Consider the following 121,896-nt stretch of genomic DNA (forward strand, 5'->3'; position numbering starts at 1 on the left):
TAGCACGTACACAGGACAACTTCAGACAAACGCCAGAAGCACACACACAATGCACGCTGAACTCCAAAGGTAGGACTGCGTACAGAACTCATGTGCAGATGTAACATATCCCTACTCTAACGGGACAACCACCACGTGAAAACCTGCCTGCAAGCAGGGCGATCATCCTGATAAGGACGATCCTGCGCTGGAACCTAAGGATATACCTACCCCTGTATGGCAAACAATCCACAGCAGGACAGGACACAGCTCACACCAACTCACAGAACAGGACTGTTCACACCTGGTGTTGGTGATTACACCAACACCCCAGGGACTTGCACACAAGATAGAACAAGACTGTTCATACACCTTGACTGGCACCGCCACAGACCCAATAAACACAACACTGTTCACACACGTCCAGCCATCTGCACAGACATGCACCACATATCATGCATAAATGCAAAACCCTAGGGCGACAGAGAAACCCAACATAGAACCCCCACTCAGAGCTCTCATGGATACAGATAAAACACTGCTAGCACAAGTATCCTCACACCAAGGGGAAAGAGTCAGACACTGTACTGACATACAGGGAACAGTGTCAAGCATCACCCATCTGACAAACACATAAAACATCAGACGTCTGGAGGGCACACCTGTAAAAGGGAAGGGAAGAGGGGGTCTGCATATGATGCAGGCAGGGACTACAGGTATCCAGACCATCTTCAAGGAAAGTGAGAAAGACACTACAGACCAGACATGCACAACATAGCTCAGAGGGGGATTAACACAAAATGCATAAGCAAGATAAAGTGACCAGCATTCTCTGGCAAGCAGACCAGGGGGATTGGCTGGCTGGTGAATACCACACCCAGCCAGCTCAATTAACCCCCACCTGTAAAGGTGTGCTCATGGAAGCCTGTAGAACCACAGGTCCTAGCCGCACAACGTAACATGGACTTCACCTACAGCAGTCACCTTTCACAGATTCTAATGATGTCTTTCAGTACTCAGATACCCCCATACTTACATTAGGGTCAAATTATGTCACAACTGGACAGTCAAATGAGCAATAATATGAAACATGATTTCTGGTAGGTAGCAAAAGTGCCAGAATTGTGACTCGCCAATAGATAACAGGAACAGAATGGTAATGGTAATCTCATGAAGATGAAGGCATTGGATAATGGAGCAGATGGGTGAAAGAGTAGTTACAAGGTACTAGAGGTAAGCAAGAAATACTTCACAAAAATGCACATAGCTTATACTAGCTTACACTTAACCAGCAACATACTGCAGAAGCAAACAACATTTAAAAATAGACTAGCCAATCAGGAACTGCTCTCCAAATGAGCCTCTGCTGCAGCAGTGTGGTCAGCTCACCCACTCGAATCGATGAGTTGTGAGACAGTTACATAGCAGCTGCCCACATAACAAACTAGAAGAAAAGAGATAACAATACAGCAGAAGTCTCTATTGCTAATAACAGCTGTCAGCAGATAGGCAATTTATTTGCAGTGCAGAGCTGCACACAGACACTAAGAGCAAAGCTGGTACTGCAGAGGCACAGGGCTCATGGCTCAATTCCCAACTGTGTATTTCTGTTGTGTGTTACAGTGCAATGTGGTACTTCCAGTTGTAGTGCTCCCAGTTGTCATCTTGTGTGTGATGCACTCTGATAAAAGTATAAGAGATAAGAGAGCAGATCCAACTTAAGTTTATTTGTACAGCTCTTGTTACCTTCTTATCATGTAACCCAGACAACACACTTCAACAGTTACGTCCAGGTGGTTGCTGTGGCATTAAATCTCTCTTTCCTTTTAGTTTTAACAGATTTTACTAGGATATTTTCAAATGTGGTACAGGTGCAAAACAGTCTTACGTCCCTACACAGGGGGCTAATTATTGCTATCCTCAAGTATACTAAAGTATACTAGTTTTTTTTCATAAAGCAACATACTCCTAGTATGGAGTACTGGGAGGGTGTAACAGAGAGTATAAAACAGAGGGTCGTCAAGGATCCACATCAAGCATTGTGGATAACTGGTGCTGGTTTCTGGTGGAGAAATTTCAATAGTTGAGATAAAGTGATGTAGTCCTGGGACTTCAAGGTAGTCAATCCAGGGTTGCCATGTACCTAGAAAAATTCATTTAAGTGTCCGTCCTAATTGCGTGGATCCTTTCATATAGCATAATTGTGGATATTCTATTGATCACCTCAGGCAAAGAGAGATCGGTGAATTTCCATCTAGAGGTGATGTGGATCTTTGTGGTCATACAAATAAACTGTAGGAGCTTAGGGGCTTTGAATCTAAACCTAGGAGAGCGATCCCCCAGGAAGAAGATTGTGGGTGATTTAGGTATTGGACCCACAAACAGCAGGTTTAGCAAGTTATTAACTTGTGTTCAGTTTCTCCAGCTCCGGCCATGTGTGAAACATATTCCCCAGAACCTGGCAGCCTCGGAAACACAGTGGAGAGTAGTTTGAGCAGAGGTGGTGCGCTCTCTGTGGCACTTAATATGTTCTGTGTAGGATTTTTACATGGGTTTCCATGAGGGAAACCTAGTGGCTGCCCTTAGTGATTGTGGTGCAACAGTGCTGCCATCTTTCTATGGTCATCTCCTCCCCCAAGGTCCTCTTCCCATCTCCTCATGAACAGTAGTTTTTTTCAGTTTCAGGTTTATTTAACATATAGATAATATGAGAGGGTCCCTCTCTGGGAGGGGTCATTTAAACAGAGGTTCTCGGATCGGGTGGGTAGCAGAGGTAAGGTAAGGAGTGAACTAAGTGAAATACCTGGTTGATCTGAAGATATTCCTGTGTAGGTGGCTTGCATGTGGCTATAAATTGCTGTATAGTAAAGAGCTTTGACTTGTTGTAAAAGTGGCGAAGTGTGGTTATACGATTGCTTCTCCACCATGCAAAAAAGGATGAATTCAGACTTGGAGGGAACTGCAAGTTAGGAAATAATGATAGCATTGGGGAGATTTTAGATGACAGGTTGTACTTAAATCGGGTGCTTCTCCACAATAGAAGGGAAAGGAGGCTAATTTGTAGCAGTCCTGGGGGAAGTAGGTCTGTGGTCCAGGTTAAGAATGATAAACAGTGTGGGTTTATGCATCTCTTCTCCATGTCCACCCATAGCGGGCCATTTGCGTACCCAGACAAACTCCCCATTGAACTTATCATGCTGATTTGTAGTATTTAACTAGATTGGACACTGAAAGACCTTCCAGTCATTGGTGATACTGCATTACAGTGTGCTTAATTCTGGATCATTTGTTGGCCCAGACAAATTAAAATATGGCGTGTTGGAACTCTCTATTTCCTTTTATTCAGAATAGCAAGCCTTCCTAGTGGTCACTGCTTCTTCTCCTACAGCACTTCACTTAGGCTGTTTTCTCATTTTCGTCTATCTTACAGTATCAAACAGTCAGTTTGAACAGTCCTACTGTTGATGGCATACAACGAGCCTTCCTGCTCCAATTCTCACCTTTTCTGCCAAACAAGTGGTGGTAGATCTACGCTCAAGCTGATTTATGGGAGGATTAAAGACTCAGCCATGTCAGATGGTACCGCAGGCCTATGCAACCCCCAAGTATGGTGGTGCACATCTTACTACTTCCACGTTATCACTGCTGTAAACCTCAAATGCTAAGGACCTAGCTATATAACTTCTACTCCTCCCCCTGCTTTGCATAAATTAGGTAAATTTCCCTAAACTTATTTACCAGCTTGCGATAGAGCCACCATCATGTGTATTATAAACAGAAATATGAATTAGCAAAAAAAGATGGCATATGCCATTTCTTACAAGCTGACGTTACACCCTAGTTGTTTCTATCTAAGCTGCTGCCCACATGGGACAATATCTATTCTGTGAATTGCACGCTTGGCCTTGTTTGGAAAAACAGCCGTACTGATCCATGTTCAGGGTTTGCCCACTCTTTGTAGGCCAACTCCTGCTTAGCTCAACACATCACCATCTCCCAAACTCTGGTCACCACCTTCTCCAGAAGCCTCCAGTCTTTCCCACCTCTTCTGCAGAAGAACAAGCCCACTTTCTGGGATGAGCAGGTCCCTTCCTAACACTGCACAAACCCTCAGCATACCAGTGTGGTACCCCACGCAGAATATCTCACACTATTAGACTAGCAGCATACCTTCCCCATACATGGGCATTTAAGGCCGTCCTCTGACAGCTTGGGGGTGCAACATATCAGTGTCACCATCCTCTGTCCTCTGTTAGTCCCAGGCTCTTCTTGGGTTTAGCCAATCCATCATATCTCACCGATGGCTCTCATTGCGTTCTACAGTCACAGTATCACACTCACACAACAATACTGCTGAGAACCGCGTCTTGTCATCCAACCCATCTGTAAAACAGAAGCACATATAGACAGTGCAACACAATACATATACGTAGATGTATGTGGTCCAAATAATTAAACACCTGAGCAATGTGTCAGCGACAGATATAGTCCATTTAATAAAACAGGCAACTGAAAGGGATACAAGAGCACACTATTACGGTATTTGAAAATAAGGACACACTGTTCACTCCTCCTAAAGATAATCATTAAATATTACAGTAAAATGTCTTCTATATAGAATCCATTACTTTAATGTAAAGGCAATAATCAATACACACTTAGCTGCACAATCTGAAATAGTCATGATTTTATGGTTATTACAGGAAGATCTTTATCCAGGTTAAGTAAATACAACAGGCACTGAGTTGCCGTCTCTAAGGCTTCCTTCACTAACTTTTATATAGCATTTTTTGGGGGTCTGGTAAAAAAAATGACATGAATTTCAGTTTTTCTTACAAAGAAAGAAGAAAACTAGTCAGAGTGTGGACAGAGGGGACTCACGTGATTTACTGCTGAGTGATGGGTGAGAGTCCCCTGTGTCTACACTCTGGCTAGTTTTTCCATGTGATTTTTGTTTTTTGTGCTTTTGTCTTATACCCCTACTGGGGAAATAAATTATCTGTATTGGCAAGAAGTTGATAGCGCAGAGGTTTTTACTGCTTAGGCAGTTTTTTTCTTTCTTTGGGACCATTACCCCTCTATTTATCAGTGTTGGGGCCCCCATCGCTGCCACCTGAATCCTTGGAGTACCTCAGAACCAGGACTGACTTCCACTGTCCCACAAGTGCACCAGGACTACAGGTGCTGAGCGGGTAAATCCTTATCCATAGGGGTCTCCACATTTTTGGATGGCATTTTTTTTCAGATGTTTTTTTCAGGCAATTTTCTTTCCTATTTAGAAGCCTGTGAGAGACGACAACTATAAAAAATGCCAAGAACCCAAAAGATGCACCAAAAGTAGAGAAACTCAGCACAAAAAATGCCCACAATTTGCACGTTTAATTGTTTGGTTTTAAGATAGCATCTGGTCACGGCATTTTTGGGGGAAAAAAATTGTGAAAAAATGTGGTGTTTTTCCTAAAAGCACTATGTGTGAATCTATCATTAGGGTGGTTTTACTCATGTTAATAATCCGTATGATTCAGCGATTTGACTGGTTGCCTAACTATAGTTCCTGACTACATAGAGTGGTGACTACATGGTAAAGTGGTGCGGAGCAAAGTCAGGATGGGGACTAAACATTTTTCTAAGGCAACACTAATTTTAAATTGCAGCACTGACTGCATTTATATTGAAGTGAATCTCCAGGCCTTGAGAAACAAAGATGGCCGCACTGCGTCTTTGACTACCTGATGCACACTGTACATTAGTATACATCATTAGTCTAAGACACTACACCTGCTTTAATTGACCAGTGCTACCCACATGAGCAGCATTAACCAGTTACACCAGCATGCAGTGTCTTAGGGTATGTTCACATAGCGGATTCTGCCTCAGCAGAAATTTGCATCTATTCCACTGTGGTTTTTGCCTCAAACCCACACGTTGATTTAGCCCTATCAATGTTTAAAGTCTGTTTGCAGAATTACTGACGCACTTATGCACAGATCTGCATCACAAACTGACATTTCCTCACATAGATCAGCACGGTAACACATTGACAATCCTGTATGCAGATTTGCCATTAACAGGGCAAAAACCACAGCAGAATAACTGTGAATTTCTGCAGTGGTTTTACAGGCAGATTCCGCATTAGGTAATTCCACAGAACATGTATGGTGGTGTGTGTAATGACACAGGCTGAACATAAGGGCTCTTTCACATGAGCGTATATCGGCTGCCGATATACGCTAAGTGTGAGGTGTAAAAACACGTGACTGGGCGCACAAACCTCAGATGGCCTGAGCCCCGGCACATATATACGCCAAGGTTGCCATGCTGTCGCCCCTTTCCCTTCTCTCCTCCTCACCGGCTCACCTCCTCTCTCCTCCCCTCCGGTTGATTGCAATGGGAAAAGGTGGGACAGGGGTAGAGCTGCCCTGTCCCGCCTTCTCCCATTGCTGGCTGCGGACATGGGGCGGGGCGGGGGCAGGAGCTTAGCCCCCATCCTGCCCCTTCCCATTGCAACTACGCTGGAGAGCAGGAGAGAAGAGGAAGGGAAATTAGCAGTCATGCTGCTATACTCCCTCCCACCTTCCTTCTCCAGATGCTGTTATTGGCTCCCATTGGAGCCCATGCAGCGGCCGACGTATTCCGGCTCAAAAGATAGTTCCAGGACTATCTTTTGGGCCCAACGTAAAAACGCCCGGCGCTATATTGGCCGTCCGGGCGCTTTTACATCACGGGAGTACAACCATGTGATCTGATGCATTGGAATCCAATGCATCAAATCACAATGTATATCGGCCAACAGTAAAAACAGCAGGCTGATATATGCTCATGTGAAATAGCCCAAAGACAGCAAAACTGGACTCCAAGCAATAGCAATCTCCTTTTGTGGGTACTAATGGTGCCCATTTATAGTATGTGCACGGGTGTGGTTGAGGAGCTTTTAGACCCCTTAGTGTTAAAGGGGTTGTCCCGCGCGGAAACGTTTTTTTTTTTTTTCAATAGGCCCCCCGTTCGGCGCGAGACAAACCCAATGCATGTATTAAAAAAAAAAAACGGATAGTACTTACCGAATCCCCGCGCTCCGGTGACTTCCTACTTACCTTTCTAAGATGGCCGCCGGGATCTTCACCCACGGTGGACCGCAGGTCTTCTCCCATGGTGCACCGTGGGCTCTGTGCGTTCCATTGCCGATTCCAGCCTCCTGATTGGCTGGAATCGGCACACGTGACGGGGCGGAGCTACGAGGTGCAGCTCTCCGGCACGAGCAGACCCATTCAGAAGGGAGAAGACCGGACTGCGCAAGCGCGTCTAATCGGGCGATTAGACACTGAAATTAGACGGCACCATGGAGACGAGGACGCTAGCAACGGAACAGGTAAGTGAATAACTTCTGTATGGCTCATAATTAATGCACAATGTACATTACAAAGTGCATTAATATGGCCATACAGAAGTGTATACCCCCACTTGCTTTCGCGGGACAACCCCTTTAAGGTGCACCATTTATAGCAGTGCTACAGGATACATGAATAACCGTTTAAGCATAAAATATCCATAAAGTTGTTACTTTTTAGTGCTCTTAATACAGCTATTTTACATAATATTTCATAGGTAGATGAAGGATCCATATGACTTCATGAAAGTCAATCTCAGTATTCAGTGACAACCGGTCTGCACCTCATCATCCAATATGTTTGATTCACCTACTGCTTTCTCAGCTGCTAATCAATTGAAATTATTAGTTAAAACCATTTCCCTGGGGGCTTTATGTTAAGCAGCCTCTTGATGAGTTTAATTATGCTGGTGCCAACAGTCTGTTTAGCAATCAAGAAACCACTTGTGTTGAATATATTTAGACTGTTATTTTTTTATCATTGTTCCAAAAAGAATACATTTATCTCATTAAAGGGTTTTGTCTACGTGACACACTTTAGGTTTTTCCTAATCGAATATCAAATCTCAGTCTAATGAGCCTAATTCTTATTGTATGCTATGCATGGCCATGGAGTAATATATCCTTGATAAAGGAGAAGTCAATCCAAATCTTACAGAATGTATTCAGTGCCAAAACATGCAGATAGAAAACTCATGCATATTTATGAAATTTTGATAAATGAAGTAGAAATATCCACAATGGTCCTAGAATAAAGGCCTATTTAGACACAACGATTATCGCTATAAAATCATTCAAAAACCATTATTTGAGCGATAATCGTTGCGTGTAAATGTGCGTCCATCATGCACTTTTCGTGCACTATTCGTTCATCACTGACTTTAAAGTCAGTGATGAGCCTTATCAGCATGCTGAGTTCTCAGTGGGATACTGCTGATAGTATTCTTTCAGCTGGTATCCCGCTTGGAGTTCTCAGCTTGGATACCGCTGACAGCTCTGAGAGCAAAGCAGCTGTTTGCAGATAACAGCACACCTGTTGTCATCTGGATACAGCAGGAGCCTTCACTTACATGCTAATAAACTCTTAAGTAGCTAATTAGCTACTTAAGAGTTTATGCAAAGTGATCACTCAGAACTGTCACTCAAACTGCTGTTTGAGCGAATTTTGAGCGATCATCTTTCAGCATAAATGGGCCTTAAGTGTTTACCTTTTTCATGAGCATATTATATGTGTACTGGGATTTACTGGGTTACATATAATATAGTTCTCATTATTTAATTAAGTGAATCCCAAATTCATGGGGTGTAGAGACCACAAAGAAATAATACATAATGTACAATAGCTTTGGCCAATAACTGTACTATAGTATATACAAGGGTAACTCAAAAAGCATCCGCTCTCCAGTTATATTAAAACTTTTGTTGGCCGCACTCTCTTATCAATGCAGTTATCCATTCTTTAAGCCTGAGAGTAAATGGCAGAGTATGGAATGGAAACATCCTTAAAGGGGTTGTCCCGCGGCAGCAAGTGGGTCTATACACTTCTGTATGGCCATATTAATGCACTTTGTAATGTACATTGTGCATTAATTATGAGCCATACAGAAGTTATAAAAAGTTTTTTACTTACCTGCTCCGTTGCTAGCGTCCTCGTTCCCATGGTGCCGACTAATTTTCGCCCTCCGATGGCCAAATTAGCCGCGCTTGCGCAGTCCGGGTCTTCTGCAGTCTTCTATGGGGCCGCTCGTGTAGAATGCCGGCTCCGTGTAGCTCCGCCCCATCACGTGCCGATTCCAGCCAATCAGGAGGCTGGAATCGGCAATGGACCGCACAGAAGCCCTGCGGTCCACGGAGACAGAGGATCCCGGCGGCCATCTTCAGCAGGTAAGTATGAAGACGCCGGACCGCCGGGATTCAGGTAAGCGCTGTGCGGGTTGTTTTTTTAACCCCTGCATCGGGGTTGTCTCGCGCCAAACGGGGGGGGGGGTTAAAAAAAAAAAAACCCGTTTCGGCGCGGGACAACCCCTTTAATCGCCTACCAAGAAAAAGTTCAAAAGTCAACCATAAGCTGGAAAATTGATGCTTACAGGATTCTCAAGGCCCAGTACTGGAACATTATCAAGAAAAAGGTTCAACAATCACCAGTGCTTGTTACAGTGAGATGCTCTGAAGAGCTGGAATTCAGAGGACTGCTATCTAAGTGACAACCTAGGTAAAAATCTAAGGGTGTTGTGTTGTTGCATGATAATGCACATCCACACACCGCTGTCCATACTGTCACCACTCTCCAAAAACTTTGTTTGGAGGTGTTAAAGCATCTTGCCCATTGGACTGCTACCTGTTTGGTCCCCTGAAAGAAGCCCTAAGAGGATGAAGATTCACGTCTGATAAAGAGGTGAAGACAGCGGTGCATTTGTGGCTCGCAGCTCAGACTAAAAGAATTTTTAATTAGGGAATATGAAAGCTTGTTGACAGATGGACAAAGTATATTGAAAAGCAGGAAGATTATGTTGAAAAATAATGTATTTGTCTTTTCTGAAAGTTGATTAAAATAAATTCTACAGCCAGAGTGCGAATAATTTTTGACTCGCCCTCGTACATAGGAAACAGTACTACTGTAGTTGCACTGATTTATGTACTGTAATTATTGCTGTTCATGAAAGACATTCTACATATTTGCTATAGATGTTTGTGAAGTTGCATTAACATTTCAGCTACCTACATTCCTGCAATCTAACAGAACAGAAGCACACAAAATAGACTAGACATGACTAGAAAAAAATCACGAGTCAACTACATATGTAGAGAATGGGGGAATCTAGAGCATGATCCAACTAGTCACTCCATGATCCCCTCCAGAGTGCACAGGATTGGTCTGCTCCCTTCAACGACCTGCCCACGATGCTTAATCGCTGATGGGACTACTATGCATATGTTCTGTGAATGTGGTGTCCTGCGGGACTATTGGAGGGATGTCCTCATATTTATGCAGTCTTACTTGGAGGCACCGAGGATCATGCACCCTGGGGTGTGCCTCTTTGGGTTTGCTGGAGTCCTACCAGTCGCTGCTGGGGTGACTGGGTGAACTGTCCTGTTATGAGGGTTAAAATTCTAAGTGCAACACCAATCTGGCCCACCCCACTTGCCCCGTTGCCGGCCGTAAGAAGAGACACCACACACAGGAGTCTGGTCTAGCTCCTCACACGGGAGAAAAAACTGCGCACTTTATTACAGATTACATGAGATCTTATACCCTCTGCCCTCTCACCACTAGGGGGTGATGGGCTCATAACCATATATGGGCAGTCCGGATTTGCGGACTGAGACAGTGAAAATCATATAACAGTCATGTACATTTGAACATCTTGATATCTTGCTCCAGCGCTTCTGGGAAATCGGCCAAGTACATGCGGCCTTGTGTCTGGTTCTTCTTCTCTGAATTTAAGATACATCTCTTGCAAAACCTTGGGATATCTGATGTAAGGCAACATTTAAGTTTTTTTCATTTGGAATTGAATAAAACTTGCATATAGGTATAAAAGCATAAAAAACACATATGGCAATATATATATATACCCTCACAAACCCCCCTAAAAAACTTAATATGGAGATCAAGCATCAGACCTTGCACTCTTCCTCGGTCGTCTCTCCCTTGCGTCAGGGTTTCTCCACTGCCCGTAAGTCCCTACTCCTAAAAGGGAGGGATCCCTACCTCACCTCAGAAGGAGGCCATGGATTCCCTGGGCTTATTTCCGGGCCTCCATACCCTCTATCTGTACAAGTTAACACCCCACAGGGTGTGCCCTCGCCGGAACCTAAGGTCTTGTGCACTTTCCCTAGGCAAATGAGAATTCCACTGACAGTCCATCTTATGAGACTGAGGCAGACACAGTACTAGTCCATCTCTCCATTCTTCTGGTAACATACGTGGTTGCCATTATCGGAACTGGCTCTTCATCTTTTTCAAACAAGTGAAACGGTGTCACATTATGCAGTCCCTTACTCATACTCTTTTTGATCAAAGGGATAATACACATACAGGAAATGACATACCCCACCTCTTTCTGCTAAAACCATATCCAGGGCCACTCTATTTTGGAACGCCATGGATGCAGTGGGCCCTAACTGGTCAGCTAACCCTTGTAAAGCATCCCTGGTGTAGTTTACAAACCTCTGCTGATTGTAATAGATATAATTCATCCAATCTACATTATTATTAACAGTGACAAAAGCAAATAAGGACTCAAAACCTGCTTTAACCTGATCTCTAGAATTAAATTAATCTCGCACCCCCCTTGGCACTCCTATTACATCTATGTATACATGTGGATCAAAGTTACCACCTGGAGCGTCAATGTCTCTCTTAGCACGATGCGGTGTTGGATTCTTACCCTCAGTGTAGGCTTATTGCACATTTCATTATATTAATTTGTTCTGAAACAGGGGGCTAGTGTACAGTAGTCAAAGGTGTGTGTTAGAGGAATTGTACCACATTATAGCATGTAAAGGATATACAGGATCGTTAGTTTTTTCAGTGCGAAGTGTGGATCCAAGTGGGTTTTCCTTCGAGCTTGACTGCAGTTGGGGTGGTGAACAACATCTGGTAAAGGACCTTCAAACAGGGTTTCTCTCAAACTTTTTCACATAGACCCTGTCACCTGGTTTTAGATTGTGACACTCATCTGTAGGACCTGGGATAAAAGCAGAGACTACAGAATACATTATTGACAATTCCTTGGAGAGACCTATGACAAAATTAACAAGAAAATCATTCCCCAAACTCAGCTACTGTGGCATGTATCCTCCTAAGGAAAAGAAGAAAAACTAATGGAAGACACTCAATTCAAAATTTTACCATTTCCTCCATTGTCTTTTGTATCTACTTTCCCCTACTCCGCGGATGGTAGGGTGTGTGAAAAGCCTGGAATATACCCAAAACAGACATGATGTGTTGCATTATTTCACCTGTGAAGTGTGTACCTTTGTTTGACTCAATCACTTCCGGTACCCCATATCTGCGGATTACCTCATTCATGAGCTTCTGTGCGATTACCTGCTTATTTACTTTGGTAACAGGGTAGGTCTCCAACCTGAAAAGACATCAACAACAACAAGCACATATTCATGCTTCCCAACAAGTGGGAGCTGAGTGTAGCCAATTTGCAATCCCTGAAATGGGTAGAGTGGTCTAGGCAAGTGTGATGTGGCAAATTTACTTCTGCCCTGTTGCTTATGGCAAAGATCATGCAAAACTGGACAAATGATGCAGCAGCTACAGAAAACCAAGGAGCCACCCGTCCTTGTTCAAGCATCGACATCATTACTGCTTTGAGAGGTGCGTCTTTTCGTGCGTCAGCTGGGCCATCATGGGGCACAGGGACTATGGTAAGCAAGTTCTGTTGACTGTTCACCATACGCCGTCCCTTTTTAGTCCATTTGTAGTTTTAGTCAAAGTTCAAAGTTATAATCAAAGTCCAAGATTTTTTATCAAAGTCCAAGATTTTTATCAAAGTCCAAGTTTAGTCAAATTCTTCTTTTCTTCTGTCTTCCACGGCTTGAGGGCCGCTGCTTTTGCTGTGTGGTCTGTGATGGCGTTGCCTTTCGCTTCTCCGGTGTAGGAATTGGTGTGAGCTTTCTACTTTGTCAGGTAGAAGTAGGGTCTCCATGAGACTGCACTGCTGCAACTTTTTTAATTGGCTGTCCTGCTGTGGTAAAAAACTGTCTGGCCTTCCATGTTGGGCCGTAATCATGAGCTATGCCAAATGCATACCGGGAGTCAGTGTAAATGTTTGCTGTCTTACCTTCCTCCACTCTACACGCCTCCGTGAGTGCTTTTAATTCCGCTTCTTGTACTGCGACATGCGGAGACATTCTGCTTTTTAGGACATCTTGTTGTGTAACCACCGTATATCCAGTGTGGAGTCGTCAATCACCCTGGGTACCATCTATAAAAAACAACTCAAAATATGCATTATTAACAAGGGCTTTCAGTAACTTTTTAAAACTTAAATTTTCTTGTTGCATCACTGCTAGACAATCAGGCTGATATTCTATTTCAAAAAGATTAGAACCTTGTTGCAAAAAATTTTAAAATGTAAAAATGACTTGCAAAAAATTTAAAAATGGCTGATTTGCAATACCTAAAATGGCTGATTTGCAATACCTAGATCACCTATGCCTTCTCCTCCCCCCCTTTAAACCAGGGTACGCAATTGGAAGAATAGTAGCCGGGTTTAAGTTATTATAACATTGTAAAAAGATTTGATGGATGCAGATAAGGCCTGTAAAATGTTAGCACCTATAGCAGAAACATGAGTTACATCGGGGAAGAATAACCTACAAAACATCTACTAATATTTGAAATGTGATATCCCTTTAAGTGAATTCATTATTAGTCTGATCCTGCCTGCAATTTCTTATCAAATCTCAGACAGGAGAAAAAAAAACAAAACAGGAAAAAAAACTAGCTGCTCAAAATTCTCCCCCCTCCCTTGTACAAGAGGAGGGATGAAACATTACGTACTATTACATCATCTAGCTCCACCCCCTCGATATTGGCACATTGCGTCTGTCTTCTCAACTCCATTTCAGCTTAACCGTCTACACGTCCACATCTCAACCAAGCAAAGTCCCATGCATGGGGTAGGACTTTTACCCCCAGTCAATTTCCACATCACACATTCCACCACAGCTTGAACACGGGTCACTAACTCTCATCCATCCATTCTCTCAAGTCTGCTCCGTCACCCCCCATTGAGGTGTACCAGTCCATGCAGATGCACGGACAAAAAAAGTTTGACAAACATACATACATCAGCTGAAAAAACACCGAGGTGAGTGCTATTATTTTTATAAAGTACATAATTCTATTGAGATGAGATTGTGAATGAACGCTATCTTTGACAAATTATGTGAAAAAGTTTGCTGAGTGACTGAAATATTCTATATTTCTTATCTACTGAAGCTATTATATGCTGTATTAAACGCTGAAGTATTTAGTTTCTGTGACCCTGACTTTGGAGTGAATTCTGAAAGCCCCCACCCTTTTTTAAAACAAACCGTTATCTCTCCGCGACTATGAAACACATACTGAAATAAGTTTTAGAACGTATTGAAAAAACATTTGAACTCATAATTAACACATATCCTGGGACCTTGCAACATTCATTTTCAACCCCTGTATAAGTAAGAATATACATTAGAAATTACTATATTTCCCTGCCTACTAAGACAGTATAACTAATTAAATTCATTTCAATTCATTGCAAGCAAGCCAAGATATTAACCAAGGATGTTATTACATTTTCTCTCTCGCTGTTATCTTCCTGACCTTGGAGACTGAACACAAGCTCACAGCTATATGTCAACAGACTCTTCTCCCCTTCAGCTAACTATTTGCACTTACAGTATATATATACACATATATATCCACCTAGTATGGATTATACATTATCTATTATCTATCTTGTATTATACACATTTTCATCTCTCTTTGCCAACCAATCACATGCATTGTACTTCTCTCCCCTACCTAACTGCCAATATAACCTTCAATAGACACTCTCCTGACGCCCTCTTGATCACTTACTGTACTTTTCAACATTTCACTTACGGATACTTTCTTAAACAAATAATGTGTACATACAACTTACTCTGACTGTCTCTCTCTCTGCTCCTAGCAAACCTTGGTCTTCCAAGGCACCTCTGGGTCCTAAAGACCTCCTCCCAGACACCATTTTGTAATCTGCCATGCGGTCGGTGTCACACATTTTCATTAGAGTTTTCTTACATTTTACAGATTCATCCACACGGCGGCAGCCCTTGAGGGGCTCTATCTTCTTTAATAAGATCTTACGCATATTAGAACATCAACAATAATAAAAATAATAACACGCTCCATAGAGTGAATCCTTCTGACCCGAATTGTCAGCCCCTTATATATGGCAATACAACCGAAGGCATCTTCTTCTTATGGAACCAGTCCCAAAGAGTACATCCCTCTCCTCAGCTAAACCATTAACTACTAAACTACACTAAAACGGAGGGTTCCTTCGTCAATGGGACCTGTCTTACAGAGTGCTTCCCTCTCCTCTAAACCATTAACGACAAAATAAACTCAAACGGAGGGTTCCTTCGTCTGTGAGACAAAATGAAAAGTAAGAGGAGAAAAAAAAATTCTGCAGATACAACAAACAATCTCCACTATCGCTAAAACGCTACGGACTTCAACAACAAATAAACTACAGACTAGTTTCTGGGTGAGCCATTGGTGCGCATATCACGGTCAGTGGTCCATGACGGCAAACCCGGAGCCCACACGAGTTACCGTGTAGAACTCTTAACCCAACCCATCCGGTCACAAACCACAGATAGTCCATCCCGCTGCAAGACTCGCAGTGTAAAACACAACATAAATATATGTTTGTCTTACCTGGAGTTTTGTGAGTTGATCAGGCTCGGTTTGCAGTAGGACGGTTTCTCAGTAGCGTGGATCCGGGTGAATTGCGCTGTAAGCTCCGATTTTACCGCCCCAGTTGGTTGCGCCATTTATGAGGGTTAAAATTCTAAGTGCAACACCAATCTGGCCCACCCCACTTGCCCCGTTGCCGGCCGTAAGAAGAGACACCACACACAGGAGTCTGGTCTAGCTCCTCACACGGGAGAAAAAACTGCGCACTTTATTACAGATTACATGAGATCTTATACCCTCTGCCCTCTCACCACTAGGGGGTGATGGGCTCATAACCATATATGGGCAGTCCGGATTTGCGGACTGAGACAGTGAAAATCATATAACAGTCATGTACATTTGAACATCTTGATATCTTGCTCCAGCGCTTCTGGGAAATCGGCCAAGTACATGCGGCCTTGTGTCTGGTTCTTCTTCTCTGAATTTAAGATACATCTCTTGCAAAACCTTGGGATATCTGATGTAAGGCAACATTTAAGTTTTTTTCATTTGGAATTGAATAAAACTTGCATATAGGTATAAAAGCATAAAAAACACATATGGCAATATATATATATACCCTCACACTGTGACAGTGACGGAGATGCCTGTATAGGTAGTTGGGGGAGTATGTTGAGGAATGTATGATTGAAGTGTAAAGGCAGCATTGTTTCCTTCTCTTCACAGATAAGAAAACTTTAATTGCATTTGTTAAAGGGGTTGTCCAGTTGTAAACTATTGTTGGCCTGTCTTCAGGATTAGTCATGAATAGTAGATCAGTGTGGATCTGTTGCTAGGAACCCCCTCCAACCATCTTTTTGTTAGGTCGGTGCACTAAGCTGATTTCTGCAGGAAGCAGACTGCTCCATTCCCACTGCAGTGGCCTAGCTTAGTATTGCAGGCTAAGGTCCCATTTTTTGCAGAAATCAGCTCAGTGCACCAGAGCATCAGCCCAGAAAACAGCTGGGGTCCCAGATGAAAGACGATCTAGTCTTGATGACCTATCCGTAAGATAGGCCAGCAATAGTTTACAACTGGACAGCCTCTTTAATATTGGGGGAATTGGGACGTTGACCTGCCTATTCATGTCACAGAAGTGAGGCTACTTGTCACACTGTGACTTGTGTGTCATGGTGATAGAAAGGGAATGAAGCAAGTAGGAACGTTCAGGTCAAGAGGGAATTGATAGATCAGGTCCCATGACTCCCATAAAGTGGTGTTGCACAGCATCTGCCTTCCAACATTACGTGTAAATTGACTGCTTTCTTGCATTCCTTGTATACTTTGTTGAGCTGATGACATATATGGCCTTGCTTTTTGGTAAACAAGATGTATTTATACAAAATGTTTCCCAGTAACTTTGATCAGAGATGTCTAATCACTTGCATACTAAACAGGCAATTACTTATGCCATAGACCAAATAATTATTCTTCACCTTCCATTTATTAGCAGAAAGGTACCATATAAAATTGCTAATGAGCATAATAATCATAAATATGACAGAGTTTAGGCCTTTGTTCATTGCTTGTCACTTTGAAGCAGTCCTCTACCTCTAATTGCACAGCAAGCTTCCCACCAAATAGCTTGCTGAGATCAATCTCCGTGAGTGGCAGATTCCAGCATATATTGGATTTTCGTCCTTCAATCAATATTATCCCCAGCATATACAGTAGCTGTGTGTCAGGCAATGGGTGTGGACGCACCATGCCGCTGACTGATTTGGCTTTAGTATGCTCCCAAAAAACAGAACCTAGAAGATTCCTAGTTTTCACCATTTAACTCCTCCAATTGCGATGTGGTCGTAGTTGCAGGGGCCTCCCAGCCATGACCCAAAAGTAGTATTGGTTTAATGGCAGCTGAAACAGACAAGTCGGAAGCACCGTAGCATGGTATTGGAGGAGCAAGTAGAGACATAGTCAATATGCAAAATCAAAGTCAACATAGGAAGAGTTCTTGCATGATGGTGAAATAAGCGGATGGTCTGGCCAGGCAGCAAACAGACATTTTTTAGAGAACAAGGTCAGGACAGGAGAAGACGGAAAAACTGAATGAATTAGGCACAAGTCAATTGAGAAGTCAGTCAGAATAGAATTGCATCTTTGGAGAACCACATGGAACCTGTCAGGCAGATGGATATGGATCCACCTTGCCACACACTGGTTTGTTTTGGGCAATCAGAGGTGACAGCACCTGTGGAACCCTGGTTTTCACTCTTGACCCTTTCAAATGGGATACCAACTTTGCTGTGGGGTCTTCAATCCATTACACACACAGATAGTTCTGGCAATAGGATTGCTGACACTGCACTTGACTGAGGAGCGATATCTGAAAATCTAGACAGGAGTCTTGCAGGAATGCAGGTTGTGCTCAGGGCTGTGGACAGGAGGATGCCTAATATAATAGATGATGGCTGGTGTTTGGCAGTGGATGGGATTAGGAAGCAATTGTTGGCCCTTTAAGAAGGCAACATGCACATGCCCTAAGGGCAGAGGCCTGTGAACAAGCAGAAGCAGAGGTATTGTGTGCAGCACGTCGAATTTGGGGTTGTGCAAATGCAAAAAAAAAGGGAGCTGTCCGGATTGGTTGGGTGTAGGAAAGCTGGGATGTGCTTGCTGGCCTTTTAAGAGGTTGGTCGGGTGTGCACATGCCGCCTACAGGTGGCAGTGATATGTCTCCTAACAGAGCAGGTCATCTGGAGTGATGAGTTCTGTTTCCTGCTGAACCATACGGATGGCCAGGTCGGCATCTGAAGTAAACACTAAGAAGCCGTATCCCATGGGTGCTGATGTTATTTGGAGCAATTTTCTGGCATGGCATAGGATCATTGGTCATCCTACCACAATCTTTGAATAGTGAATGCTACAGAGACCTGTTAGCTGACCATCTAAGCCCATATCTTCAGGAAGTGCCATCTTTCAATTGGACAACATTTCATGTCATGGAGCTCAGGTCTATGGAGGACCCCGACAATGAATTCTGCACATTGACTTGGCCTCCAAACTCACCGGCCTGTAACCCCACTGAACATGTTTGGGATATGCTGGACAGGGCTGTGAGATTTGCTTTCACTTATCTGTAAAATGTGCACCAACTGATGGAGCTGCAGGCATAGGTGGAGTATGGAGGATGTTCGCCACCTTGTGGAATTTGATCCCCGACGTCTGAAAGCTGGGGTTACCCAAAAAGGTGGATCAACCTGTTATTGAATAGGTGTTCCTAGTGATGGTTCAGTATTAGAGATGAGCGAACGCGTTTGTCCGAGCTTGATATTCGTGCGAATATTAGGGTGTTCGGGATGTTCGTTATTCGTAACGAACACCATGCGGTGTTCTGGTTACTTTCACTTACTTCCCTGAGACGTTTGCGCGCTTTTCTGGCCAATTGAAAGACAGGGAAGGCATTACAACTTCCCCCTGTGACGTTCAAGCCCTATACCACCCCCCTGCTGTGAGTGGCTGGGAAGATCAGGTGTCACCCGAACATAAAAGTCGGCCCCTCCCGCGGCTCGCCTCAGATGCCTGGTGAGTTAGATGAGGGACAGTGCTGTTTGTACCGGAGCTGCTGTAGGGAAAGAATTGGTAGTTAGTGTAGGCTTCAAGACCCCCCAAAGGTCCTTATTAGGGCCACTGATAGCTGTGTGTTGGCTGCTGTTAGCAGTGGCAAATTTTTTTTTTCTCAAAATCGGCAGTGCAGAGCATTGCACCCGGCATTAGGGACAGAAGTGCTGCATAGGCAGGGAGAGTGTTAGGAGTGAGTGTAGCCTTCAAGAACCTCAACGGTCCTTTCTAGGGCCATATTTAACCGTGTGCAGTACTGTCCAGGCTGCTGTTAGCTGTGCTGCATTTTTTTTTGCTTCTCAAAATCGCCTCTGCAGACCATTGCACCCTCCATTGATACTGCAGGGAAAGAATTGTATAGGCAGGGCGACAACACAGTTGTTATTCATTGAATATACGCAGTGCTGCCTTTTGGTGCCAAAAAACGGAAAATAATTAAATTTGTCCTGCCTCTGTCCGGCCTAACGCCGGTGGACACGTGTGAGCTGCGTCTGCAACCTGTAAAAATCAGACGCACCCAGCTACGCTTTACTGCTGGCTTCGCCATTTGCTTTCCTTAATTGGGAAAAAAATACCTGCTCTGCCAGAGTTATAATAACTCTGCTACCCTCACGTTCTGTGACACATAAGCAGGGACACAGCACAGTTATTAAACTTCTCATGTTCATTGAATATACGCAGTGCTGCCTTTTGGTGGAAAAAAACTGAAAACAAATCTATTTGTCCAGCCTCTGTCCGTCCTAAGGGCTGTGGACACGTGTGAGCTGCGTGAACAACATTGCTAAATCAGACACACCCAGCTACGCTTTACTGCTGGCTTCGCCATTTGCTTTCCTTAATTGGGAAAAAAATACCTGCTCTGCCAGAGTTATAATAACTCTGCTACCCTCACGTTCTGTGACACATAAGCAGGGACACAGCACAGTTATTAAACTTCTCAAGTTCATTGAATATACGCAGTGCTGCCTTTTGGTGGAAAAAAACTGAAAACAAATCTATTTGTCCAGCCTCTGTCCGTCCTAAGGGCTGTGGACACGTGTGAGCTGCGTGAACAACATTGCTAAATCAGACGCACCCAGCTACGCTTTACTGCTGGCTTCGCCATTTGCTTTCCTTAATTGGGAAAAAAATACCTGCTCTGCCAGAGTTATAATAACTCTGCTACCCTCACGTTCTGTGACACATAAGCAGGGACACAGCACAGTTATTAAACTTCTCATGTTCATTGAATATACGCAGTGCTGCCTTTTGGTGGAAAAAAACTGAAAACAAATCTATTTGTCCAGCCTCTGTCCGTCCTAAGGGCTGTGGACACGTGTGAGCTGCGTGAACAACATTGCTAAATCAGACGCACCCAGCTACGCTTTACTGCTGGCTTCGCCATTTGCTTTCCTTAATTGGGAAAAAAATACCTGCTCTGCCAGAGTTATAATAACTCTGCTACCCTCACGTTCTGTGACACATTAGCAGGGACACAGCACAGTTATTAAACTTAGATAATTCATTCACTAGAGGCAGTGGGGCCTTTCGTTTTCCAAAAAGGGCAAAAATTATATTTGGCCTGCAGTCTTGCGCCAATTTATTTCCTGCCTGTGAAATCAAATCACTGGTAATACAGCATGCTGAGGGGTAGGGGTAGGCCTAGAGGACGTGGACGCGGCCGAGGACGCGGAGGGCCAAGTCAGGGTGTGGGCACAGCCCGAGCTCCTGATCCCGGTGTGTCGCAGCTGACTGCTGCGCGATTAGGAGAGAGGCACGTTTCTGGCGTCCACACATTCATCGCCCAATTAATGGGTCCACGCGGGAGACGGTTATTAGAAAATGAGCAGTGTGAGCAGGTCCTGTCCTGGATGGCAGAAAGTGCTTCGAGCAACCTATCGTCTACCCGCAGTTCTGCGCCGTCCACTGCTGCCAATCCGAATCCTCTGTCTGCTGCTCCTCCTTCCTCCCAGCCTCCTCACTCCACTACAATAACACCTGCTCAGGAGCGGGAACACTCCCAGGAACTGTTCTCGGGCCCCTGCTTAGATTGGGCAGCAGCGGTTCCTCTCCCACCAGAGGAGTTTATCGTCACTGATGCCCAACCATTCGAAAGTTCCCGGGGTCCGGGGGAAGAGGCTGGGGACTTCCGCCAACTGTCTCAACAACTTTCTGTGGGTGAGGAGGACGATGACGATCAGACACAGTTGTCTTGCAGTGAGGTAGTAGTAAGGGCAGTAAGTCCGAGGGAGCAGCGCACAGAGGATTCGGAGGAAGAGCAGCAGGACGATGAGGTGACTGACCCCACCTGGTGTGCAACGCTTACTCAGGAGGACAGGTCTTCAGAGGGGGAGTCAAGGGCATCAGCAGGGCAGGTTGCAAGAGGCAGTGCGGTGGCCAGGGGTAGAGGCAGGGCCAGACCGAATAATCCACCAAGTGTTTCCCAAAGCGCCCCCTCGCGCCATGCCACCCTGCAGAGGCCGAGGTGCTCTAAGGTCTGGCAGTTTTTCACAGAGACGCCTGACGACCGACGAACAGTGGTGTGCAACCTTTGTCGCGCAAAGCTCAGCCGGGGAGCCAACACCAACAGCCTCACCACCACCACCATGCGCAGACATATGATGGCCAAGCACCCCGCAAGGTGGGACGAAGGCCGTTCAGCGCCTCCGGTTTGCACCCCTGCCTCTCCCCCTGTGCCCCAACCTGCCACTGAGATGCAACCCCCCTCTCAGGACACAGGCACTACCGTCTCCTGGCCTGCACCCACACCCTCACCTCTGCTGTCCTCGGCCCCATCCAGCAGTGTAGTTCAGCGCACCGTCCAGCCGTCGCTTGCGCAACTGTTGGAGCGCAAGCGCAAGTACGCCGCCACGCACCCGCACGCTCAAACGTTAACCGTCCGCATAGCAAAATTCATCAGCCTTGAGATGCTGCCGTATAGGGTTGTGGAAACGGAGTCCTTCAAAAGTATCATGGAGGCGGCGGCCCCGCGCTACTCAGTTCCCAGTCGCCACTACTTTTCCCGATGTGCCGTCCCAGCCCTGCACGACCACGTCTCCCGCAACATTGTACGCGCCCTCACCAACGCGGTTACTGCCACGGTCCACTTAACTACGGACACGTGGACAAGCACAGGCGGGCAGGGCCACTACATCTCCCTGACGGCACATTGGGTGAATTTAGTGGAGGCTGGGACAGAGTCAGAGCCTGGGACCGCTCACGTCCTACCCACCCCCAGAATTGCGGGCCCCAGCTCGGTGGTGGTATCTGCGGAGGTGTATGCTTCCTCCACTAAAGCACCCTCCTCCTCCTCCTCCTCTGTCTCGCAATCAAGATGTGATAGCAGCAGCATGTCGCCAGCAGTCGGTGTCGCGCGGTGTGGCAGCACAGCGGTGGGCAAGCGTCAGCAGGCCGTGCTGAAACTACTCAGCTTAGGCGATAAGAGGCACACGGCCCACGAACTGCTGCAGGGTCTGACACAGCAGACCGACCGCTGGCTTGCGCCGCTGAGCCTCCAACCGGGCATGGTCGTGTGTGACAACGGCCGTAACCTGGTGGCGGCTCTGCAGCTCAGCAGCCTCACGCACGTGCCATGCCTGGCCCACGTCTTTAATTTGGTGGTTCAGCGGTTTCTGAAAAGCTACCCACGCTTGTCAGACCTGCTCGTAAAGGCGCGCCGGCTCTGCGCACATTTCCGCAAGTCCCACACGGACGCTGCCACCCTGCGCACCCTGCAACATCACTTTAAGCTGCCAGTGCACCGACTGCTGTGCGACGTGCCCACACGGTGGAACTCTACGCTCCACATGTTGGCCAGGCTCTATGAACAACGTAGAGCTATAGTCGAATACCAACTCCAACATGGGCGGCGCAGTGGGAGTCAGCCTCCTCAATTCCTTTCAGAAGAGTGGGCCTGGCTGGCAGACATCTGCCATGTCCTTGGTAATTTTGAGGAGTCTACCCAGGTGGTGAGCGGCGATGCTACAATCATTAGCGTCACCATTCCTCTGCTATGCATCTTGAGAAATTCCCTGCAAACCATAAAGGCAGCTGCTTTGCGCTCGGAAACGGGGGCGGGGGAAGACAGTATGCCGCTGGATAGTCAGGGCACCCTCCTGTCTATTTCTCAGCGCGTACAGGAGGAGGAGGAGGAGCATGAGGAGGATGAGGAGGAGGGGGAAGAGACAGCTTGGCCCGCTGCTGACGGTACACCGGCTGATTGCCTGTCATCCTTTCAGCGTGTATGGCCTGAGGAGGAGGAGGAGGAGGAGGAGGATCCTGAAAGTGATCTTCCTAGTGAAGACAGCCATGTGTTGCGTACAGGTACCCTGGCACACATGGCTGACTTCATGTTAGGATGCCTTTCTCGTGACCCTCGCGTTGCACGCATTCTGGCCACGACGGATTACTGGGTGTACACACTGCTCGATCCACGGTATAAGGAGAACCTGCCCACTCTGATTCCCGAAGAGGAAAGGGGTTCGAGAGTGTTGCTATACTACAGGACCCTTGCGGACAAGCTGATGGTAAAATTCCCAGCCGACAGCGCTAGTGGCAGAAGGCGCAGTACCGAGGGCAAGGTAGCAGGGGATGTGCGTAGATCGAGCAGCATGTACATCCCAGGCAGTGCAACAGTCTTTAAGGGCCTGGCCAGCTTTATGGCTCCCCACCAAGACTGTGTCACCGCTCCCCAGTCACGGCTGAGTCGGCGGGAGCACTGTAAAAGGATGGTGAGGGAGTACGTAGCGGATCGCACGACCATCCTTGGTGACGCCTCTGCCCCCTACAACTACTGGGTGTCGAAGCTGGACACGTGGCCTGAACTCGCGCTGTATGCCCTGGAGGTGCTTGCTTGTCCTGCGGCTAGCGTCTTGTCGGAGAGGGTGTTTAGTGCGGCTGGGGGAATCATCACAGATAAGCGTAGCCGCTTGTCAACCGACAGTGCCGACAGGCTAACACTCATCAAGATGAACAAAGGCTGGATTTCCCCAGACTTCTGTTCTCCACCAGCGGACAGCAGCGATACGTAAGCAATACGTAGGCTGCACCCGCGGATGGAAGCTACGTTCTCTCTCACCATCCAAAACGGGGACATTTCTGCTTCATCAATCTGTGTCTAATATTCCTCCTCCTCCTCCTCCTGAAACCTCACGTAATCACGCTGAACGGGCAATTTTTCTTAGGGCCACAAGGCTCACTCAAATAATTTTTCAGAACAATTTTTATAAGTTTCAATGCGCTTAAAAGCGTTGGAACTTTAACTTGAACCAATTTTTCGTTACACTGGGCTGCCTCCAGGCCTAGTTACCACTTAAGCCACATTAACCAAAGCGATTAATGGGTTTCACCTGCCCTCTTGGCTGGCCATGGCCAATTTTTGGGATGTACATTAGTACTGTTGATACAGCAATTTTTGTGGGCCCTCGCCTACAGTGTAATCAAATTAATTTTTAGCCCACCTGCATTACAGCTGACGTTACCTCAGCTGTGTTGGGCAATGCAATGGGATATTTTTATGTACCGCCGGTGGGTTCCAGGGAGCCACCCATGCTGTAGGTGCACACGGAGTTTTTAATACATCTGTACACTTCTAAAGAACCCCAGTCTGACTGGGGCATGCAGTGTGGGCCGAAGCCCACCTGTATTACGCACGACATTACTACCTCAGCTGTGTTGGGCAATGCAATGGGATATTTCTATGTACCGCCGGTGGCTTCCTGGCACCCACCCAGGCAGTGGGTCCACAGGGAGTTTAACCTACATGTGTCCACTTGTAAAGAACCCCAGTCTGACTGGGTCATGCAGTGTGGGCCGAAGCCCACCTGCATTAAGCACGACATTACTACCTCAGCTGTGTTGGGCATGGCAATGGGATATTTTTATGTACCGCCGGTGGGTTCCAGGGAGCCACCCATGCTGTAGGTGCACACGGAGTTTTTAATACATCTGTACACTTCTAAAGAACCCCAGTCTGACTGGGGCATGCAGTGTGGGCCGAAGCCCACCTGTATTACGCACGACATAACTACCTCAGCTGTGTTGGGCAATGCAATGGGATATTTCTATGTACCGCCGGTGGCTTCCTGGCACCCACCCATGCTGTGGGTCCACAGGGAGTTATAAATGCATCTGTTTCCACTTATAAAGAAACCCAGTCTGACTGGGGCATGCAGTGTGGGCCGAAACACACCTGCATTAACCCTTTCCAGTCCACTGTGTGACCTGTGAAGACATTAGGGTTTAAGGCTGTACAGCTCCGTTGTTGGTAGACGTCCGTCGGGGTTCTCTTACTGTATATTGCCAGCCTCTCTGCTGTCGGAGCCTATCCTACGTGTCAGCTCATGCAGTACTGGCTTTAGCCAGCATATAGCGCCGTTGTATAACGGCAGAAAAAGAGTAAGCCCCCTAGGAAAACCATATACAAATTGGATTGGAAAGGGTTAAGCACAACATTACTACCTCAGCTGTGTTGGGCAATGCAATGGGATATTTCTATGTACCGCCGGTGGCTTCCTGGCACCCACCCATGCTGTAGGTGCACACGGAGTTTTTACTACATCTGTACACTTATAAAGAACCCCAGTCAGACTGGGGCATGCAGTGTGGGCCGAAGCCCACCTGCATTAAGCACGACATTACTACCTCAGCTGTGTTGGGCAATGCAATGGGATATTTCTGTGTACCGCCGGTGGGTTCCAGGGAGCCACCCATGCTGTGGGTCGACAGGGACTTCACAATAGGGAGTTGTACCTGCCTGTGTCTATGAATTAAAAAGCCCGGTCTGACTGGGGCATGCAGACACCTTGACAGAATGAATAGTGTGTGGCACATAGGTTCCCCATTGCTATGCCCACGTGTGCAGCTCCTGATGGCGGTGGCACAGGATTCTATTTCTCATTGCTTCTGTACAGCATTGTGGGCTATCGCTCCGCCACTTTTAAAGAGGGTCGCTGCCTAGCCGTGTCAACCTCTGCAGTGTGTGCCTGCGGTCCCTCGTCATGGCAGACGCAATTCTAAATAGACATGAGCGTGGTGTGGCATGAGGGCAGCTGAAGGCTGCCCAGGGACACTTTGGTGTGCGCTGTGGGGGGGGAGGGGGGGGCGGTTGGGCAGCATGTAACCCAGGAGAAGTGTCAGTGGAGTGTCATGCAGGCAGTGATTGTGCTTTGTTGGAGGTAGTGTGGTGCTTAGCAAAGGTATGCCATGCTAATGAGGGCTTTTCAGAAGTAAAAGTTGTTGGGAGGGGGGGGGGGCCACTCTTGCCGGTATTGTGGCTTAATAGTGGGACCTGTGAACTTGAGATGCAGCCCAACATGTAGCCCCTCGCCTGCCCTATCCGTTTCTGTGTCGTTCCCATCACTTTGTTGAATTGCCCAGATTTTCACACATGAAAACCTTAGCGAGCATCGGCGAAATACAAAAATGTTCTGGTCGCCCATTGACTTCAATGGGGTTTGTTGTTCGAAACGAACCCTCGAGCATCGCGGGAAGTTCGTTCCGAATAACGAGCACCCGAACATTTTGGTGTTCGCTCATCTCTATTCAGTATACATCAGTATTTATGTTTGGGTGGAAATAAATTAATTTCAGTTCCATTTGTATGACGTTTTGAAAATCTTCTCTCCAAATGTTTTATGGGTTTCCTCCTGTTAATTCATTTCCTTGCAGATTCTGCTCAAGGGGACAACTGGATCTCATTGAAGAGACTCAGCGGGTGTATGGAGACAAAGGCTGTATTCACACGAGCATATGCATATTTGCGTGTGCAACTGCGTTTTTTACTGTACTTTTTGCATATCAAATTGTGCGCATTTGCATGCACAAAAAACCCGTAGCCACGGTCTAGTACATCGCAATGGATAATTAGCGTTATTAGTTTCATATGCTCTATTTTCCTGCGCAAATGCTATGTATTTTTTATGTGACAGAATTACGCACTCAAAAAAGCGCTTTTGAATGAACCTATTGGAATAAACGGGTTCTATTCACAGCGTATTGCACATGCAAATTTGATGTGGGCAAATATGGTCGTGTGAATCTGGCCTAGGGTTTTTTTACACTGAGTAATTGGGGTCAGTTAGGATGGTTTGGAAGATGTGGCCTAATTTGCATAGTTTTAGATTTCAAATTACACTGGCAACATAGTAATTCCTACTGCTCTCAGCGTATAAGCAGGGAACATTTCCTTATGTATATGCCAATAGATATTAATGTGCAAATGCATTCCAATGCATTCTGTTTTTTCAATGGCAAATGTTTGAAACTCTATAGGCGCAGAATTGCATATATTTTTTTTTTAAACTTTGTCTTTATTGAACAAGTCATGACAAACACTTGGCATTACAGTAAATTTGTTGGATATCTTCTTTTTGCATGGATGTGCTGTCATAGCCTGCCTTTTTTATATTATTTATATTAAACATAACAAACAAAACATTAAAACAAATATTTTACATACATTAATTCAAACTTTTGACCCATTATGACTACAGATGTTTTTTTTTTGGTCTACTGACCTGTACCTTGAAGATCTTCAAAATCGTGGAGTCCCCACATGGCTACGGCACGACCTGGATGTATCACCCTAGATGGGTATGTCCCCTGTTATCATTTGTTCCTGGAACCAGCAAGTGTAATAAAAGCAGTCTCTTAGTTTGTCTTTTACCCTTTGTGGTAGTAATTGAATAAAACTCCCCCAGGTTTCAAAAAAGGCTTGTGCCATCTTTTCCTTGAAAAGTGATGTCTCCGCCCAGTCCATCTGGAACAGGAACGCTAGTTTGTCCAGGAACAGCCTGAACGGGGGCGCTGTTGGTTGGATCCATGTTTGTAAGATGGCTTTTAGACCTGCCGCTGCTATGAAATGTAGTAGTTTCCTAACGCCTCTTGAGCACCGATATGTTTCAGGGTCTAGGTACCCAAATATTGCCCATGTTGGCTCTTGTGGGCAGAAGTTCGTCAGGTGTGCCCTTGTATATTCGCTTATTCGTGTCCAGAAAGCCTGTATTACGGGGCATGTCCACAAGCTGTGATATAGGTTTGCATGAGGTGCCTGACATTTGAAGCATTTTGAAGTGGCATAAATTCCCATATGGAATCCTCTACTTGGGGTAATGTATGACCTGTGGGCAATCTGTAGCCTCATCTCCAGAAACCTTGCCGATGGTAGGTATCTGTGTACTGAGGTCAGTGATTGCATTATCAGTGTTGGGGTGAAGTCTGGGTTATCCAGGGCCCATTTTCCAATCCCCAAGTCTATGTCATCTTGCTCTCTCATGTTTCTTATCGCCCTATACAGCTTGGAGATCATGCCCCGTGGCCCTGTTTTTTTAGTTATCCATGTGTGTCCTGTCTGTGTCCAGTCAAATTCTTGGAGTTTTGGTATAAGTTCCGTGATATAATGCCTGACTTGTAGGTATGAGAACAGCGGAATTTGGAGTTCAGGGTATTTTTGTTTCATTTCATCGTATGTCATTATACGTCGTTCCCTTATGTGTAGTAGTTTTTCTATTGAATCTATTCCCTGAGCCTCCCATTCGACGAAGATGTTGTGAGGGTTACCGTTCTGAAAGTTGGGGTTATTTATTAGTGAGAGGTGTAATGATACTTGTGGTGAGGCTTGACTGTCTTTACGTAGCTTGTTCCATGACTTCCAGGTCGTTAACAGCAGGGGGTTCTTTTTGATTTTTCCTGAGAGTTCTGTATATGGGCTATGGAGTATATTCTGGAGTCTTATTGGGCCGGCCATTTCCTGCTCAAGAGATTTGTTTGTGAAATATGACTTGGAGTGAATCCAGTCATGTATGATTCGCGCCTGTGCTGCTAAGTTATAGTCTCGAATATTGGGTAGGTTGATTCCTCCATTTTCTCTGTGTTTGTTCAATGTTTTGAATGCAATACGCGGTCTTTTTCCTCCCCAAATGAATTTTCTATATAGATAGTTTATTTTCTTTACGTCTTTTAACTTTAGCAGTATGGGTAGTGAGTGTAATATATATAATAGACGTGGGAATTCTATCATTTTTATGAGGCTCGCCCTCCCCAGAAAAGAGATCGTGAAGTTTTTCCACGTGTTCAGGGTTGTCTCTAGCTTTTTAATGTGGGGCTCTATGTTCGTGTTATATAGTTTGGAGGGGTTTCTTGTGATTTGTATTCCCAGATATTTTATGGCGTGTTTTTCCCATTTAAATGGATATTTCGTCGCCCATGGGGGTTTGGCCGGTCCTCTGAGGAGTAGGGCTTCTGTTTTGTCTAAGTTTATAGTGTATCCCGAGAGTTTGCCAATTCTCTCGATATTTTGTATTAAAGGTGTTAGTGTTTCCCTGGGGTTGTTTACCACCAAGAGCAGATCGTCTGCGAATGCTTCTGTCTTTATTTTTATGTTTCGAATTGCATATATTTGCCTAAGCCCTTGGTTATTTACTGTAACTTTAACTGACTTACTGGCCATATACTTTAGCTGACTGTAAACTGAATGTTCCCTTGGCCAACACTCATTTCTCCCATGACCCCTGTATATTCTGTGTAGGTAGAGGGCAATAGGTTGCTGCCTGACACCTCTGGGGCGGCTTATCTTCAGTGGGAACAAAGAGATTGGCTATGTTGAAATACAGCATTAGTGTTGATTGAGCTGAGCAAGTAGAACCCTGTTTCTGGTCAAATCTTACTAAAAATGCAGTTCGTCCAGAACCAAAATCTCAAGCAGTTTGTTTCAAACAAACCGGAAGTTCATAAAAACCACCAAAACTGCTATGAAACACTGTCTAAGAGCCCTGAAGCTACAGTGATGGTGGTGACAGTGGTGGTTTTTCAATAAATGTGGCTCAGTGGTTAGCTCGATTGCCTTGCAGTGTTGGAGTCTAAGGCTCATATTTAATAGGACAACATCTACATGGACAATTTAAAACTCCATCCAACTGTTACTCTTGTTCTGATTTGAACTTAGGACTCCAGTACTGCAAGGCAACAGTACTAACCACTCCGCCACCACACTTCTTTTGCCTTCTTTGGAGGAGCAGAAGAAGGAGAAAAACAAAAAGAAAAAACCCAAAGATAATATAAAAAATCCATGCAGATGTTGTTCTTGGTCAGATTTGAATTTAGGATTCCAGCACTGCTGAGCCACATCCATTGAAGAACCAACACCATATCCACTGCAGCTGAAGTTTTTGCCAAAATTCGGCAAACCAGCCAAACCGAACTTTTGAAAAGTTCACTCAATTCTATTCAACATGCCCAACCTCTTTTCCCTGACAATCTGCCATCGGGGAATTGTTTAGATACTCCCTAAACATGGTTGGCTGGTTCCGTAGAAATCAGCTGGTTTGGCTGTTTTTTATCGAAAAGTGAAATTCTGCCTGATTGCACTTTGCAGAATGCACAGTCTTTTTTATCTATATCACAATGAGAATAAATAAAGATTCAGGATTCCTTACTGCATACAGCTCATTTGAAATAGAAGATGTATGCAAGCAACCTGTACATTGTCATCTGAAGATCGGGTTCTAGAATGATTGATTTTTTGAGATGTTTGTGTCAGGAGCACTTTAAAATGAGCGGTTGAAAGATTGATTTATATAACTAAGGACTGCTTTGTAAGATAATTATAGAAACAGCAGCCCTGGGAGAGGATCTCGCTCTGCCTGATTGCCATTGTCTGATACTGTTAAAACATCCATGAATCAGCCAGTGTACAGCGAAGGGTCACAGCTGACTGCTGAAAATGGAACTACGTCTGCTCTTCATGTCACTGTCACGCTTGGGAAGTGGATGGTGAATCACATCCATTAATGACGTTTGAGGCAGCAGAACATCATGCGCACATAATTCAGCTTAACGCTTCCCATTTACTCCCACCAAATAAAGACTTTTTTTCTACTTGAGGATTTTAGATTATAAGCAGTAGTTATTTCTGGAACAGATAGCAATGTACGCATCAGCTCTACAGATTGCTATAAATACAGAACATATACAGCTCTACTTTTATCTGATAAATGACTACACCTTCAAATACACTCATGGCGGGCCTCAGCTATGTGCGACCTGTGGTGTTGCATACGATGCTAGACACCCGCTGCTGTTGGGGGGGGGGGGGCGAGGGGGAAGGGACCAGGAAGATGTAGACTGGGGATGACCTCCTGAGGTCCACCCAGCCAGATGATCTTCTTCCTACGTGTGGCAACGTCTATTAAACTTCCATGAATCATCTTGCTTCTGGCTCTGTCTCCTCTCTCTGATGTTCTGGGGTGCTGCTGTCATCCCATAAGCACCCCATGACACAATTGTTTTGTTCTACTACTGTATTTATGTTATGAGATTGGTTCTGGTATTGTATCTATTTACTGAGATTGGTTTGTGCTGTTTTAATGTTAAGAGTTTGCTTCGGGTGCTGAATTTATGTTATAAGCATGGTTCTGGTGCTGTATTTATGTACTGTGTTTGGTTCTGGCGCTGTGTTTATGTTATAAGCTTGGTTCAGTGCAATATATATATATATTTCTGTCTTAAAACGGAGGTGCCAGAAAGAGTACCGCACAGGGTGCCATCTAATCTAAGGTCTAGATCTAGAATGTAGTGTGCCAAGTTTATTAAGAGATGCACATCCCTTAATAAAGCTGGCACACGTCTGGAAAGTCCATGTGCCAGACTGAAATCTACAACACCTATGAACTGATATAGATATCAGCTATGATTTATGCCAGTTTCTGGAGTAAATTATAATAAATGTCAATGGCCTATATGGCCGCGCTCCCTTTTATTTAGCCCCGACCACTTTTATTAATGTGGGGGAAAAAGGTACAAAACTCCCAAACGTTTGCAGAAGTAGCACTTTTAGAGTCAAAAAACTGCCATAAAAGGGTTTGTGAATTCCTCCCTATGAGTAAGACATTTGACAAGTGATGTTTGAACATTTTCTTGCCATTACAGTATACTTTCTTGTGAAAGGTTCTTGTTTAGCAATAACAAAATCACTTTTAATTAGAGTTTCATTGTTTAGTTACACCACCTGTACCGGAACAAATCAGCGCATAAAAAACTAGTTATAACTATTTATTGTCATGAACATTTTTGGAAAAACACAGCATAATGCTCTGTATTTGCAAGCTGGGCTTTCCCCTCACTTTTCCCTTCATTGTTCATCTGCTTATCATTGATCCAGTTTTTCCTTTACCACATTGTTTGCTTCCTGGCTTCCCTCCCAAGCACTTCTGACTGTGCTCCTCAGTCTTGGCTTTGGATATGTGGCATTTTCCTTTGGATATTTTATGTTTCTGAAAGAGCTTTGAGTAAACTCAATCATCCTCCCAAACTCACAGGCACTATACACTTTATTACACCTTGTCAAGATTTCTGTAACCTATAAGTGTATATTATATATTGTGTATATTAATATATTATATATATAAATCAAAAAGATATTTAGCCAAAGTATACAACCACAAATTTGCATGTTGATACGTGTAGATGTGTAAGGTGATCCCCAAAGGCTGGGTCCCACTGGGCGTAATTGCCACGGAATTTCTGTACAGACTTTCTGCACGGATATTCCGCCCGCGGCTTTTTATCACGGGATAAAGCAGCAAAGTGGATGGGATTTGCTAAAATCTCATCCACATGCTGCAGCCTATCCGTTGCGGGCAAGCCGCGCTGAAATTGACATGCCGCGTGGAATTCAAAGGCGCAGCATGTCAATTGTTTCCCATTTCTGCGGCGGCCACTCTCCTCTCTATGGGGTGAGATGGCCGTAGAAAAAAGCAGGCAGCAAAAGGCCACGGGTTTTGAAGCTACATTTCTCCTGCAGAAATCTCGCGATATTTTCGTGAGGTCATTCCAAGAGATTTGCACGGCATTTCAGTCCCGTGTCACCCCAGTCTAAGGGTTAAAATGTTACTATAAGAACTAACTGAAAATTGGGCCAAAAATATGGCATACGCCACAATTTACGCCAAATGCTATAGAACTGAGCATGCCCAGTGCATGCTGGATGATAGGCAGAAACTCCTAAATAAAAGAGGTAACTGCTTGTTGCACCATAGGAGAGCACAGGGACTTAGAATATGTAAGAGGAGCTGCTGCCTGTGAATTGCAGAGAGATAGTAGCGCACCCCAGGGAGAGCAAAGAGTGGCATCAAGAGAGGGGAGAAGCAGCAAGTAAATGCCTGGAGAGAACAGTGAAGCTATATGTTGAACTTGTTCATTATAGTTCATAAAGGAGTGTATTTGCGTACCTCCGAAACACTTTGCATTATATACACGCATGTACTGCCACTATATTATGTTTGTCCAGATTGTTTGTCTATATGTTTCTGTCTTCTTTGAATTAAGATAAAATTGTAGTTCCATAACAGTCCCTTAGATCATTAAGGACCTACTTGGATTTTTGGATTTAGAGGAGTCCCATCCAGGAACGGAATACTCTACATATATATATATATATATATATATATATATATATGTATATATATATATATATATATATATATATATATATATATATATATATATATATACATATATACACATAATTTTTCATACTGTTAACATCCACCCACCAGGGATTTTATTATTGTTTTTCTTATGCGGCCGAGGTAATTTTTCATCACCTCCTTCTCACTCTCCCTGTGTTTTTTGAAGATGCCTCCAGGAATTAGTATATTGGATATAAAACAGGGACTTCTTAGACTGGCGGTGTGGATGCCTGTCATCTGACGGGCGTTCCACACCAGGTGAGTCCCTTTCCATTTGTCAATTTGTTAAAATATCCAAAATCCGCTTTCCATAAACGTATTTTAATTCCTTTGCAACGTAACTGTAAGTGATACCGGCCTCATTATTAGGTACTAAGTGTGCACACCAGGCAACATGCTTGCCTGAAACATGTAAGATGGCACATGCTCTCTATTACTTCATGTCTGTCTGGATTGTTCATAAGAATTGGAAAATGGAATGCCAGTCAGGTGTGGAAACAAATGGTGTCCGAGAGATTCCATTGAACGTAATTGAGTCCATTAGGCTTCCTTCGTGCCCAGTGGCATTTTCATAGACAAAATAGCTCTGAACAAAGCCTCTGATGGAGATATGAACTGTGCCTTAAATTATAAGATATAAGATGGTCACCTTGACTAACTCCGGGACTGTTTTGTTATAGCAACCATCAGAATTGCAAATTGCAGCCATGGATTATAAGGTATTATTCATACCTAGTTCTTTGTTTATCTTTAGTATATATATATATATATATATGCAGGGAAAAACTGCTAATGTATAAGTTAGGGCTCTTACCCACTTGCGTTTTTTTAGAGCTGCGATATCGCTGCGTTTTTTTAACCCGATTGTCAATGGGATTTTCTAATGTTAAAAACACATTGCAAGTTGGTGCTTTGCAATTTTTGTGCGATACGTTTTTAACATTAGAAAGTCCCATTGACAATCTCGTGAAAAAAACACGCAAGAAAAATGCAAGTGTGCAGGAGCCCTTAAACAGAGACTGTGACAGAGGCCTACCAGTGGCATCCACTTAAGGCCAGCTTCACACTGGCGAGGGTGATATTGGGCCGTGAATCATGGCCCAATAACGCCCTCGCAATCCTTCTGAAAATCCCTGGATGTGAAATGTTTTCACATGGAAACAGCCTCACATCCCTGTGGGGCTGAAGGAATCTCTCGGCGTGGGTATCACAGCCACGGCAGGAGATCGCTATACTCTCCCATTGTTTTCAATGGGGCCGGCACTGCTGCTCCTCACAAATGAGAATGAAACCATTGAAAATCATTGGTTTGATAATCATGCGTTTTCACTTACTCTCACATTTTATCACCAGTGTGAAGCTGGCTTAATGGATACCCCACCAGAGGTGTTGAGCAGTGGCTTAAGGTCCCTATTTGCACTATATAGTTGTCCAAATTGGCCGATAATGGCGGGACCGGACAACCCTCTAATGTGTATAGTGCAGCTCTGCTTACCCCAAAAAGATGATGTTGGGAAAAAGGAGGAATGGGGATTTTAAATTTCAATACCTGATCCTTTTGTTCCCCGTGAGATAATCTGCCAGAGATGTCTAGCCATGGCTTAACTCCCTAAAAACATGAATGGTCCACAAAGTTGACAATTCGTGTGTATGGGAGAGCTGGTGAAAACAGATGTTGCTGAATGTGTATGGGCCCTCCATCCATTTAAAACTCATGAACGCTGGGCCAAACAAAGCATTAATGTGTATGGAATTTAGTAGAAATATCTGACGGCCAAACAAGCTTGACAACTGTTAAATGTGTGTGCATGTTTAGTCAGTCATTAGTTGACTAAAATTGTAATCATTTATTAAATTTCACCAGATAAGCGATCATTTTCGTTAAAATTGTCCATTTTGACCAACCTTAGACTAATAGGAATGGCCACTGTAAGTTTTTCTTTCAACATCCTCCCGCTCAAGACCGTAACCACTAGAGTAGCAAGTATAGGGGGATAGTTAGTGTTGTGGAAGATAGAAGGAAAGTAGAATTGAAGGTGAACATGCAGTGCATACACCTAAAGCCACAAGAGTCATAACTTTTCTATCCCCTAAAATGACTTGCTGCTGATGGTGGTCATGACATAGTGGGACCCAATTCAAGGTTTTGCAATGGAACCGTATTGTTGACCATGCTCCCAGTAAGTTCGGTGCAAGCTATTGTGGTAGAAGACCTTTATCCAACTCCAAAACTAAAGATCATGAATGTACTGAAACAATGCCTTCTATAAGACTGATGGAGAATGAGGAGAACATAAAGTAAAGGCCCATTTACACGTAACGATTATTGCTCTAAATTCGTTCAAACGAACAAATGTGAGCGATAATTGTTCAGTGTGAATGAGAAAAAAAATGTCGTTCGCGGTAGTTTAAGCTGCCTTTTCAATCAGCTTAAAAAACCCTGTTGTCTCGCTGGCTTCTCCCTCCATGTAAATGCTCCCCACTCAGTGCTTCACATAGAAGTTGAATCGCTGAGCGAGAAGCGGACAAGAAGCCTGTGAGCCAGTGGCAAGTCTTTCAGTTTGACAGCTCTGCATGAGCGGTGATGTCAGCACTCGGGCAGTCGTTTAAAAGACTGAGGGCCCGTGTAAAAGGGCCTTAAGATGACTTGTCACAATATCTGCTGTTCTTGAAAGATAATTCGCTTTCTTATTAAAAGAAATTATCTTTTTTTCTCATTTTAGAGCTGTTCATAGTAGCAGCATTGGAAAAACAAGCCTTTTCTCATTATCTTTCAGGACAATGACAGCATACCTATCTGCTACATGATTCGTGTCTGAACTCATATGATCGCATTCAATTCACAATGGGGATATAACATCAGCTGGATAAATAAGTGTTTTGACTGTTTGATGACTGTGATTATTGTCTTTAATATGTGTTGAGAACAGAACATTCCATTTGTGGAAAATCATGGCCTGTAATGTAGGATTGACTGTGCTCCAAGAGCTATTGCATTTCCCTTCCATTCTCTTCTATTACTCTTTGAAACATTACCTAGAACGTACGGAACATAACGCATCACTTCACTGTAATAAAGACTAATGTTGTGAGCTTTGGTGCTATGGTATGTTTTCGAGCCTTTACTGATATCCAAGTACTGTTAATCTGAGCATATATTGTGTATGTCAGAGCTTTCTCAGGTTAATGGTAAGAAAACTACATTTAAGATGAGAAAAATAGACTAAATAGGTTCCCCAAAACTCATTTTGGTCACTGGCAAACCTACCTTTGAAGCTGACCACACCGATGTATAGAGCCTGTATAGGGTTGCCACTTGGCTGGTAACTCACTGACCAAGCTGGTAATTAATGCTAAAGGCTGTTGCCAGTATTTCTTTTTTTCACTTGACATATTAATAACTGATAAAAATTAATTGTCAGCTGTAAGAGCTTCTGGCAAGGCAGCCACCCCACAGAATCAAGTATTTCACTCACTCCGTAGCTCCAGTTCAGCCACCACTGGTGTAATCAGATACTCTGACCCCTGGCCTCCCTCCCCCATGTCTGCGTTCCTGCACATCCTGTACACTGCACGACACAGCATAGTAATGGGGGAGAAGGTACTTTTACTACTAGGGCTACTAAGTGGGCCACTATCAATACTGAGACCTCTAAGTGGGTCACTAATTATTGGAGTTATAAAGTGGGATACGTTTACTACTTTGGCCACTACTGGGAGGACTATTACTATTGGGGCAACTAAGGGGGATACTATTACCACTGGGGACACTATTGAGGGCCATATTACTGGTGGAGCCACCAAAGGCACATTATTACTGTGGGTGCCACAAAGGAGGATGCTATTACTATTGGTGTCACTAATACTACTGCTTCACTACTGGAGGCACTATTTCTATTGGGATCACTATTGCTACTGGGGACACTACTAGGGGGCACTATTTCTATTGGGGTCACTGAGGGGCATAATCACTAGTTGAGGCCACTAGAATAATGAATGCAAAAACATATGTTGTAATAAGCCATGCCCCTATCCACACCCCCAAATCACACCCCCTTTTGCTTTGGCCATGATTTTTAGGGACAAAGGTTGCAACTCTAGTCCCGTGGTGATAGGGATCCAGCACTGAACTCTTCCTTCTTGTCAGTCATTGTATTGTTTTGCAGAAACTGCTAGGGAAGCTGATTGCAAATAGATTTTTATAGTTTCTACTGAAATCAATGGTGGTTGTATAAAATCATATGAGTACAGAGTTCCCCCTAGCAGTGATTCGCAGGCTGGCATGTACTGGTATTTAGCGCTGAATTAAAGGGGTTGTCCCGCGGCAGCAAGTGGGTCTATACACTTCTGTATGGCCATATTAATGCACTTTGTAATGTACATTGTGCATTAATTATGAGCCATACAGAAGTTATCAAAAGTTTTTCACTTACCTGCTCCGTTGCTGGCGTCCTCGTCTCCATGGTTGCCGTCTAATTTTCGCCGTCTAATGGCCAAATTAGACGCGCTTGCGCAGTCCGGGTCTTCTTCCTTTCTCAATGGGGCTCCGTGTAGCTCCGTGTAGCTCCGCCCCGTCACGTGCTGATTCCAGCCAATCAGGAGGCTGGAATCAGCAATGGACCGCACAGAAGCCCTGCGGTCGACCGAGGGAGAAGATGCCGGCGGCCATCTTCAGCAGGTAAGTAAGAAGTCACCGGAGCGCGGGGATTCAGGTAAGCGCTGTCCGGTGTTCTTTTGTAACCCCTGCATCGGGGTTGTCTCGCGCCGAACGGGGGGGGGGGGGGGGTTGAAAAAAAAAAAAACGTTTCGGCGCGGGACAACCCCTTTAAGTAAATTTATAAATTTATTTTTGCATAAATACAGGGTTATAATAAAAGAAATAGACACTTTCAAAGTTTTGTATTGATATAGCCAAAATATTTACATGTATTTACGTTTTGAAGGACTAAGTTATAAATGTTTATGTGTGAGCCTTTTCACAAACACAATCCACTTGCTCCTCTGTTAAGGCCCATTTAGACCCAATGATTCTCGCTCAAAAATCGCTCAAAGCCGTCTTTTGAGTGAGAATCGTTGGGTCTAACTGCACGTACATTGTGCAGTTTTCGTTAACTAGTTGTTCATTGTTGTCTTTCAGCTAGCTTTCGTTATAAAGAAAAAAATAAGTTATGTAAAACATAGATAAAAGCAGCAAAGGTAAAAACAGGCGTATAGCCAAGGAAAGTTACACTAAACCTAAACTGTTCTTCAATTATACAAATAGTAAAAAAATTAATACCGAAAATGTTGGCCATTTAATAATGTAGGAAAAATTGTAGAGTGTGATGATGAGAAAGCAAATCTATTATCAATTGTATTTACAGAGGAAAATGAAAGATGCAGAGTGATAAAGTACACTCTCACTAAATATTTGAAGTGTTTCTAAGATATGCTATCCTGGAGTACCTCAAGGAAATAGCTGTATAACTCCATATTAGCATTGGTTTATGATGATCTGCTCCTGTTAAGCCAACCTGATCAGCTTCTACGAGGATGTCAGTTATAGACGTGACCTGAAAGAGTCATTGGATCTTCTGTATCTGGACTTTTCCAAAGTGTTTGATACTGTGCCGCATAAAAGGTTGGTATATAAATTGTGAATGCTTGGTCTGGGTGAGAATGTGCTAAACTGCTTATATGCCACAATTATCACTGATCGTGGCATGTAAGGCATTATCAGTGGGCATTGGAGTTCTCTACAATCCCTGCAACTGCAGTGGGACCCAAGCTGTCAGTTTTAGCAAGCTCCAACTACAGATGTCTCATATATAATATGTACATTAATACCTTCAAGCCTTATTAAGAGTATAAATGCCAATGAAATATTGAGAGAGGGTTCCTGTATCAGCCCCTCATTCTCATTGGACTGTGTCTGTACAGTTGGAAGAATCCAGCATGTGAGCCATTTAATGCATTGGATATCCCTGGATGGCTCTGGCTCCTTACCCCCTTAGTGACAGAGATCTTTTGCTTTTTTCCATTTTTGTTTTCTCCTCCTCCCCTTTAAAAAAAAATCGTAGCTCCTTTATTTATCCATCGACGTCGCTGTATGAGGACTTGTTTTTTGTAGGACTAGTTGTATTTTTCAATGCTACTATTCATTATACTATATAATGTACTGAAAAACTTTAAAAAAATACTAAGTGGAGAGAAATGGAAAAAAAAGACATTCTACCATCTTTCAGTGCGTCCTGTTTCTACGGCGCACAAACTGCAACAAAAATGACCCAATAACTTTATTCTATGGGTCAGTACAATTACTATGATACCAAACTTATATAGTTTGTTTTTTTTTGCTGTACTACTTGTATTTTTTTAAAGATATAAATTTTTTAAAATTATTTTCTGTGTCCATTTTCTGCACACAATAACTTTTATATTTTTCAGTCGACATAGTTGAGTGAGGGCTCATTTTGTGCGGTACGTCCTGTCGTTTCCGTTGGTACCATTTTTGCTACAATTGACTTTTTTATCGCGTTTTATTTCATTTTTGCTCGGAGGTAGGGTAACTAAAAAAGTGCATTTCTGGCGTTCTGTATTTTTTCTTTCGGAACACGTTCAATGTGAGGGGTAAATAATGCATTACTTTGATAGATCGTACTTTTACGAATGCAGCGATACCAAACACATATTTTTGGTTTATTATCTTGATTTTTTTTATTGCAAATATGGCAAAAGGTTTTTTTTTTTAACTTTAATTACTTTTTTTTTTTTTAATAATACTGCTTTTTGACAGGCAGTCTATCAAGCCACCCCATGGGGATGGCTTGATAGGCAGTCTGCTAAGGCAGCCCTGGGGCCTTTCAGAAGGTCCCCAGCTGCCATGACACCTGCACGGCTCCCCCGAGCATATTAACATTTTCTGCAACACTTCTGCCCTGACAACCAATCAGGTTGAATCAGCTAACCAAGACAACCAATCAGGTTGAATCAGCCAACCAATCAGGTTGAATCAGCCAACCCAAAAAACCAATCAGGTTGCTGGAATTGTGAATCAGAACTAATCTGGTTACTGGAATTGCTGAATAGGGCAGAGGTGTTTCAGAAATTGTTAATATGCCTCCACCCCCCCCCTTCCCCATCTCACCACAGGGGAGTGGGGGTGGGGGGTGGCGTATGGGACCCCCGAACATCGTTCAGGGGATTTAAATGCCGCTGTCAGAATTGACAGCAGCATTTAAAGGGTTAATAGCTGTGATCGGCCACACGGCCAATTGCGGCTATTGCCCGCGGGTGTCAGCTGTAATAAACAGCTGGCGCCCATGCTGTATGGTGGGAGATAGCAGCGCTATCTCCCTCCATACACTTCCTGCAACAGCAGGATGTAAAAACACTATGGGGCCGTCAGTAAGGGGTTAATTTCGTTAAAATTATTAGCTCGTGGCTCTTTGATAGGGTCCTTGTATCTGTGATATCTGCTGTGGTGGGTCCTTCTGTGTATCACCCAGATAAAGGACTTAAGTATTTTAGTTCACAATAAACTTAAAGTGACTCTCCGATCCTGGACAATCAAAAATGGCTGAACAGCTTCTCTGACTACCTGATGCACACTCTGTACCAATACACATTGGTAGTCTAAGACATTACATGCTGCTCTGACCGGCCAGCACCGCTCATGTGGACAGCACTGGTTAACCAAAGCAGGTGTAGTGTCTTAGACTAATGATGTATACTAATACACAGTGTGCATCAGCCAGTTAGAGAAGTTGGTTTGGCCAACTTTGTTTCTCCAGGCCTGGAGGGTCGCTTTACAGTATACCTGCACTTTGAGATGACCTTTAAGCTGCCATGTATGTACATGAGGAATAAGACTATTTCTGGGCATTATATGATGTGTAGTCCACACTTATTTAAAAATAACAGAAGCCAGCCATGCTTACTGAAGTGCTGATACAGAAATACAAGGACAGGTAATTACGGCTTCCTAGCAGCATGAAGAATCAGCATAATGCTCTATGGAGGAATTTGCACAGGTATGAAATACTGATGAGCAACCATTCATACGCCTACCACATATTAGAGGGGTAGCTGCTAAATATTATATTTGCCCATAGTAAAGGCATATATAGAGTGCGCTGCACCACATTATTACACCCTTGGCTCCCATCGCATTTTAAAGCCAGACTGTTACCTGCAAAAGTAATGTTAAATGCAAAGTATTGGTTAATATTTTGGCCAAAATAGGCAAGCTCACAAACTGCATCAAGTGTCCTCAATGTCTTGTGAGTCCCTACACTAACCTTACAAACAAATCACAGAAAATGTGTTCCTCTTCTTATCTCTGCTATTAGACAGACTATAAATGAAAATAGGCAGTGGACAGCAAATTAGAAGGAAGGGAGCCCCCTAGTGGTCAGCACTTCAGAGTAATTTTTCATAACAAAAATGTCATTTTAGTTAAATAAAGTGATTTCACTTTTGCTAGATATCAACTTGGCTATCATATTAACACAAGTTGTCTCAAAGCTCAGTTACCATTTATCTGTAGCATCTAGTGTCAAACAGCTTCTGCCAAAATAAATAAGGTCATGAGGTGCATTGAAAGGAGTACAGACACACATGGTAAAAATCTAGGTTGACTGCTTTACAAACCACTAGTCAGACAGAATATAGAATATTTGGGGGTGATTTACTAAGCAAAATGCACGTTAGTCTATTTTATTCATGTTCTGTGATGTAACACATATATATCAGTATTATAAACTGGAGAAGAGTATCTACATTGTTCAGAGCTATTAAAAAATAGCTGCCTTCAATCTTGGGAGTAGCATATTATAAAGTGCATGAGCCGTTTGGGCCCTCTGTTATATATTTTGCATCCAGGTCCAGAAAGGATAGGTTATCCTTAACCTCAGGCTACGTTCATTAATAGCAGATCAGTGGAGGTTCGACACCCAGCACTCCCTCCCATCAACTGATGTGAAGGAGCTGTAGCCGGCTGGAAGACTCAAAACACCATCCATTATGCAGTTGCGTGGTATGATATGGCAGCTCTCTGCCATTGCTGACTTCATACACTCTACAGAGGAGAGATCTGGCTTCCTTCTTTCTCCCTATTACACTCTTAGAAGCAACAGCAGCATGAAAGATATTATGGAGCAGGACTAAGAAGTGCAAAAGTGATTCCGGTAGCTGTGAGAAAATGAAACACTTAGGGCTCATGCCCACGGATTTACACTGCGGGAGTACCGCGATTAAAAACAAAACACTGCTGGCTAATGATCGCAGAATTCTGCAGTCTCCATTAATGTTATATTAATGGAGACCTCCCGCAACGTAAATCCGCGGTAAATAGAACATGCCGCGCTCCTTTCCCCCTGCCAATTCTCCCGCGGTAGAATCCCGCATGGGAGCATTGGCAGGCAGAAAGCTATTAGGTTCAATAGAGCATATGGCTGTGGAATTCACATGTGGATTTGCGGGAAATGTGGTACAAATCTGTCTGTGGGCATTAACTTTTCGGGTGCCTTCACACTGGCCATGTGCCAGTGCTGCGAGAAATCTTAAAATGATGAAGCCAATGGCTTCAACGGCTCACTTCCTATTTGCGATGTTTTCACACTTACGATGCAGAATGAAAACAAAATCGCATGTCCTATCTTTTTGCGATCTCGCGCATTGTTTCCAATGGGGCCGGTGGCAGCAGGGGATTCCTTCACCCTCTCGGGGACTCCCCTCATCACTGAACACTGTGACAGCAGTGGGGGTTAAGGAATCCCCTCCTGCAGCTGTCACAGCAGCGGCAGGAGATCTCCCTATGTTTTCAATGGGGCCGGCGCTGCTGCTGCCAGCCTCATTGAGAACAAGTTTAAACCCCTGGGTGTGACAGCATCTAGGGGTTTCACATCCAAAGAATTCCCAGCTGAAGCTGTCACATCTGCAGCAGTGGATCACTATCTTCTCCCATTGCTTTCAATAGGGCCTGTGCTGCCCAATATCACTCTCACCAGTATGCAGGAGTCCTTAGGCTAGTTTCACACAGGCGATTTTGCAGTGAGAAAATAGCGGCAAAATCGAATATTTGTTTACTGCGACTTTTGAGCGTCAGTGAAACTTTTTTAGAAAATAATCTCGCATGCATAGCTGCCCACCCACGATAAAATCACGCAATTTTTATCACAACAGTCAATGGGACTTTCTAATGTTAAAACTGCATTGCAACGTATGTTTGTCGCCTTGCAATGCAATAAAATGCAGGCTCCATAGGGAAACATGGGAGATAAAAGATCGCACATCGCGAAGAGATAGGACATGCTGTGATTTTTTTTTTATCTCTCAACATCACATTAGTGAAAACATCGCAGATGGGAAGGAAACCATTGTAAATCATTGGTTTCCTAAACTGCTTTTTTACTAACGCATCAGGTTAAAATCGTGCAATTTTCTCGCCCGTGTGAAACCACACTTAGGGTGGACACCCACTTGCGTTTTTCTTGCGCGTTTTTTCCACACAATATCGCAGCGTTTTTTTTATGCGTTTGTCAATGGAACTTTATAATGTTAAAAACGCATCGCACAAAAATTGCAAAGCACAAACTTGCAATGCGTTTTTAACATTAGAAAGTCCCATTGACAATCGCAGTGAAAAAAAGCTGCGATATCGCATTAAAAAACGCTCAAGAAAAACGCAAGTGGGTGTCCACCCTCAATAGAAGCTGCAGCAGCATTTTTGTGTATTTCTCTGCCTCTTTCTTCCTCCGACATTCAGAGTAAGTAATCAGTGCAGATGGTTGTGTAAGAGAGGAGAAATAGGCGATAAGCCGAGAAAGAAGCATTTTATTACTACATTTTTTATTTTACTTGTACTATTGCGTTATAAAAAAAGATTAAAAGTTTAGTTACTCTTTAACATATAAAGGGGTTGTCTCGCGGCAAACCTCAAAATTTTACCTTACCCCATTCCCCCTGTCACCCCCCCCCTGGCATAAAATAGCAAATTAAAGCGGTTTTTAAGCCGCTTGCTACTCACCGATCCGACGAAATAAGGACTTAAGAAGAAATAAAATCTTCTCCCTAAGATGGCCGCCGGTCCTTTCCCAGGGATGCACTGCGGTTTTCTCCCATGGTGCACCGCGGGTCTTCTCCCATGGTGCACCATGGGCTCTGTGCGTTCCATTGCCGATTCCAGCCTCCTGATTGGCTGGAATCGGCACACGTGACGGGGCGGAGCTACGATGACGATGCGGTGACCAGCTCTCCGGCACGAGCGGCCCCATTCACCAGGCAGAAGACCGCACAGCGCAAGCGTGTCTAAAAAAGCAAGAAGCCAGCGAAATTAGACGGCGCCAGCAACGGAGCAGGTAAGTGAATAACGTCTGTATGGTTCATATTTAATGCACGATGTACATTACAAAGTGCATTAATATGGCCATACAGAAGTGTATAACCCCACTTGCTGCCGCGAGACAGCCCCTTTAATTGATAAACATTCAACTCAATACAGTTACTACTGTGTTTTTCCAAAAATAAGCCCTACCCGGATTTTTTAAAATTTTGCAGAGGCTTGAAATATAAGCACTACCCTGAAAATAAGTTTTAGCTAGATTACATTTAACAAAAAAGCAATACATTACCTAGCAGGCTCGGTTCAGGTCCTCCCGCTGCTCTCCGGAGCTCCAACATGCTTGCTGACTTCCTCGGCTGCCGACAGAAGTTTGCTTTCTGGTTACGGGATTCATAAATCCCACCTTCAGCGAGTGATGCCTCTGACTGGTTCCTGTGCGCTGCTTAGCCAATCAATGCAGCACTCGATGAACCAATGGGATGGCTGTGATTGGTTCAGTGATTGGCTGAGCAGCACTTGAGAACAAATTACAGCCACAGCGCTGTGGAGGCGGGATTTATGAATTGACCTATCAATGCTGCGGAATTGAGGCGGGATTTATGAATTGGCCAGTCAATCCTGCCTCCACAATGTGATGGTTATGATTGGTTCATCGAGTGCTGCATTGATTGGCTGAGCAGCGACCGCAGGAACGAAAACAGCTATCGCGTTGTGGAGGTGGGATTTATGAATTGGCTGTGCCACAGCATTGAAGGGTTAATTCATAAATCCCACTTCCACAAAGCGATGGCTGTGATTGGTTCTTGAGTGCTGCTCATCCAATCAATGCAGCGCTTGATGAACCAATCACAGCCATTGCATTGGTTCATCGAGCGCTGCATTGATTGGCTGCCTGCTAGGTGAGTATAATAAGACATTCCCAAAAATAAAACCTAGTGCCTCTTTTGGGGCTAATATTAAGACAGGGTCTTATTTTGGGGGAAACACAGTATGTGTTTGTAAGGTGCAAGTAGACGGCTGGGGGTGTAGTTTATTTATATTTTTCAGAAAAAATGGTGGCAGACAACTTCAAATTTAGGCAATTGCACCATTTCTGAATATATCAGATGTCCTTTTCTGTTCTTATCTGTTTTGGGGATGTGACTTACCTGCTATTTGCCTTGCTGCTTTTCTTCTTGCGACCCGTGGCTCCGGTATATTTCTCTGTCTGCTGCAGTGAGCATGCTCTCCTCTCACCTGTGCACTGCTACAAAAAAGAGAAAATTCAAACATAATCGGTATTGCTGTGTCTATAATGACCCATGCTATGAAATGATCATTACTTACGTAATTCATGTTGTGAACTAGAATTGCTGTTTTTAGCCACTCTGCCTTCAGAAAATGGAACAAAAATTAATCAAAAAGCAATATGTAACCTGAAATTGTGTCCTGTAAAAAGCAACATCCGGCACAGCTATATTCATGGGGAAAAAAAAGTTATGGCCCTCAGAATATTGTGAAACAACATAAGAAAAATATTAGAGCTGTTATTGTGCAAAAAATAGTAAAGCATAGAAAAACTATATGAACTGGGTGCTGCTGTAATTGTAGCGACTTGCAGTATAAAAGTAATGTGTTAGGGTAGTTTCACGCGACCGATCGCGATATCGCCATAAGAAAATCGTGGAGAAATTGCTTCTTTCTTTGAGCACCAGCTGCTTTTTCTCTCAAAAACATCGCTGCCGCTTGCAAAAGTCAATGGGACATTCTAATGTTAAAAATGCATCGCACAAAAATCACAAGTTCGTGCATTGCAATGTGATAAATAGGAGGCTCCATAGGGAAACATGGGCGGGGGAAAAAAATCGCAAAACACAGACAGGATATGCTGCAATTTATTTTTTTAACTGCAACCTGAAAATGTGAAGGAAACCTTTGAAAATCATTGGTTTCCTAATTCTGCGAGTTTACTGCCTCTCGTATCGCGTGAAAATCATGCAATTTTATTGCCCATGTGAAACCACCTTAATTCATGCTGCACGGCAAACATCACAAAATTTAAAATGTAAAAAGGAATGGGGGAATTCAGTTTTTATTTCCCCCGGAAGGATTAATAGAAGTAAATCGATAAGTTGTAATTTTCAATGCCACCATTTTAGAGTACATACAACTCATCCTGCAAAAACCAGGCCCTTGTCAGTAGAATAAAAAAAAAGTTTTGGCTTCTGAAACGCAACAATGACAACTGAAAAAAATTCAGCAGTATCTGAACTCACCCTGAGCTCTCGTTCACACGAGCGTGGTTTTAGTGCAGTATAAGTGCATGAAGAATTGCGCCTACACTGCGCTAAAAATTGCGTGAATGGGCAGCTGCTCCAGGAGGAGAGAAAGAAGAAGCCCTTCAGGGCTTCAGAATTTCCTCACAGCAGGGAGAGAGAGAGCGAGTCTATGGGGGATTATCCCTCATAGCTCTGCTCTCTCACATTGCTTTGGGGGATTAAACCATAGCCCACTCTCTCCCTGCTATGGGTTAATTCCCCATAGCCCCACTCTCTTTCCCTGCTATGGGGGATTAGCCCATAGCTCCACTCTGTCTCTCCCTGCTATGGGAATTAACTTGTAGCCCAATTCTGTCTCTCCCTGCTATGGGTTAATCCCCCATAGCCCCGCTCTCTCTCCCTGCTCTAAGGATCCCCAAGGGATATCCCCATAGTGCAGAAAGAGACGGTGGGGGTACTGGTGTATTATGTCTCCACCAGATGTATGAGTGGAAACATGGATTGGCTGGGTTAAGTGACAGCTCTCGCTCCCCCTAGATGATTGGATTGGCTGCACACCTATCACCGGCCATTCCCCTGACAAGCTGACATATCTGCCGTCGGGATTGGCATGTCCCATGGCGTAGCCCCAATGAGCGTAGGCTGCTGTGAGTCTGCAGCCTGTGCTCCACTGCCGTGCAACGCTGTCACTGTCGGGTCCACCCCCCTTATCACCCGGCCCGCTGTAATTCCGCTCATTGCCCTCCACCATCACTGTCGCCTCGACACCCTCCTCCCCCATCAGCCAGCACTGCTCTTTCACTGTGCTCCGCAGCAAGCTAACAATGTCACTCTCTGCTCTCGTCCCCCCGATCAGCTGTGCCCGATGTGCATATATCCTTGCTGTGCTCTGCTGCCGTCCAAGTCCCGGTCCCAGATGTCCCTGTTACGGCTGCCGTTCCCCTCCGCAGACAGCATCTCAGGACCCAGCTGTCCTTACCCATCGCGATCACAGGAGCTGGCAGTGGGACACTTACAGGATGCAGGATTCAGAGGAGCCGGCAGTGGGACACTTACTTGAGGGTAACCCATAACCCCAATCCCAACCCTAACCCGCTTTGCCATGCGTTCCCCTCCTGAAGCCGATTCCCCCTCAGGCGCGGTGATAATTTCTTCTTCTGTCACAGTGTTCGCGTTCCAGCCAATCCACATGTAGAGGTCTGAGCAGGGCTTTCCCTCTTACTGATGCTTGTCTCCACCCATCCCTTCCAGTGGAGACAAGATACACGAGTATAGGTGGTGGGGCTATAGTGCTTCTCACGGGGATTCCATACAGTGGGGATCCTATGCTCTCAGAGAAGCCCTGTAGGGAAAATCTCTTGGGAAGAGAGGTGGAGGAAGAGTCCTACTGCCCCCCATCCTGCTGCTGGGGTCTGGGGAATTGCCCAGCAGCAGGGCTAGAGGAATTCCCTGCTGCTTTCAGCATCACATTTAAAATGTGCTGCCCAGAAGCACATTTTAAATGTCCCACTGTAAACTCCTGTTAGTCCCTACGGGGATTAAGGGAACCTCGTGGCTTCCCCTCATCTCCACGGGGACTAACAGGAGTTTATGTGCTTCTGGGCAGCAAGTTTTAAATGTCCCACTGTAAGTAGCAGGGAATTCCTTCCGTTTACAGATATCCTCCTAATGAGATTTGTAATCTTATTTTCCTGCGCAGGAGTTTCCTTAGACTCCTGCTCCCATAGGAGTCTATGGGAACTCCTACGCAGCTCTCACCAAAGATAGGTCAGGTCCTGTCCTTTCACGCACCACGGACCTTAGATGCCAGCTTTGCAGTCGCATATCCTATCTTTGATTGTTGCGAGTATTTAGCGCATCCAAAATTCTATGTGAACGCCTCTATAGGAAACCATTGGTTCTTATAGAAGAGCTCTTTTCACGCAATGCGCAAAAACAGCGCTCATGTTAACGAGGCCTTAAGGCTTCCTCAATAAGTAGCTCACCTGAAAAGTTATTAGCACAATTACAATTTATTAATTCGATTAAACCAAGAGCGCTATTACACAAGCACTAGCGGCTGCTGCTAAAGCTCACATTTTCCTGACAATTGTCAGGCTGAACTTAAAGGGGTTGTCCCGAGGCAGCAAGTGGGTCTGTACACTTCTGCATGGCCATAATAATGCACTTTGTAATGTACATTGTGCATTAATTATGAGCCATGCAGAAGTTATAAAAAGTTTTATACTTACCTGTTCCGTTGCTGGCGTCCTCGTCTCCATGGTGCCGACTAATTTTCGCCCTCCGATGGCCAAATTAGCCGCGCTTGCGCAGTCCGGGTCTTCTGCAGTCTTCTATGGGGCTCCGTGTAGCTCCGTGTAGCTCCGCCCCGTCACGTGCCGATTCCAGCCAATCAGGAGGCTGGAATCGGCAGTGGACCGCACAGAAGAGCTGCGGTCCACGGAGGAAGAGGCCATCTTCAGCGGTGAGTAGAGAAGTCACCGGAGCGCGGGGATTCAGGTAAGCGCTCCGGTGAGCTTTCTTTACCTCCCTGCATCGGGGTTGTCTCGCGCCGAACGGGGGGGGGGTTGAAAAAAAAAAAAACCCGTTTCGGCGCGGGACAACCCCTTTAAGGCCCATTAACACTAGCAGATGATCGCTCAAAGATCGCTCAAATGACAGTTTAAGTGACAGCTTTGATCGATCATTTTGCATAAAGTATTAAGTAGCTACTCAGCTACTTAATAGCAATTAAGTGTGCAAATGAAGCCTTCGCTCTTATCTGTGCTCAGATCCTTAGTTCTCCAACGGGAAACAATGCTATCAACACTCTCCCGTGGAGAACTGATGATAAGAGTGAAGGACAATTTTTAGGTTGGACTGAATTTAACAATCAGCTAGCAGTGCCTGAAAAGCGCACAAGGGGTGCACATTTACACGCACCGATTATCGCTAAGACGATCGCCGATTAGCGATTTTTTTTGAGCGATCATCTGCTGGTGTAAATGGGCCTTTAGAAGCGCAGATGCAGCCCAGCAATTAGTGCTATTACACTTGTATGAATATGAAGAACACACACAGTGTGTGTATATATATATATATATTTTTATTTGCTGCACACGTAGAGGTGCACTTTAGCAGTGGTCATTAGTTCTCTACAACTGATGGAATACTTTAAATAGATGTTACTGTATAGAGTCTATATTTACTATTATAATGAACTGTTTCTGTATAGTGCGATAGCTAGTGTGATCCCATTACTGTGCAGTTAGCACCAACACCTTGTCTTAAAGGGGTTGTTCGAAACTATATGTGAGCTGCAAGAAATTCAAAATGTAAGCCCCTACTAATATACCTGTAGTACATGTGCACAATATCATCCCATTACATTTAAAAAAACAAAACACTGACATGCTTCTAGTAAATTGGTCCCTAGCCAACAGAGTCTCTTGTTTCATCTAGCAAGTAAAATGTAGCTAGCAAGTGTGTATAACACTGGCAGATAGCTGACACTAGAGGGAGTTGTAGTCCAACTTTTTTTTTCCCTAGGAGTCTGTGTTTTGCATGTATTTAAGAAGCCCTGCAGCCAAATATCTAGTCTATTGTAATTGCTGTGTAACCTCTTAGTATATAATAAAGAGACCCAGTAAACATTTGTTGCATTCATTTTCTATTTGACAGTAAGATGGAAATTTAAATTCTGAATACTAATTTCCTTTTGTATTCTCTGTGTTTTGTTAGGGTGGAAGTTCCTCTACAAGTTCCTTGGCTCGCATTTGGATATTGTTAGGTAAGTTCATTTCAGGTTATGTTGTGGCCGGCACTTGTAGCTGCAGGCTGGGCTCCCCTTGATTTTAATGAGCGCTATAATTGCGATCGCTGGCCACTACACAGGGGTCAGAGCAGCCTGTGCAGATTTTTATTCTACCGGCCCTTTTTGACCCACTGAGCGTGCTCCGGCTGACAAACACAGGGGGTGCCTCGGCGATGTGTCTCCCATTGGCTGAATGTTATGTGATCCTCTATTGGCTGCCACACACTGATTCTCCTATTGGTCTTTGCACTAGTGTCTGTGCATTACATCCAGAGCCACTATTGGTTGATCCCTCTGTCTCGCACACAGCTGATTGGTCATGGGGATGATACTGATCCCGCCTCTTACTGATATATACAGCCAGGCGCTGCGTCTTTAGCTCCATGTACCCCTGAAGATGCCAGTTGTCTGGTGAAACATGTCTAGTGCTATGCTATAGCTGTAGGCATTTATCTCCTTACTACTGATTGTGGTGCTTTCAGTATATCAGTACCATTGATACCAGTCAGTGACTAGTGTTATATGTTTACCAGTTCACCTGGCCATATTGGTTTCTATGACTCAGTGTGCAGAAGCCATTGTGCTGGATGGGTGGAGTGAGGGTTAGCCCCACCGTTCCTAATAAGGTATACATACACCTAATGTATATAGTGAGGCAGGTAGTCTATATGTTTAGTATCTTTGAGTCCGTATCATTTTATTCTGCCACAACATATCTGTTCTTTTCATATCTTTTTGAGGTGAAATTTTATGTGATTAATAAAAGTTTACTTTAAGGGGATCCACTCAGGATTGTTGCTTTTGGCAAATATATTGGTTTTGGTATTGATTACAGTGGAGCCCTGCTGGACCCTGAGGCTTTCCTTTTTGTTTTTCTTTAATATTATGTTATCAAAACAACGCTGCCCTCATCTGTATGCATTATGTAACTGCACTCACTCATCATCACCATAGCATCTACAGAGTGGGCCACGGATAAGTAGCCTGGCAGCACACTCTTATTAAAGCTGTCTAAAAGAAAATCTGTCTGCAACTTTCATTCCTCGTACTGCTGAGGTAGAATTAAAGCTGCGCTGTGATTGGTTGCTATGGGCCACAAAGATAGAAAGATTTCATAATAGTGTGATGCTGGGCTAATTTTCCGTGGCACATTCTGTTTAATAAACTTCATTGGAATATTGTTTATCAGGAAATATTTTAATTAGATGCGCTAGTGTCTACAAAAGTAGGACAGTGGGACAACACATAGAGGGACCGGTTTCCCTGAAACATGTTGTGTATTTAAAATAGCCGACCCCTTCCCATTATAACTATTATGCCTAATTCCTGGGATGGACTTTCTACTATTGTAATAAGAGGGAAGCATACTAATTTGGTCATCACTGTTAGACGGGCTTCACACGGACGTCAGCGCAATTGTGCATGCCTCAGTGCAACAAACGAGGCTTTTTTGCGCGCATATCAGCGTATTTTACTGTACTTTTTCTTCCCGCAGAGCATGTTCATTTGCGTGCGGCAAACAAATTCACTGATTGAAATGGCTAATTAGTTCCAGATGTGTTCTTTTTCCAGCATAATTCTACAGTGTTTCACGCATCTCCGTGCACATTGTGAGTGCATTTTCGCATCCCCATTGACTTCTATGGGGACCTTTGATGCACTAAAAGCAGTAAAATTGAGCTTGTACTGTCTTTTACGCGCATGTGAATGGCTTATATTTACTATATTTTGCACGCGCAAATACATCCGTTGGGAAGCCGGACCAATCAAGAGTGCTACAGATTTTCTCGCGGCTATATCGCATCGCCTGTGTGAAAGAGGCCTTAAAAAGTGCTGGATTTTGTCACCGAGGACAGAAGTGTCTGGTGCCTGTTTTCCTCTTCAATCCCTTTCCACGACCATTAAGACATTCCACAACCCCATTGCCTTTGAGCAGTTCAGTTCCTCTGCAGAGGGGAGTCCTGAACTGGTTCCAGCCATCCAATAGAAAAGGTGGTGGGACCAAACATTATGCCCCCCCCCCCCTCCATGGGCCCCATAGCAGCCTCATGGTATGTATGCCCTTGTGTATGAAGAAAGTAGTCATTTTCAGACTACTTTAAGGTACCTTTACACAGGATAACTGTCGGGCACACCTGACAGCCGTCCCAACAACTATTGCTCCTCTGCTTTCACTGCAAACAGGCAGTTATTTAACCCTTTCCAATCCAATTTGTATTCTGGTTTTCCTAGGGGGCTTATTCTTTTTCTGCTGTTATACAACGGCGCTATATGTTGGCTAATGCTAGTACTGCATGAGGTGATATGTTGGATATGCTCCAACAGCAGAGAGGCTGGCAATATACAGTAAGAGAACCCCGACGGATGTCTTCCAACATCAGAGCTGTAAAATATAATGTCTTCAGAGGTCAGATAGTGGATTGGAAAGGGTTAAAGATTGAAGGATGTTAGGTCTGCACACCCCCAGAGCACCAAGCCTCAGCACAGACGCAGGGCAGCATTCACACAAACGCCAGATGCACACACACAATGCACACTGAAAACCAGAGGTAGGACTGCGTACAGAAATCACGGGCAGACATAAGATATCCCAACTCTAACGGAACAACCACCATGTGAAACTTGCCTGCAAGCAGGGTGATCATCCCAATAAGGATGGCCCTGCGCTGGAACCCAGGGACTTGCATGCAACACAGAACAGGACTGTTCATACACCTTGTCTGGCACCTGCACAGACCCAATGAACACAACACTGTTTACATACATGTCTGGCCACCTGTACAGACATGCACCACACATCATGCATAAAAGCAAAACCCTAGGGTGACAGAGAAACCCAACACAGAAACCGCACTCTGAGTTCACATGCATACAGATAACCCATAGCTAGCGCAAGTGTCCTCACACCAAGGGAAAAGAGTCAGACATTGTACTGACCTACAGGGAACAGTGTCAGGCATCACCCATCTGACACACACATAAGACATCTGGAGGTCGCACCTGTAGAAGGTAAGGGGAGAGGGCATCTGTATATAATACAGACAGGGACTACAGGTGTCCAGACCGTCCTCAGGGAAGGTGAGAGACACTACAGACTAGACATGCATAACATAGCTCAGAGAGGGATTAACAAAAAATGCATAAACAGAATAAAATGACCAGCATTCTCTGGCAAGAGACGCTGGTATTTATGTGCAGCAGTCGAGCAAAAACACACTGGCCCTGTAGACTAAAGCCCCGGGATCAGTGCGAGTAACTGCTACCGAGTCTTGGCAACCAGAGGTCATGGGAGCCGGATTGGATCCGTGAGGGGAGATCAAATTACTTACCTAATGCCGCCGGCGATGTACCCTGACAGGATCTTTATTCACAGACCTTTCCCCGACTTCTGTGCACATGTCCTTGTCAGCAAAATGGCGGACAAAAGCGCAGAAGCTGGGGAGGGCCGAGGAAATTAAACATCTCCTTGCTTCTGGCTACTAAAGGTAGCCAAGAAGCTGGAGCAGTGACTGAGGGCCACGGTCACATGATCGCCATTATCCAATTGATAAGTAAAAAAAAAGATATAAAGTTTCATCTCCCCTCACCAATGCGATCGGTCAGGGAAGATGAAACTTCTTACAAGAGGCCTCCGCATTTGAACCTGAACACGATTATCCTCCATGGACCCTCATGGCTTCGACGCATTCGCCTACAGGCAACATGGTAGATGCTTGTGCAGAAGCTGTGAAAGGTCACAGGATATTTAAAATCTCCTTGCTTCTGGCTACCAAAGGTAGTCAAGAGCCTGCAGCAGTGACTAGAGGCCTCGTGGAGTGGTCCCCAGTCACGTGATCGCCATTATCCAATGGTATAAAAAGGTAGCCATCTCACACGACTGGATAGAAATTGCTGATTCCGCATGCGTTTGATCTGCGGTAAGCCGCGGATCAATCAAATGCACTGGATCACACAATTCTGCTCTAATTAGCAGGTCAGAATTACGTAATCCACTCAAAGAAAATAAAACGCAGCATGTTCTATTTTACCGCAGATATACCCACAGACCATAGGCAATTACATTGTGTACAGGCTGCGGGTACCCTTGTCATTACTAAGTGACGATGTGGAAAATAAACAAACAAAAATGTGTAGTGTGCATGACCGCTTGTGTGAGTACGCAGTTATATACAGTACATTACGCGGCCGTACGTAGGGCCACAGCCAGGGTCACAGCTGGGATCCTCTATGGACCTCTGCAAGCGGATTCCACATTCGGCCATGTGAGCCCGTCATTATTCAGACTGCTACCTGTAATGCGTAATTTACAAGAAGCCCCGGGAACGCTCGCCTTCCTGCTGTTCCAGTAGCAGCTTGTTGAGCGCCTTCTGTGTAAGACCGCCGCACTGCAGCAAGCTTACAAAGCCTCACAGAGCTCCACTTTTTACACTCCATCTCTGCTGCTGAAGTCAAGAAATACCCCCCAAAAAGTGTTGGGTTTGCAGCAAGCATGGGAGGAGGAATACTCAGTTTTATTGCCCCATCTGTCCATCCCAACCAGGCCTCTGTAATTACCTGTCTTCAGACATCCCACACAGTTTACATTATTACCTTTATCTAAGATTTAGGGAACACCAAAAAAGAAGTGGGGGGGGGGGGGGGTTCTTTTTAGGGAATCAACTTTTTTCTGCGCAAGTGAGCAATGGGGCCTGGAATTTATTCAATTGTGCCCTGCAATCCAACGGGTGTTCCCTCCATTATAGGCCTTGCCATAGGTCCTGTAAGTAGATTAGGGCCACAATGGGTATGTTTCTGAACACAGGACAAACAGGGGTATCTATTTTGGATGGCAAGTCTTCATTCGTATGTGTGCTATACAAAAAAAATGTTTTTAAAATGACACAATTACAAAAAAAATGAAAATCGCACTTTTTTCCTTCTGCTTTGATTAGATTCATTCAAAAACTGTGGGGTCAAAATATGCAGTACAACTAGATGAACTCATTTAGGGGTCTAGTTTTCCAAATGGCGTCCTTCTATTGGCTCCGTATCGAAACGCTGCCCCAATGCAGGCATTGCAAGAGGGCAGCATTTTGAAATTGAAAAAACAAAACACGACGCATGTCCATGATGTTAGATTCCCAGATATGTGCAGTGCATACTCAACCCATACGCATTCTCTGCTGGCAGAGCGAAAGGGAGACCCACGCCGTTTTATGTATTTGCCTGTGCACATAAGCCCTAACGCAGGATACTCTTGAGAACTTGCAGTACTGTGAAAAAGTTTTAGGCAGGTGTGGAAAAAATGCTACAAACTAAGTGCTTTAAAAAAATAGAAGTGTTAATAGTTTATTTTGGAGAACTATCAAAATGTAAAGTGAATGAACAAAAGAGAAATGTAAATCAAATCAATGTTTGCTGTAACTGCCTTTATTCTTCTAGATACATTTGCACACAGTTTTTGAAGGATCTTCTGTGGATGTAGGCTTGCTTGAATCCTTCTATCTTCTCATGTAATCCCAGATAGACTGGATACTGCTGAGATCAGGCTCTGTGCAGCCATATCATCACTTCCAGGACTCCCTGTTCTTCCAGTACTCCTGAAGATGGTTCTTAATGACATTGCCTGGATGTTTGGGGTCGTTGTCCGACTGCAGAAGATTTTTGAAAAACATATTTACTCTGCAGTATTTTGTGCCTAAAACTTTTATACAGTACTGTAGATCTTCCTCCAGAAGATTGTGATAGAAGTGAATTCTGTTGTATTTGTATTTCGTGGCTTTCGTCATAAGTTGAAGTCAATGATAATTGTTTAGCTACTGTATTTTTGTTATAGGCCACTCATCACAATGAGCACCAAATATATATATTAGAGATGAGCGAGCGTACTCGGAAAAGCACTACTCGCTCGAGTAATTTGCTTTATCCGAGTATCGCTGTGCTCGGGTCTAAAGATTTGGGTGCCGCTGCGGCTGACAGGTGAGTCGCAGCGGGGAGCAGGGGAGAGCGGGCGGGAGAGAGGGAGAGAAAGATCTTACCTCCGTTCCTCCCCGCTCTCCCCTGCAGCTCCCCGCTCCGTGCCGGCACCCAAATCTTCAGGGACGAGCACAGCGATACTCGGATAAAGCAAATTACTCGAGCGAGTAGTGCTTTTCCGAGTACGCTCGCTCATCTCTAATATATATACATCAGAGTAATAGCAATCTGGCCTTATGTGGAAATCCTTAGTTTACCCGGTATAGTCATGTTACCGCTATATGTTTTACCATATATTCATTCATTGTAATGTCAAAAATACACACTAAGAGGACTGCTTCCACAATGTATTATGCTTATCAGACAAAATAAAGTATAACATCACATCACATATCTTTGTACTATTGTTGGAACATGCATTCTCAAAAGCTTTATTTAATGAGATGTAAATTTAGATGGAAAATTAGTTTTTATTGACATATAATACATATTAAATTAGAAAATCGAAGGTAAAATCAATTTACAGTAGATTAGATTGAAAAAAAAACAAGTCTAATTATTGTAAACAGTGGCAGACCCTCTAAAATGTGCCCCATTACACATAGTTGGCGGAGACATATTACCGATTCCTGACAATGAAGACTAGTACGATAATGAATTTGTAGAGTGACATTTGCTCTAAATGATAAAAATGCAAAGAGGAAATTGGGCCTGTTGGCTAAAGTTGGCACGAGCGTATGTGCATTTGGGCGCGCATGCTTCATTTTTTTTTTTTTCCCACAACTGAAACATGCAGGTAAAAATCCCACATCTGACCAAACCCAGTGAAATGAATATGTTCTATTCACTTCGTATTGCGCATGCAAATTTTGCACACACATACGCCCGGTTGAATCTAGCCTTTGAAGAAACAATAGTGGATTATTTATTAATACTGGTGTATAATGTTTGCGGTTCACCATTCCCGAGTGCAGATAATAAATAATTCTGGATTATTTGGTTCACTGTGATTAGATGGGAGTGGAAAAACTAAACACTAGTATTAATATGGATGTACTATAGATTAGTACATACAATATCCAGGTGGTTGCATTCATTTGCTTTTTTTTGTTATTACTTTTAAACCACAAGCACAAACAATATCCGCAGTCCATTTATGAACCCCTAATCATACTGTGTACTTGCATTGCATATATTTTCTCTTGTCACTATATAACTGCTGAACAGATCTTTGGAGAGAAATTGAAATCTACATCTTGATTAGTATGATGACTAATGATTACAAGTAGTTAAAGGGGTTTCCCAGGACTCAAAAGTTTTTTTTTATTGACATGAAATGTAAAATTAAGGAAAAAGAGATACTCACCTCCTTGAGTGTTTCACTGTCAGTGCCGGAGCCCCAGTGCTGAACCACTTTAAACCCAGAAGAAGTCAGCTGTAGTCAAGTGCCATTCAGTGTGTGTGTAACTGCTCAGCCAATCACAGGTTTCAATGGCCATGGCAGAATCACTTTTGAAACCTGTGATTGGCTAAGTGGTCAAGTGTAAACTGAACAGCACGTGACTTCCAGCCATTCTATTCTAGGTTCGAAGTGGATGGGGAGCAGGACTCCAGTGCTGGATGGGGAACTACTGGAGGGGGTATACCTTTTTTCTTTTACATTTCACAGCCATAAAAAATTTTTTAACCAAATTCAAGTTTGTCAAAAGAAAGAAAGTTACACTAATCTTGAAGAGCATTTTTGCAAACTGTGTTAGCGTCCATGCGTAGCATAGCACAGCACAGCAAAGCCATGTTCATGGTCCTTGTACAGCAGCATATGTAGTCCCAAAAGGTCAGCGTCATGAATCCATAGACATTCCATGTGCCTCTATTTGGTGCCTACAACTGGTCCATATTCTACCCTAGAAGCAATACATGTAATGAATTATGCCACATTGGTTTTACTCACAGATTTCATATGAATACATGTACAGTAGCAGTCAAAAGCTGGGACACACCTTAATTCCATGGTTTTTTTCTTTCTACATTGTATATTGATATTGGAGATAGGAAATCTATGGGGTGTAACCATGTAAAGCCTTTCTGGAATTTTCACCATAAATAGAATTTTTATTTAAAAAATACCTTTTCATTATGAGGTATTCAAATGATGCTGTGAATAATGTTAATAAATACGGGTATATTGATAAAATAAATAAATGTATTCATTATTTTACATATTATATTGTGAAGAATATTACACATTTCAGGAACTTTTCCTCTCCTGGAATAGCTAGATATGCCGAGCTCCATGGAGAGTAGTACAGAAGCTGCGGTTCTATATTCGTGTACTTATTACAGTGTATACCTTATCATTTTATTGAATGGGCCTGAGGAAGATGGTAAGTCATGTTCATGTGGCCCTGTCACTTCTGCATGACATTCCTATTGTTTTAGGTCTACTGCAGCATGACATTATTGCAACTACTCAAAGCCTAAATCCGTGAAGTCGCCAATATAGTCCGGACTAGGTTCCTATTTTATAGAGGTTCTCTGAGCTCTACAAACATGTCTGTTGAAGTAAATACTTACACTCCCCAAAAGTAACAATCCTGCAGAGTCTTCCCCTAGATTTTTAGCTTGTGCTAGTCCTCAGTTATTCCTACTGGGAAAATATGAATAAATGGACAGCAGGGTATTGCCATTTGCCTTGTTAATGGGTCATGTCCCTACACACTATGACACTAATTAGTGTTGACTGTATAGTCACATGCCCTGTTGACAAGGGGAATGGCAACACCCAGTTGTCAGTTTATTCATAACTTGCCAAGAGGAATAACAGAGGGATAGAAAAATTTAGAGCTATAAGAAAAAATGTTTCTATATCGCTTAAGGTCATTTTATACTAGCGTTTTTGCTTTTCGTCTAGCTGTTCCGTTGTGGGAGGAGGGAAATGGAAAGAAAACATTTCAGTTTTCCTGCCCATAGAAATGCATTGAAGATGAAGGCCTTCAGTTTCAATCGGTTTCTGAATTTCCTGTCTCCGTTCCCTTTTTACACAGACTGCTGCACTTATGTTTCTCGTTCAAAAAAGGGGACAAAAATGGATGTTTTGTTTTTTTTACATTAAAGTCAAGGGCAGACTGAAAAAAAAAGGAAAGCAATCGATTTTCATTCGCTTTTCCTTTTCTGTTTTTGTAGGAGGTTTTATTTCAGAGCAAGTGTAGAGGGGAGAAGACAAAATAATGGGAAGGAGGGAGGAGGAGAAGATAAACAAGCCAAGCCGTACAAAAAAACATCCGTTTAAAATTCTGAAAAATGAAAGTGAAACAGGAATGACCAGAAAGCACACTTCACTTTTGTTTGGAAGGCTCCGCCATTTAGCAGAAAGAATGCTTTCTGTTCATTTCTGTTCCACTTCATTTTTGTACACTTCCATTTTTTTGTAAAACAGGATCCCGTGAAAAAACACATGTATGAAATCAGTCAGCATCCTGATTGTAGTAAATTGTAATGTGTTTAGATGTAATAAATGTAAAAGATAAAAAATTAAAATCGAAATTAATTTCTCACGAGATTAAGGCCGGCTGCACACGGCAGGGACGAATTCCGCATGCGGAATCTTGCAGCAGAATCCGGCCCTGGAAACAGCGGCATCCGCGCGTACCTGCTGGCTTTTGTTTTCATCTATGCTGCGTCCACATCGCAAGCCATTGGACATGCGCAGTACAGATTTTTTTTTTTCAATCTCCTGCTTTTCCCGTGGAACCCGCGACCTTTTTGCAATTACATTACGGAAGGGCCACAGATAAGACGCCTTCCATTGACTTCAATGGAAGCCCTCCACATGGAATCTGCATAAAGATGGAGTATGCTGCGATTTTTCCTTGCTTGCGGAAACCACAAGTGGTGAACGAATCAATTTGCCATGGCATGCTATGGGCACGATTTGCTGCGGATTCCGCAGCAAATATCCGTTCATCAGCAAGAGCCCTTACTTGTATATAGGCTATAGATTAGATTAGGTCTGTCTGCAATAGATTTGTTATCCCATAAATCCACAGCTTGAAGGTTCAGATTTCGTTTCTATATTAGCTACGGAATAAAGGAAAATGATTACTGTGAATAAATTGTCTTCCACAAAAAAAGATACAAATGATAATGTATACAATGAGCGGCGGAGGAGTTTTGTCATTCTCTATATGAAGCTTTTACACTGTCCTTCCTGAAATACATACAGTATATTTACAGTGTTAATTTTTTGGCAATTTCATGGAAATTTAGTATTGTAAAGATCAAAATATAATGAGTGGTGGCATGATTCCAACATTAAAAAGCATAAGAAAATCTACAACTTCTTTTCTACAATATTCAGAAGAGCTTGTAATAGAAGATCATCTCTATGCTTGTAGGCCTTGTTTTTATAGAACCGATCGATATAGTCATTGTATAATGTGTTCTCTCTGTCATTTACATCTGACTGTTTGCTTATTTTATCCAGAGCATAGTAATAATGATATTTAGGAATTTCAGTCTGTTCCTTTTCATGTGAAGCTGCTTCTTTGTCGAAGGCGTTCTTCAGAAGACGTAGCACAGCTTCTGATTTCGCTGCTTCTGCTACTTCCTCGCTCCCTGCGGAAGCTGTTGGTTCTGCTGTCGTTAGTTTTTCTATACCGGAGTCCTGAAATGAAATGGTTGGTTAATTTGTGGTGGTTAATGGTACATCAGTGTATTGGTATTTTATAGATATGGCTTATCATTTATTTCTTACACTGCCTCTTAGCTATAGCATATTAGTATAGGGCTACTTCCAGGTTCCTATAATAGCCAATCAAAAGGGGTGGTCTGAGATATTGAAAAAACCTTCTCAGGGAAGGAAATGTGTTAACATAACAAACGATGCTATACTTATAAACTGCGAACTACCATTACATAACGATATTTACTAGAGATGAGCGAACATACTCGTTTAGGACATTTACTCGATCGAGCATCGCTTTTTTCGAGTAACTGCCTACTTGGGTGAAAAGATTCGGGGGGCGCCGGGGGGTAGCAGGGGGAAAGAGGTGGGAGCTCTCTCTCTCTCTCTCCCCCTCCTCCACTCCCCACCCACACCCCCCGCTCATCCCCGGCGCCCCCCGAATCTTTTCGCCCAAATAGGCAGTTACTCGAAAAAAGCGATGCTCAATCAAGTAATTGCTCTAAACGAGCACGTTCGCTCATCTCTAATATTTACATTTCTGAGATTATGCCTTTACATGTGTTGTATACTGCATTGCCTTGAAGGTGATGTCCTAAGTGTAGTACAGTAGAGAGAGGGATAGAACAGCCCAGTGACTCAGCTTCTCGCAGCTACAACCAATCAGCACTAAGCAGTGGGAAGAGCAACATTTTCTTTAAAAGTTCTTTTAACCTTCTAGAAAGTTCACAGAATAGTGTAGTGCAAACTAGTAAGCTGGTTTAACCCCTTTGTGACCAGGCTATTTGGTGTCTTTAGGACCAAGCACTTTTCATTGTTGCATTGCAAGAGCGATAACTCGTTGACACAGCCGTATGAGGGCTTATTAATGGGGGATGAGTTGTATATTGTAATAACATCACTCTCGGGTAAATATTGTGTGTTGTAGAACTTTTATTTATTTTTTGCGAGAAGATGGAAACAATATCGCCCATTGTTTTCAATGGGGCCTGTGGAAGCAGCGCCGACCCCATTGCAAACAATGGCAGAACTCAGCGATCCTCTGCTGTGACTGTAACAGCTGTGGCGGGGATGAATGGAATCCCTGCAGTGATGCGAGGCTGTTTTCAGATGAAAACACCTCACATCCACAGGTTTCACATGGATGGCGAGGACAATATCAGGCCATGAATCATGGACTGATATTGCCCTCGCCAGTGTGAAGGAGCCCTTAGGGAGATTCAAGCATTGGGGAGACAGAGATGGAGAGATGGAGATGGGTGGGGTGAGGGGAAGAGGGGGAGAGAGGGAGATGGATACACACCTGCACACTTTCATACACACTTCCATACACATACGCATGCACATATGTGCACAAATACTCATGCCCGCACACACCTGCTCACATGCACACACATACACACTTGCATACACACAAACACACACATACATTCAAACATACACATGCAAACGCGCATAGACATGCACACTTGCATAAACACACATGCATGCACACAAACACAGTCATGCACACACATATACGAGGGGGTGCTGATAAGTCTTTGGCTTTGTGTTCTTTTTTTGTTTCTATGGTAACAAATGTTACATCACATGAAAGCCTTAGGTGTTTAATATATGTTTTCAAAATTTTGTGTTTGTAGTTTATGACAACAGTGATCTCGGCACGCGGGAAAACAAAATGGCGGAGTGTAAGGTGATATTCACAGCAAATGAGAGCAGAAGAGTGATACAATTCTTGTTTCTGCAAGGAAAGTCCGCGAAGGATATTCATGGTGATATGTCGCAGACATTGGGGGATCAATGCCCTTCATATTCTACAGTTAAGAACTGGGTTGCCAAATTTAAAACGGGCCACTTCAGCACCAATGATGAGGAACGTCCTGGATGACCGAGAGAGGTTGTTGTTCTGGAGATCGTCGATGCTGTGCACAACCTAATACTGGAGAATCAGCCAATTTCAGCTAAAGGAATAGCAAACATCATGGGGATTTCTCGTGAACATGTTTGTGTCATTATCCATGAGCATTTGAACATGAAGAAGCTATCTGCAAAGTGGGTCCCCAAATGTCTGACAACAGATCAGAAAAGCATGCGAGTAAAAACTTCCCGGTCCATTGGTCAGCGTTTCTGGACTGATAAAAACTTCCTGAATCGACTGGCCACTATGGATGAGACCTGGATTTATTTGTATGACCCTGAAACCAAGGAGCAGTCAGAAGAGTGGAGGCACAGTGGTTCTCCTCGCCCAAAGACGTTCAGGGTGCAAAAATCAGCCACTGAGGTGATGGCGTCTGTGTTCTGGGATAAGGAGGGCGTGCTGCTAGTGGACTACCTTCAAAATGGTTCCACCATCAATGCAAGGTATTACATTGAACTTTTGGACGAATTGAAGGCAGCTCTGAAGGCCAAAAAGTGCAGCAAGCTGTCCAAAGGAATCTTGTTCCTGCAAGACAACGCTTCCGCTCACACTGCACAAGCAACCATGGCAAAACTGGTGGAGCTAGGCTTCCAACTGGTTGACCACCCACCTTATTCACCAGATCTAGCTCCCTCTAACTATCATCTATTTCCAAACCTGAAGAAACACCTCAAGGGTACCAAATTTTACACCATTTCTGATGCCATGGCTGCTACGGATGACTGGTTTGAGGCACAACCGAAATCCTTTTTTTTGCAAGGCTTACAGAACTTGGAATACCGATGTAAGAAGTGTGTTGACATCAGTGGAGAGTATGTGGAATAAATGTACAGTTTCATCTTCCTATCTCGTTTCTTTCTGGGTAAAGCCAAAGATTTATCAGCACTCCCTCGTATATTAAAATAATCAGTTCTTAAAACATTTTCAACCATTTTTCCAAACATCGGGTCAATCTAGTTATAAAAGGTAAAACAATGGGTGAACATTTACTGCATGTAACAGTCCTTCTATAAGTGTAGCTTACACATCACAAAGTGATTACGTACCTCTAGAAGTTTTAACACTTGTTCCGCACCTCTTCGATCATTCTGGACAATATTGTAGGACGTATACACTCTGGGATGAGTCATGTGATCTGGACGGGTTGATGTTCCATGCATAATCAACTTCCAACTAACAATTCTTCCTTCGTTTTGCTTTCTTCCAGACTATATAGTGTAGAAAATATAAAAGTATATTTATATTTTGGCTGACAAACAGGATTATTACAATTTCCAACAGAAGATTGAAGCACAACACCGCATCGTGAGAACTAGAGATGAGCGAGCATACTCGCTAAGGCAAACTACTCAAGTGAGTAGTGCCTTATTTGAATACCTGCCCGCTCGTCTCTAAAGATTCGGCTGCCGGCGCGGGTGACAGGTGAGTTGCAGCAGTGAGCGGACAGGTACTCGAATAAAGCACTACTCGCTTGAGTAGTTTGCCTTAGAGAGTATGCTCGCTCATCTCTAGTGAGAACGTCTCACGTACTGCAGTCAATGGAACAATTCTTTCTAATTTTACTACATCTTTGTACTTCGTACCTCATCAGTAATCTTCACAGTCCATGTTCCTGCTGGGTCTTCCCCCCAGGTGTGGACAGACATAAAAGCCCAATTTTTAAAACCATTAGTAGACAGATCTCTCTCTCGTTCAGTCAAAAGAACAGTTTTGGTTCCTGCATGAAAAAAGATTGATTAGAGTAATATGCAGGAATATAATAATGTTTATTCATTGAGGTAACATTCACTTCTTCATCTCCATGGATTGAATTAGAAATAGATTCATTTTGCCTGTTATATGAATTTACTTTATAGATATAATAAATCCTATTACCTGGCGATAGAGGTGCAACTTAACTCTCCTGGGTTGAAAAATGTGTAGCAAGCCCCCCCCTATTGTGTATTATTTATGAAACTAATGGCTCCTTATGTGGTAGATGGGCCGTAAGCTACCAGAGGCACCACGATCCAAGAGTAACTGTTACCTGTGCACCTCTATAGCTACACCCTGGTAAGAGAACATCTGTATCTTCCTGGGTTTATCATTTGTGACACATGGCCAACTTCTGTTGTTTAATGAGTGGTGTAATAACAGAAATGTTCAGTTTTGAAAAGCACTAATGGCAGGTCAAATTAGACGGGATGTGCTCATCAAGCCTTTCATACCAGCCCTATTCTGCTACATGGTTGGTTTGTGACTAGAGATGAGCGAGTATACTTGCTAAAGGCAATTGCTTGAGCAAGCATTGTCTTTAGCGAGTACCTGCCCGCTCGAGACAGAAGGTTCGGGTGCCGGCACGGGGGAGCGGTGAGTAGCGACAGTCAGCAGGAGGGAGCAGGGGGAGAGAGAGATCTCCCCTCCGTTCCTCCCCGTTCTCCCCCGCAGCTCCCTGCCCGCCGCCGGCACCCAAACCTTCAGTCTCGAGCGGGCAGGTACTCCCTAAAGGCAATGCTCGCTCGAGTATACTCGCTCATCTCTAATTGTGACACCCATAGATTTGTTTTGTGAGTTACCTGATGGTGACGTTAGTGTGATATGAAGATCTCCCCGGCGGGAATATTCAATGGTAACCTCAAACTGCATGTGCTCTAGAGACATGATGAAGTTGTCTTGCCCTTCACAAGCTCTTGTAGGAATTTCAATAGTAATTTCATCTTCTGATTTTAAAATTCTGTAAAATAAGATTTTATTGTGAATTATATTTCTTATATTTGAATAATTATGTAATAAACCACAAATATAACACATTTGAAAGAAGATTAAAAATGATTTTGCACATTGACTAAGTAGTAATACAACCCATAATTCTTATTGATGTATCTGTTCTAAAATATGTACTGTAGCTGGTTTTCAGTTGCATGTCCAAAGTTAGTCAGCAATTCTGTTACTTAGATGCTTTGCATGCAAACGTCTTCCTGTATAGAGATAAATGAAGTGATGGCATCCATACATTGCCACCACTCCATCCATTCGCTGATACTCAGGGGCACCATTCTTGGGATTCAAGCCTATCAGATTCCACCAAACAATGATCTACTATTATGTGGATAGGGAATAAGATATAATTTTGCTACAGTCTCTTTAAATCACACATTTGACGATGTAGTCATCTATGAGTCGTGTGTGTCACTAAGGAAATGTATATTGTACTATGGTAAAACATATATGACTGTTTCTAAAGAGGATTTCCAGGAAAAACGGTTTCTAAACTTTAATCTGAACTTGAAACTAACTGATTTAACCCTTATCCATAAATATCTCATTTTGTCTACAGCAATAAGACTTTATTACAATGATAAGCAGCATATAACTATTGGGGGTTGCATACAGACCATGGAGCCTGAGGCTACTTAAGAGATCCCTCTGCCCCATATGAAAAAACTAGTAATTATCAGGAAATTATAGCACCAGTGTTTCTGGTGGCGCAATGCACCACACAGCTCTGCTACATGCATGTCACACACACAGTTCTGCTACATGTACATCACATACAGCTCTGCTGCATATATTTTTCATCCCATCCAACAGGGATCACAACCAGCACAGCAGAGTCCTGCGCACACTGATCATCCCCCTGGTCATGTGACCCAGACTCCTCCCACACAGGTAACTGATCACATGGTGGTATCATCAGAGGTCCTGTAAGCACACGGCTGCTGTCCGGCTCTACAGCTTTTTAATAAAGTTCAGAACCCTGGTGACTGATTCCATGATGGTGGCTTCTTTACATGTAACTGACACAGTCATTCACCTACAGATAGGTGGTCGTTATTCTGAAGCAACTGAGGCCACAGGGGAAAAAATGAATAGGGGCTCACCTCACCAGCAGTGCCTCCAGTACAGGGGAAAAAACAATATCTGTTTCCCAGCGGGAGCTCCGTCCTCAGATGGCCGTTGGCAACCAGCTATACTTCATGAGAGAAACTGTAGATATGGAGGAGGGCTTCAACCATTAAAAACAACATCTTTATTAATTAAAACGCATACATCTTACAGGTAAACGCTGAACGCGTTTCGGCCAGACAGTGGCCTTTGTCAACAGATGGATGCGTTTTAATCAATAAAGTTTTTGTTTTTAATGGTTGAAGTCCTTCTCCATATCTACAGTTTCTCTCATGAGGCCACAGGGGGTTTGTAGGGAATGTAGTCTGCCCGTAATCTGCACCGAGATCGATTTCTATCACCTATCCACAGAATGTTATAAAAGTCCGAGTGTCGGGGATCTCATCTCTTCTACGAATCCCAAGAATGGTGGTATTGTGTACACCTCTCCTCCTCACTGTGGGTTCACTGCACCCCCTGCAGTGAGGAGAAGTTTAAATAAAGTGTCTGTCGAGTATGTGCGGTGCGACTCCATTCATCTTCAGTGGGGATTTCTGAGCACATGTTCTCGGCTATTTCTGTCAGCCCCTCTGAAATAAGTGGAACGGCAGCCGCCAATCCTCAGCCATCACCCCATTTTGTCTGTATGTCACTGCAGGGGGTACAGCAAACATGCAGTGAAGAGGAGAGGGGGACACAAGACCCCAGTCTTGGAACAATGGGGGTCTCAGAAGTGGGACCTCCCCAGATTAGACTTTTATCACCGATCCACAGAATAGTTGATAAAAGTCGATTTTGGGATAACACTTTTAAGGATTTTATGCTAAGTCCAGAAGCTTCAAGTTACCCCTCTGGCAATGGGCAGGTATTTCACTTGGCTCTAGACTAGGCTTACATGACATGACCTGTGGATTATGGTGGTTGTCACTAATTTAAACCACAAGAGATCCACTAGCAAGTATGTTGACTGCAGGGGATCTAAATCTCACAAGAGGCAATTCTTTATTGTATATGTCAGTTGGCCCAAAAAATATATATACACTTCAAAAGGGGTTATCTATGCCCTTTTTTTAAAATCCAAATTGAACTATAGTGACAATATGTAGTATTATCTTGTCTCTAAGGGTGTCAGAAGTCGCACTATTGCTAAAGCCATTATGTGGCTGTCAGGAGACTCAAAGAAAATGGCAGAGATACGCTTGATTATCCCTGTAGATACTATAACCAATGTTGTTCGTTGAGCGATGAGCGATCACCTTGCGCTCCGAGTGGGGTATACAGAAGACAAGCAGGGCCGCTTGTCTTCTGCATCCAGCTGTTCTCTGCTTGGAGCGCACCAGCTGTACAGCCGAGCGCTCCAAGTTAGGGATGCAGAAGACAAGCGCCGCTTGTCTTCTGCATCCAGCTGTTCTCTGTTTGGGGCCCAGCCGAGCGCTCCAAGCGGTGTATGAAGAACGTAGCTGTACAGCTGTGTTCTTCATACCCAGCCTGTCATCAGGGAGCTGGATACAGCTGACACAATAGTATCAGCTGTATCCTGCTGTGAATTCCTGATAAGGCTGATTGTTGTCTTTTAGCATGCTAAAAGACAACGATGAGCGACGGCTTAACGAAAACTGCACGATGTCCGTGCAGTTACACACAACGATTATCGCTCAAAAGATGGCTTTTGAGCGAATTATGAGCGATAATCGTTGTGTCTAAATGGGCCTTAAATCAATTTATAATCTCCAGTAAAGTCAATTGCACATGACAAGACTCTCTTCAAATGCTGATAGTTGTGAAATGTTCTACAGTATGTGCACACATATTATTTTATTATACAATATGTCACTTCAGAGCTTCATAAGAGTTTAATATTTGTGGTCAAGTTAAATTTCTAGATGTGATATAGCATCCTTCCAATTCCGTGTTACATAGTACATAAACTATGACAGCGATGCATTTGCCATGACAAGGCACAAAATGATTATTATAAAAGATTATTAAGCAATTGTATGAATATTATAAATCATGTCAAATGTTATAAAGGACCTAGAATACTTATGGGAAGATGTCCTGTGCTAAGTAGTTAATTAACTGTTTTACTATAATATCATTATTACGAAAGCGATATTGCGGCTCCATTGATTATAGTTTCTCAGTGTCAGCTCTTTATTTTAAGCCTCGTAGACTAATGATATGTTACAAACTTCCACGACATTAATTTACCCCATGTAAGCACAAAGATAATTTAGTCAATTATATTTGATTTGTACAGTTATTTCTAGCTTGTGAATATACAATGACAGACTTGTAAATAAAGCTAAACAAATAATGCCACAGATAATTCTGCCAAATATGGTGTTTAATCTTATTTTGGTGCATATACTATGTTCACGGAGATATGAATATTTACACCCATTTTATATTCTAAGTGTATATCCTATATATAGTGTGGGAAACCTTTTTGAGGGAGTATGCAAAAAAAAACTTTTTCAGTGCTAAGGTACTAATGACAGTGACAGCTGCAGAACATGTATTAACAGTGATAGGACTGGCAGTAGCAGCCACAGGACCCTCCAATAACAGTGATAGCCAGAAAAATACATATAAACAAGATTTAGTACCATTATAGAAAATGTCAGCTAGGAAGAGAAGCAAATAAAAATGCTTATAGGCCATTATATAAAGAAATGTAAAGCATTAGTGGTCATTGGTAAGTTCTGCTTAAAGGAGTTGTACCAAGATCACAAGTTATTTGCTACCTGCAAATAGGTAACTTGCAGATAGCTGAGCAGCAAGCGCTTGGGTATTTCCGTCAGCCTCAGTGAAATGAATGGAGTGCTGACCATGCATGCACAGCTAGCACTTCATTCATTTTGACATCACTGTTGGAGGGAGAACAACCCCCACAGTGACTGCCAGAGGGGTACATGGGACCCCCGTTCTCGAGATAGATGGAGCTCTCAGCAGTGAGAACTCCACCGATCAGCAAGTTATCCACTATCCAGTTAATTACTGTAACCTGCTGCTGATCAGTCTTCTCCCCCCTAAACTCTCCCCTGTCTAATCTATCCTGAATGCAGAAACCAGGCTTATCTTTTTGTCCAGCTGCTACACTGATGCCTTCACCCTGTGCCAATCACTACACTTGTTGCCCATTGCTTTAGAATAGGGAATAACTTTTGATCTTGGTATAACTTCTTTAACAAGAGGTATAATGTTGCAATTTCCTCCCACACTGGTTGCCATCCACTTAAGAATACAATTTAAATCTGTCGTCCATAAAGCTCTCCACAGTGCTGCACCACAGTATATCTTCTCCCTCATCCTGTATACTGCCCTAACTGTACTCTCCTCTCCGCTAATGGCCTTAGCCTGAATTCCTCTTTAATCTGAACTCCCACTCCAATCTCCAAAATTTTTCCTGAGCTGCACCACTTCTCTGGAATGCACTAGTATTTTGTTTAAAAGATGGCTGGACCATTGTGACACCCATATATCCTTATAGATTGTAAGCTTTTGTGAGCCGGGCCCTCACCTCTAGTTTTCAAATTGTCTATCAGTTTATTACTGTATGTAATATCTTATTTTGTCTATGTTCCCTCTGATTTGTAAAGTTCTGTAGAATATGTTGTCACTATATAACTAAAGAATGGAGAACATATACAGTAAATACCGATATTTAACAAACTTTAAATTATTTAGCAAATGTCCAATACAAGAAAGCAGCATCAGAGGTGTAGAAGTAATTCCAAGTCACGGCTTTTGCTCTCAGTGCATCTCTTTTATTTCATATGCTTGGTCATAATAACAGCAGCGACGGCTGTTTTGACCCGTCTCATGGGTCTTTTTTAATTATTTAGCAACAATTTATACAACCATATCACACTGAAGACGTCATTTTATATATATACTATATTAGACTGCAAAACCGTGCATGCATTTACTGTGAAAATTGGGGCAATGGAGTCCAAGTCAATTTTGGGAAGATTCTAACTCCAGTTTCAAAGTAAAAATATTATTTTTTATATATTAATATCAAATATATTAAGCCTAATTAAGCCATTTTATTACAGTATGTTGTATTTATTGCTACAAATTATTATACATGAGCCATTTGTAAAATCTGGTATTCCAACACCAAAGGCTTTATTAAAAAGAAATACAGCAAGAACCTTAAAAAAAATTTGTCCTTTTTTGGGATTTACAATGTAATTGACGTTACTGCACAGAGCTCTATTACAGAGCTTTGGTGCAACTGTTCTCTCTCTTCTCACAATCCACATAAAAAGTGTGACTTAATTTTGCTCACGTCTAGTGCTCTGCTTTTGTACTGGTTATGTGCATTGCAGATCCAAGCATGACTTGTGTTGGCCTGCCTTCTGGGCACATGAAGGACATACATAGGGGGGCATTGAGACAATAATCCCTCCCCTTAATACCTTCTTACTTTAAAAAAAAATCTTACCTTGGTGCAAAGTCACTGTCTTTAACAATACACACTTTCTTCTCAGGTACGCTTTTCCAGGTTTGAGGATCAGCTAAATCTACAAGCGCCTTAGCATTGAGCAAACCAAATCCAAATCTACTGTTCACCATGAGACCTGCTCCATTTTTCTTCCAGCCAGAGTTATTAGCTAATGGATCATACTCGCTTGTCCAGGCCACAAGATGCTGCATATCTCTCCATGTCAGATTAGGGCTAATGAATGAAAAGAAAAATGTTAGACTCCTATCTTCTGAAGGCCATCACAAAAGCATTCTGTTCTATTGACATAATGCAACAGCCTTAGATGAACTTGAAACTGATAGAATAAAAGCCTTATAAGATTTCTGAAGATGGTACCAGGAAAAGCATGTAATTCTCCAATCTTCAGTCACACCTCTTTGAACCATACTCCCTAAATTGCATCTAAAAGTGGTTCTTCTAGAGGAGTAGTCCTCTTAAAGAAAATTGCTAATATGCATAGTATACAGTAAGATAAAACCTGAAAACGTGTCACTGTAAATCCTACCTAGATAAAAGAGATGGTCATCTCCAAGGGTTGCCATATAGATTAGATTTAGATTGGCTGAACCCAATGACTTCAGCGAGACCAGCCAACCATCTAATGTGATGGCCTCCTGGATCTCCCCAAATGGGCAGCTGGATTTTAAATGCACAATCTTTTTGTTTTCAGGAGAGAAGCTTCTGCCAGAGGTATCTGGCAGAGGCTTCCTCCGTCTCTGCATTGAGAATACATGCACACTCAACCAAGCGTGGTTATGAATGCGATTTGGAAGAGATTAACCAATGGCTAGCTCATGTATGGGCACCCTAATGATCCCCATACACTTTAGATTTTAGTTGTACACACCTGCTGATAACAGCAGGGCCAGATATAGCCCTGATGTGTATGAGGGCAGCTCAACTTTTCCCTGACAGATGATCTCAAAGGAAGGATCGGAAACTTTGAATTTTGATACCCTATCCTTTTGTTCCCCAAGAGATAAGCTAGCGTAGCTGGCTGCAACTTGCCTCCTTAAACACATGAACATTTTGCCAAGCTGAATGTCTATGTGTACAGTATGCGGCAGCGGGGAGAAACGGCTGTCAGAAGAACGATAGTTTGTACAGCAGTTGTTGAAAGTATATGGGCAGCCCAAGAGGTGGATATTTGGAGAGGTTTCATTATAAACTGCAAATACTGTATTTATTTACCAGTCCAGAGGATAATTAACATCTACGGTAGAGGAAACACATCTACTGTATTTTACATATATAGGTGACTCAAGATTATGCAATTTGTTAATTTTTGTTCTAGACTGCATGGGTTTTGGTGTTATAGGCAAACTGATATTTTTAGTTCTTACTTTAGTTCCAAAGCCAAAGCAAAGATTCCAGCAGCTAATGGAGCGGATGCAGAGGTTCCTGTATGTGTTTCAGTGCAATCATTATGTAGATCTGCACTAATCTAAAGTTTGACAAAAGAAAAGACAATAAAACAACACATATTTACTGATAAATAGAAATATATATATATACCCATTCATATTGGTGTATATGAGTTGCGCCTGAAATTCCCAGGTGCAACTCGCATCGGATAGCACATGGACACCCTATCCATGTGAGTTTCAATCCCTTCGGACAGAGCATGTTGCATGTCCGACTCTAGTCCATGAGGACCAGAATAGGACATGCCGCAATTTTTAAATGCCTGTGTGAATAGCCTAATTGCCTATAATGGGTCCGAGTGCTGTCTGTGAAATACACGGACAGCACACACACAGATAACACTCCCGTTTGAATAGGCCCTTAGTTTGCATGTCAAATTTGGCAAACAACTTATTCTGAGATGTCAATGAACTAGACCTAGATTCAGGGGCTTAGAAGCTATAAACTGAAAAAATTGCAGCACTCTACAAATTCCAGTAAATATAAGTGATTGATTGACATGGGTGAGTAAGTCATTAATGTTCATTGGAATTTATAGGAGTGCTACATTTTTTTCCAATTATTGCCTTACTTTGTATGTACAAAACTTGGGGATCCGGCATAACATCATGAAAATAAGTGATTGGATGAAAAGGATCTGTTTATTTGCAGAAATGGTGCCATTCTTGTCCATGCACTGTGTCAGGTATTACAGATGAGCCTTATTCACTTGAATGGGGTGGTGCTACAATACAGATCATGGGCACGAATGGTACGGTTTCATGAAAAAAGTACAACCCCAATTCCAAAAAAGTTGGGATACTTTGTAAATAAATGTAAAAAAAAAAGGATGCAAAGATTTGGAAATCTCATATAAGCATATTTTATTTACCATAGAACCTATAACACATATCAGAAGTTGAAAGCGAGGCATTATGCCATTTCATTAAAAATAAAAATTAACCTAGTTAGAAATTGATGACAACAACACATCTCACAAAAGTTGGGACAGGGGTAGCAAAAGGCTGGAAACGTAAGAGGTACTAATAAAAAACAGCTGAAGGGTACATTTTCTACAAAGTCACCTGACTATGTATAGAAAGAGCATGTTAGAGAGGCAGAGTCTCTCAGAAGCAAAAATGGTCAGATGTTCACTAATCTGTGAAAAACTGCATCCAAAAATTGTGGAGCAATTTCAGTAAATGTTCCTCATTATAAAATCATAAAGACTTTGAATATTCCACAATCTATAGTACATAATATCAAAAGATTTGGAGAATCTGTAGAAATTCATGTGTACAAGGGACAATGCTTATGTTAAATATTGGATGCTTGAGATCTACGGGCCCTCAGGCTTCACTGCATTAAAAACAGGCATGATTCTGTAATGCAAATCACTGCATGGGCTCAAGAATACAGTGAAAAAGACAACTTTTCTTTGTTCTTTACACCAATTTTACATAGTGTCCCAACTTTTTGGGAATTTGGGTTGTAAATCTCCTCTTCCTAATCTCTGCTAAATCATATCTTTTAGCAGTAAAGAAGCAATTTTATATTTTTAATATAGATAGATGGATGATATAAAAATCTAAATCTGTTTCTATTCCTTGGAACATAGTAGAAATCATGTCTATATAGAGTATACTTACAATTCTCTGATCAGTGTAATCCCCACTGCTGTAGGCTGTTGCTAATGTGGAGGAGCATTTCTCTGCATACCAGGGTGACCGCCCTTGTTGGGAGGCACTGCTGATAGAGATGGTGTAGATGCTGTCTGTGTATCCATCACAATCGCAGTTATCGCCCTGACGACCACCATTACCAGAAGCCCAGACATAGATGGAACCTTTTCCATTCCGGCCCTTTAAATACAAACATTGCAATGTCATTATATTCTGAGTTGTGTAAATTATGTATTGTGTCCTGAATAACATGTTCTCATACATAATATATTGTACACTAATGCACTTTACTATTTCAGATACACTAGCATTCAAAAGTTTTAGAACACCTTAATTTTTCCAGTTATTTGTGACATTAACACAGTTTAAATCCAGCAAATAACATGAAATTATTCAAAGGTTCAAAAGTAAGTTAAAAACATAAAAATACAGTATTATGAATTTTTAACCTATGGTTAACAATAGTCTGAATTCATAATTTTAACCAAAGAGCTTTTTGCAGGGAACGCATCAAAGATAACTGCTCTGCAGCACAAAAAGCAAATTGTGGTCTGCAGTCGGGTGAAAACTATTTCTACAGGTGTCTCAACTTTTGTACATTACTTTGAAACTCTCATATTCTATACAAAGATGTAACAGACTGCATTACAACACCTGCTAGGGCAGGATTTGGACAGTTTTGCTCTTCAGAACAGTTCATAATGGCAAGAAAAAGGCAATTAACCAAAAAAGACAACGACGTTAAAAAAATGCAGCGATATCGCGTGAAAAAAACACGCAAAAAAAGCAAGTAGGTGTCCACTCTTAGGGCTCCTTCACACTGGTGATCGCGATTTTGCCACAACAAAACTGCGACAAAACTGCAATTGTGTGTTGATGAGATGTCTGAGCATCAGCGATGCTTTTTCTTGCAAAAACATCACTGCCACTTGCGATTTTCTCTCACGATTTTATTGTGCGATTTTCTCATGGAAGACAGTTGGAGTTCCTAAAGTTAAAAGTACATTGCATGAAAATCGCCAGTTCGTGCTTTGTGATGCGATAAAAAGGAGGCTCGATAGGAAAACACGGGAGATAATAAAAAGCAAAACACAGAAAGATAGGACATGCTGCGTTTTTTTTCCCACTCCACATCATATTAGTGAAAACATTGCAAATTGGAATAAAACCATTAAAAATCATTGATTTAATAATTCTGCGTTTTCACTCCTTCTCGCATCGCTCAAAAAAATGCGCAATTTTCTCGCAAGTGTGAAGGCACCCATAGAAATGTAAATCTTTCCCACAGAGAAATTTCCCAGAAAGCCATGATGGCAGTCGGTACAGTTTCCTACACCATCAAAAGGCGCTTGGAAACTTTGACAGGAAGAAGTCTGGCAGACCAAAGGCCACTACAGAATCAGATGCTAAGTTTTTGAGAGTTAAGAGTTGGTGTGATCGGCACCTCACAGCACAAAGTCTTCAAGCTTTGATTAATGCAATAAAAAATAAACAAGTTTCCATTTCATCAGTGAAGAGAAGACTTCTATCTCCAGGTTTGAGAGGTTGACTATCAGTAATAAAGCCACTGCTAAGATTGCAAAATCAAAAAAACTTGCCTGAGCCAAGCAGCACCTCCAGTGAAAAGCTGAAGAGTACAAGAACATCTTGTGGACTGATGAATCAAAATTTGACATCTTTGGTACAACATGCAAGGTTTTGTACACTGTCGTGTATGTGAAAGGATGGTTCCTGAGGGCTTAGTCACGCGGGCGCATCGGCGTGTTACTGCAGGTAGAAGACGCCGCACTTCAGGACGGACGTCTCTCTACAGCGCCGGAAGAAAGAACATATGACCGGCTTCATTGCCGGTCATGTGTTCTTTCTTCAGCGCTGCGGGGAGTCGTCCGTCTTGAAGTACAGCCGTCTTCTTCATACAGTAAGGGCTCAGTCACACAGGCGCATCGGCACCCGTGTACGGGTGCCGATGCGCCCGTGTGACTAAGCCTTGAGTGTGTGATACCAACTGTCAAACATGGAGGAGGAGGCGTGATGCTCTAGCGCTCTTTTGTTGGATCTAGATTTGGCAACTTACACAGAGTTACTGGCACACTGCACAAATAGCACTACCACAGGATTTTGATACACCATCCAATGCTCTCTACTGTCCATCTAGTTTTGTTAGGGGTTCATATTACAGCAAAACAATGATCCAAAACATACTTCTAGATTATATCAGAACTACTTAAGAAGACAAGAAGTAGCTGGTGGGTTTCAGAGTATGGAATGGCCTGCACAGTCTCTAGACTTAACCCCAATGAACTTGTTTGGGGTGAACTGGACAGAAGGGTGAAAGCAAAGCGACCTACAGATGCAACAATGTTGGGAAGAAAGAATGCCTTGATGGCGTAAAGCTATTATATCACCTTCAAGAGTCAAAAATCTAGATTTCATTTGGTGAAACAAACTTAATCCATTATTTTTATTCATCATCTTAACCTGTTCATTTGTTCTATGCTTTCATTACAAAGTACATTTGAGACATCAAACTGCATAAAGATCAATAAATACTAGAACAATTGAAGTGTTCTAAAACTTTTGACTGGTACTGTCGTTTTGAAGGTTAATATATATTTTCTTATTACAGAACAAACATTTACATTATCTTGAGGCTTCAGGATGTACAAGCAGGATCTTTCATAATGTATTAATAATCAATATGAATGTAGCAAATATTAACCCCTTAGTGACAAAGCTTGTTTGCACCTTAACCCCTTAGTGACCAAGCCTGTTTGCGCCTTAATGATCAGGCCAAATTTTGCAAATCTGACACGTGTCACTTTAACATGGAAAAACACCAGAAAGGTTTTGCATATCCAAGCGATTCTGACACTGTTTTTTCGCCACATGTTGTACTTCATTTAGGCGGAAAAAATAGACCGATAGAGAAGGCTCATAGGTGTCAGAATGATAGATACCCCCACAAATGACCCCATTTTAAAAACTAGACCCCTTAACGCATTCATCTAGGGGTATACTGTGTATTTTGACCCCACAGTTTTTGAATGAATCAAAGCAAAGCAGAAGGAAAAAATTACGATTTTTGTTTTTTTGGCAATTGTATCATTTTAAAAATAGGTTTTTTTTGTACAGCATACATAGGAATGAAGACTTTCACCCCAAAATGGATACCTCAGTTTGTCCCGTGTTCAGAGACATACCCATTGTGGCCCTGTCTGGATGCACAACGGGACCCAAACTGAACAGCACATCAAACTTTAACTGTCTTTTAACTTTTACGTGATCGCCATTATCCATGGATAATATATAATAAGTGCTAAAAACTACAGCTATCTGCAAAAAATAAGCCCCATATGACTATGTTGGTGGAAAAATGAAAAGTTAAGGGCCTTTGAGAGTGATCCCCCCCAAAAATATGTTTTTTTTCCAAAAAACATGCTTAATTTCAGTAAAAGTTTCAAAACTAAAAAAACAAAAACTACTGTATATACTGCACAATAAATTGGTATCAGCGTAATCGTCTGCTGGAAATCTTGATGTCATCTATTAATTCCAACTCTTACTGATTGAAGTATATTAAACAACATGACCCAGCCGTTAAAGTGCTTTTTACATGTTCTCACTTCAGAGTCTTATTCTGTTCTCCACTTTTACATTGTACTTGGATTAGTGGAAGATTTTTGTGTCATCTTGTCCTCATCTTCTTCACTTCTTTATGTCATCATTTTCTTTAGCTCTATGTATTGTGTCTTTTATAAGCAATCTTTCTTCTACACACTTGGCTCCTGAATTTCAATGATGTTGCTTATCAGTGGCAAAACTAGATAGTCTTCCAACTGAATGCAATATGTAATGTACATTTCAAATTACCTAATAATATATTTCCATTAAGGACATTATTTTATTTTTTGTAATGACTGAAAGTGCTGATACTGTATGATATACAAGCACCGAAAATGTAGCCCCTGACCTGAGATGTTCTGTATGACGGCATACAACAGACTACTGACCCGTTATGTACAGTTCACCATATTGAAAAGGACCAAAATGCTGTTGTATGGACGTAGATGTATAGACCAATATAGCACCTCTGTACTATGTAGACCTACAGCTATTAGAAAAGGCTTGAAATGTAAATATAATAAACTTTACTCCCTTTCCAATCCCCTGTCTGATGTCTGAAGACATTCTGATTGAAGGCTGTACAGCTCCAATGTCGGAAGACATCTGGCAGGGTAGTCTTACTGTATATTACTGGCTGCTCTGTTGTCAGGGGCTTATCCAGCATGTCCCATACTGCAGTACTGGCTCTAGCCAGCAGCTAGCGCCATTGTATATCGGCAGAAAGGGAAAGCACCCTAGGAAACCATGAATCCAAAATTGGATTGCAAAGGGTTAAAGCGGTTGATGGGGTAACAGCATTTATTTACTGATGTAACATCCATGGATGTGGTATACATTGAAATGTCTTCAAAAGATCATTTCCTAATGAAGACCACTCGCTACCTAGATTAGATTTTTCTGTGACAAATTTAATGCATTTTGTATTTTCCGTATATATTGTCAGTTTTGTTTAAGAGGACCAGCCCTGTAAACACTATTTTTTAATACAATTTTTGGTGGTTGTCTAGCTAGGTATTCCTTGTTCAGTATGTGGATGAGACATACTGCATGTAAACTATTTATTTATTTTTTAAAATTCCCCACTCTGTTTCATAGCGAGGTTACGTATGTATCACCGCCCATACACAAAGTATTGAATAAGGACAGCATTGCATACGCTGCCCATAGAAGAGAATAGGGCTCACACTCTGGTACACAGAGAAAAAGTGCATACTGCGATCCTTTTCTCGCATGTATCTACACACAGTGTAGATACGCTAATGTCAATGGATCAAAGAAAATCCATTTACTTTCATTGACTCCATTCACCGCGTATCATGCAGTTGTACGTCACAGTCATGTGAATTAGCCCTAAGGGTGGCTTCACACGTGCGTGTTTTTGTGCGTGCATACGTGTGCACAAAAACACTCGTCTATTAGAACACATACATTCCCTGCATTGAAGGCTGCATTGAAGGCAATGTACAGACCTTCATACACTCATGCTTTTGTGCGTACAGGGGTGCACACCTATGTACACACAAAAACACGCTCGTGTGAAGCCACCCTAAGAATAGAAACAGTCGGCAGATCATGCTGTCTATAGAAGTCTATGAAGATGAGAGGTTGGAGGAGAAGAAGCTGAGTGAGAAAGAAAAAGTAAGACACACATATGCTGCTGCAGCTAAAAGTATTTTAGGGCTCATGTCCACGGGGAAAATAGGATTTAGGATCCGCAGCGGATCTCCCGCGCGCGGATCCGCACCCCATAGGGATGCATTGACCACCCGCGGGTACATAAATACCCGCGGATCGTCAATAAAAGTGATTTAAAAAAAAATGGAGCATGGAAAAATCCGGACCATGCTCCATTTTCGTGCGGGTCTCCCGCGGGGACGGCTCCCGCGGGCTTCTATTGAAGCCTATGGAAGCCGTCCGGATCCGCGGGAGACCTAAAATAGGAATTTAAAGTATTTACCATCCGGCGCGGGCGGGGAAGATCAGCTGTTCCTCACGGCCGCATCTTCCTTGCTTCGGCTCGGCGGATGTGCCCGGCGCATGCGCGCGGCACGTCGGCGACGTGCCGCCGGCGTCAGGAATTCATCCGCCGGCCGAAAATGAAGATCCGGCCGTGAGGAACATCTGATCTTCTCCGCCCGCGCCGGATGGTAAATACTTTTAAATTCTTATTTTCGGCGCTCATGTCCGCGGGGCAGGAGGGACCCGCTGCAGATTCTACATGGAGAATCTGCAGCGGATCTGATTTTCCCCGTGGACATGAGGCCTTACTGTCTCACAGCTACGGCAATGACATCTACACTGCTCAGTACTTTTCAATAATTTATTTCATGCTCCTACTGCTTGTGGATGTAAGAGACAGAGATAGGGGAGCAAGATCGCCTTTACTTTCTGTGTGCTGTGTATGTATAATAGAAGCTACTCTCCACCAAAACTGGAATTAGAGCTGAAGCCTGCAAAGCGAAAAATTGCTTGAAAAATTCAGGATACAAGTCATATAATGGCCAGAAATAGCACTACCCCTCATGGACACACATAGCAACTTATTATGAAAAGTCTTCTGAAAGTTTAGGTACATTTTAAAGCAAAAATGAACATGTTTAATTGCTCTCTGCTGATAGTCTGGATGATACATAGTTTATGCATTATTTTACCTGTTTGATACCATACTCAAAGGCTTTTTGGGCCAGTTTCCCAGGCCCTTCAACAGTTTTTCCATCATCATTTGGCCCCCAGCTGGCACTGTAAATGTCCACATGCTGAGGATTAAACCCAATAGAACTTGCTTCAATTGCATCAGTCACAACACCATCCAGCATCCGAATTCCTAAAATATACAACAGTTGAGAATTATATACTGAGAATGCAGCAAGAAAATTATTACTACAACTGTATAATTCCCAGTGTTCCTTACATGATTTATACATAAAATTCTTATTAAGGACCCCTGATTAATATTTACCACTTTTTCGTGCTATGTACAGATGGTGCTTCTCTTGGGTAAAATGAATCCTAAATAAACATAGTTATGAAGTGTAATTTATCCGCATAATACAACCTAGCTCATGGCCAAACTCCATGTTTTGTGGAATTCTGCTCCTCTCCGAGGGTATTTAATATTTCCTCTAGTAGAGCCCTGAAAGCATCACTTTTTAACCCTTTTCTAGTTTATCGGCATCAACAATGCATTGTAACACGTCTAGCGCTAATGCTATGGAGGATGCATTTTTTCAGGCTTCAAGATAAAAGAATACATAAAGTGCCTTTCCACCTTTGACTAACACTGAATATATACACTACTCAAACAATGTGTAATAGAGTATCTTCGTTCTGGGGTAAAAAGGTCAAGGAGAATATCAGTCAATATTTATTTATTTCAAAGGGGTTTACGGGGACTAAACTACTGATATGCTATCATCAGGATTGGTCATCAATAGTTGATCAGCAGGGTCAGCCGTTCGAGATTACTGCCAATCAGCTAACTGAAGAGGCTGCAGTGCTTGGTGAGAGCCTGAGACCGTCTCAGTTCCTTTTAATTGAATGGGACTAGAGATGAGCGAACGTACTCGTCCGAGCTTGATGCTCGTTCGAGTATTAGCGTGTTCGAGATGCTCGTTACTCGTGACGAGTACCACGCGATGTTCGAGTTACTTTCACTTTCATCTCTGAGACGTTAGCGCGCTTTTCTGGCCAATAGAAAGACAGGGAAGGCATTAAAACTTCCCCCTGCAACGTTCAAGCCCTATACCACCCCCCTGCAGTGAGTGGCTGGCGAGATCAGGTGTCAACCGAGTATATAAATCGGCCCCTCCCGCGGCTCGCCACAGATGCATTCTGACATAGCTCAGGGAAAGTGCTGCTGATGCTGGAGCTGCTATAAGGAGAGCGCTAGGAGTGATTTTAGGCTTCAAGAACCCCAACGGTCCTTCTTAGGGCCACATCTGACCGTGTGCAGTAGTGTGGAGGCTGCTTTTTGCAGTGTTGCACCTTTTTTTTTTGTATATCGGCCGTGCAGAGCATTGCGTCCTCAGTCTGCAGTAATTTTACATAGTATAGGGCCAGTAGTGCTGAGGCAGGGACAGTGAAAAAGGTGAAAGACATATACTGTCTATATAGGCAGTGGGCTTTTCCCAAAAAATTTGGGACAAACAAATCTATTTGGGCTGCCTGTGACCGTCCTGACTGTACTGCGTCTCTGCTGGGGGTAGTAGTCCTAATTAATACGCAGCCAGCTAAGTGTTACAGCAGGCTTGCGCAAAATTTTTTCCTGGCTCTGCGTTGCCCGTTACATCATTGCTGTCATCCTGTCCAGAGGGAAACAGTCTGCACTGCAGTAATTTTACATAGCATAGGGCCAGTAGTGCTGAGGCAGGGACAGTGAAAAACGTGAAAGACATATACTGTCTATATAGGCAGTAGGCTTTTTCAAAAAAATTTGGGACAAAAAAATATATTTGGGCTGCCTGTGACCGTCCTGAGTGTACTGCGTCTCTGCTGGGGGTAGTAGTCCTAATTAATACGCAGCCAGCTAAGTGTTACAGCAGGCTTGCGCAAAATTCTTTCCTGGCTCTGCGTTGCCCGTTACATCATTGCTGTCATCCTGTCCAGAGGGAAACAGTCTGCACTGCAGTAATTTTACATAGTATAGGGCCAGTAGTGCTGAGGCAGGGACAGTGAAAAACGTGAAAGATATATACTGTCTATATAGGCAGTGGGCTTTTCCCAAAAAATTTGGGACAAAAAAATATATTTGGGCTGCCTGTGACCATCCTGAGTGTACTGCATCTCTGCTGGGGGTAGTAGTCCTAATTAATACGCAGCCAGCTAAGTGTTACAGCGGGCTTGCGCAAAATTCTTTCCTGGCTCTGCGTTGCCCGTTACATCATTGCTGTCATCCTGTCCAGAGGGAAACAGTTTGCACTGCAGTAATTTTACATGGTATAGGGCCAGTAGTGCTGAGGCAGGGGCAGTGAAAAACGTGAAAGACATATACTGTCTATATAGGCAGTGGGCTTTTCCCAAAAAATTTGGGACAAAAAAATCTATTTGGGCTGCCTGTGACCGTCCTGATTGTACTGCGTCTCTGCTGGGGGTAGTAGTCCTAATTAATATGCAGCCAGCTAAGTGTTACAGCAGGCTTGCACAAAATTCTTTCCTGGCTCTGCGTTGCCCGTTACATCATTGCTGTCATCCTGTCTAGAGGGAAACAGTCTGCACTGCAGTAATTTTACATAGTATAGGGCCAGTAGTGCTGAGGCAGGGACAGTGAAAAACATGAAAGACATATACTGTCTATATAGGCAGTGGGCTTTTTCAAAAAAATTTGGGACAAAAAAATATATTTGGGCTGCCTGTGACCGTCCTGAGTGTACTGCGTCTCTGCTAGGGGTAGTAGTCCTAATTAATACGCAGCCAGCTAAGTGTTACAGCAGGCTTGCACAAAATTCTTTCCTGGCTCTGCGTTGCCCGCTACATCATTGCTGTCATCCTGTCCAGAGGGAAACAGTCTGCACTGCAGTAATTTTACATAGTATAGGGCCAGTAGTGCTGAGGCAGGGACAGTGAAAAACGTGAATGACATATACTGTCTATATAGGCAGTGGGCTTTTCCAAAAAAATTTGGGACAAAAAAATATATTTGGGGTGCCTGTGACCGTCCTGACTGTACTGCGTCTCTGCTGGGGGTAGTAGTCCTAATTAATACGCAGCCAGCTAAGTGTTACAGCAGGCTTGCGCAAAATTTTTTCCTGGCTCTGCGTTGCCCGTTACATCATTGCTGTCATCCTGTCCAGAGGGAAACAGTCTGCACTGCAGTAATTTTACATAGCATAGGGCCAGTAGTGCTGAGGCAGGGACAGTGAAAAACGTGAAAGACATATACTGTCTATATAGGCAGTAGGCTTTTTCAAAAAAATTTGGGACAAAAAAATATATTTGGGCTGCCTGTGACCGTCCTGAGTGTACTGCGTCTCTGCTGGGGGTAGTAGTCCTAATTAATACGCAGCCAGCTAAGTGTTACAGCAGGCTTGCGCAAAATTCTTTCCTGGCTCTGCGTTGCCCGTTACATCATTGCTGTCATCCTGTCCAGAGGGAAACAGTCTGCACTGCAGTAATTTTACATAGTATAGGGCCAGTAGTGCTGAGGCAGGGACAGTGAAAAACGTGAAAGATATATACTGTCTATATAGGCAGTGGGCTTTTCCCAAAAAATTTGGGACAAAAAAATATATTTGGGCTGCCTGTGACCATCCTGAGTGTACTGCATCTCTGCTGGGGGTAGTAGTCCTAATTAATACGCAGCCAGCTAAGTGTTACAGCGGGCTTGCGCAAAATTCTTTCCTGGCTCTGCGTTGCCCGTTACATCATTGCTGTCATCCTGTCCAGAGGGAAACAGTTTGCACTGCAGTAATTTTACATGGTATAGGGCCAGTAGTGCTGAGGCAGGGGCAGTGAAAAACGTGAAAGACATATACTGTCTATATAGGCAGTGGGCTTTTCCCAAAAAATTTGGGACAAAAAAATCTATTTGGGCTGCCTGTGACCGTCCTGATTGTACTGCGTCTCTGCTGGGGGTAGTAGTCCTAATTAATATGCAGCCAGCTAAGTGTTACAGCAGGCTTGCACAAAATTCTTTCCTGGCTCTGCGTTGCCCGTTACATCATTGCTGTCATCCTGTCTAGAGGGAAACAGTCTGCACTGCAGTAATTTTACATAGTATAGGGCCAGTAGTGCTGAGGCAGGGACAGTGAAAAACATGAAAGACATATACTGTCTATATAGGCAGTGGGCTTTTTCAAAAAAATTTGGGACAAAAAAATATATTTGGGCTGCCTGTGACCGTCCTGAGTGTACTGCGTCTCTGCTAGGGGTAGTAGTCCTAATTAATACGCAGCCAGCTAAGTGTTACAGCAGGCTTGCACAAAATTCTTTCCTGGCTCTGCGTTGCCCGCTACATCATTGCTGTCATCCTGTCCAGAGGGAAACAGTCTGCACTGCAGTAATTTTACATAGTATAGGGCCAGTAGTGCTGAGGCAGGGACAGTGAAAAACGTGAATGACATATACTGTCTATATAGGCAGTGGGCTTTTCCAAAAAAATTTGGGACAAAAAAATATATTTGGGGTGCCTGTGACCGTCCTGACTGTACTGCGTCTCTGCTGGGGGTAGTAGTCCTAATTAATACGCAGCCAGCTAAGTGTTACAGCGGGCTTGCGCAAAAATCTTTCCTGGCTCTGCTGTGCGTTCCGTAAGCGAAGTCAGCCTCCAACCACAGGCCAATAAGCTGCACATTTAATTACAGCGTTCTGTTTCTGCACTACTGGTAATACACCATGCTGAGGGGTAGGGGTAGGCCTAGAGGACGTGGACGCGGGCGAGGACGCGGAGGCCTAAGTCAGGGTGTGGGCACAGGCCGAGCTCCTGATCCAGGTGTATCGCAGCCGAATGCTGCGGGATTAGGAGAAAGGCACGTTTCTGGCGTCCCCACATTCATCTCACAATTAATGGGTCCACGCGGTAGACCTTTATTAGAAAATGAGCAGCGTGAGCAGGTCCTGTCGTGGATGGCAGAAAGTGCATTCAGCAATCTATCGACCACCCAGAGTTCTGCGCCGTCCACTGCTGCAACTCTGAATCCTCTGGCTGCTGCTCCTCCTTCCTCCCAGCCTCCTCACTCCATTACAATGACACATTCTGAGGAGCAGGCAGACTCCCAGGAACTGTTCCCGGGCCCCTGCCCAGACGGGGCAGCAATGGTTCCTCTCCCACCGGAGGAGTTTGTCGTGACCGATGCCCAACCTTTGGAAAGTTCCCGGGGTCCGGGGGATTAGGCTGGGGACTTCCAGCAACTGTCCTAAGAGCTTTCAGTGGGTGAGGAGGACGATGACGATGAGACACAGTTGTCTATCACTCAGGTAGTATTAATTGGAGTAAGTCCGAGGGAGGAGCGCACAGAGGATTCGGAGGAAGAGCAGCAGGACGATAAGGTGACTGACCCCACCTGGTTTGCTAAGCCTACTGAGGACAGGTCTTCAGAGGGGGAGGCAAGTGCAGCAGCAGGGCAGGTTGGAAGAGCCAGTGCAGTGGCCAGGGGTAGAGGCAGGGCCAGACCGAATAATCCACCAACTGTTTCCCAAAGCGCCCCCTCGCACCATGCCACCCTGCAGAGGCCGAGGTGCTCAAAGGTCTGGCAGTTTTTCACTGAGAGTGCAGACGACCGACGAATAGTGGTGTGCAACCTTTGTCGCGCCAAGATCAGTCGGGGAGCCACCACCACCAGCTTCACCACCACCAGCATGCGCAGACATATGATGGCCAAGCACCCCACAAGGTGGGACGAAGGCCGTTCACCGCCTCCGGTTTGCACCACTGCCTCTCCCCCTGTGCCCCAACCTGCCACTGAGATCCAATCCCCCTCTCAGGACACAGGCACTACCGTCTCCTGGCCTGCACCCACATCCTCACCTCCGCTGTCCTCGGCCCCATCGCAAGCGCAAGTACGCCACCACGCACCCGCACGCTCAAGCGTTAAACGTGCACATAGCCAAATTGATCAGCCTACAGATGCTGCCGTATAGGCTTCTGGAAACGGAGGCTTTCAAAAGCATGATGACGGCGGCGGCCCCATGCTACTCGGTTCCCAGTCGCCACTACTTTTCCCGATGTGCCGTCCCAGCCCTGCACGACCACGTCTCCCGCAACATTGTACGCGCCCTCACCAACGCGGTTACTGCCAAGGTCCACTTAACAACGGACACGTGGACAAGCACAGGCGGGCAGGGCCACTATATCTCCCTGACGGCACATTGGGTGAATTTAGTGGAGGCTGGGACAGAGTCAGAGCCTGGGACTGCTCATGTCCTACCCACCCCCAGAATTGCAGGCCCCAGCTCGGTGGTGGTATCTGCGGCGGTGTATGCTTCCTCCACTAAACCACCCTCCTCCTCCTACGTAACCTCTGTCTCGCAATCAAGATGTGTCAGCAGCAGCACGTCGCCAGCAGTCGGTGTCGCGCGGCGTAGCAGCACAGCGGTGGGCAAGCGTCAGCAGGCCGTGCTGAAACTACTCAGCTTAGGAGAGGAGAGGCACACGGCCCACGAACTTCTGCAGGGTCTGACAGAGCAGACCGACCGCTGGCTTGCGCCACTGAGCCTCCAACCGGGCATGGTCGTGTGTGACAACGGCCGTAACCTGGTGGCAGCTCTGCAGCTCGGCAGCCTCACGCACGTGCCATGCCTGGCCCACGTCTTTAATTTGGTGGTTCAGCGCTTTCTGAAAAGCTACCCACGCTTGTCAGACCTGCTCGAAAAGGTGTGCCGGCTCAGCGCACATTTCCGCAAGTCCAAGACGGACGCTGCCACCCTGCGCACCCTGCAACATCGGTTTAATCTGCCAGTGCACCGACTGCTGTGCGAAGTGCCCACACGGTGGAACTCTACGCTCCACATGTTGGCCAGGCTCTATGAGCGGCGTAGAGCTATAGTGGAATACCAACTCCAACATGGGCGGCGCAGTGGGAGTCAGCCTCCTCAATTCTTTACAGAAGAGTGGGCCTGGCCAGGTCCAGGACATCTGCCAGGTCCTTGCGAACTTTGAGGAGTCTACCCAGATGGTGAGCGGCGATGCTGCAATCATTAGTGTCACCATTCCTCTGCTATGCCTCTTGAGAAGTTCCCTGCAAAGCATAAAGGCAGACGCTTTGCGCTCGGAAACAGAGGCGGGGGAACACAGTATGTCGCTGGATAGTCAGAGCACCCTCATGTCTATATCTCAGCGCGTTGAGGAGGAGGAGGTGGAGGAGCATGAGGAGGAGGGGGAAGAGACAGCTTGGCCCACTGCTGAGGGTACCCATGCTGCTTGCCTGTCATCCTTTCAGCGTGTATGGCCGGAGGAGGAGGAGGATCCTGAAAGTGATCTTCCTAGTGAGGACAGCCATGTGTTGCATACAGGTACCCTGGCACACATGGCTGACTTCATGTTAGGATGCCTTTCTCGTGACCCTCGCGTTACACGCATTCTGGCCACTACGGATTACTGGGTGTACACACTGCTCGACCCACGGTATAAGGAGAACCTTTCCACTCTCATACCCGAAGAGGAAAGGGGTTCGAGAGTGATGCTATACCACAGGACCCTGGCGGACAAGCTGATGGTAAAATTCCCATCCGACAGCGCTAGTGGCAGAAGGCGCAGTTCCGAGGGCCAGGTAGCAGGGGAGGCGCGGAGATCAGGCAGCATGTACAGCACAGGCAGGGGAACACTCTCTAAGGCCTTTGACAGCTTTCTGGCTCCCCAGCAAGACTGTGTCACCGCTCCCCAGTCAAGGCTGAGTCGGCGGGAGCACTGTAAAAGGATGGTGGGGGAGTACGTAGCCGATCGCACGACCGTCCTCCGTGACGCCTCTGCCCCCTACAACTACTGGGTGTCGAAGCTGGACACGTGGCCTGAACTCGCGCTCTATGCCCTGGAGGTGCTTGCTTGTCCTGCGGCTAGCGTCTTGTTAGAGAGGGTGTTTAGTGCGGCTGGGGGAATCATCACGGATAAGCGTACCCGCCTGTCAACCGACAGTGCCGACAGGCTTACACTCATAAAGATGAACAAAGCCTGGATTTCCGCAGATTTTTCTGCTCCACCAGCGGACAGCAGCAATACCTAAACAATACGTAGGCTGCACCCGCAGATGGAAGCATCGTTCTCTCTCTATCACCATCAAAAACGGGGACCTTTTTGCTTCATCAATCTGTGTATTCTATTCATCCTCCTCCTCCTGCTCCTCCTCCTGAAACCTCACGTAATCACGCCGAACGGGCAATTTTTCTTAGGCCCACAAGGCTCAGTCATATAACTTTTGTAAACAATGTTTATACGTTTCAATTCTCAATTGAATAAAGCATTGAAACTTGCACCTGAACCAATTTTTATTTTAACTGGGCTGCCTACAGGCCTAGTTACAAATTAAGCCACATTAACCAAAGCGATTAATGGGTTTCACCTGCCCTCTTGGTTGGGCATGGGCAATTTTTCTGAAGTACATTTGTACTGTTGGTACACCAATTTTTTGTGGCCCTCGCCTACATTGTAATCCTAGTAATTTTTAGCCCACCTGCATTAAAGCTGAAGTTACCTCAGCTGTGCTGGGCACTGCAATGGGATATATTTATGTACTGCCGGTGGGTTCCAGGGAGCCACCCATGCTGTGTGTCCACAGGGACTTCACATTAAGGATTTGTACCTGCCAGTGTCTATGTATTCAAAACCCCGGTCAGACTGGGGCATGCAGTGTGGGCCGAAGACCACCTGCATTTAATCGGACGTTACCTCAGCTGTGATGGGCAATGCAATGGGATATATTTATGTACCACCGGTGGCTTCCTGGGACCCACCCATGCTGTCGGTCCACACGGAGTTGTAACTGCATGTATCCACTTCTAAAGAACCCCAGTCTGACTGGGGCATGCAGTGTGGGCCGAAGCCCACCTGCATTTAACATGACATTACCTCAGCTGTGATGGGCAATGCAATGGGATATATTTATGTACCGCCGGTGGCTTCCTGGCACCCACCCATGCTGTCGGTCCACACGGAGTTGTAACTGCATGTGTCCACTTCTAAAGAACCCCAGTCTGACTGAGGCATGCAGTGTGGGCCGAAGCCCACCTGCATTTAACATGACATTACCTCAGCTGTGATGGGCACTGCAATGGGATATATCTATGTACCGCCGATGGCTTCCTTGCACCCACCCATGCTGTGGGTCCACACGGAGTTGTAACTGCATGTGTCCACTTCTAAAGAACCCCAGTCTGACTGGGGCATGCAGTGTGGGCCAAAGCCCACCTGCATTTAACATGACATTACCTCAGCTGTGATGGGCAATGCAATGGGATATATTTATGTACCGCCGGTGGCTTCCTGGCACCCACCCATGCTGTCGGTCCACATGGAGTTGTAACTGCATGTGTCCACTTCTAAAGAACCCCAGTCTGACTGGGGCATGCAGTATGGGCCGAAACCCACCTGTATTTAACATGACATTACATCAGCTGTGCTGAGCACTGCAATGGGATATATTTATGTACCGCCGGTGGGTTCCAGGGAGCCACCCATGCTGTGGGTCCACAGGGAGTTGTAACTGCATGTGTCCACTTCTAAAGAACCCCAGTCTGACTGGGGCATGCAGTGTGGGCCCAAGCCCACCTGCATTTAACATGACATTACATCAGCTGTGCTGGGCACTGCAATGGGATATATTTATGTACCGCCCGTGGGTTCCAGGGAGCCACCCATGCTGTGGGACCACAGGGAGTTGTAACTGCATGTGTCTACTTCTAAAGAACCCCAGTCTGACTGGGGCATACAGTGTAGGCCGAAGCCCACCTGCATTTAACATGACATTACCTCAGCTGTGATGGGCAATGCAATGGGATATATTTATGTACCGCCGGTGGGTTCCAGGGAGCCACCCATGCTGTGGGTGCACACGGAATTCCCATTGTGGAGTTGTACCTGCCTGTGACTATTTATAAAAAAACGCGGTCTGACTGGGGCATGCAGACACCTTGACAGAATGAATAGTGTGTGGCACATAGGTTCCCCATTGCTATGCCCACATGTCCAGCTCCAGATGGAGATGGCACAGGATTGGATTTCTCATTGCTTCTGTACAGCATTGTGGGCTATCGCCCCGCCCCTTTTAAAGAGGGTCGCTGCCTAGCCGTGCCAACCCTCTGCAGTGTGTGCCTGCGGTTCCTCCTCATGACAGACGCACTTATAAATAGACATGAGGGTGGTGTGGCATGAGGGCAGCTGAAGGCTGCGCAGGGACAATTTGGTGTGCGCTGTGGACACTGGGTCGTGCAGGGGGGGGGGGTTGGGCAGCATGTAACCCAGGAGAAGTGGCAGCGGAGTGTCATGCAGGCAGTGATTGTGCTTTGTTGGAGGTAGTGTGGTGCTTAGCTAAGGTATGCATTGCTAATGAGGGCTTTTCAGAAGTAAAAATTGTTGGGAGGGGGGGGCCCACTCTTGCCGCTATTGTGGCTTACTAGTGGGATCTGGGAACTTGAGATGCAGCCCAACATGTAGCCCCTCGCCTGCCCTATCCGTTTCTGTGTCGTTCCCATCACTTTCTTGAATTGCCCAGATTTTCACAAATGGAAACCTTAGCGAGCATCGGCGATATACAAAAATGCTCGGGTCGCCCATTGACTTCAATGGGGTTCGTTATTCGAAACAAACCCTCGAGCATCGCGAAAATTTCTTCCCGAGTAACGAGCACCCAAGCATTTTGGTGCTCGCTCATCTCTAAATGGGACCAAGCTGCAATACCAGGCACAGATATACAATTTATGGTGCTATGCAGGGGTAACTATAGGGGATGCAGGGGATGCGGTTTCACCCGAGCCCAGGAGCCTTAGGGGGCCCATAAGGCCTCTCTTCTCCATATAGGGTGCTCAGTACTATGAATAAAACATTATAGTTGGGGGCCCTGTTACAGGTTTTGCACTGGGGCCCAGGAGCTTCAAGTTACGCCTCTGGTGGTATGGACTGAAATGACAGCAACTCTCACAATTTTTTACATTTTATTGTAAATACAGGAAAGGGGTTTTTTAACATTTAATATACTTTATTTTTTACAATATTAAAGAGAATGTTAGTTTGCACATATTTTTACTTTTTTGCAGTCCCCATAAGAGACTTGAACTTGCTATTGTTTGCTTGCTTATTGAATATACTGCAGGCATTCTATTTCTGGCAGAAATACACAGTTAAGGCCCATTTACACCAGCAGATGATCGCTCAAAGATCGCTCAAACGACAGTTTGAGTGACAGCTTTAAGCGATCATTTTACATAAACTATTAAGTAGCTACTCAGCTACTTAAGTACCAATTAGGTATGCAAATGCAGCCTTAGCTGAATGCAGTTATTAGTCCAAGGGCTATTATCTGCGCTCAGATCCTTTGTTCTCCAGGGGGAAACAATGCTATCAGCACTCCTCATGCAGAACTGCTGATAAGGCTGAAGGACGATTTTTAGGTTGGACTGAATTTAACAATCAGCTAGCAGTGCCCGAAAAGTGCACGATGGAAGTGCGTTTAGACGCACCGATTATCGCTAAAACGATCTCCGATTAGCAATTATCTTTGGCGATCTATCGGCTGGTGTAAATGGGCCTTAACCCTGGAGGCTTCCAGTAGGGCCCCCGACCGCCATGACCCCAGGTGGCACCCCACAATCTCATTTAGGACTCCCTGAAAGCTGAATGGGGCATTTGAAGAGTTAACAGCCATGATTGGTGTTCTCTCCAATCATGGCTGTCAATGGCAGTTGTCAGCTGTCAAAGATGGACTATACTTGCCGTGTATGCTCCATACACAGACACCTGGCATGCACTATATATGTACGGTGCATGTCAGGAAGGGTTTACACCCTTTAATGTACCATTTCCTGCATGATGGCTTGTATTTTTTAATGGAATTTTGAGGTACATATAATAAATGGAATAGCTTTTATAATTTTTTTTGGCCCTGAATAGTAAATATTTCTTTAACCTCACACTAGGTCTCCCCCCACAGTATGTAAATCACCCTCATACTACTTTCTCTTTTCCCCAATATTATAACAACCATCCTATGTCTCTTCCCCCAAAGTATATAAATCCCCCTACTTTATATTTTATATTTCTCCCCTGAGTATATATATTCTTCCTACCAGTATTTTGTCTATCACCAAGTAGCACTTCTTCCAAACAGCATATGTCACACATATATACATATATGTATATGTCCTCCCTTGCTCTCATCCCTGCCCATGGGAACAGGTCTTGCCCCCTCTCTACTCTTGACACACAGCAGGAGTCGGTTATCAGGTGCGCTTCTCTTAGGCTGTACCGGTCGCATGACACAAGACACAAGACCATAGGGAGAGGAATCTCAGCTGATAACCGAGTCCTGCTGTGTGCTTACTGCCGAGAGGATAGAGAGCGAAATGGTATGAGCTGGTTTCTTGGAGGGGAGGGAAGAGAGGGTAGTCATTCCACTGCCATGACGCCGACCTGGCAAATGGCAGCCAGCGCCCTGTGCTACTGTACAGGTCGCACGTGGCTAATGCCAGCCCTGTAGCATAGGTCATCAGTAGTGTAATGCTAGAATGCCCCTTTAATAATACAGTAACTTGTGTGAATACTCAAGACAGCGAGGATCATCAACACAAATAAGTGAGGCTTGTAAAAATGCAAACATCAAAATGAGCTTTTTAACATCCTACCAATTATATTTTCTATTATTATTTAATCCCTTTAATCATGTTCTTTATCTCTAAAGAACTCCACCCCAACCTAACCCTATACTAACCCAGACAGCAGTATATTCAGAATTCCTAACCATGAATCCCAAGTAGTGCTTCCATTTTATTTACTGAAGCACAATTTTTCAATTTAAACTATTGTATTTAATGGGGACAGCCAATGATCAACTGTAGGGATCTTAGGAGAAACAGAGTGCTGCACTATGACTTTCCATGCAGAAATTACCAATCTACCCATGCCAATAGCAAAATTGTCTTCAGCTTTACCCAAGAAAATGTGTCCAAGTATACATAGCTTTTAGAGATGAGCGAACCTACTCGTTTCGAGTAATTACTCGATCGAGCACCGCGATTTTCTAGTACTCCCGTACTCGGGTGAAAAGATTCGGGGGGCGCCGGGGGGCGGGGGGAGGCGTGGCGGAGCGAGGGGTAGCAGCGGGGAACAGGGGGGAGCCCTCTCTCTCTCCCTCTCCCCCCCACTCCCCGCTGCAACCCCCCACTCACCCACAGCACCCCCCGAATCTTTTCGCCCGAGTACGGATCGCGGCGCTCGGGCGAAAAAGGAGCGTGGCCGAGTAGGCTCGCTCATCTCTAATAGCTTTATATTAAATACCAAGCTGACTTTATAAAGTCTCCCTAATAGTTTTTTACAGGCCCAGTAAAAAATATTTCGAAACATTTCTGTCTGGACATCAAAATGGAGAGATTAACTATAAACTAATGAGTAAGTAAAAATGACATAGATCATGTGACCAAAGATTGCAGAATAGCAATGCGACCTCACAGTCAACTAACAGAACATATCGATAACTAATACGGCTTTACAAGCTTCCACCAACAATGCACTCTGGTACACTGGACAATTATTTACATATTGTATAACAATCAATACATAGCAATATAATACAGAGCCAACAAATGACTAAAATATTATTTTTTACCTCCTATTTTGGAATTATATGCCACTCCAACTCCACATTTCTTGTTGTTTGCAACCATTGCGACTTCTCCTGCACATCTAGTGCCATGTCTGTAGTACAAAGTAAAAAAAAACAGCAGTAATAACCAAACTTGTTCTTCTATTAGGTTTCAGAGGGAATTTCCCTAACGTTAACCATACATTGCATAACTTCATGTCTGTCTAATATAGATGTTACTAGAAGTAGATAATAAGACTCCTGCCACATCATCACTTCCAGGACTTCTTGTTCTTCTTTGCATTGAAGATATTTCTTAATGACCTTGGCTGCAAATTTAGGGGTCGTTGTCTTGTTGCAAAATAAATTTGGAATCACTCAGATGCCTTTTATTTATTTTTTTAAATCTTACATTTTTTTCTGACCTGCCTAAAACTTTTACACAGTACTGTAGCACATAGAGAGAGTGTGTTTTACTTACCTGTTCTCATTTGTGATATCATATCGTGGAAAAGGATCTTTATCTTTATCATTGAAGTCATAACTTGCTTCTGGATCCTGAAAAGCAAAAACAATCTTGAATCGCGTTGCTGTTTGAAGACACATATAACTTCTGTAATTTATGATGCTGTCAGATGGCATTTACCAAATATTAAACCTAAAGGGGATTGCCAGGCAGCGCCCACTGTCAGTGGAAGCCACTGCTCCTACCCCTGCATAGGGGCCGGTGCTTGTAATTGCAGGCATAGCTTCCATTGATTTCACTGAGAGCTGAGCCTGCAATTATGAGCGCCGACCCCTATGCAAGGGTAGGAGCAGTGGCTCCCACTCCAACCCCAAAGTATCCTGGCACTGACAGCGGGCGCTGCCTGGAAAACCCCTTTACCATGACACTTACATAATTTGCATAGATGTCTGTATGATTCCATTCTAATCCATCATCTAATATGGTAACAACAACCCCTTTTCCTGTTATTCCTTTCTTCCACACTGGTATGACATGGAGGTCCAGTTTTGGCATTGATGGGTTGACTCTTGTGTCTTGCTGAGAATATAAAAGCAACAATTATGGTATACTTGATAAAATGCACTTTCCTTACATAATGTCTAATATTGACTATTTTATATCTGCATTCTATGATGTAATGTGCCGGAGTGGCTGCAGCTCACACTTGTGCTTTGTGCTTTCTCTGTACTGTTGGTTATTGCCTTCTGATCCTGTTCTGCACCTGCTGCTGCCGAGTGAGTGTTTTTACATTGATAGATTGTTGTTTTTAACTTTTATTGCTATTTTTTTCTTTTATTTTTTTAATATTGCTATATTGCCTTTTTGTATTCCATCCTGATGCATGCCATATGCCCCTCTTCTTGGTTGTACTTATATAGGCACATCCATCAAGTTTAGCGCACCATTTGCTTATTTTATATATGTTTTTAAATTAATAAATGGAATGAGAGGACTGGAATACCCAGAGAGACTATCAAAAAAGACGGTTAAGGGGCGACCAAATAGCCATGTATAAACACATTAGGGGACAATACAAGGATCTCTCCCATGATCTGTTTATACCCAGGACTGCGACGGTAACAAGAGGGCATCCGCTACATCTAGAGGAAAGAAGGTTTCATCACCAACACAGAAGGGGGTTCTTTACTGTAAGAGCAGTGAGATTGTGGAACTCTCTGGCTGAGGACGTGGTGATGGCAAAATCGGTAGAGGAGTTTAAGAGGGAACTAGACGTCTTTCAAGAGTGCTATGATATTACAGGATATAGACATTAAATAACCAGCAGAGTTGTTGATCCAGGTCTTGGAGTCAGGTAGGAACTTTCAAACGTTGATGCAGGGATTATTCTGACCGCCTTTATGGAGCCAGGAAGAAATTTTCCCCCCCAAATTGGCTAAATTTCTGCCTCATTCGGTCTTCTTTTGCCTTTCCCTGGATAAACAAGGTCAGGTAGGGGGTCGGGGGTAGGGGGGGTACAAGCTGAACTGGGTTGACATTATTCCCCCTCAGCCTAACATACTTTGTTACTATGATATGTTACTATGTTACATGCCTGCTCACATACAGCTCAAAACTAAATTTAACACAATTTTTCCGCTCTGTACTTCCTTCCTGCACACATCCCTACTAAGGGCTGCCAGGCTATTGGTCAGCAATCCGGTCCCAAGAGCTATATAGAAAAAAATTGTCCCTGGTCGTTGGTGCCGGATTGCCTATAGGACGTATCTACGGCAACCTGTGAGTAAACACTTCTGAAGTGCCAGGAGGAGGTGATGGTTTATAGAGCGACAAACACAAAATCCAACCAGAACCATTTTGCAAACTTCAATAATATTTGATTAGCATTCATTTGACAGCAACTTAGTGTAACAGGAATACCCCTTTGAATATCTGTATAGTCCATATATGTAGTTATTTACATGTGCTATATTTCGGAATAGTGTTCGAATGTTGCTGTAATGCATTTTTGACATGTTACTTACCAAATACCACTGCTGACTCCACATAGGATCATCAAAAAGGTTCTCTGTGTTTTGTTTGAGGACAGAGCGCTTACTCCTCTCTTTGATATATTGTTGTTCTGCCCATGACACCTAAGGATAAAAATATGTCACGTGATATTTGTACTATTACAACTTGATTTACAAATATTAAGTCTATATAATTAATTTTATAACTTACAGAAGAAGTGATATAAGACTACGCACAGTAGAGGGTATAGTGTATTTATTAACCTCCGCTGCATCAGACTGAGGGTGCGTTCACATGAGTGAGTACGATATCAATCCAAGAAACTCAGACTGATATTATACTCTTAAACCTGACATCTCTGCTGCAAGTGCGATGCATCTTGCTAGAAAAATGTATCGCATATCTGCAACATGCGATTTTAATGCATGAAAATTGCATGTTCCAATAGGAAAAATAGAAAAATGCATTGCACTCGCATAAAAATCACATCTACATGCAGGCGAGATGCGATTTTTTTCTTTTCTTGCTGCCACAGAAAATAATGGGTGATTCTGAAAGAGAACTGCCCAAAAAATAGGAAATGCAGCGATCTTTCAACCTTGCATCATCAGTTCCAGATAAAAATCGCTCATGTGAAAGCAATGTGTTCGTTTTGCGTGCAATTTCTAACTATATCGCAATCAGTCAAATATTTTTCATGAAAATAGCCCATGTGAATGCACTCAGATTAGAGATGAGCGAGCATGCTCAGTAAGGTCAGTTACTCAAACGAGCCTCGCTCATCTCGAGTAACTGCCTTCTCCTTCGAGCGTGCTCGGGGGGTCAGTGGGGGGCGGTGGGGGAGAGCGGAGGGGAGCAGGGGGGAGAGAGAAAGAGAGATCTCCTCTCTTTCTCCCCCCCCCCCCCCCCGCTACCCCCCGCTGCTCGCTGCCCCCTCGAGTACGCTCGGAGGAGAAAGCAGGGCAAGGCTCGCTCGAGTAACTAACCTTACCGAGCGTGGTCGCTCATCCACTGAACATCCACTAGAACACCTATATTATAATCATCCTTGTAAACGGAAATTTCTCTAGAACTAAAATCCACTTCAATTGGGAACACTTTTTAAAAAAATCTCTGCAGATAAAGTACGATTGTCTTGTTTTTACAATTCAGTAAAGTTGGTAAATGACATTTGCTATTATTACTGTATTTTTGAGTATGTCCTGTACATGTCTCCTGGAATAATGTGCTCCCGGAACTGTTTACTCTGATATGTCCCATGATACAACCACAGGGAGCGCAAAAGGTAAAATGTCAATTCAATCCTCAACTTGATGCATTCTCTTAGTCTTTTAGCTCTTTAGACAAAAGCATTGCCAAAATCACCAACAAATTGTCATAAAATCATACATTTTATAACCAAATAACTTACTCTGTCATCATCAGTTAGCCGCTTTGTTATGTGTGGGAGGCTCCTCCGAAATCTCCTTGGATGTGCTGAAACCCTGAATAAATAGTGATTTTCAAGAGATCCAATCTATAAAAAATATAACAAGAAAGGCCAGATCAGTTTATGCTTTTTTGTGAACAGGAAGGATGGGTAGATAGATAGATAGATAGATAGATAGATAGATATTAGATAGATAGATAGATAGATATTAGATAGATAGATAGATGTGAGATAGATAGATAGATAGATAGATAGATAGATGTGAGATAGATAGATGTGAGATAGATAGATAGATAGATAGATAGATAGATAGATAGATAGATAGATAGATAGATAGATAGATAGATAGATAGATAGATATGAGATAGAGAGATAGATGAGAGATAGATAGGAGATAGATAGGAGATAGATGGGTGATAGATAGGTGATAGATAGACAGATAGATAGAGCAATTCATCAAAATCATAGGCAGTTAAGATTTCTTAACAACAAATTTTAAAAACCTTAATAAATTGGAATGATTATAAGAAATATACATCCACAGGCCAGAATACTGATATAAACATAGCAACAGAATTTGCTGCGAACTGTAGAAGGATGATAATCAAAGATAATCACAATGATAATAATCTGTACAAGCTCCTTGTAATATAGTGGATTTGGTGATTTTTTTTTTCCATGCAAAGTGTAGTATAACAGATTATATTAAAGTGGTTATCCAGACGTCAAAAATTGATTGCCCATCAATTTCTGATGAGTGTTGTCCCAAATGTCAGACCTCCATCAATCACTGATTGATAACCTATCTTAATGATAGGCCATCAATTGTATAAAGGCCCATTTAGACACAACGATTATCGCTTAAAATTCGATAAGAATTGTTTTGTCTAAACACGCTGCCATTGTGCACTGTTCACGCATTATTCGTCCATCGGTGATTTCTAGCCAGTAGATAGAAATCACTGATGACTGTTATCAGCGCCGCATGCTGATTTTCTTAGCGGGCGGTGCTGATAGCATTCTTTCAGCTGGTATCCCACTGGTACTTCCCAGCAGGATACCAGTTGAAAGCTTTGAGAACAAAGCAGCTGTCAGCGCTCCTGCTGTTTCTTGGAGCTATCAGCTCAGCGGGACACCCCTGAGAACTGTGAGAACAAAGCAGCTGTCAGCTCTCCTGCTGTTTCTTGGAGCTATCAGCTCAGCGGGACACCCCTGAGAACTGCGAGAACAAAGCAGCTGTTTGCATATACAAAACAGCTACTTTGTTCTGAGTTATCAGTGGTGTCCTTCTCCACCTGCATTTAACTCTTTAAGTAGCTACTTAAGAGTTATGCAAAGATGATCGCTCAAAACTGTCACTCAAACTGCCGTTTGAGCGATTTTTGAGGGATCATCTTTCAGTCTAAATGCACCCTAAGTTTGGATAACCCCTTTAAGTCTATAGCTGATTAGACATGGTTTTGTATTAAATAAATGGCTGTTATAGCTCTATTCTTCCTCTTGTTGTTGGGGTTCTTTAGGGGTTTAATTCTAGGTTCCTTTGTCTTTTATATACACAGCCCCTATTGGACAAGTTACCCGCAGATTTTGGCTTTCAGTAGCACTGATGACACCCAATTATTCACCTCTTTCTGAGACATCACCACTTCAGTACTGCAAAACACCTGTGATTGTCTTATCAGCCGTCTATAATACCATGTTCTCTATCTAAAACAGAACCTTTCAAAAATGGAACTTCTCGTGCTTCTGGCATCTACTAACCTACCTCATCCTGATATTTCCATTTCAGTATATGGTACTACTATATGTCCCAGGCAGTATGCTTGGTGTCCTGAGGTCATATTTGACTCCGATCTTTCCTTTACTCCCCATACTCAATCTCTCCCACATTCACCTGCACCTCAAAAACATCTCCAGAATTTACCCTTTTTTCCCTTTTTTTACTCTGGATACATCAAAAGCTCTTCTTGTTGCCGTAATCTGCTCTTGTCATGACTGCTATAACTCCTTACTGATCAGTCTTTCTCTCTCTAAACTCTCCCCTCTCTAACCTAACCAAAATGTAGCAGCCAGGCTCATCTTTCTGTCCAACCGCTATACCGATGCCTCTACCCTATTTGAACTCTGTCTACCATCCTGTATTCCTTCTGAGAACCCAACCCCTTTCATCCCATAGTATCCCTTCCACTCCTTCCACCCTAATGCACTTCATATCTGTACATACACAGATTCTTAAGGCCCATTTACACCAGCCGATGATCGCTGAAAGATCGCTCAAAGGACAGTTTCAGTGACAGCTTTGAGCGATCATTTTGCATAAACTGTTAAGTAGCTACTCAGCTACTTAAGGGGGCGCTGACACGAATAATGTTTTTATGCTTTAACAGCCATTGTTCCCTAGTCTGCCTAATGGACACAGGGAACCCACGATTTTTGGCTGTTAAAGCATAAAAACCTAATACTTACCTTGTCTTCTGTTTTTTTTGGCATCAGGGGGGTAATCTCCCAGCAGGCTCTGTTCTTCCTCTTCTTCCTCCGACGAGCCGCCCCGCTCTGGGATTGCATGCATGCGCAGTGGAGAGGTGCCCTCTGACAGGAGTCAGGACAGGCCGCGTCTCCACTGCACACGCACAGAATCTCGGAATTCAACCAGGATGGACGGGCCGCTCACAGGAAGTACTGCTTGTGATGTGCTTGCTGTGGGCGGCCCATCCGTTCACCTCGGTAGTGGCTGACGGATGGAGCAGAGCAGGAAGCGGTCATTTTGGAGGCTCCTGCTGTGCTTCTACAAGCCACAGAAGAAGATGTCGGCTGGAGGGGACATGCCTGGTGATCGGTCCTAGCCAGGCAAGGTGAGTAAACATTTTTTAATATCAGAACCCCTTTAAGTACTAATCAACTGTGCAAATGAAGCCTTAGCTAAATGCAGTTAATAGAGGGCTATTATCTGTGCTCAGATCCTTTGGGAAAACAATGCTATCAGCACTTCCTGCGGAGAACTGCTAATAAGGCTGAATGACGATTTTTAGGTTGGACTGAATTTAACGATCAGCTAGCAGTGCCCGAAAAGCACATGATGGGCGAGCGTTTAAACGCACTGATGATCGCTAAAACGATCGCCGATTAGCAATTTTTTTTTTTAGCGATCATCGGCTGGTGTAAATGGGCCTTTACTTGTGACCGGTTCATTCTGCTTTATGTATACTACCCTATTTAGTAAAAGGTGGCAGGACCATTATACAGAACAAGCACTTTTACCACTTGTGTCGCCCTATTTGTCATAGACTGCAATCTCTTGTAAGCAGGACCCTCTCTCCTATAGTTTACATTGTGCATTAGTTTAATACTGTTTGTACTGTCTGATGTATCCTCTACCCTGTAAAGTGCTTTGAATATGTTGCCACTAAATTAAGATAATTATTATTACTTTAGTTAAAGGTGCTTTTACACGGAACGATTATCGTTCAGATTCCTGTGATCCAGCGAGAATCTTAATGATTATCGTTCAGTGTAAACAGGCAGTTGCTCACTTATGAATGACTGCCTGCTTACTGTGAATAGAGGTTGGAACGATCCCCGGATGTTCCGCCTCCATTCAGTCAGCGATGCACATTCCTTGCTGGGAGTATTGCTGGGACAACCTGTCGGGCATCTGTACCTGACAGATCGTCCCACGTAAAAGCACCACAACACAATGTAACCCTTTGTCTTTGTATAGCTATTGTATGGAGAATTTATGGGGCAGGGCTGGAACGATGAAGAGCACTAAGAGAGGAAAATTATTATTGGAGGTTCTAGTTCTGGTAATTGGACTCAAGTGCTTTTTTCTGAATTAGTTTATTTTCTATTTCTGTGCTTGAATTTTTGTCAATGAATCAAAATAAAACAAGGAGAGAAGCATGCAATATCAGTATTGTTCTAAATGTTTCTGTATGTATCTCTGTTATACTATGTATAGTTTATTATTTGTGTTGATGTCTCTTTAAAGGACAAGGCTGTGTACCCTCTGGTGTATGAAGGGCTATGATACCTGCATTTCTATTGGTCCTTTATTCTTAATACGCTCCTATATATAGCTCTCATTATGCTATGACTAAGAACGTCCTGCACACTTGAAACGCATGGAGTACATTTTTAATTCATCTCAATAAAAGAAAATTGGATTTTATGTCATCGGTTTGTACTGGAGTCCTTTTCCATCACTAGTGAATCAAAATAAAATACTTAGCTTATATCCTATTAGGATAAGCAATTTTTATTTATACGAGTAGGAAATAATCCAGCGAGTGCTCCATTTTATATGCTGTGATTAAATGGCAAATACTTGTAGCGGCTTGACTAAATGGATATCGCTGGTTGCATTGGATGAGCTCTATCCTTTTGGATGGGTTCATCCTTTTTGCTAACCACAGGCAAGGGATGCTAATAAATTATGCAATACTGTACATGTTATCTACAGACGAAGTGATATTGCTCTTATATTTACATAAAGCCGATTAGTCATCCCGGACCGTGCTGACGTCAGGGGTTTATGAGAGGAGAGTCATTTAATGGAAAGGATGCATTACAACACAATGGATGATTACTGTTCTCTCTCTGACTCACGCCAGCCTGGAAAAAAAGCTATTTTTTTAAATCACCATTGTACTTCTGCTTAACCGCAGCTGACAGGCTCTGACTATTCACAATCCTAATTATGTCTATCAATATAAAAATCACACAACGCTGCTACTCATACGGATCAGCATCACGCTGGACTAGTAGTAAATGCAGGCCGATAAATAGAATGTGGCATGGTCATGCTGTTTGGCTGCTGGAAATGTCCAGATTCACATGTATTTTCCAAATTGATTATCGCAATAGAAAAAAAAAATGTTTTGTAGGTCAATAATTTGTGTTTGTCCAATTTGTTGCAGATTGCACTTGGGATTCCACATTTCACCCATCCCCTTGGATAGACTATAGTGTGGTATGATCGTTAATCAGTGTGACTATCAGTATATTATTTTGTCCATACATATCTACAGTGATTTTGAGAACACTACACCACAATCTTGGGCATTGAGGCTGTACAGGGGTGCTTTGTATACCCTTGCTGTGTATATGCATTGTGCCCACTGACCGCCAATACAGATATATGCTAAAGATCCATGGCCCAGCACTTCTGTACACCAGGATCCCTGAGATCTTCATTTGGTGTTAGAATGAAGTGGACATTTTTTATAAAGTCATGTGAGTACAATGTTCACCACAGGCTGTTCTAAAATAACCAATTTTCGCAATCAATGCATGCAATGGGCACAAAAAGATCAGTTCCAGATTAACTTTATCTGCAGAAAAAGTCATCTCTGAAAATCACCAATTTCACTACAAATTCCCTATGGCCTCATTCAGACGAGCGCTGTCTGCATGCAGTACGTATAGGCACATGCAAAGATCGCGGCTATACTGCACTAAAGATCGCGTGAACGGGTTAGCTACTTGAATTAGCCCGTTCACACAATTTGAGGTGCATGTTATCCAGCTCCCTTAGAAGTGTATGGAAAGCACGCGCCAAGGATAGGTCAGGTCCTATCTTTGCATGCACAACGGAGCTTAGATGTGAGCTGCAGTTGTATGTCCTATCTTTGTTAGGTGTGCGGATTTAGCGCATCTAAAATTCTTTTATGTGAACACTTCTAGAAGAAACCATAGAAGCACTTCTGTGTGCACCTCTAATGCGCACGGACAGCGCTTGCGTGAACGAGGCCTATGCAATATGTGACTGTTACAGACCCCAGCTCCCGACACTATTACGGTACCTACACACACTGTAGTAATATTTGACTGTTTTTACACTTAGTTAATGGAAATTTAAGAAATTCCCTTGACACAATGTGACTAAAATAAATAGCCAAATGCCCAAAAATGTGCATTTTTAAAGCCAGGCAAGCCATATTGTTAAAGCCGTATGTTTTGCTACAGGGTTCTCCACTGACGTGTTTTTTTGCATTTTAGCTCTGTTTTTTTTCATGTTTTGGGGACCATAATACAGAGCTAATATAAATTTATGCATCTATTTTTCATGGTCGGTTTTTAAAAATGCAGCATTACCTATTATTTGTGTCTCAGCCTCCCTATATTTTCGTTTGGGCAAATACAGATCACTAGATACGGAGGCAAATACTGATGAAATCCCGATGACACGTGGTTCAGTGTCACCTGTAGCAGGTCAACAATACGGATCCATGTTACTGACGTGTTACCGATGACATTACAACCGTATTTCATCAGTATTTGCCTCCATATATTTTTTTTATTTTCTAGTGGACAAATACTGATCCATATTTGCCCAGTAGAAAGTAATAGCAATATATATGCAAAAACACAAAATATAGGTTATGCTGCGTATTTAAAAAATCACTTGCTGGTGATTTGTCAACCACGTCTGCTGGGACAGATCTAGATACACATATCGTGTTATTAGTAGTAATATCTAGCTACAGTGTTATCAATATGCACCAATGATCATTGTTATGTGCGTGTCTTCCTATGGGCAAAGTTCAAGCATGTTTACCGTGTCTTTCAATATTCAGTCTACATTGCCAGAAGCCTGGAGCAAATAGACCAGGCGAGTACAAATGCAGTATTAAAGTAGATGGAAGGCAAGGAGGCCGAATTACACTGGAAAAAACACATAATCCAGCCGAGGACGTAGAACTAGAATCTATTGTATTTAACACACCTGGTATATCATGTGAATGAAGCTTGGCGAGATGGGGTTTCTTTCCATTCTTACAATACCGATGTAGCGGTGCTGAGTTTGTCATTTGGTAAATCTTATTACAATACCACGAAGTGTTATATATTGTTTTACTAAGGACTGAAGGTAAACTTTCAGCATTGTCACAAGAGTTATCTGTCACAACTCGCCAGCGCTGCTGCTCAATCCTGATCTGATCGTTGAGAGTATCAGTCAGGAGAAGGGAAATCAAAAAATTTCTAAGGCATTACATATACCATGGAACACAGTGAAGATGGTCATCAAGAAGTGGATTAAATTTGGCACAACAGTGATATTACCAAAAACTGGACGGCCCTCAAAAATTGATGAAAAGACCAGAAGAATTTTGGTGCCGGAGGCTGCCAAGAGGCCTACAGCAACATTAAAGGAGCTGCAGGAGTTTCTGGCAAGTACTGCTCGTGTAGAGTATGTGACAACCATTTCCCGTATTCTTCATATGTCTGGGCTGTAGGGTAGGGGGTCAAGACGGAAGACTTTTCTAACAAAGAAAAACATCCAAGCCCATCCAAAACCTACATTAAGTCTGCCAAAAGTGGGAGAACATGTTATGGTCTAATGAGACCATGGTTGAACTTTTTGGCCATAATTCAAAAAAGTATGTTTGGCACAAAGCCAACACTGCGCATCACCAAAAGATCAACATACCCACATGGTGGAGGCAGCACTGTGCTTTGTGGCTGTTTTTCTGTGTCTGGAACTCGGTCTTTTGTCAGGGTGCAGGGAATCATGAAGAGTTCCAAATATCAGTTCATTTTGGCACAAAACCTTCAGGCCACTAAAAAGCCGGAGATGAAGGGGAATTTGACCTTTCAGCACAACAACAACCCAAAGCATGCCTCCAAATCAACAAAAGAATGGCTACACCAGAAAAGGATCAAAGTTTTGGAATGGCCCAGCTAGTGCCCAGACTTGAATCTTATTGAAGATCTGTGGGTTGACCTGAAGAGGGCGTTACACACATTAGATGCCCTTGCAATGTGACAGATTTGGAGGGCTTCTTCAAGGAAAAGTGGGCAAGGATTGCCAAGTCAAGATGTGCCATGCTGCTAGATACCTCCCCTAAAAGACTGAATGCTGTCATAAAGTCAAAGGGTACAACAACCAAGTCTTAGTTTTAAGGTGTGCATATTTATGCCACCACATTATTTTAGATTTTTTTTCCCACCATTGTTTTTTTATGGAATTGGACTGATAACGGGTCACATTGAAGGTGGAAAAATTAATCTTGGTCAAATTTTTAGCATGACAGAACACATGGCATTGTAACGGGTGTGTAGACTTTTTATATCCACTGTATGTACTCCTCAGTCAGCCTTATTGAAGTGAGATTGTTTTCCAGAAACTGGACAACTCCTTTAATATAACTTTCCCAGCCACGGTTTACTGTTTCAATTGCATTATAATGGGTTTTGTTGTGTTAGGCCACCTTAACACAGGCAATTAACGCTGCAGAATTTCTGCAGCATTTACAGTGCAAGCCATGTGAAGATTTTGGAAATCCCCTTCACATGGTGCAGAAATTTTCTGCAACAAATGCAGTGTTTTCAAAAAATGTTGCAGATTCGAAATCTGCAGCATGTCTATTCATACTACGGAATGATGCTGCGAAATTGAACACTTAAAATATAGGGGTTAAATTCCGCAGCAAATCCACAATTAAAAAAGAAAAAAAGATTACCTGCTGAACTGTTGCAGGTATTCCATTGCAGAATGCCCGTAGCCATTCCGCCCTGTGAGAAGGTACCTTTAATGACTTAAAAGGGAATTCCAGTTAAGGAAAGTTGCTGTTAAATAAATGCTAATTAAATGTCATAAAAGTTTGCAATGTGGTTCTGCTTTGGATTTTGAGTCTGTAGTTCTATAAATCATCACCTTCTCCTGGTACGTCAGAAGTGTTTATTCACAGGTTACCTGTAGACATTCCAGGTCTACATATTGGGCTTGCACAGTAGGATCGACCAGGAGCGGCTTTTTTTCTCTTCAGCTCTCAGGATCAGATTACTGACCAACATCATGGAAGCTTAGTGTGGACATGCACAGGAAATAAGTACAAAGTGTTGAATTGTGTGAAGGTATGTGGTCGCCATTTTGGATAATCACGATGTGGGGAGACATCGGAAATGGGGGACGGGATAAGAAGGTGATGGCTGCATGAGTTATACCCATAAGCCTCCAGCTGGCTCTGGCTTGACCTCATGCAACCAAAGGTACTATACATTTCCACCCTCAAGGTGTCTGCTGTCACAGATTTATTGCTTTCAACTGCGCACTATGGCTCCCAATTGTGAACTTGTCATCAAAGAAAGTGAACTCTGGACAGTGATTGCTCACTTGGGATAGCTCCTTTAAAGGTTTTTCTTTTATTCTTTTTTTTAATGCTGGCCATGGGAAAAAAATTAAAGCAGACTACATTCACCTGCCCCAGGTCCCTGCAGTGCCATTGCAACTTCTCAGCTCATCCCACTATTACAGCCAATCATAGACCTCATTGGCCAACTTCTGAAGTTTGTGATTGGCCGCAGCAGCCTGTGAAGCCCCATCAAGTAGCTACCTGCAGCTTGTAAACAGCACTGGTGGGGTGAACAGAGAGCTGCGGGGAGCTGAGACGGGTGAATACAGTCTGCTTCATTCTTTTTCCGTATAGGCATAAACATGTAATACATGGCTTCCTAACTGACTGTGTTTGGCAGCCACTAACAGATATACTGAATTTTGTTATTGGTATTCCAAAACTTCTGCTGCACCATGCATCGAATTGACCTATTTCAAACCCTATCTACGATGAGATTCTCTTTCTGTAGTAAAGTATAATGTGTTGTATATCTGTGTTCTTCTGCTTTACATCACCCAAGAGTTACATATATATGTGTATTATATTGTAGGGAACTTTTGTAATATCCAACAGTTTCTGGAATTGTTTAATTTTATCTGTTTATTAATTTCTAAAATAAAAATGGTAAAAGTCATCTAAAGTACATATGCAGATTTACAGGCCTACAAACACATACTCTCAATCTAGGACTAATTTCATAGGAAGTCAATTAACCTAACCATGAACTGCAGAGTGTGGGAGGAAACTACGCAAACAGAGGGAGGCAAGCAAACTCCATGCAGATATTACACTGATTGGTTTAAGACTAATAGCAGCAGTGTTGGAAGGCGTCATGCACAGAAATATACAATCGTAATATAGCCTCAAATGACTTCTATCACTCCATACTCTATCTCTAGGTCTCTGATTTTATATGAAGGCATACAAACATTAGTGAAAAGCCAACATAAAAAACAATTGTGCCATGTTGCATTTGATGCAATATTATGGAGATTTTTTTTTCGCAGTAGAGCAGCATGGACTCAGTGCTTCTCCATAAACCTCTGTACTCAGGTTTCTGCCATTTGCATGAGGTCTTATCACTATATATAAACATATCAAAGTTTTTTAAGCCCTTTTAGTGCTACTGAATCTTTTGGTCTGATAAAACCTGTAAACCCCCTTTTATTTTTAAGTCAACTAAGGTCCAATGTACACAGGCGTATTTGCATTGCAGAATCCAGTGGGTGTGCACCTTCAGATTCTGCAGCAAATACTGGCCATAGACATGCTATGCAAAATCGCTTTTCCATGTCCACGAGTGGAAATCAGTTGCGATTTTCCGCTTGTGGAGGGAAAATCTCAGCATGTCCTATTCTAACATGGATTCTGCATGGATGGCTTCCATTAAAGTCAATGGAAGCCATTCGATCCGTGGTTCTTTTACAATGACATTGTGGAAGGGTCGCGGGTTCTGTGTCATCGCTAGGCAATGATGTGCAAAAAGCAGTCGGTACTGCACATGTCGCCATGTAGTCCATCTGCAGTACAGAAGAAAAGAAGAAACAGCAGGTACGCACGGATCCTGGCCGTGGGCAGGGTCTGATTCCGCTGCAGGATTCCGCATGTGGAATCCGACCCCCCATGTGCATTTGGCCTAACACTTAATCTGCAACTGTAATGTGAGATAAAAATGTATATGATTTCTGTTGGTGATTATTAATAGAAAGTAATACTACCGTGAATTGTACCTCACATTCTTAATTAAATAAAATAGAAAACTTAAGATAGCGTTAGTAAAAATCAAGCTACACAGTGATACAACGCGTCAAGCAACCTTACAAAATTTCACTACCGTCACAAAGTTTTTCCTGTAACATTTCTCCTGTAGGAAAATTGAAGTTGCACTATAATTCCAACTTGTATTGCAAGTTACAGGCAACTGTGTAACCATGCTGACCTGACCTAAACATTTCAGCTATTCTTCCCAAACTCCATAGATCTCTTTATATTGAACCATGAGTTGTCTATAGATCTTAATTAATAACCCTTGAAGTGTTATGTTTATCAATTCTATTAAATGAATAAATATACTATATATAACCAAGCGCCATCATGAAGCCCATCTAGGGCATTCAATGAAATGAAAGCATTGCCACTGAGCAAACGAAACTTAGGACAAAACATGATGGAGCTAATGAGAAGAAAGGAAACTTTATTCTAGAGAAAGAGTAGTTAAATAATGGCCAATGGGATTAAAAAAAACATAGGAGCTTGGGCAGATTACCACTGAATGACATCATTCTACTGCTTAACTGACTGTAAATATAATAATTGTATAGGCATCTGTAGAGCAACTACATTCATATGTTATCTTCAAACTGGAAAATAATTGAAATTCTTAACACTATTGGAAAGCTTTCAGATGGCTTCCATGTTTAGCTGTTGTATCATAAGCACAATATCTGGATCTATCAGAAGAAACTCTCCATCGTTGTCCTCCACCCGGGCAGCGAGGTCTGGAAAGTCCACCGTGATCTGTTGGATTAGGTAAACTACAAACCACTCATCTTCTATGTTATCACCAAAATGTGTTATTCTTCCAATATGAGCTGGGACATCACCTTTTCTCGATTTATACTTGAGGTTAAATGCTTGGTTCTGCCAGATGTAATCAGCCAGTAAGGGGGCTGACAGCGCCGCGTGTGGTTCACGGGGAGAGAGTGCGGACTGTTCATACTGAGAACCTCCCGCAGCATGGAGAAGCAGAATAAAATTTTGTGGAGTATCATCTTTTCCTGCTGCCTGGTGAGACAAGTGACCCTGCAAAGCTCAAACAGATTTTGCAGCGATACATAGAAGAAATACTCGCTAAACTAGCCCCCTTACTGCCTGATTACATCTGGCAGAACCAAGCATTTAACCTCAAGTATAAATCGAGAAAAGGTGATGTCCCAGCTCATATTGGAGGAATAACACATTTTGGTGATAACATAGAAGACGAGTGGTTTGTAGTTTACCTAATTCAACAGATCACGGTGGACTTTCCAGACCTCGCTGCCCGGGTGGAGGACAACGATAGAGGCAGCTGATTTCTTGCCAAAATGGTTGAAGCCAGAAAATAGCGATAATCGATATCTGGATCTCTTGCGTTTCTACTAAACCAGACATAGATGGCCATTGGATCAGGGATCTCACTTTGGCGCAATAGAAATGTGGGAGGTTGGAGTACTGTGTAGTAATACAGAAGTTAACTGTGTCTGTATTATAGTTTTCTGAAATTCACTTTAGCTGCATTCTTCATTTTCTTATCTGATTATAATTATTTGTGACATTTGCATATAACCAAGCTGCTTCCAAATAACTTAAACATGGAGCCTCTCATCAACTACTGAATCATTTGTGCTGCCTGGGTTGCACTGGACTTTTTATACAGTATTTGTATATCCTGAAGCACTGATAGGGCCTAAAGATATAGTCATCTGGCTATTATAGCAATAAACAAATATAATCTAAAAATGTTTGACCCCTGCATTTGCTGCATGAACTAGATATTAAAAGAGTAAAAACATGGGATCTACCAAAATAAATGCGCTCTCTGCGATCTTTACACCTAGGACCCCGGATGTATTACTGTGATATCACAGATGTCACTGTATCCAGTTGGTTGTCCACTGTTTACCCGTATGGTTCATGGTTCCAGCATCTGATTCATACTTCTACCATATTGATTACATATCATGGGTTTGGCTCATGTCATAATGAATATGTCAAATATATCTATGCAATATTCTCAAATGCTGAAAGTAGTAGTGATATTTTCTGTAGTTCTTGATGAATTTTGCTACATTTTTTATTTGAGGCCTAATTCGCACTATTAAATTAGTTATTATTTTTCTATTTTAATTTTATATACTAGAATAAAATGGTAATGAAAATATATTTTTATTGGAGGGGTAGGATTTTTTTACAAGGTAGACAAATATTCAGTTTTAGGCATTCTTAAAATTAATCGTCTGATCTGTTTGCACCTTTTAGAAATTAGTTTATTGGCAGAGAAGAAGCAAAGGGTATAAATCTATGCCATGACATACAGTGGAAGGATTAAGTAATTATGGACTAATGTTTCTGCCCCATGCCCAGTTTCTTTTAGGAGTGCATGTTCCTAGAAGATGGGAGAAAAATCTCCTGGGTTTCCCCATGGGAAGAGGGTTGGGAGTCATTGACATAAACTTTTGGCTTGTCTACAGTTAGAGGTTACATGAATGTAGTGAGGTTATTTATTCGACACATCACAGCACCGTACATCACTTGATGTCCCCACTGGGTCTAACAGTATAAGTTCACCTAGTGATATTTTTTTGGCGTGTGGGAGGAAACCAGTGTAAACTCACACAAACACAAGGAGAACACACAAACTCTGTGCAGATGTTGTCCTTGGTGGGACCTGAACTCAGGTGCTAACCAATGAGCCACTGCGCTGCATAGGGCACAGCTAGCCCTATGTTGCCTATTTTGCTAGCCAGATTTTCTATTCTGGAGACTAGCAAAATAGGCAAAAACCCTTAGGTCTCAAGCACAAGGGTGTACTGTACACAGCTTTTGACCTGTATGGAACCACAATATTGCACTCAGGAGATTCCTCTGGAACTGTAGGAACTCTAATTACTAAATTACCCAGAAACCCCAGAAGGGAGAAAAAAAACATAACTGTAAAACGGCTGGACAGGATTTTAAACATGAAGAGAACAATTCAAGAGCTCATATATTATTTATATTTCCTTGTCATTTTTTGTTTTCCACGTTAAAATGCCCTTTAAATATAATAAAACTGGAAGAACCAAAATCACTCATATAGAAGTGGTCTAACATCAAACCTTGTCATGCCTCCAGACGAAATTCCAGCAATTAAGAGAAACTACAAACTTCAGTTTGGTGCCACATTCAATTATAAATTAGGAGATTGCATAAGTAATACCTGGCTATTATAGCTACAAATCTAATGTTTGGTCATTCGAACATTGCAATATCAACTATGCAAGAAATCCAATTGTAGACTACGAGTTGCATGTGTTCTGCCAATGTATTATATTATATGTGGGCCTCAGAAGATAATATCAGTGCATTGCCAGATTACAGCCTGCCATAAACAGGACCCTGTATTCTGCTGAAGGGTCTACATGTCAAATGCAGGGCATCTGAGACTTCCCACTGATGCCTTTCCAACATTGACATTCATTACTGTATATAAAATTGATGTTTGATGCTGACAAAATGCTCTTTTGTGATCTTATATTACATGCTTTCTTAGCAATATTAGGATGTTGGGGCAATTTTTATATGTATTCATGGAACCGGGTGGTGAACCACTCCATAGCTAAACGGTTTCCCTGACATAGACCTATGGTGTGTTTACAATCCAGTATAGATGGGTGTCCACTACTGGAATTCCCCTTTTTGGCACAACCAGGGTCTTCATTCTACCAGGTATAAGGCTGCTGGCCAATGCATCTAAGAAGAGATAACATTTTTGCCTGGAAAGACTGGCCTGCAGCCACCTCACCTGGCGGGACAAAGGTCAGGGGACACCAGTTTTTCAGATTGGTATGTAATCTAGATGCTAAACCTCCACCTATATTAAATATCCTGTGCCTATGCCAAAAATATCTTTACCCCTTTAATTCAAAAAGAAGAAGAAATCTTACTAAAGACTAAAAAAATAAATTCTACGACCTATCAGCCTTCGCATTAAATAACCATCATGCAACCTTGTATTACCAACATCAGCTCTTTCTACCCATCACCTTCCCCATTTCCCTAGCACACTGGAAATCACAAAAAAAGCCTTAAAAAAAATAAGCACAGCCATATTGAATATGGAAAAGTAATCTATGCTAGATACTTCTCCAGAAATGAATGTTAATAACACTGACGTGTCTTGTGACCTGTATACGTTCAGATTGTAATTGACTTTATAACATGGCTGGGAGGCAGTGGAGGTGTGATGCCACCTGATTGAACCCCTACACTATAGGCAATTAAAAGATTCAGATCTACAATGGAGCTCGGGAACTGTATGACTCATCTGCAAACATCAGTATTATATGGACATGCCTAAATCCTCCTAATGAATCCATGAGGACATATCACAATCCTGTCCACGAAGTTAAGCATTCGATTTGGCAGTATATTTGCTTTAATTAACTCCTTCAATGCCTGTACTATATAAAAGTATATATAATATGGGAATTGTGTGTATTGACAGGTAAGCAAATAGCCTCATGCAGGTAAACCTTTGCAGCGCCTACTGTTTTTTTTAAACTTGTGTTTACAGAACTCACATGTCAGAAGCCGAGTAAAGAGAATATTTACATTACACAAGGATATCATTTGCAATATATTCATTTAGATAGATGGATTACATAAAGAAATCTAATATATTATATAAAGCCAAGCTGGTGTGTAGAATGCTGCACTCTAAAGAATGGAGTAAGTATGGTGGGAGCATGGTGCTAGTATTTATGAATGAAAAATGCCTTTTGCTCAGTGGCTATAGGCATCTGTTTTGCCTTTAGAAGGTAGACCATTGAATCTGTTTAATGCAATGGACATATTGGTCAACAGAAAACAGCACAGGTGTAAAGCAACAGGTTGGTGCCAGGTTCCTTAAATGCCAAGCGACATTTTTAAAAATATGGCAAACTAATAGCAACTGGTTAAGTATTGGCATGATCAGGTTATATGCATTTTTGCAACAGATGTACACCATCAAAATCAAAGTATTATTGACTTACCGGACCAAGTAATTCATAGCCCAATTCTCTTGCTAGTAACTCTGCTTCTTTTGGACCACCCGGGATCTCTGCAGCCCATTCATTCACATATCGTCTCTCTATGCCAGACACAAATAGTAAGCAGCATGACGATAAGATAGACACTAAAGCAATGCACTTGTAAGGCCAGCATCCTCCTTCCATCTCAACACGTATGTGTGCAATATTCAGAAAGGATATCACTGCTCTACAAATCCTCTATTAAATATAACAGCCTTTCGCCTTGTTGCCTAGTGAGCAGATGTGAGGAGCAGCTTTCTTCGGTGGAGTCTATAGCTGGAAAAAAACAACAAGAAGCTTTCTCCACATTCAATGGAAATGAGTATTTACACGTCAAAACTACGTCAAGCACACTTGCAGCGTCTTAAATCTATACGGTATTCCCAGGGGAGGAGAGATGCTAAAATAGAAAGCAGGGATTCACGTAGCTGCACTGCCCACGGACAGATCAGTTGGTGTAATTAGACGAGGAGACGCCCACACTGACTGTCAGAGACAGCAATATCATGCTCAAACAGGCGACAGATCAGCTGCTTCCACTGCCGAGTGTCAATATAATGCTTCACTGGCGCAGCCAGCTGTATGCTTCCCTACAGGAGTCTTCACTACTGTGTCATTCATATGTTCCTGTAATAGACTAATATTAATACAAGACATGTCTGCTCATTAACAACCCAAGGACAGCGATAACATTCACCGCAACACTGATGAAACCTTCTTATACACAGCACATGTACAATGTAGTCATATATGATGAATGGATGGATGGATGGATAGATAGATAGATAGATAGATAGATAGATAGATAGATAGATAGATAGATAGATAGATAGATAGATAGATGGAGAATTGGGGATAGATAGATGGAGAATTGGGGATAGATAGATAGAGAATTGGGGATAGATAGATAGATAGATAGATAGATAGATAGATAGATAGATAGATAGATAGATAGATAGATAGATAGATAGATAGATAGATACAGTAGATACTTGTGAAGGTAAAAGGATGACTAAAGATAGATGACTAGATAATTCTGTAGATAGACAACTAGATAAACACTCGTGTAGATAGACAGATAAAAGGATAACTAAAAAGCGATAGATATTTTCTGCTTTATGTCTTACTTCATGGTGATATTACAATGTATCATTTTTGGTGTTACATAGAGATACACATAAACCAACTGCACTATACAGATGCAGTCATTCCGAAATTGACATTTATTTGACTCTTTCAATTTGCATTGTAAATCATTGCATTACGTTCCTCGACAATCCCGTGTAACACTACAGATTGCACACGGTGACATCACAAAGGGTTTTACAAATTGTCAACTCAGCTCTGTTACATTTGCCAAATTCACCTCCGCATCAGCTGGGATTCATCGGAGCGTTATCATGATTCATGAACACTCCAGTGTGACATAAAATTGCTAGAATGAAGTAACAAATGGTTGCTACATTCTATATGCATATGAAAAAGAGCTGCTGATGTCATTCGCACAATTCAGTTGTCCGTGCAATCAAGGTTGATTTTCGGACATTCTATGGATTAGGGTACTTTTACACTGGATGACTGTTGGATGTTCAAGTACCCAACAGCCCTCCCAGTGATTATCGCTCCTGGGCTTTTAAACAATCACTGAGAACGGCCAGATGCTTACTGATACAAGAGGGCAGATAGCTGCATCCCCTCAACATGCAGGCGGCCAAACTGCAAAATGAGAGAGCCAGTTGGCAGTTTAGCCGCCTGCATGTTGAGGGGATGTAGCTCTCAGCCCTCTTGTATCAGTAAGTATCTGGCCGTTCTCAGTGATTGTTTAATTTTATATTTTTTTCTTTGTGATACATGGGCTTTTAAACAGGAGTAATGATCACTCACTGAATGGAGGCGGAGCGTGCTGAAGATCACTTCCAGCCACCACATTCATTCAGAGTAAACAGGCAGTCGTTCATAGACAAAGAACTGCCTGTTTAAATGGGACAACAGTTGCTTGGTAGAGATGAGCGAGTATACTCGCTAAAGGCAATTGCTCGAGCGAGCATTGCCATTAGCGAGTACCTGCCCGCTCGAGACTGAAGGTTCGGGTGCCAGCGCGGGGGAGCGGTGAGTAGCGGTAGTCAGCAGGAGGGAGGGGGGGGGAGAGAGGGAGAGAGAGGAGAGATCTCCCCTCCATTCCTCCCCGCTCTCCCCTGCAGCTCCCTGCCCGCCGCTGGCACCCAAACCTTCAGTCTCGAGCGGGCAGGTACTCGCTAAAGGCAATGCTCGCTCGAGCAATTGCCTTTAGCGAGTATACTCGCTCATCTCTATTGCTTGGCTTTTAGGTGAGCTAAAAAATAGGTGACTCGGACAAGTGAGTGATTCTCACTCAACTGCCTTGTTGGGTCCTGTGCTTACAGTCGCCTGTAATCGCTTATTGGAGTAATTACTCAGGATCTGCCGAACCATGTAAAAGTGGCCAGACCTATTGATTGCTGCTTTTTTGAGTTCACTCATGCTCATATCTGTGGTCATTCACACATATGTGTGGAAAAGTACCTAGGGGCTCTGAGAAACTGTAATATGCATAATAGAGGAGGAATCATGGTGTCAGACATGTTTCTTAACTACTTATCAGTAATCTCAATAAAGATCCCTACAGTCAGCATTTTCACAGCAGGAAATAGCTGATAACATGGAACAATAGTTTATATTTCATTGCAGAGGAAGTGTAGATAACATAGGCATTAGGTTTATTGTCTCTTTAAAAGTTTTTAATTTATTGAATGTAACATATGCCAAGTCCATCCAACTAGGGAAGGTGAATTATTTCAGCACCAGAGCACTGGATAGCATGAGAAGCGCCTCACTCCAGGCACTCGTGGGTGGCTGCAGCTGCTTGCTCTGATGATTTGTCATTAAACCTTGGATCTAAAACATTTGCAATGTTCCACTCCAATACTTACAAATGCAATATGTACTGTAAGAGCAAAGCTCAAATGTCAGGAAGCAAGTGACATTACGACTATTAACTTTATCAAGCCCCTAACTGAGACATCACAGATCATACAATAACATATGGATTTATTTGGATTCCTGGGTTATGAGCAGTTGGGGGCGAGTAAGGATCCAGGGGACATTTGTCTGCTCCTACATACTGTCATATTGAATGCTTCATATGTATGTGACATCATAGTTTCCGCCAAATTATTTGTTCTGTGACAATTGAAGGAGGTAGGATGATGGACCACTCCCGCGTCACAGACCGAGGTTTGTTCAATAAGAGTGGTCATCTGGAAGACCTGTTACTACAGGTCTAGAATTTATTTTATGACACACATTTTTAAGTGGCAACCTTTTAGACTACTGTTACATGAGCGCCATTAACACTCAAGTAATAGCGCTAATTACTACATAGCACCTGCACTTGTAGGTTCAGCTTGGGGAAATGCAAGTGCTACCAGCCACCGCTAGCACTGCCTAATAGCAGCCTTAGATCTATGGTGTATTCCTGCAAAGATGATTAAAATATCTTCATTGACGTGATCACCAAGGATTTTGCAAGACGAATTTGTATCTCTTGGGAATAAACAATGAAGGCTTCTAGTAAATAACAGGAAGCAGAGATGTTGAAATGCTGATAAATAAATTGCTACAGAAAGCATATTGGAAAATGGGAACATTTTTTATACAAAGAATAACTTAATTTGCTAAAATGAGAATACACCTTTCAATCCTTCCTATTATATATTCACACATCATAGTCCTGTCATGTTTTCTGCTGCAATGTATCAGATCTATTTACCCATTGGCTTAACAAAGGTGACAAACTATATTAGACAGCATTAATATTCTCATCATTTGAGAATATGCATATTCCATGTTTGTATTGCCACTGGCATGTATGCCTTCTACTACACATGTTATGCAATAGGGAAAAGTTCTTTGGTAACGTGCAATGGCTCACTGGGGGTTTAGTTACTCCGTGCACTATCAAATATGGCACTGGGAAGTGGCAACCTCAGATGCCATTATTCATGGGGATTCTGATAATGGCTGGTGTAGGCTATGTGAGAGCACAAGGTGTGGGGATTTCATACTGATGGACTGTTATTTCCATGTTAAAGCACAAATGTCCATGCCTGTGCCCACTATTGTTCAAGCTGATTTCAACTTCCCATCTAACCAGTACCAGCAATGTGTTGGAGGCCCTTATTAACTTCTGGTCCTGTCTTGTGTGAGCCGGAGGCCTCCATGCACAGACTTGCCATATCCTTTAAGTTGCTGTTGTGTTGCGTTGCAGACCATAAGTTATTCCAGTTGCCAAAGATGGCAATATTTAAGCTGTGAGGGAAGCTGTAAGGTCCATGAGGGCAGGAATAGTTGCAGAGTTACAGACACACTGGAGACAGTGAGATAACTTTCTGCTTTACTTTGATGAACTCAGCAATAACTTTAATCGCCACACTGGGAAGAGGACTGATTCAGCCCTAACAAGGATCAGTCGCTCAGTATCTGCTCCACTTGGCCTCTAGGACGTAGTTCCTTCATGTGAACAAACCAGTGCAATAAAACAATGTCTTCTCCAGCCAGAGAAGGAATTAATGAATTATAGTTGGCATAATGGAGTGGGCCTTCCTCAGGAAGATGACTTTAAATAAATCTCTTCTCCTCATTGTCACCCAGTTCTAGTGCCCAGTCATTGTCCTATTTCATCCCCACTGTCTCTCACTTGGTCTTGATGTCCTTCAGCCCACCTAACTGTCCCAGATCCACGCTTGGTCACAGCTTCCATCCAACCCTCTTCTCCACACTATCTACCTAAAGAGGATGATGTTTGCAACAAGGGTTTACATCCACCATGACTACTGTGATCCCTAACCCTACTGGGTAATTACATCACTCCTGTCACCGCTTGTTTTACTGCATACTCTCTTGTTAAATCATGTCCTTTGCTATGATTTGATTCTGTCTGGGTAGAAAGTTACTTCCGTAAAGGGGTTGTCTCGCGGCAAAAGCGAAAAAAAAAATTTTTCACTTACCCCCGCATTCTGCCCTGTTAAAAAGAAAGCATAGGTTAGTTTTTAAAAAGCACATTGCACTTACCTGCATCAGCGTTCTGCAGCTTCTTCTATTCTTCTTTTAAAGATGGCGCCGCTGGTCTTCTCCCACGGTGGACCGCGGGTCTTCTCCCATGGTGCACCGTGGATTTTCTTCTCCTTCCTTGCGTTCCATTGCCGATTCCAGCCTCCTGATTGGCTGGAATCGGCACACGTGACGGGGCGGAGCTACGATGACGACGCGGTGAGCAGCTCTCCGGCACGAGCGGCCCCATTCACCAGGCAGAAGACCGCACAGCGCAAGCGCGTCTAAAAAAGCAAGAAGCCAGCGAAATTAGACGGAGCCATGAAGACGAGGACGCTAGCAACAGAGCAGGTAAGTGAATAACTTCTGTATGGCTCATATTTAATGCATGATGTATATTACAAAGTGCATTAATATGGCCATACAGAAGTGTATAACCCCACTTGCTTTCGCGAGACAACCCCTTTAAGTAGACCAGCCACAAACTCATGTGATTAGGCAGCATGGTCAGGTCCTTTTGTCCATTTTTGCATTCCCATGTAGGCTGTGCCAGCCAACACTCCCTGTTTCTGTGAATCATGGCATCTGGGGTCGCTAATCCCCAGTGCAATATTGCTTAGGACATGGTCTAACTAAGCGCCCTGAAAGCCACTGCACGTTACTTGGCCAAAGAACAGGACGCTATTGCATGAGATACATCAGTTATAAACAGACATTATTCTATCGAAGACTCCTGCAAATAAAATATAAACAGCACAAACTTGGCAATATAGTATTGTTGCACTGAAGGGTTCCTCTGTAAGAGGTCACTCTAAGACCGCCTGCACATGGGCCACAGGTTGGACTGCAATAGAAGCCGTCTGCGCAGAATCCACGCAAAAATGAAACATGCTGTGATTTTTCCTCCACTCGTGAAAACCGCTATTGGTTTCTGCAAGTGTGCAGAAAAAGGCATTTTTCCACAGCATGCTATGGATGGTATTTGCTGTTGATTCTGCAGCAAAAATCTGTTTGTGTGCAGGTGGCCTAAGGGGCTAAAATGTTGCTATGGAGATGAACTGAAAATGAGCCAAAAACTGCAGCAAAATTACCATGAGCACCAAAATTTTCTCCAAATTTTGGCTTACTGGAGCTGAACATGCTCAATGGAAATTTTCTGGAGAAAGGATGCCTTGATATAAAAGGGCAATTTCTGCTGCACCACATAGAGAGAGTGCAGGGTACTGTACAGTGAGCTGTGTGAGTTCACAGAATGAAAGTAAGAGTAGAGGAGCTGCTGCCTAAGAAGGGAGAAAAACAGCTGCCGACTGACAGAGAGGACACAGGAGACTGCTGACTACAGGGGGTAGAGGACAACTGAGCAAGAGTGCTGCAGACTGGAGACCAGGAGAGAGGCCCAGGACTGAGGAGGAACAATGGTGGAATCTCACTCCTGACCCCAGACAAGCTTGGGTCAGTAGAAGCACTGCAAACTGTGAGTGAGGCTAGCCTCAGTAAAACCGCTGGGTGTGTACACAGAAAGGGAAGGTCATTATCAGGCCTACTTTGTACAAGTTTCGGCTGCTTAAACTCTGTTCCTAGACTGAGTTATTTAAAGGAAGATCGCATGAGTATGCGGGAATCAACTTGCCTAAAAGACAGTTTGGGGGCATTGGTAACAAAAACGGATGTTGTGAATTGCATTTTGCCAACCATATTTCTTTCAGACTGTATCGTTAATTATCGATATTGATATTGTCCACAAATTATTACTGTTATTATATATTGTACAGAGAGTGCTGCTATTCCTACACTTTAGCTAGTGCAAAGGTTTATGGATGGTTTCGCATGGGCGAGAAAATTGTACCATTTTCGCCTGATGCGAGAATCAGTAAAATAGCAGATTACGAAACCAATAATTTACAATGGTTTCCTTCCCTTCTGCAATGCTTTCATTGATGTGATGTTGAGAGAACAAAAAAAAAT

General features: G+C 43.2%; 1 protein-coding gene across 1 annotated transcript; it reads right to left on the minus strand.

Moving 5' to 3' along the window:
* Positions 1–57,382: 57,382 nt before the first annotated feature.
* Positions 57,383–115,282, minus strand: PCSK1 (proprotein convertase subtilisin/kexin type 1). The gene is made up of 14 exons (XM_066603010.1): positions 114,826–115,282; positions 98,919–99,023; positions 97,519–97,629; positions 95,927–96,073; positions 95,510–95,586; positions 95,053–95,141; positions 81,463–81,635; positions 75,155–75,367; positions 73,445–73,545; positions 72,060–72,293; positions 66,298–66,455; positions 65,326–65,459; positions 64,789–64,950; positions 57,383–61,806 (listed from the first exon to the last, which is right to left on the minus strand). Exons 1-14 carry the CDS (start codon positions 115,006–115,008, stop codon positions 61,474–61,476), a joined length of 2,220 nt encoding a protein of 739 aa, XP_066459107.1. The 5' UTR covers positions 115,009–115,282; the 3' UTR covers positions 57,383–61,473.
* Between the last annotated feature and the right edge of the window lie 6,614 nt (positions 115,283–121,896).

The sequence above is a fragment of the Eleutherodactylus coqui genome, chromosome 5 (genome assembly GCF_035609145.1).
Source record: "Eleutherodactylus coqui strain aEleCoq1 chromosome 5, aEleCoq1.hap1, whole genome shotgun sequence".
NCBI lineage: Eukaryota > Metazoa > Chordata > Amphibia > Anura > Eleutherodactylidae > Eleutherodactylus > Eleutherodactylus coqui.

What these genes read in the sequence shown, in the direction of transcription:
- PCSK1 (XM_066603010.1), bottom strand. Translation starts at nt 115,008, where the DNA reads ATGGAAGGAGGATGCTGGCCTTACAAGTGCATTGCTTTAGTGTCTATC. An exon ending in CAGACATCTATGCAAATTAT is followed by an intron (nt 95,587 to 95,926) that starts GTAAGTGTCATG and finishes TTTGCTTTTCAG; the next exon opens with GATCCAGAAGCAAGTTATGA. An exon ending in CTGTGAAGATTACTGATGAG is followed by an intron (nt 64,951 to 65,325) that starts GTACGAAGTACA and finishes TACACTATATAG; the next exon opens with TCTGGAAGAAAGCAAAACGA.